General features: G+C 37.5%; 6 protein-coding genes across 10 annotated transcripts; 5 read left to right on the top strand and 1 right to left on the bottom strand.

Moving 5' to 3' along the window:
• Positions 1-44,900: 44,900 nt before the first annotated feature.
• Positions 44,901-45,656, top strand: LOC137242325 (general odorant-binding protein 99a-like). Of its 2 annotated transcripts, XR_010950194.1 has the most exons (3): positions 45,017-45,055; positions 45,115-45,588; positions 45,641-45,656. XR_010950194.1 is itself a non-coding variant. In XM_067769651.1 (2 exons), exons 1-2 carry the CDS (start codon positions 45,017-45,019, stop codon positions 45,517-45,519), a joined length of 444 nt encoding a protein of 147 aa, XP_067625752.1. In that variant the 5' UTR covers positions 44,901-45,016; the 3' UTR covers positions 45,520-45,588. The 2 variants fall into 2 exon arrangements, 1 of the variants encoding a protein (XP_067625752.1); XM_067769651.1 differs by lacking the exon at positions 45,641-45,656 and having other exon boundaries at positions 44,901-45,055.
• An 11,195-nt stretch (positions 45,657-56,851) lies between these two features.
• On the top strand, positions 56,852-57,546 carry LOC137242340 (general odorant-binding protein 99a-like). Its single transcript, XM_067769655.1, has 2 exons — positions 56,852-57,006; positions 57,066-57,546. The coding sequence occupies exons 1-2, from the start codon at positions 56,968-56,970 to the stop codon at positions 57,468-57,470; spliced, it is 444 nt and encodes a 147-aa protein (XP_067625756.1). The 5' UTR covers positions 56,852-56,967; the 3' UTR covers positions 57,471-57,546.
• Positions 57,547-62,624: 5,078 nt separating this feature from the next.
• Positions 62,625-63,331, top strand: LOC137237178 (general odorant-binding protein 99a-like). Its single transcript, XM_067760508.1, has 2 exons — positions 62,625-62,769; positions 62,860-63,331. Exons 1-2 carry the CDS (start codon positions 62,731-62,733, stop codon positions 63,268-63,270), a joined length of 450 nt encoding a protein of 149 aa, XP_067616609.1. The 5' UTR covers positions 62,625-62,730; the 3' UTR covers positions 63,271-63,331.
• Positions 63,332-69,100: 5,769 nt separating this feature from the next.
• Positions 69,101-69,826, top strand: LOC137237177 (general odorant-binding protein 99a-like). Its single transcript, XM_067760507.1, has 2 exons — positions 69,101-69,251; positions 69,319-69,826. The coding sequence occupies exons 1-2, from the start codon at positions 69,213-69,215 to the stop codon at positions 69,727-69,729; spliced, it is 450 nt and encodes a 149-aa protein (XP_067616608.1). The 5' UTR covers positions 69,101-69,212; the 3' UTR covers positions 69,730-69,826.
• An 8,487-nt stretch (positions 69,827-78,313) lies between these two features.
• Gycalpha99B (guanylate cyclase 1 soluble subunit alpha 2) lies at positions 78,314-118,360 on the bottom strand. 4 transcript variants are annotated; one of them, XM_067760512.1, is made up of 10 exons: positions 89,602-89,648; positions 86,517-86,851; positions 83,280-83,353; positions 82,976-83,216; positions 82,518-82,902; positions 82,268-82,452; positions 78,967-79,582; positions 78,693-78,861; positions 78,414-78,628; positions 78,314-78,345 (listed from the first exon to the last, which is right to left on the bottom strand). In XM_067760512.1, the coding sequence occupies exons 2-9, from the start codon at positions 86,679-86,681 to the stop codon at positions 78,433-78,435; spliced, it is 2,031 nt and encodes a 676-aa protein (XP_067616613.1). In that variant the 5' UTR covers positions 86,682-86,851; positions 89,602-89,648; the 3' UTR covers positions 78,314-78,345; positions 78,414-78,432. The 4 variants fall into 4 exon arrangements, with proteins under 4 accessions (XP_067616613.1, XP_067616615.1, XP_067616614.1 ...); XM_067760514.1 differs by having other exon boundaries at positions 78,314-78,628; positions 86,517-86,715; positions 86,791-86,851; positions 89,602-89,643; XM_067760513.1 differs by lacking the exon at positions 89,602-89,648 and adding an exon at positions 118,182-118,360 and having other exon boundaries at positions 78,314-78,628.
• LOC137237188 (lysoplasmalogenase TMEM86A) lies at positions 95,325-116,431 on the top strand. Its single transcript, XM_067760523.1, has 5 exons — positions 95,325-95,764; positions 112,180-112,346; positions 112,419-112,609; positions 112,679-112,896; positions 115,763-116,431. Exons 1-5 carry the CDS (start codon positions 95,744-95,746, stop codon positions 115,898-115,900), a joined length of 735 nt encoding a protein of 244 aa, XP_067616624.1. The 5' UTR covers positions 95,325-95,743; the 3' UTR covers positions 115,901-116,431.
• Positions 118,361-121,896: the final 3,536 nt, after the last annotated feature.

The raw sequence follows: 121,896 nt of genomic DNA on the forward strand, positions 1-121,896 counted from the left end.
GTGTTTTAATTACAAATTCAGAATATTCCAATTCAAGTTCAGAATTTCCATTTCAAATCCAAAAAGTTACAATTCTAATTCAGAACATTACAACTCAAGTTAAAAGTTTAGATTTCAAATTAATTAATTTAAGCGGCCGAATTGGCAGGAATAAACTCTAGTCAAGTTAAACTGGAGTTAAAATTCGCACTGAAAAACCGGAACTAAGTTTTTTTATTCAGGACATGGCAATGAGGATATTCTTACAAAGTTGCCATCTATTTCAACTTGTAAAAATAATATTTGATGTGCGCCAATATGGCTATCAGCAACCCTAAAGGTGTTTAGCTGAGAATTCTAACAAAATATATTTTTAAACTTGCTTGCTTCTCTTGATTTAATTAATACAGGGTTGTACTCCAATGATGATAGAGCTTTGGCACTCCCAAAATAAAAAAATCTGGACGGGTTGCTTTTACGAAGTAAGGAAAACGGAGAATATTTCAATTCCCTTCAGACAAAATTGTAGCAAAAAAGTACCTTTAGTACTATATTAGCATTGATATCAAATTTTTAAATGCGCACAAGTTTTGGGGGAAATTATTAATTTTCTACTAAATATTTCGTGAATTGATAAAATGTTATGTTGGTTTGGTCATTCTTTGACAATTTGTTTGCAGAAACCGTACGGCAGAATTTTATTGAAAAAAACGCTATCTCAAAATTTGTTTCAAAAGTCCCTATCTGAGCATAAGTTCAATGTATTTTGACATAATGAAAATCATTCTGAGATAAGGCGTTCTTCAACCTAATTCTGATATAGGGCGTTTTTGTGACAAATCCTGAAATGGGAAATTTTTAAAAAATATTTTGAGATAGGACGATTTCAAACTGGCAGCCGACATGGGGTGCTAATCTACTCAGTAGCCGCAATGAACTGACACAAAAAACAATACAAGAAAATGGCTTATTGTCCTAGAACTTTATATTCCGGCCTTGGCTGTGACAGAAGAGTTAAGCTTTGTGCGGTCCTGTTACACACGGAGTATTTACCTTTTTATTCTAAAATGTCGGAAAACTCTTTTCCGTTAAAGTATTTATGGATTTGTGTTCCGAAAAACTGTTAATTTAGAATATTCGGAATACATTCGTTTGATACTACCTCACGAGGTTCGAATATTCCTAGTAAGTATATACACAATATTCCAAATATAAACACGAATTCTTGAATGGAAATGAATGTTCCGAACATACGGAATGAATAAGTTAACTTACTCGATGATGGCATCTCCATTATTTACTAATGATATTTTTACGTGAATCAGTTTACTAGTCGAGTTTTTGACGTTGAATGATGAATTTTAAATTGGTTAGGGTTTCGTATGGTCGTAGGTGTCCATACTTTTCATAAACCTACCTATGTTCAGCCATGCCAGATCATGGCATAGTTAATAAATTTATCATAAAATCAAAAAAAATTGTTCAAAGGAATTGTGCAGTTCAGTACTTGTTGAGTATTTGTAAACTGATTACTTCCTATTTCTACTAATAATTTTGGAAAAATGGGTAAGAAACAACACATTTAACAGATGTCGTTCGATTTGGGAGCAAAATGGCTGCAATTGTCAAAAAATTTGTCAGCCGAGCATATGTCTTCTGACTGAATCATGGTTGCTTCCTAGGGTTGTCACTAAACGTTTTTAATTTATTACTATATCCGCTGGCCGTGGTGTGATGGCAGCGTGCTCCGCCTACCAAATCAAAGATCCTGAGTTCACGCTTCGGGCAAAGGAACATCAAAATTATAAAGCAGTGCTTGGCAAGCACTCCGTGTGTATTTCTGCCATGAGAAGCTCTCAGTGAAAACTCATCTGCCTTGCAGATGCCGTTCGGAGTCGGCATAAAACAAGTAAGTCCCGTCCAGCCAATTAAAAATGAGCACGACGCAACTTGGAAGAAAAGCTCGGCCTAAAATCTCTTCGGAGGTTATCGCGCCTTACATTTATATATTTTTATATCCACTACTTTTTGGAATCACGTGGATATTGCTACTTGCCATAATTTATACAAGGTTACCACCTGTCTGAAGTTAAAAAAAATTAACAATATGCCTAATACAAAGGTATTAAATAAAACATTTTTCACATACCTTGCGTTCCAATGAACCGTGAACCAGATAGCGATAAAAATTTAACATACAAATGCAACAACAAATTGATCCATATGGTTCACATTGTTGTTGTATTTGCATGTTAAATTTCTATCCGTATCTGGATCACGCTTCATTGGAACGTCACAATAGTTTTAAACAGTATAAATTTTTGAGCAGAGTTGCCACCTAACCTTAATTATATATTTATATACAGTGATGCTGCAGAATTTCTTAGACAAACTTAGATCATACCGAGCTAAGCAATAATATTATCAGTGAGGGGTAAAACTTCCGATGTTAAAATCAAATTAAAATCACAGCTGGAATATATTTGTGGAATTATAAAAACAAAAATAAAAACTCTTTTGTCGCATAACTTCTATCTTAGCCTAAAGGTATATCAAATTGGGCATATGGATATCTCAACGTGACATTACAACAAACAGACATTCACTTTCATGAAAATAATAAGAGGAATTGTATAGGTTTCCACCCTTTGTCAGGAACGTTATATTGCCGCACTTTCGGTTGTTTTCTACTCACATCAACATTTCAATTCCATATACGGCAGAGGCCAAATTTCAGTTTAACAGATACTTTGCATTTCATATAACATTTGAGTTGGCAACAATCAAGTAAATAAATAAAAACAAGTAAGGAAGGTTAAGTTCGGGTGTAACCGAACATTACATACTCAGTTGAGAGCTATGGTGACAACATAAGGGAAAATAACCATGTAGGAAAATGAACCGAGGGAAACCCTGGAATATGTTTGTATGACATGTGTATAAAATGAAAGGCATTAAAGAGTATTTTATGAGGGAGTGGGCCATAGTTCTATAGGTGGACGCCATTTAGGGATATAGCCATAAAGGTGGGCCAGGGGTGACTCTAGAATTCGTTTGTGCAATATGGGTATCAATCGAAAGGAGTTAATGAGTATTTTAAGAGGGAGTGGGCCTTAGTTCTATAGGTGGACGCATTTTCGAGGTATCGCAATAAAGGTGGACCAGGGGTGACTCTAGACTTTGTTTGTACGATATGGGTATCAAATGAAAGGTGTTAATGAGTATTTTTAAAAGGGAGTGGGCCTTCGTTTTATAGGTGTTCGCCTTTTCGAGATATCGCCATAAAGGTGGACCATAGGTGACTTTAGAATTTGTTTGTATGATATGGGTATCAAATGAAAGGTGTTAATGATTATTTTAAAAGGGTGTGGGGCTTAGTTCTATAGGTGGACCCCTTTTCGAGATATCGCCATAAAGGTGGACCAATGGTGACTCTAGAATTCGTTTGTGCAATATGGGTATCAAACGAAAGGAGTTAATGAGTATTTTAAGAAGGGGGGCCTTAGTTCTATAGGTGGACGCCTTTTCGAGATATCGCCATAAAGATGGACCAGGTGTGACTCTAGAATGAGTTTGTACGATATGGGTATCAAATTTAAGGTATTAATGAGAGTTTAAAAGGGAGTGGTGGTATTTGTATATGTGAAGGCGTTTTCCAGATATCGACCAAAATGTGGACCAGGGTGACCCAGAACATCATCTGTTGGATACCGCTAATTTATTTATATATATAATACCTGCCAAGATTTTAAGGGTTTTTTATTTCGCCCTGCAGAACCTTTTCATTTTCTTCTACTTAATATGGTAGGTGTCACAACCATTTTATAAAGTTTTTTCTAAAGTTATATTTCGCGTCAATAAAACAATCCAATTACCTTAACATGTTTCATCCCTTTTTTCGTATTTGGTATAGAATTATGGCATTTTTTCATTTTTCGTAATTTTCGATATCGAAAAAGTGGGCGTGGTCATAGTCGCATTTCGTTAATTTTTCATACCAAGATAAAGTGAGTTCAGATAAGTACGTGAACTGAGTTTAGTAAAGATATATCGATTTTTGCTCAAGTTATCGTGTTAACGGCCATGCGGAAGGACAGACGGACGACTGTGTATAAAAACTGGGCGTGAAATCAACCGATTTCGCCCATTTTCACAGAAAACAGTTAACGCCATAAAATCTATGCCCCAACCAAATTTCAAAAGGATTGGTTAATTTTTGTTCGACTTATGGCGTTAAAAGTATCCTAGACAAATTAAATGAAAAAGGGCGGAGCCACGCCCATTTTTAAATTTTCTTAAATTTTTGTATTTTGTTGCACCATATCATTACTGGGGTTGAATCTTGACATAATTTACTTATATACTGTAAAGATATTAAATTTTTTGTTAAAATTTTACTTTAAAAAAAATTTTTTTTTAAAAGTGGGCGTGGTCCTTCTCTGATTTTGCTAATTTTTATTAAGCGTACATATAGTAATAAGAGTAACGTTCCTGCCAAATTGCATCATGATATCTTCAGCGACTGCCAAATTACAGCTGCAAAATTTTAAATTATCTTCTTTTAAAAGTGGGCGGTGCCACGCCCATTGTCCAAAATTTTACTAATTTTCTATTTTGCGTCATAAGTTCAACTCATCTACCAAGTTTTGTCGCTTTATCGGTCTTTTGTAATGAGTTATCGCACTTTTTCGGTTTTTCGAAATTTTCGATATCGAAAAAGTGGGCGTGGTTATAGTCCGATATCGTTCATTTTAAATAGCGATCTGAGATGAGTGCTCAGGAACCTACATACCAAATTTCATTAAGATACCTCAAAATTTACTCAAGTTATCGTGTTAACGGACGGACGGACGGACGGACATGGCTCAATCAAATTTTTTTTCGATCCTGATTATTTTGATATATGGAAGTCTATATCTATCTCGATTCCTTTATATATGTACAACCAACCGTTATCCAATCAAACTTAATATACTCTGTGAGCTCTGCTCAACTGAGTATAAAAATTATGTCCTTTACAAAAACTAAATCGGTAGCATATTACACTTTTAATGAAATCAGGGATGACGTACACATGCTTAATTGATAGATACATGTACATATGTATATGTGTATGTGTGTTCATAAATCATGTTACAATGCCATAAAGCAACTCTGAAGTACCTACTCATATATCGGAAACAGTATTTACCCCATAAATGTGCAAACAAAGTATTGATTAGCATCTCAAAAAACAAAAAACAAAAAAAAACTTAAAAAGGTCAAAAATATCAAGCAGTTGAGCTATATGAAACACTAACAACAAAAACAATTTTTTTCAACAACTTTTGAAATACTTATTAAATTAACACCCTTATTAGTCGTATGAATGTTATTGTTATAACTCAATAACATGGTATATGGCACAATATGGTATATCAATATGTACGAGTATTCCAGTTTCTCGTATATTTAGCACAGCAAATCTGTGAAATCGCAACAAAAATGGTGTCAAATTCATTTCCTTTTAATTTTTAGCAAAAGATACTTTGGCAAATATATATCTACGTACGTATATGTAGACATAATTTTTCACTTCTTCAGAGTTGGCTACAAAATGTTTTTCCAATTTTCTTCAGTAATTTGTTCCACTCAAGTAAAAAACGCTCGTAGGCTGCTTTGAAATCGAACACTTCACCATTGAACCCAAATATATTGGCATTTACTCATCATCAATCACATAAGGCAATGCGATATTGATTTTTGTAAAACGTACTGCAACTGATACCTTAATACAAATCTTACATTACTAATACATATGTATATATGTATATATGTGTGTACATTATGATGGGCTTAAAACAATTGAAGTGTGTTTTTATTGAACGAACCAAAGAAAACTTTGTTGCCCTGAATAAAAATAGAAAGGATATGCTCAACACAGTTTTGGACTTTGCCTGGAGACTTGCATGCAAATAATTGTATCTTAGCAATAGGTTAGGTTCAACAGGCCTAAGTTAGGTTGTTTGACGACCAAACGTGAAAACCCCATTTAGGTAGCAGGACCAAGCTTAATTGATATCTCGAGATATGGCAACTCTGACCCTCCTAGTTAGTAGCTGAATCCTTGACCTCGCGGGCGTAGAGCACGAACACAGAACGTGCCGTTTCTTCCTGCAGTCCTCATTTCCTACATCTGCCGTTACTTACGAGGCCTAATTTATAACCGTATGATGTTATAAAGTAGTGTCCAGTTAGTATGCCCATCATAGGTCTTAAGTCATCTCTCTTTAAATATATTGGCCATTTCTGAAAGATCCGGGGTTTTTGCCTCAAGATCATGCAGACCGTTCAAAAATGTTCACGAGTAGCTCCTTGCGGAGGGATTGTCCCTCGTTCACTTACTCCAGAGAGGCTTCGAACCTAACCCCGGTTTTTGGAATTGGTACTGCTGCGTCTGCTGAAAAGAAATGGAGATACAAAACATAGTCACACTTTTGTCTGTATATCTCGTGCAAAGCGTAGTTTCACCTAGGATTAACTCCTAATAATCTTCGCGAACATAATTTATTTAAATCATTTGTGGCTCCTTGGCGGTAACGTACAAAGGCGACTTACGGTTGCTATTAATGGTCTATTAATACCCATGACTCTCGTGGCACAGGGCGTCTTCAGTTTTTTCGACTGTTTTTAAAAGATACAGTTCCCGATGTGCGAACAGTAGCAATCCCGACCACCAGTCGCTACCACGCCTCCTGAACCTCACACCATATGCCAGCACAGAAGCTATAGGACTGCGACTTCGAACTCATATGTACCTTCGTCGACGGCACCTTCGTCGACGGCACCTTCCTAGAAGTTCTAGGTGTAGTTCCGAAGACTTTCTAACTGATGTTTTTGTCGCGCTATACTGCAGAGCTACACCAGAGAAACACCTTGAAACGTTAGGGAGTGACTATTCGGCCAAGGATGCCGCCCTTGAAATCAAAAGCAGTCTAAGTGGATGTCATTGCGGAATGGTTGAAAATCGTATAATCCTCGGTGCATTTACATAACTAAATATTTTCAAGGACCCTGGATAAAATTTTTAAAATGTAGACCAAAGTTTGAAGACGTTTGTGTTCACAACATTGATTTCAATAGTCTTCGTTAAATCAAAATGATATTTTAGAATGAAAGTCGACCGATTTTAAGTTGAAAGATGTTAACTGTTGTTTCCGGCCTTATGATATAAGAGCTCATTATGGATGACCGCGTAGCTTCAGTTTTCAAACTAGTTCGACTGTCCACTACGTTAGGGTAGTAGCACACACGGTCATTAGTTCGACTGTCTTGGGAAAGCTTTTACTTCACCACTTTGAGTGTTCTTGCGAAGAACAAAGCCTCACCTGGTAAATATATGTGCCTTCGTATTCAAATTTGTAAAAGGACCCGTAGCATGTAAGTGATATTTAAACTTGGTTGATAGGCTATACCCAATCAATGTGATTCACTCCAAGGGACTAGTTTTGGATAGGGCCGCCAACTTTAGGAAATGTCAAACCGGGAGACTTGGGTGTTGAAAGATGAAGTGTGAAAATCAAAATTAACATTTCAGACGCTATTGTGTAGTTTCGCAAATAAACAACAGATGTTTGATTATAATCCCAAGTGATTTTTCAAACCCTTATCATACGTACATATGTATATCCTCAACTTAAGTATGAGGTAAGAATCATTTCAAAGGGGTGTTTATGCCCCCAGAACCTACTAAAGGATTTTGCATCACTGATTTCGCTTATTCTTTCAGCCAATCGCAATATAATTTTTTTTTAATCTGCACCTTTTTGGGTATTTTGCTTTTTTAACAACTTGAGAACAATTTGAAAACATGTTCGCCGTGGGTCATTTTATTTGAATTCATTGTTCATTATTAATTTTTTGAAAAACAAAAATATGCAAAGTGAGCATAAAAATTTATTATATAACTTTCCTTTTAGTGTTTTGTTTTAATAACTTGGTAAATTGGGTGATGCAAAGCCCGTGTTAAGCTGACCTCGAAAGCGCCTGTTTTTATACTCAGTTGAGCAGAGCTCACAGAGTATATTAAGTTTGATTGGATAACGGTTGGTTGTACATATATAAAGGAATCGAGATAGATATAGACTTCCATATATCAAAATAATCAGGATCGAAAAAAAATTTGATTGAGCCATGTCCGTCCGTCCGTCCGTTAACACGATAACTTGAGTAAATTTTGAGGTATCTCGATGAAATTTGGTATGTAGGTTCCTGAGAACTCATCTCAGATCGCTATTTAAAATGAACGATATCGGAATATAACCACGCCCACTTTTTCGATATCGAAAATTTAGAAAAACGGAAAAATTGCGATAATTCATTACAAAAGACAGATAAAGCGACGAAACTTGGTAGATGAGTTGAACTTATGACGTAGAATAGAAAATTAGTAAAATTTTGGACAATGGGCGTGGCACCGCCCACTTTTAAAAGAAGGTATTTTAGAAGTTTTGCAGGCAGTCGTTGAAGATATCATGATGAAATTTGGCAGGAACGTTACCTCTATTACTATATGTATGCTTAATAAAAATTAGCAAAATCGGAGAAGGAACACGCCCACTTTAAAAAAAATTTTTTTTTTTAAGTAAAATTTTAACAAAAAATTTTATATCTTTACAGTATATAAGTAAATTATGTCAACATTCAATCCCAGTAATGATATAGTGCAACAAAATACAAAAATAAAAGAAATTTTCAAAATGGGCGTGGCTCCGCCGTTTTTCATTTAATTTGTCTAGGATACTTTTAATGCCATAAGTCTAACAAAAATTTACCAATCATTGTGAAATTTGGTAGGGGCTTAGATTCTAGGATGATAACTTATTTCTATGAAAAGGGCGAAATCGGTTGAAGCAACGCCCAGTTTTTATACACAGTCGACCGCGTGTCCTTCCGCTCGGCCGTTAACACGATAACTTGAGCAAAAATCGACATATCTTTAATGAACTTAGTTCACGTGCTTACTTGAACTCACTTTATCTTGGTATGAAAAATGAACGAAATCCGACTATGACCACGCCCACTTTTTCGATATCGAAAATTATGAAAAATGAAAAAAATGCCATAATTATATACCAAATACGAAAAAAGGGATGAAACATGGTAAGGTAATTGGATTGTTTTTCTGAAGCGAAATATAACTTTAGAAAAAACTTTATAAAATGGTTGTGGCATCTACCATATTAAGTAGAAGAAAATGAAAAGGTTCTGCAGGGCGAAATAAAAAACCCTTAAAATCTTGGCAGGTATTATATATATAAATAAATTAGCGGTATTCAACAGTTGATGTTCTGGGTCACCCTGGTCCACATTTTGGTCGATATCTGGAAAACGCCTTCACATATACAACTACCACCACTCCCTTTTAAACTCTCATTAATACCTTAAATTTGATACCCATATCGTACAAACTCATTCTAGAGTCACCCCTGGTCCACCTTTATGTCGATATCTCGAAAAGGCGTCCACCTGTAGAACTGAGGCCCACTCCCTTTTAAAATACTCATTAACTCCTTTCGTTTGATACCCATATTGCAAAAACGAATTCTAGAGTCACCCCTGGCCCACCTTTATGGCGATATCTCGAAACGGCGTCCACCTATGGAACTAAGAATTACTCCCTTTTAAAATACTCATTAACACCTTTCTTTTGATACCCATATTGTACAAACAAATTCTAGAGTCACCCCTGGTCCACCTTTATGGCGATATTTCGAAAATGCGACCACCTATACAACAACCACCGCTCCCTTTTAAAACCCTCATTAATACCTTTAATTTGATACCCATATCGTACAAACACATTCTAGAGTCACCCCTGGCCCACCTTTATGGCGATATCTCGAAACGGCGTCCACATATGGAACTAAGGATTACTCCCTTTTAAAATACTCATTAACACCTTTCTTTTGATACCCATATTGTACAAACAAATTCTAGAGTCACCCCTGGTCCACCTTTATGGCGATATCTCGAAAATCCGAACACCTATAGAACGAAGGCCCACTCCCTTTTAAAAATACTCATTAACACCTTTCATCCACCTATAGAACTAAGGCCCACTCCCTTTATAAATACTCATTAACACCTTTCATTTGATGCCCATATCGTACAAACACATTCTAGAGTCACCCCTGGTCCACCTTTATGGCGATATTTCGAAAATGCGACCACCTATACAACAACCACCGCTCCCTTTTAAAACCCTCATTAATACCTTTAATTTGATACCCATATCGTACAAACACATTCTAGAGTCACCCCTGGTCCACCTTTATGGCGATATTTCGAAAATGCGACCACCTATACAACAACCACCGCTCCCTTTTAAAACCCTCATTAATACCTTTAATTTGATACCCATATCGTACAAACACATTCTAGAGTCACCCCTGGTCAACCTTTATGGCGATATTTCGAAACGGCGTACACCTATAGGACTAAGGCCCACTCCCTTTTTAAATACTCATTAACACCTTTCATTTGATACCCATATCGTACAAACATATTCTAAAGTCACCCCTGGTCCACCTTTACTCATTAACTCCTTTCGTTTAATACCCATATTGCACAAACGCATTCTAGAGTCACCCCTGGCCCACCTTTATGGCGATATCTCGAAACGGCGTCCACATATGGAACTAAGGATTACTCCCTTTTAAAATACTCATTAACACCTTTCTTTTGATACCCATATTGTACAAACAAATTCTAGAGTCACCCCTGGTCCACCTTTATGGCGATATCTCGAAAATCCGAACACCTATAGAACGAAGGCCCACTCCCTTTTAAAAATACTCATTAATACCTTTCATCCACCTATAGAACTAAGGCCAACTCCCTTTATAAATACTCATTAACACCTTTCGTTTGATGCCCATATCGTACAAACACATTCTAGAGTCACCCCTGGTCTACCTTTATGGCGATATTTCGAAACGGCGTCCACCTATAGAACTAAGGCCCACTCCCCCTTAAAATACTCATTAATACCTTTAATTTGATACCCATATCGTACAAACAAATTCTAGGGTCACCCCTGGTCCACCTTTATGGCGATTTCTTTAAACGGCGTCCACTTATGGAACTAAGGATAAATCCCTTTTAAAATACTCATTAACACCTTTAATTTGATACCCATATCGTACAAACGCATTCTAGAGTCACCCCTGGTCCACCTTTATGGCGATATCTCGAAAAGGCGACCACCTATACAACAACCACCACTCCCTTTTAAAACCCTCATTAATACCTTTAATTTGATACCCATATCGTACAAACACATTCTAGAGTCACCCCTGGTCCACCTTTATGGCGATATCTCGAAACGGCGTCCACCTATGGAACTAAGGATTACTCCCTTTTAAAATACTCATTAACACCTTTCTTTTGATACCCATATTGTACAAACAAATTCTAGAGTCACCCCTGGTCCACCTTTATGGCGGTATCTCGAAACGGCGTCCACCTATGGAACTAAGGATTACTCCCTTTTAAAATACTCATTAACACCTTTCTTTTGATACCCATATTGTACAAACAAATTCTAGAGTCACCCCTGATCCACCTTTATGGCGATATTTCGAAAATTCGACCACCTATACAACAACCACCACTCCCTTTTAAAACCCTCATTAATACCTTTAATTTGATACCCATATCGTACAAACACATTCTAGAGTCACCCCTGGTCCACCTTTATGGCGATATTTCGAAACGGCGTCCACCTATGGAACTAAGGATTACTCCCTTTTAAAATACTCATTAACACCTTTAATTTGATACCCATATCGTACAAACGCATTCTAGAGTCAACCCTGATCCACCTTTATGGCTATATCCCTAAATTGCGTCCACCTATAAAACTATGGCCCACTCCCTCATAAAATACTCTTTAATGCCTTTCATTTGATACACATGTCATACAAACACATTCCAGGGTTTCCCTCGGTTCATTTTCCTACATGGTTATTTTCCCTTATGTTGTCACCATAGCTCTCAACTGAGTATGTAATGTTCGGTTACACCCGAACTTAACCTTCCTTACTTGTTTTACATAACTTTTGAACAGTTAGAAAGAGTAAAATTTCGCAATTAGTTTCTTATAACTGGCAGTGATGCGCATCCGTTGATACCACTTTCGACCATATCCGACCAATTTTCGACATGAATAATAAATAGTCTAAGCAGTCTTAAACGAGAAAATATACAGACCAATTCTAAATTTTCTCGCGGAGAAGAATAATTGGGGAATAGGAATTTCGAATTTTCGAAGTCAGCTGTTTTGTCAATTGAAATTTCGTTGTGCATTTCTTATTTTGTTTAAAAAATTGAAAAGTTTAATTATTGCTGCCAATTTGTTTGAAATTAAGAAATAAGGTATAAACAATGCACATTATTGCATTTCATGTGGTATTCACTGAAATGAGTAATGAATTGGTGCCACAGCAACATCAACAGCGGAACATAAGAAGAAGACCGGCGGGATAACACAAATCCGCCGGAGTTGCCTGCATTCATTCTGCAAAACAATTTTCTGGCGGCCAAGTCGAGTTCAGTTCGGCTTTCGCCATATGCCAAATTGTGATTGTTGTTGTTGTTGTTGTATTAACAGTGAGAATATTGTGGTAGAACGTAAATACATATGTATTTTAGCACAAATTTGTACAAATAAGTGTTCTTTCTTAAAATAACCAATTTCCTTTAACTATTTTGATGCATTCCCTTTAATTTAACTAGTGAAAAAACTCCTATGAAATGGCAAAGAATTCTCCCTCTCCCTCACATTCATAATACCTACTTTACTCCCATAACCGGTTTCCGCTTTTTCGAACATTTTTCAGAATAGGAGGAAAGGGAGAAGTGAAAAAATTCACAAGGAATTTTTATTTAGAATACGAGGAATGAGAGAAGAAAAAAAACTCGCACGGAATTTTCGTTTAGAATTGGGCTGATAGTAACGTGCCGGACGCCGCCGCCGCCGCGCCGATATTTTTGACATTCGGCGGCGGGGTATGAAAAACGACCAAAATCGGCGGCGGTGGCGGCGTATATCTCTACTACCCAGTCGCTGCACCCTCTTTTGCCAACTCTTCGGTATTTTGTGAAATTGTCCTTGAATAGGAAGAGAATACAAAATATCTTCATTTTTACCTTGCTCCTGATTACACAGGATGCCCTACAAAAAATAAAGCTCTGCATTCCACAGATGAATAAATGCTCTTTAAAACTTACAAAAAACGTTGATCATAAAAGTATTGTCCTGTCGTCAGTAAACGTTTTGTCCCAAGTCCTTCCGGAAATTACAAAAACAACAAACATTCAAATAAGTGTCCCAAGCGTCTTTGGTGTCCTCATTGGGTTGTAGTTGTTGTATTAACGACAAAGACACTCCCCGAAGGTTTTGGGGAGTGTTATCGATGGTGATGGTCCTTTACCGAATATAGATCCGGTACGTTCCGGTAACAAAGAATCATTAAGGTACTAGCCCACCCATCTCGGGAACGATTTATAAGAACACATTAAACCTATAACTTCTCGAGTATGGTGCGAACTTCACTGCCTGCGCCCTACATCCTAATATACAGTCAGCGTGGACAGGCTACACAATTCCTGGTGAATGCGTTATAATCACTATCCAAAAAAAAAGGCATTACATTGCTTAACACAATCCATAAGGTTCTAGTATTCATCATACTTGCAAGCATATCGCCCACCCTCAACGCACAATTACGTAAATAACAGAACGGCTTTAGACCAAATCGATCTTGCGTGGACCTCATCAATACCTTACGAATAATCATAGAACAGTCTAATGAATGGAGATCGCCATTTTCTTTTCTCTTCGTTGACACAATCTTCAGTAACGCGATATGGAGTGCGCTGCAAAACTGCGGCGGCCCAGAGAAAGTCATCGACATGGTTAAGGCCCTTTTCAAAGATGCAATGATCAGTATACGCTTCAAAGGAAAAAACAGCAACCAATTTAGCATAAACAAAGGCGTACGACAAGGGTGCATCTTATCACCGCTGCTTTTCATAGTAGTGCTGGATGATGTCTTGAAGCGCACAAACGCAGAAGCTCCAGATGGGTTACAATGGAGGCGGAATCAGAAACTAAGCGATTTAGACTACGCTGATGATATCGTCTTCACTACACACACACTAGCTGCTGTTGCCGCAAAACTCCAGCGACTCGAAACTAAGCTAATGAGACTGCAAACAACGAATACATCTCCTCTCCAACTTGTATCAAATGGCAGCACTACCGTCATTGAGGATGTAGAAGAATTCTGCTACATTGGTAGCCAAATTACTAAAGATGGCAGCGCAGAATCGGATGTATCTGCAAGGATCTGTAAAGCACGAACTGCATTCCACAAGTTAAGCCGAGTATAGCTCTGAGTATAGAACTGAGGATTTTTAACACCAGCGTGAAATCAGTTCTGTTATACGGATCCGAAACCTAGCTTGCCTCTGACCGCATTAAGCGACGACTGCAAACGTTTATAAGCAAGTGTTTGATAATAGTCTGCCGTATCTTTTGGCCAAGAACAATCAGTAACGCCGATCTACTGTCACTCACAAACAACCCCCCAATCAACACTGAAATTAAAAAACGTAAGTGGGGTTGGATCGGTTACACTCTCCGCAGAGAAGATGACAACGTTGCCAAAATGGCCTTCCAATGGAACCCACAAGGAAGAGCTCTTCCACCGCCACCTGGAATGAAATAAGACGTTTAGCGACTGATAGAAATCGTTGGAGAGCGCTCTATGCACCGACTAGAAGCGATAAGTTGTGCCACTGGATGGCCATGGTATTAGTTTTAACTTTTGCGATTGTCAACTAGATGTTCAATTTTATCAAGGAATATAGTAATAATAATAAACCTAGGACATCCCGCCCACCTCCCTGCCTTAGAAACTTGGGGTCGCCAGAGCCTCCCCTGCTAAATATGCGTATGATACATTCATATTTGTAACAGGATTCCCCTCACGTAGGTGAGGTTGACAATTGGGTTGCGGAAGCTTTGAAGATATAAAGTTTTGTATTGCGATTACCAATCCCTTGCATCCCTCATCTTTGGGTCGTTAGTTTCTTCACCCATTCACAAAACATGACCTACCCAGCAATTCCTTTCTGCTTTAATTCGCTGAAATATGAGCAGAAATGTATGTATCAATACAGAGTGAAATATACAAAAGAAAACACATTGCATTGTTAAATTGGCTGCCGTGTCACCCTATTATCGACAGCGCCATCTCTTGTTTAATAGCAGATGTGGTTTGTATCCGCATTAATCACAATTGGTTCAATATTCAAAGATGTACACTGCGAAAAATATGTCAACATAAAATTTTATAATGAGAAAATAACAACATCCAGCGAGTTATCCAGCTCCGTATCACGCTCGATTCTCACGGTAATGCCCTGGATCATTGGGATACTTAAGAAACAGAGGTAGTGATATTTATGTGCACATGAATTGTGATAGGCAGATCGACGTCTGTTATGTTTCCTTTAACATATTGTAACGAATTTGCTGCAAATTTCTCTTATTTGCCCTTTTGCTAGGTTCGTATCGCTAAACTGTTGAATAAATAACTCCAATATTGAATAATGGAAAAATGGCCTTTATTAAAATACTTCACAATAACACTCAAACTGTGTAACGAATAGCTTAATAACCAAACTGATAGCTCAAATGAAACTCCACTATTCAAAATAATACTGCTATTGCTCGCTAGATATCGTCTTAGTCGTAACTGCTTGACAACTCAAATCAAACTCAAACTATTGGCCGCCAGATCGCGTGCTTAATCAAACTGATTGATAGCTCAACTCAAACTGAATTACTTTTTACTCGCTTGTGCCGCTTTTATAGTTTACGCTGCATACATCTAGGCTCTTCTATTTCCAGAACTTACCAACTATTTCGAGTGTTTATAGTTCTCCTATAGTTTCTATTTCAGCGTCTCTCAGATGTATGTGAGTTTGTATTTTACAGTCTCTCGCACACACATAGGCGTAAAAGTAAATGCATCTGTGTGTGACATCTCTCTGGGCTGCCTTATATATGTGTATACTTGATTTGATTAATGACGTAAATACTGCTTAGCATGGCCTTAGTGATGGTATAGCTTAGTGATGCTAATATCCGTGACAATACGATAAGAGCAGTGCGGCCAAACAAAAGACAGGAAATTAACAAGTTATCTGGATCACAAATTGCACCAGACTTCTATCTGGATTCATGTGGCTCAAATCGTTGTTGCATTTACATGCTGAATGGTTTTACTGGCTCCGGATCATTACGACGGGGTGATGGCTAGAGATAAGTTGTATTTAGTAGTGGATGGTGGAATTATAAAACCCGTAATCGATTATCTCAGGCATAAGTATTTTTTTTTTTTTATTAAAACTATAAGGCCCGGGTTTTCAGTACAAATTCAATTCAGTTTTTCAGTATACTTTAACTGAAATTTAAGCTGAACTTAAGCGGTCGATCTGGCAGGGTTAAACTCTAGTTAACCTATAAACTATTTGCGTTCGGTCGCAATGGCGTCGAATATATCCAACAAGCATTTGAGCTTGAGTACTATTAGAACTCATGCTGATTATGCAGAAAATAGAAAAAACTTCACAATTCAGTTAAATTTGACTAGAGTTTAAAATTTTGCTGCTCATTTAGTTTAAGCGGCCGAAGTGGCAGGGTTAAACCCTAGTCAACTTTAACTGGAGTTTTAACTCATAAACCGGACCTAAGCTGGAGAGAAGCCCAACATCATATACCCAACTGTAGATTTTCAATAAAATGGCAACAGTTTAGTGAAGTTAGTTGTTTAGTGAAGTTTGTTGTGCGACATAAAATTATACTTCTGTGGAATAACAAATAAAATATACCAAATTTCAAAAAACAGAAATTTATCTGAATGTGGTGCAAAGACATTAAATTAACAGACTTTCTTGTGATATCAGTCATTTACCAAATTTTTAGCAAGAAGTAGAATTCTGAGCCCAGTACATGGTGAAAATGTTGTCATTGTAGGGGGCATTTACCTGCGCAAAAGGAATAACCAAAATATACAGGGTATCGAAAATTGGCTTTTTTCTTGCGTTGTTTTTTTTTTTTTCAATGAATATTTAGACCATCAGAATTTCAATGTACAAATAAGTTAAAATGATTCTGGTAGCATTTTTTCCAAATTTAAAAAAAAATAAGATCACGGGTTCGAATCGAGCTCAAGGCCTATTAATAATTTTTTTTGTTTTGTTTTTGTTTTGCCCTGAAGAATTCACAGATACAAATTCACACTTTGAATATAAAAAAAATTTCATAGCACTTCCGTATGCCCTCACATACATAAGTATATATTCGATTCATACGAAAGTGCCTTAATTTCATATAAAATGTGCAAAGCAAAAGCACTTCCATATGCAGGCAAGGCATTTGAATATCATATCAAATTTACACTAACTAATTGACCACAAAAATTTTTTCAAAAATATTTTAGCACTGACAAAAATTTTAATTCATAATTTATTAATTAGGGGACCATTAAAATTCTTTGAGTAATTTAAATATAAACAAGTAAGGAAGGCTAAGTTCGGGTGTAACCGAACATTACATACTCAGTTGAGAGCTCTGGAGACAAAGTAAGGGAAAATCACCATGTTGTAAAAAGAACCTAGGGTAACCCTGGAATGTGTTTGTATGACATGTGTATCAAATGGAAGGTATTAAAGAGTATTTTAAGAGGAAGTGGGCCATAGTTCTATAGATGGACGCCATTTAGGGATATCGGAATAAAGGTGGACCAGGCCTGACTCTAGAATTTGTTTGTACGATATGGGTACCAAATGAAATGTGTTAATGAAAATTTTAAAAGGGAGTGGGCCTAAGTTCTATAGGTGGACGCCTTTTCGAGATATCGCCATAAAGGTGGAGTAGGGGTGACTCTAGAATTTATTTTGTACGATATGGGTATCAAATGAAAGGTTTTAATGAGTATTTTAAAAGGGCGTGGGCCTAAGTTCTATAGATGGACGCCTTTTCGAGATATCGCCATAAAGATGGACCAGGGGTGACTCTAGAATTTGTCTGTACGATATGAGTATCAAATGAAAGGTTTAATGAGTATTTTAGACAGCGTGGGCCTTAGTTCTATATGTGGACGCCTTTTCGAGATATCGGCATAAAGGTGGACCAGGGGTGACTCTAGAATTTGTTTGTAGTATATGGGTACCAAATGAAAGGTGTTAATGAATATTTTAAAAGGGAGGGGGCCTTAGTTCTATCGGTGGATGGACGCCTTTTCGGAATATCGTTATAAAACTGGACCAGGGTTGACTCTAGAATGCGTTTGTACAATATGGGTATCAAACGAAAGGTGTTAATAAGTGTTTTAAAAGGGAGTGGGTCTTAGTTCTATGGGTGCACACCTTTTCGGGATATCGCCATAAACGTGGACCAGGGGCGACTCTAGAATGCGTTTGTACAATATGGGTATCAAATGAAAGGTGTTAATGAGTATTTTAAAAGGGCGTGGTCCTTAGTTCTATAGGTGGACGCCTTTTCGAGATATCGCCATAAAGGTGGACCAGGGGTGACTCTAGAATTTGTTGGTACGATATGGGTATCAAATGAAAGGTGTTAATGAGTATTTTAAAAGGGCGTGGGCCTTAGTTCTATAGGTGGACGCCTTTTCGAGATATCGCCATAAAGGTGGACCAGGGGTGACTCTAGAATTTGTTTGTACGATATGGGTATCAAATGAAAGGTGTTAATGAGTGTTTTAAAGGGGAGTGGGCCTTAGTTCTATAGGTGGACGCCTTTTCGGGATATCGCCATAAACGTGGACCAGAGGTGACTCTAGAATGCGTTTGTACAATATGGGTATCAAATCAAAGGTGTTAATGAGTATTTTAAAAGGGCGTGGTCCTTAGTTCTATAGGTGGACGCCTTTTCGAGATATCGCCATAAAGGTGGACCAGGGGTGACTCTAGAATTTGTTGGTACGATATGGGTATCAAAGGAAAGGTGTTAATGAGTATTTTAAAAGGGCGTGAGCCTTAGTTCTATAGGTGGACTCCTTTTCGAGATATCGCCATAAAGGTGGGCCAGGGGTGACTCTAGAATTTTTTTGTACGATATGGGTATCAAATGAAAGGTGTTAATGAGTATTTTAAAAAGGAGTGGGCCTTAGTTCTATGTGTGGATGCCTTTTCGAGATATCGCCATAAAAGTGGACCAGGGGTGACTCTAGAATGTGTTTGTACGATATGGGTATCAAATTAAAGGTATTAATGAGGGTTTTAAAAGGGAGTGGCCCTTAGTTGTATCTGTGAAGGCGTTTTCGAGATATCGACCAAAGTGTGTACCAGGGTGATCCAGAACATCATCTGTCAGGTACCGCTAATTTATTTATATATATATACCACCAACAGTATTTCTTCCAAAATTCCAAGGGCTTTTGATTTCGCCTGCAAAACTTTTTCATTTTCTTCTACTTAATATGGTAGGTGTCACACTCATTTTACCAAGTTTTTTTCTAAAGTTATATTTTGCGTCAATAGACCAATACAATTACCATGTTTCATCCCTTTTTTCGTATTTGGTATATAATTATGGCATTTTTTTCATTTTTGGTATTTTTCGATATCGAAAAAGTGGGCGTGGTCATAGTCGGATTTCGGATATTTTTTACACCAATACAAAGTGAGTTCAGATAAGTACGTGAACTGAGTTTAGTAAAGATATATCGATTTTTGCTCAAGTTATCGTGTTAAAGGCCGAGCGGAAGGACAGACGGCCGACTGTGTACAAAAAGTGGGCGTGGCTTCAAACGATTTCGCCCTTTTTCATAGAAAACAGTTATCGTCCTAGAATCTAAGCCTCTACCAAATTTCACAAGGATTGGTAAATTTTTGTTCGACTTATGGCATTAAAAGTATCCTAGACAAATTAAATGAAAAAGGGCGGAGCCACGCCCATTTTGAAATTGTCTTTTATTTTTGCATTTTGTTGCACCATATCATTACTGGAGTTGAATGTTGACATAATTTACTTATATACTGTAAAGATATTAACTTTTCTTTTAAAATTGGAATTTAAAAAAAAATTTTTTTAAAAAGTGGGCGTGGTCGTTCTCCGATTTTGCAAATTTTTATTAAGCGGACATGCAGTAATAATAGTAACGTTGCTGCCAAATTTCATTATGATATCTTCAACGACTGCCAAATTACAGCTTGCAAAACTTCTAAATTACCTTCTTTTAAAAGTGGGCGGTGCCACGCCCATTGTCCAAAATTTTACTAGTTTTCTATTCTGCGTCATAAGTTCAACTCACCTACCAAGTGTCGTCGCTTAATCCGTAGTTGGTAATGAATTAACGCACTTTTTCGATTTTTCGAAATTTTCGATATCGAAAAAGTGGGCGTGGTTATTGTCCGATATCGTTCATTTTAAATAGCGATCTGAGATGAGTGCCCAGGAACCTACTTACCAAATTTCATCAAGATACCTCAAAATTTACTCAAGTTATCGTGTTAACGGACAGACGGACGGACGGACGGACATGGCTCAATCGAATTTTTTTTCGATCCTGATGATTTTGATATATGGAAGTCTATATCTATCTCGATTCCTTTATACCTGTACAACCACCCGTTATACAATCAAACTTAATATACTCTGTGAGCTCTGCTCAACTGAGTATAAAAAATACGATCAATTCTTACATTGTTTTTTTTTTTGCAACATTTTCATTATAAAAATTTACAGACCGCTTTGTGGGACAACGTAAATTTTAATGGTTTTTTAGAGCTTCAAACTGTAGCACGATGGAACCCGAAAGCTTCAAAACCCGGAGCTTGACCTTTTAGGGCTTTAGCGCTATTGACTGGATGATATTTCTGCTATCCACTATTCTGGTGGTATTTTAAAAAATCAGCACATACAATTTCGAGTTTTTGTAACTGCAAAAACATGCGTGACAGACTAAGTGGCGTAAATGCAATGTATCTTTGTTAATAAATCTGGTGCGCTCCGCTACATGTAGCCTGACTGCTGCGGGAACAATTTTTTTCGATACCTGAAACTTGGGGCCAAGGATTTCAGTCGCCTTTTACGATCAGCCTTCTGGGAATTATCGAGCCGACTATCTTATCCGGTAACCCTCGAACACAAACTTTAATCAGTTTACTTTCGAATCGAATTGTGCTATAAAAATCTAAAAACTCTCGAATATTCCCAAACGCGTGTCTCTATTTTCTTCACCAAATAACTATTTAACTCCATTTATTGTCAGTTCAAAGTTTTAGTAGTTGGCAAGAGTGGTTCTAAGTTAAACTATTTCAACCATAAGACGTCCAAAGAATATAGATTAATACTTTTCACGACTTTAACCAATGGTTATCCTACGACCCATATTATATAATAATATATAAGTATTAATCAACTTGTTTACAATATTTTGAAATAAGAACTCCTACAAAAACATAATCAGCCCAATTCTAAACGAAAATTCCGTGCAAGTTTTTCCCTTCTCCCATTCCTCATATTCTAAGTAAAAATTCCTTGTGAGTTTTTTCACTTCTCTCTTTCCTCCTATTCTGAACAATGTTCGAAAAAGCGGAAACCGGTTATGGGAGTAAAGTAGGTATTATGAATGTGAGGGAGAGGGAGAATTCTTTGCCATTTCATAGGAGTTTTTTCACTAGTTAAATTAAAGGGAATGCATCAAAATAGTTAAAGGAAATAGGTTATTTTAAGAAAGAACACTCATTTGTACAAATTTGTGCTAAAATATGTATTTACATTCTACCACAATATTCTCACTGTTAATACAACAACAACTACAACCACAATATTCTTTATTTTAAGTCGAAAAGTATATCATAAGCAACGGTAGAACTCTTGGTATACATATTTGATGCAGCCATCCAGAAATTGCGCAAGGATTTTTTAATAAGGCTTAAATAGATTTTGGCATATGACGAAGGACGAATTCAACTCAACTTGGCCGCCAGAAAATTGCTTTGCTGAATGAAAGCAGGCAACTCCGGCAGATTTGTGTTATGCGGCCGTCTTCTTCTTATGTTCCGCTGTTGATGTTGCTGTGGCACCAATTCATTACTCATTTCAGTGAATACCACATGAAATGCTATAAATACTGTGCATTGTTTATATTTTATTTCTTAATTTCCAACAAATTTGCAACAATAATTAAACTTTTCAATTTTTTAAACAAAAGAAGAAATGTGCAACAAAATTTCAATTGACAAAACAGCTGACTTCGAAAATTCGAAATTCCTATTCCCCAATTATTGTTCTCCCTAGGAAAACAGAATTGGAGGAATTTTTCCGCGGGAATAAAAAAATCCGCGAGAATATTTAGAATTGGTCTGACTATTTCAGTTGTCAATTCTACCTTGTTTGATTTGCCTTGACTTGTTGCATATATTTTTTACTTACTGTACTCTATATTATCCATAATAAGGTTTATTAATTAAATAAATACTTTTGATTAACATAACCTAAAAATTATGCAGAAACAAGTAAGGAAGGCTAAGTTCGGGTGTAACCGAACATTACATACTCAGCTGAGAGCTTTGGAGACAAAATAAAGGAAAATCACCATTTTGCAAAATTAACCTAGGGTAACCCTGGAATGTGTTTGTATGACATGGGTTTCAAATGGAAGGTATTAAAGAGTATTTTAAAAGAGAGTGGGCCATAGTTCTACAGGTGGACGCCATTTCATGATCCAGAACTTCATCTGTCGGGTACCGCGAATTTATTTATATATGTAATACCACGAACAGTGTTCCTTCCAAGATTTCAAGAGCTTTTGATTTCGCCCTGCAAAACTTTTTCATTTTCTTCTACTTAATATGGTAGGTGTCACACCAATTTTACAAAGTTTTTTCTAAAGTTATATTTTGCGTCAATAAACCAATCCAATTACCATTTTTCATCTCTTTTTTCATATTTGGTATAGAATTATGGCATTTTTTTCATTTTTCGTAATTTTCGATATCGAAAAAGTGGGCGTGGTCATAGTCGGATTTCAGTCATTTTTTATACCAAGATAAAGTGAGTTCAGATAAGTACGTGAACTAAGTTTAGTAAAGATATGTCGATTTTTGCTCAAGTTATCGTGTTAACGGCCGAGCGGAAGGACAGACGGTCGACTGTGTATAAAAGCTTGGCATGGCTTCATCCGATTTCGCCCATTTTCACAGAAAACAGTTCCCGTCATAGAGTCTATGCCTGTACCAAATTTCAAAAGGATTGGTAAATTTTTGTTCGATTTATGGCATTAAAAGTATTCTAGACGAATTAAATGAAAAAGGGCGGAGCCACGCCCATTTTGAAATTTTCTTTTAGTTTTGTGTTTTGTTGCACCATATCATTACTAGAGTTGAATGTTGACATAATTTACTTATATGATGTAAAGATATTAAACTTTTTGTTAAAATTTGACTTTTAAAAAAAATTTTTTTTTAAGTGGGCGTGTTCGTAATTCAAATTTGCCAATTTTTTCTTAGCACACATATAGTAATAGGAGTAAATTTCCTGCCAAATTTCATCATGATATCTTCAACGACTGCCAAAGTACAGATTGCAAAACTTTGAAATTACCTTCTTTTAAAAGTGGGCGGTGCCACGCCTATTGTCCAAAATTTTACTAATTTTCTATTCTGTGTCATAAGGTCAACCCACGTACTAAGTTTCATCGCTTTATCCGTCTTTGGTAATGAATTATCGCAATTTTTCGGTTTTTCGAAATTTTCGATATCGAAAAAGTGGGCGTGTTTATGGTCCGATTTCATTCATTTTAAATAGCGATCTGAGATGGGTGCCCAGGAACCTACATACCAAATTTTATCAAGATACCACAAAATTTACTCAAGTTATCGTGTTTACGGACGGACGGGCGAATGGACGGACATGGCTAAATGAATTCCTTTTTTCGCCCAGATCATCTATATCTATCCCGATTAGTTTATGCCGTTACGGATTACCGTTATGCGAAAAAAGTTAATATACTCTGTGATCTCTGCTCAGCTGAATATAAAAACAGCTGACTTTGATAGCTTCGCAAAAACCAACGGTGCCATAATTATTGAATGGGTATTGCGTTCACGTACTGTTGTTAATGCGCTATTAAGATCCTCTTTTAAAAATTTGTGAAACGACATGCCGAAGTTCACAAATACAACTGTATCTATTGTTTTCTTGTAAAAAAATCTACCAACTGCTACTACTATTTTCATTTTTGTGCGATAGTTCTGGATTTATTTCGTGTTAACATCGAAAACAATATAACCCAGAAATTCAACTTCGCAGCAAGTTCTACTTTTTAAGCTGAATAGGTAATAGGAAGTAAGTAAGTCTCTTATCTCTTATCTGACGAAATTAGGTTGGCCTTTGGAATGTTCGAGGGAAAAATTCTTCATAAGACGAACGATCATATTCGTGTATCCAAAAAAAAAACTATATTGTAACGAATTTGCTGCAAATCCTTTTATTTGCAACCCTCTGCTAAGTTCGTATCGCTAAACTGTTGAATAAATAACTCCAATATTGAATAATGGAAAAATGGCCTTTATTAAAGTACTTCACAATAACACTTATACTTTGCTACTCGCTGGCTTAATAACCAAACTGATTGATAACTCAAATGAAACTCTACTATTGGCCGCCAGATCGCGTGCTTAATCAAACTGATTGATAGCTCAACTCAAACTGAATTACTTCTTACTCGCCTGCCCCGCTTTTATAGTTTACGCTGCATACTTCTAGGCTCTTCGATTTCCAGAATTTACTAGTTAGTTTCGGCTACAAAATCGCCAGCCACAACTACGTGCACAAATTATTGCTCTCTCTTGTGACAACTCAGATAAGATATATGCATGAATTTGTGCATTGCCGCTCCGCTGCTCGTATACGTACATATGTGTAGACGCAATTATTTATTCGTTTATGTAGATACATAATGCTTGAATTATTGATGTGAATGTTTGTAGTTTACAGTCTCTCGCGCATACATAGGCGTATAAGTAAATGCATCTGTGTGTGACATCTTTCGGCTGCCTTATATATGTGTATACATGATTTGATTATTGACGTAAATACTGCTTATCGTGGCCGTAGCATCGCCTTAGTGATGGTATAACTTAGCGATGCTAATATCCGTGACACTGCCCTCCACCTAAGTCTGATCGTCCCGGTCAGACAAATCTCTCGATCTAAACGTTGCCAGCCTTTCCAAATGAACCACTTTCATTTTGGTTCGTGGTTTACCGATGGTTTGTATGCGGTACACTACATCGTTGATCCGTTTTACAACTTTGTATGGGCCTTCCCAATTACACTGCAATTTCGGGGGCAAACCTTTTTTTCGTTGCGGGTTGTATAACAGCACCAAATCTCCTTCCTGAAAACCTTCTGAATTAATTGCTTTATCATATCTGGCTTTCATCTTGTCACTCATAATCTTTGTTCGTTGCCTTATCAGATCATGTATTTCTCTTAGCTCTTCTTCCAAATCACTAGTGGATTTCCTGACATTTCTCTCCGCATTGGGATCTATCCCAAACTTCAAATCAGCTGGCAGTCTAAGGTCATTGCCAAAAATTACTTTTGCAGGAGTTTGGCCCGTTGTCTCATGCACTGCTGATCGGTAAGCCATCAAGAATAATGGTATGCGGGTATAGAAAACAATAATTTTCTATTTAATTTTGATTAATATATTTAAAACTTTATTTTTTTAAAAGATATTTTTGATGACTTAAAATATTTTCATTTTTTGATAATAAAAAATAAATAATCTAATAATAAGAAATTTAAAATATAACAAGTATATTTGTTACAAGTAGATAACTCTACATATACTCCCCCTCCAGTGAAACGAAAAATTTATTAAACGGTTTTATTTTTTTAATGTTAATTTACAGTGTATATTGATTACTGTAAGAATTTTTTGTTGTAGTTTGAATGTTTGAATTTTGTGTTGTAAATATATTGTGTTTATGTAATTGTGTTAAGTTTACGTTGGTATTGATGTAAGTACTCAATCTTTTGATGATTCGATGTACTTAATAGTTTATTTTAATTTTTTAATTTTTGGTAGGTGTTGTTATTATTTATATATTTATGTATATTAATATTTTGTTGTGTTATTGTTATGTTGTTGAGGCTTAAAATATCTTAATAGTTGTTTGTGAAATATTGTCAATTATAATGATGCGTTTGAAGAACGTAGAATGAGGTTGAATGATAGTAGATGGCAACTTTGTGTGCACAATCACTCAAAACTTAAGAACTTGTATTATGCAGAATATATGTTCAATTTATAATTGTACACTGCATAATGTATGTCCAAGTTGTTGATAAGGAATGAAAAGTTGGATATTTTATTCGTTCATGGGTGATATGAATTTATCATTAATTGACTCATGTTAATAGGTAGATTGTTGCGTTTTTAACATGATTTACATTTCAATGTGAAATATTGGTATTTAGGAAAATATTTCGTTAAAATCTATTTTAAAAAATCTTTATAGATTTCTTAAAATTGTAGAAATTTGCTTGATTTTTAAAAATCATAGTTTCTTCTTTTTTTGTAGAGTATTGTGTTACTTTCGAATTGAAAATGAACTTATTTGTATTGCGGAGTATGTATGTCTGTTGTTGTAAAATATCTTATATGTGTAGATGATAAATATTCTTGAATATAAACTGGAGAGGAAGTGTACATAATTCAAATGTAATTAATTAAACTATAATTTAGAAAAATTAATTACATTTTTGTATATATTTAATAATTTTATCATTCATTTGTATTAAAATATAAATTTAGTATTTTGTTTGTAAATTGGTTCAACGAAAGATTTAGACAACGAACTTTTATTGAAAAAATACGTACTATTTAAAAAAAAAAGGAAATTTTGAACAAAATAGCTTACCAAAAGTTGAGGGTAGGTAGATGCTGGCGTTAAAACATAAATTGAAATTGGGTTTGAATGCTTCTATTTTGAATAGAAGAAAATGTTGTTCCAAAATAATCCTCAAGTATATTTTGACGGTCTTTGATTACATATAGTAATTTTCTCCATGCTGTTTCAAGATCAGAAGTTGGATACGTTGTAGTTGTAATATGTTCGGCTGATATTTCGACTCGCATAAGAATAACAATGGGACTCAAAATGGTAGGCATTAGTATTGCAAATAGAAATTGTCTACGTTTATTCCAATGTTTTCAATAATCCACCCATACCCATCCATTTGAATCGCACCCAATGATAATTCGTTGGAACTATGTCTTCATCACTGCTATTGGATGTCATTTCCATATTGAAAAATTTATTTTATTTTAATTATGATTAAAATTATGGCACAAACACAATGTTCTTAGTAGTATTTTATCTTGTTAATTTGGATTTTTGTTTGTAATAGATTGATTGTACAAATCAAATAATTGTAAATTTCACAAAATTTAATTTAGTTTTTAGTATTAGCACTTTTTTATTTAAATTTTATTGGTTCTTCTAGTTGTATGAAAACGCATTGAATAAAATTTTAAAATTTCTATGAAAGTAATATTAAAAAGTCTTCAATGATGTGATGATTCGAGGCAAGATCGTGTGCACATTTGCTGAAACCAGAGATAGTCTGCAATTTGTTCAGGCAGCTAACACAAATTTTCGTTGGTAGCACGTCACTTAGCTACACTTCTATTTGCGGTATTGCATTGGTCAGTAGCTTTACGATACGTAAAGCACCACATTCAGCAATTGTATAAAATATAGACTTAGATAAATTTAGGTCCGTTGGTAGGATCGCCATTATAGAAAACAATAATTTTCTATTTAATTTTGATTAATATATTTTAAACTTTATTTTTTTAAAAGATATTTTTGATGACTTAAAATATTTTCATTTTTTGATAATAAAAAATAAATAATCTAATAATAAGAAATTTAAAATATAACAAGTATATTTGTTACAAGTAAATAACTCTACAGCGGGTATCCCATTCTTTATGGTACTTGTCTACTACTTTCCTTAAGTGCTCCTCCAATGTTATATGGAATCGTTCTACCATACCATCGGATTGAGGATGCAGTGCAGTTGTCCGTGTTTTTCGAATGCCCAATGACTTACACATTTCCTGGAACACAGCTGATTCGAAATTCCTGCCTTGGTCAGAATGTAACTCCATTGGTACACCATACCTTGCAACCCAATTGTTTATAAACACTTCTGCTATCGTTTCCGCTTCTTGATTTGGGATTGGGTATGCCTCTGGCCATTTGCTGAAATAATCCATAACTACCAGTACATATTTGTTTCCGCCGTTGCTAGTAGGAAATGGACCGGCGACATCCATAGCGATCCTTTCAAATGGCGTACCTGAGTTATATTGTTTCATCTGGCCATGACTTCGTGTTCTGGGCCCTTTCGCTCTGCTGCAAACCTCGCAGTTCGCAATCCACTCAGTGACCGACTGACGGCAACCAACCCAATAGAATCTCTGTTTAATCTTCTCGAGCGTCTTCGTGATTCCAAGATGACCTCCGCTTGGACCATTATGCAGCTCGCTGAGCACATCAGGAATCCTCTTTCTGGGAACAACTATCAGTTTATTCTTGTATTTACCATCCTCACTCTCCCATACTCGATGAAGGCAACCGGATATCAATTCTAAACTGTTCCACTGTGCCCAATATGACTTCGCAATGGGACTCTCTGCTGACATCTCTTCTCTGTTTGGTCTTTCATTTCGTTCGAGCCCTTGCATAACACGTGACAGATCTGCATCTTCTAGCTGGCACTTTCTTAGCTCTTCCTTGTCCCATTCATCTGTACATGTTATAGTCATTAGCCGGACATCTATAATGTCTTCTTTAGCCTCGGCTTTTGAACAGTGCTTGCATTCCAAACTACATGGCCTTCGTGACATTGCATCGGCATTTCCATGGGTACTACCTTTTCGATGCTCAATGGAAAAGTCATAGCTTTGTAGTCGCTCGATCCACCGTGCCAATTGTCCTTCCGGATTACGGAACTGCAGTAGCCATTTTAAAGCTGCGTGATCTGTCCTGACACGGAATCGCTGACCGTAGAGGTATTTGTGAAAATGTTTAATGCACTCTACCAATGCCAACAGCTCTCTCCGCGTAACGCAGTAGTTCCTCTCTGGTTTTCCAATCGAACGGCTGTAATATGCAACTACCTTCTCCTCTCCATCGACCAGTTGTGATAAAACGCCTCCTATAGCATATCCACTCGCATCTGTATCTATAATAAATGTTGCTCCTGGAATCGGATATGCTAACATTGGGGTAGTGCCCAAACGCTCCTTCAATGTTTGGAAAGCCACTTATTGCTCCTTCTTCCATTCAAAAGCTTTATTTTTTCTTGTAAGCTCATGGAGGCTATGGGCTACGCTGGAAAAATTTTGTACAAATCGGCGGTAATATGTGCACAGCCCAAGGAAACTTCTTAATTCATGTAGGTTCTGTGGTCTTGGCCAATCCTTTACAACCTCTATATTTTCGTTCGCAGTGCAGATGCCCTCTGTCGTTATCGTGTGACCCAAATAATTTACTTCCTTTTTAAACAGCCCACACTTTTTGGGACTTAACTTCAGACCAGCGCCAGCTATTCTTTGGAAAACTTCCTCCAAGTTCTTAAGATGTTCATCGAAATTCTTGTCCAATACGATGATGTCGTCCAGGTACACCAAGCATGTTTTCCAATGTAGTACTTTCAATACCTGATCCATGAGTCTCTCGAAAGTAGTTGGTGCATTACATAGTCCAAAGGGCATTACTGTAAATTGCCAAAGACCATCTCCGACGCTGAAGGCTGTTTTCTCTTTGTCTTCCTCCTTCACCTCCACTTGCCAGTAGCCGCTTTTCAAGTCCAGTGTGGAAAACCATTTCGTACCAGAGAGCGAGTCCAGAGTGTCGTCAATTCTTGGCAATGGGTAGCTATCCTTTTTCGTAACGTCTTTCAACTTCCGGTAGTCCACGCAAAACCTCATTTTTCCATTCTTCTTCTTTACAAGTACTACCGGTGAGCTCCAGGGACTAGCCGATGGTTCGATGACGCCGCTGTCGCTCATTTCTTGTATAATTTGACTCACAACTTCCCGCTTCGCCAGTGGAGCACTACGTGGAGCTTGACGGATCGGCCTCGCATCTCCAGTGTCAATTTGATGTTTCACAACGTTGGTGCGGCCTGGTTTAGAACCATCCTGGTCAAATATGTTCGCGTACTTTAGGAGCAGTTGTTTTGCCTTACTCTGATATGCTTCCTCTAGCCCCTGCGTCCATGCCGTGATGTCATTTGAAAGATTAGTATTACTAGCTGAAACGTGTTCCTGGAGCTGTTCACAGTTAATAACTACTTCAGCCTCTTGGCATCTTCCCAAAATAGCTCTTCTGGTCAGTTTGAGTGGTGACTTGAACTCATTGAATACTCTTACCGGAATACGTCCATCTTGTTTTGTCATAGCCAGAGTTTTTCCTACAAGTATGTTCAGTGCTGATTTGTTTGCTGCTTCGACAACCCACAATTTGTTTGTCCCACAATCTCCATCAACCTTTGCCCAGATGACTGCTTCGGATTTTGGTGGTATTCGCTGACTCTCTTCCACCAGCACTCGTTTACTGCTGTAGCCTCTCTCGTAGCCGAAATTAAGTGGTACATCCATGTTCTTATATCGCATCGTCTTGCTTTGCATGTCAATCTTGATGCCCTGGTCGATTAAGAAGTCCACTCCAATCATGATTTCATCAACAATCTCTGCCACTATAAAATTGTGTACTACCGTGACGTTCCCAATTGCGACTTCACATGATACTTCTGCTAGAATCGTGCTGTCTTCCCCAGTGGCTGTACGCAATCTTGCTCCATGCAATGGTCTTATCTTCTTGTTGACTAAATCCGCTCGAATGATGGAATGAGATGCACCCGTATCTACAGTCCGTAAACGTTCCTTTCCATCCACATGTCCTCCGACAGTAAGATTGTTTGACCTTCTTCCAATTTGTGAGATAGAGATTATGGGGCATTCAATTGAGGGAGCCAGCTGTCGCCCTTTGCGGCTGACTCGCTTTAGTTTAACGATTGAGTGGACTTGGAGATTTGCTCATCTCCTTCAGCTCTGCGTTTACGGCCACCCACATTGTTGGAGCTATTGGAACCGGTGCTGCAATGTCGTGCAATATGACCTGGGTTGCCGCACTTGAAACATTTAATCACTCCGGCATTTTTCTGTTGTGATCCCTTCAGTGCTTCCAAAATTGTGTCAACCCAATCTGGTCTTTCCACTTCCACACGATGAGCTTTGTATGCTGGTTTACTCAATAGTGAGGCCGTTTCCTGAGTCAATGCATGTGATACCGTTTCAGCAAATGTCAGTTTTGGTTTTGCGTATGTAGCTCGCTTCGTTTCCACGTCTCGTATGCCATTCATAAAACTCTGGATTTTTACCCTCTCGGTGTATTCCACGGGTGCGTCCGCATTTGCGAGATGAGCCAACCTTTCAACATCTGAAGCAAACTCCTGCAATGTCTCATTTGCTTTTTGGTAGCGGTTTTGCAACTCAATTTGGAATATCTGTTTTCTATGCTCGCTTCCATAACGTCGTTCTACAGCAGCCATCAATGCTTCATAATTGTTCCGCTCTCCTTCGGGAATCGTCTGTAGGATTTCCGCTGCTGGCCCCTTCAATGCCACGAACAGTGCAGCAACTTTATCTTCCGCATTCCAGTTGTTCACTGCTGCGGTCTTCTCAAACTGTAGCTTGAAGACCTGGAAAGGAACAGAGCCGTCAAAAGATGGAGTTTTTACCTTCGTATTACTCGCTGAAACAGCCGGCCGATTAAGTTGCAATTCCTGTATACGACCTCTCAAAGCATCCACCTCGGCTTCGATTTTTTCCTCAAACTGCGTTATTTTCTCGTCCATACGCGCTTCGAGTTTTAATGATATACGCGCCTCCTGCGCTTCGAGTTGTACTGTTATGCGTGGCTCTTGTTCTTTCAGTTGTGTTTCCATCTTTGATGTAATCTGTGTCGACATTTCTGAAATACGCGTTTCTTGTGCTTCGATCTTTGATGTTATTCGTGTCTCTTAGGATTCTATCTTGGATTTTATACGGTTCTCCTGGGATTCTAGTTGAGATGCCATACTTATCTTTTGTTCTTCCAGTTGAGATGTTATATCTGTCTTTTGCGATTCCAGTTGAGAAGCCACTGTCGATGTTTGAGCAGATATTGCAGCCAAAATCATGTTCAAGTCTGTGCTCCTAACTGTCTGCGTAACTGTCTCTTCCATTTTTGTTGTTTCCTCGCCATCAAGATGAAAGTCATACTCTTCCACGTCAATTCCTTCTAATTCCATTGCCTCTCGTAGTCGTGCCTGAAGTTCGACTTTAATGCCGGTTGTATTCAATCCACGGCTCTCCAGCTCCTTCTTTAGTTGCTGGATCTTCAATTCACTGAACTTTGCCATGTCCTTGTTGTCCTCTGGAATTTATTCAACAATTCCTCTTCTGACACCAATTGTAACGAATTTGCTGCAAATCCTTTTATTTGCAACCCTCTGCTAAGTTCGTATCGCTAAACTGTTGAATAAATAACTCCAATATTGAATAATGGAAAATGGCCTTTATTAAAGTACTTCAAAATAACACTTATACTTTGCTACTCGCTGGCTTAATAACCAAACTGATTGATAACTCAAATGAAACTCTACTATTGGCCGCCAGATCGCGTGCTTAATCAAACTGATTGATAGCTCAACTCAAACTGAATTACTTCTTACTCGCCTGCCCGCTTTTATAGTTTATGCTGCATACTTCTAGGCTCTTCGATTTCCAGAATTTACTAGTTAGTTTCGGATACAAAATCGCCAGCCACAACTACGTGCACAAATTATTGCTCTCTCTTGTGACAACTCAGATAAGATATATGCATGTATTTGTGCATTGCCGCTCCGCTGCTCGTATACGTACATATGTGTAGACGCAATTATTTATTCGTTTATGTAGATACATAATGCTTGAATTATTGATGTGAATGTTTGTAGTTTACAGTCTCTCGCGCATACATAGGCGTATAAGTAAATGCATATGTGTGTGACATCTTTCGGCTGCCTTATATATGTGTATACATGATTTGATTATTAACGTAAATACTGCTTATCGTGGCCGTAGCATCGCCTTAGTGATGGTATAACTTAGCGATGCTAATATCCGTGACAATATGATAAGATGTACGAGCTGATGTTGGACAGCGTTACAATTACGCCCCATTAAAAACGCAAACAAAAAATTCTTGAAGTTTCAAAGCCAATCCTGATGAAACATACAGACCCTAGAATGTCGGAGGTCAACGGCGTGCTGGTAAATTTCAGAATACATTTCGACGCATTTATTCGATCTAAATTGCAAAACCAAATTCTTCGATAATTCGCATGAAAATAAAAAAATAGGCTAGGTTGAACGCGCCGGTCAATAAAGCATTAACATAGACTGAATGCATCCATACTGTACTAGAATTTCTTTGACAACCAAACGGAAAACCCCCAATTAGGTATCAGCACTTCCTACACCTGCTGTTACAGATGAGGTCTAACTGATAAGCATGTCCCGCTAGAAAGCAGGGAAGGCACTGCTCAGTTACTTTGCCCATCGTGAGCCTTAAGTCTTCTCTCTTCAAAGATATGAAGTAGTGTGTGAGAAAACAAGAACTTATGTAGTTGGCTAAATTTGATAAAAATTGCTACCGCTTTTTGACTATTCGTTGCTGAATGGTCAAAAAATAACCCCCCAGAAGCGATCCTGGAACCAGGCCTTTTTAATCCACCAAGAATCGACAACTTAACCCATTTGCATAATTATGCTTTAACTTTAGTATTCTTATAATAGTAATGGTACTCCAAAGCCATACAAATCTTCGGAGGAAGCTCGAAATATCCAAAGATGCTATTCTCAAAAACAAAGCCCCAAAATGTATAACGCTTTCTTACTGAGAGAAACTTTTATTTAAATAAATAAAATTTTCTCACAGTGATTTATGGAGGAGACTCTTTCATTCCTCTCACTATATAACTGTTATTAAGAAAGAGAAAAAAATGTTTCGTTAGCTTAATGTGAAAATGTGCTAAGGCAACTTTTACGAATTTTACAGGAGACGAAAAAAATGAATAATTTTTGAAATACCCTTTTTTTCAAAACTGTGAATGAGGATACCTTAGTTGCAATACTTTTGAGTGTAGAAACTTTGAAAAGGATAAATAAAAATCAAGTATGCTAACCCAGCAGCTATTTTATGACCTAGGACAATTTCCGCACTCAAAACAAATTTTTACTCCTGACTTAGCACTTTTTACTCAATATGTTTCCCCATCACTCCTCCCCTTTAATGATTGAAATATAACACTAAAACTATATATTTCACAAAAAATACTATTTATTTGTCAAACTATTTCTAACTATTGGCGGCCACCGTGGTGTGATGGTAGCGTGCTCCGCCTACCACACCGAATGCCCTGGGTTCACACCCCGGGCAAAGCAACATCAAAATTTTAGAAATAAGATTTTTCAATTAGAAGAAAGTTTTTCTAAGCGGGATCGCCCCTCGACAGTGTTTGGCGATCACTCCGAGTGTATTTCTGCCATGTAAAGCTGTAGACGGGACCTCGCCAATTTGTAGGAAAAATTAAAAAAAAAGAGCACAACGTTGGAAGAGAAGCTCGGTTAAAAATCTCTTCGGAGGTTATCGCGCCTTATATTTATTTATTTATTTATTTTATTTCTAACGGTTCTGATCTGGACTCTTTTGCCGGATGGTGCACAGAAAATAATTTATTTTTAAATTCAAACAAATGCTGTGTGGTGTCTTATTCCAAAAAGACAACTGCACCAGACTTTATCTACAAACTAAATGCTAAATCTCTTAACCGTTGTAAAGAGAGTAAAGACTTGGGTGTAATTTTTGACTCCAAACTCTCTTTTTCTAGTCACATTGACTTCGTTGTTCCAAAATTTGTTGCAATTGTTGGGTTCAGTAGACGTAACACCAGTGACTTTAAGAACCCTATGACGTTGTAGGTACTTTATATATCCCTGGTCAGAAGTGGTCTTGAATATTGCTCTAAAATATGGAATCCTTTCATATTTATCGAAATAACTTATAAAACAAATTATGCTATGAAATAACCTATGACTAGGACTATACTATATTAATCTTAATAACAGCTTATATAAGTTTAAGTTTGTTTTGTTTTCTATTTTTAACTAGTTTGTAAGAAAGCACGTAGTTATCGGCATGTAAGAATTGAAGTAGATTATGGTAAACGCAAACATTTATCAAACACCAAAGGAATATCTCAATGAAATAAAAAATAAATGTAAGGCGCTATAACCTCCGAAGAGATCTAAGGCCGAGCTTCTCTTCTAATTTGGGTCGTGCTCCTCTTGATTTTCCCTACAAATTGGCCGGACGGGACCTACATGATTTTATGCCGACTCCGAACGGCATCTGCAAGGCAGATGAGTTTTCACTGAGAGCTTTTCATGGCAGAAATACACCCGGAGCGCTTGCCAAACACTGCCGAGGGGCGACCCCGCTTAGAAAAATTTTCTTCTAATTGAAAAACCTTATTTCTAAAATTTTTGATGTTGCTTTGCCCGGGGTTTGAACCCAGGGCATCCGGTGTGGTAGGCGGAGCACGCTACCATCACACCACGGTGGCCGCCACGGCATATCTCAATGGGGTGAATCCAATTTCAAGGGGTTGTGTTGCGCAACCCTCTCAAGGGGTTGCCAGCGCAATACATAGCTTCTCCAACCCAATTGTCAATCTCACCTACCCGTGGCGACTCCGGTTTCATTAATAGCCAGGCTCTGGCGACCCCAAGTTTCTCATGAAACTAGGGGGTGCGGTGGGCGGGATGGCCTAGAAGGTTTTATTGTGGTCATTTAATCGCTCCCGAGATGGTCGGGCTAGTACCTTAATAGTACTTTGTTACCGGAACGTACCGAATCTGTATCCGGCAAAGGACCATCAACATCGTTAACACTCCCCAACGCCTACAGGTAGTGTCTTTATCATTACAACAACAACAACAACAACAAAGCATGTACTCTTAGACTGAATGAATCAAATAAATAAATTAAATGCGCGCACAAAGAAATGATCAGATAGAAGATATTGACTGGTTGACTTAGCACATTCTTTTTAACAACTGACGACTTAGCACCGTTACACATCATTGCCCACGGCACGTAAAATTGAAAAATAAACATATTGTTTTCTTGTAATTGATGTATTTTGAATTCAGTTTTAAAACTGCATTAAAATACAATTTTTCAAAAAAGTGACTTAGCACATTTTCACATTAAGCTAACGGTTTGCAGCTTTATGATAAGATATATCGCTCACTTCACCGTAGATTTAGATCAGAAAAATGGCAAGTCATTAATTAAAAATAAAAATTAAAACATAAAACAAAGTTGCTTACCGTAAGTTGAAATGTCAAAAGCTTTACTGCTGGTGAAAAGAACCTATTTTCTTATAAATTTTAATCACTACACCGCGTTACACACTTTCTGTCCTATGAACCAAATATACTTTTTCGGAAAGGGGAGAAAAAATAAAAATACACGTGTATCGGCGATTTTCATGATTTTTTTTTTTTTATGTATAAAGTATAAAGCTCATGGTGTCCGTCTGTCCGCCTGTGTGGAAGACTTTGGATCGATTTTTAACCCTTTTTCCGTGATCCAATAATTTTTGCAGGCAGACTCGTGGAAATGTCTGTATCACGTCAAATTAAAAAAAAAATAGATTTTTATTGATTCTCAGATTTTCCTGAATTTTTTTTTTATTATTTTTATTTTTATTTATTTTTGTCACTTTTCTCGGCATAACTTGAAGGTACTCCAAATTTTTAAACTACTAAAGCGATCCGATAAAAAAAAATTGTTTTTCAAACCATCCTGCTCCATATATTTGAAGTTTATCAATAGTAACTTTCTAACACTAAATTGTTTATGGCGGACAGATGGACACCACGAGCTTTATACCGTCGCCCGCTTGCCAGAAGCATGAATATGCCAAAATGAAAATGTTGGGAAATCGAGTTTCAAAGTTTATGGCTCTCTCAAAACACTATGCTCTTTTAACTGAGATAACTGTTTTGCTCGGATCAAGTTAATCTGCTCATGCTTTCTATGCATGTGGATGCGCTGAATCCGAATAAGCTGTAATAATTGGTCCAACTGGTAATGGTATGGCCTTAGCCTCAAAATACGTTAAAAAAAATTACTGCATATTGATTTTTAAACAACGTTAGGGCCAAGCCAAGACTTGCTAGGCCAGTTCTGTTGGCAGATGGGATTCGGAGCATCACAGTACTTGGGAAAACATCTGCGGCTTTGACTTATCGAAAGTATGTATGAAAATGGAAAAAATTACACATTAAATTCAATTTCATATACACTAATGTGTTTTTATTTAAGATATTATTGCAAACATAGAACTAGTTCTTATTCTCATCAGAATCAGAATCGTCTGAAATGTTGGGTTCGGGAAAATCGTTGCCCTCAAGTTTTTTATAAAAAGAATGATATTGTAACGAATTTACTGCAAATCCTCTTATTTGCCTTTTGCTAAGTTCGTATCAATAAACTGTTGAATAAATACCTCCAATATTGAATAATGGAAAAATGGCCTTTATTAAAGTACTTCACAATAACACTTATACTTTGCAACTAGCTGGCTTAATAACCAAACTGACTGATAGCTTAAATGAAACTGATCTAATGCGCGACAGACAGCGTGCTTAACTGAAACTGTTTGTAGCCCCTCTAGCGCTGCTGCTTTTATACTCTGTGATTTCCTCGTGGCAACTTCTAGGTGCTTCCAGAATTTACTTAGTCACCGCCATATAATTATAACTACAGATGCACGTATATAGCTTCTCATATCCTTGTATTTGTGAGCGACACTTCCACAATTACAATTGCATAATTTTGGGAGCATCTCAGATATCTGCATGTATTTGTGCATCTCTTCTCTGCTGCGTGTACGTACATATGTGTAGACATAATGATTTATTCGATTATGTAGAAACAAGTGACTGTCTGCTTTAGTGTTGTTGTGACTTCATTTACTTAGCATCAGACTAGGGATGTGAGTATCACTTAGTGTTGCTAACATTCGTACCACTGCCCTCCACCTAAGTCTGATCGCCCCGATCAGACAAATCTCTCGATCTAAACGCTGCCAGCATCTCCAAATGTACCACTCTTCTACTTCGTGGTTTCCAAATGGTTTGTATGTGGTAGATGGTGTCACTGATCTTCTTCACAACTTTGTACGGGCCTTCCCAACTGCACCGAAATTTGGATGGAACACCTTTCCGCCGGTGAGGGTTGTATAACAGTACCAAATCTCCCGCCAAGAAACCTTTCGAATTATTGTTCTCATTGTTCCTGTGTTTCATCGTACTACTCAATACCCTGGTTCGTTCCTTCACACTCTGTTGTTTGGCCAATGAACTACTTCGTAGAGCTTGGACGGATTTGCTTTGCATAATCAGTATCGTTCCGACGCTTTACAACAGTAGTGTGCTCTGGCTTGAGACCACCCTTGCATTCTTTCTGCGAAATTCTTTCCTTCGTTTTAGTACGTCCGTTAGGGCTTTTCAATGCCAGTGTTTCTCTCACAGGTACCTTCGGTTTTGATTTGTTGGGCCCATTCGTTCCATCAACCCTTGCCCGATCTGCTGCCTTTGACTTTTGCGGTTTTTGTCGAATCTCTTTCACCAGCACTCGATTACTGCTGAACCCTTCTTCCAAACTGAAGTTAAGTGGCACATCCTGGTTCTCATAGCGCATAATCCTTCTTGGCATATCGATCCTGATGTCATGGTCAACTAAGAAGTCCACTCCCAATATGACTTCATCAATGATCTCCGCCACAACGAATTTGTGTAGAACCATGACCTTCCCAATTAGGACTTCACATATCACTTCTCCCTGGACTTGGTTATACTCGCCTGTGACCGTACGCAACCTTGCTCCAGGTAACGGTTTTACGCTCCTTACCATCCAGCTTTCCTTCGACGGCAAGACTGCTCGATTTTCTTCCAATTTGCGACACAGATATCACAGGGCATTTAATAGCTGGGGCAGGTTTTCGTTCTTTACATCTGACACGCTCTTGCTCATCTCCTCCAACAATGTGGGTTTACGGCCACCCACATTGTTGGAACTATTAGGATCAAGATCGCAATGACGTGCAATGTGACCGGGCTTCCCGCATTTGATAACTCTTTCACTCCGCTTTTGCGATCCTTTCAGCGCCTCCAATATTGCGTCTACCCACTCTGGCCTTTCTACTTCCACACGGCGTGCTTTGAAAACTGGCTTACACAGAAGCGACGCTGTTTCCTGAATCAGAGCTTATGACACCGTTTCTGCGAATGTTGGCTTTGGGTTTGCGTATGTAGCTCGCTTTGTTTCGACGTCCCGTATGCCATTTATAAAGCTCTGAATCTTTACCCTTTCAGTCTTTCAACATCCGACGCAAACTCTTGCAATGTCTCACCAGGCTTCTGGAAGCGGTTCAGTAACTCCATTTGGTATATCTGTTTTCTATGCTCGCTTCCATAACGTCTCTCGATAGCGGCCATCAATGCTCCATAGCTGTTCCGTTCGTACTCTGGATTAGTCTGTAATATTTCGGCAGCTGGTCCTTTCAATGCTACGAAGAGTGTAGCAACTTTATCTTCAGCACTCCAGTTGTTCACTGCTGCGGTCTCCTCAAGCTGAATCTTAAATACCTGGAAAGGAACAGAGCTGTCAAAAGATGGTGTTTTTACCTTTGGATTACTCGTTGAAACTGCTGGGCGATTTAGTTGCAACTGCTCGATACGTCCTCTCAAAGCATCCACCTCTGTCTCGATTTTTTTTTCAAACTGTCAAATTTTTGTATCGTGGGCCTCCAGCTTCGATGTTACCCTTATCTCCTGTGCCTCCAGCTGCGAGGATATGCGGGCCTCCTGTGCTTTCAATTGCTCAGCCAACTGAGATGTCATATATGTCTTTTGCTCTTCCAGTTGGGATGCCATATATGTTTTCTGTTCTTCCAGTTGAGTTTCCATCTTGGATGTTATTTGTGTCGACATTTCTGAAATACGTGTTTCTTGTGCTTCAATTTTCGATGTTACTGTCGACGTTTGTGCAGATATTGCAGCCAATATCACGTTCAAGTCTGTGCTGGTAACTGTCTGCGATGTTTCGTTTTTCTCTTCAATTTTTATTGTTGTCTCGTCGACATCAAGATGAAAGGCATACTCTTCCACGTTAATTCTTTCTGCTTCCATTGCCTCTCGTAGTCGTGCCTGAAGTTCAAGTTTAATGCCGGTTGTATTCAATCCACGGCTCTCCAACTCCTTCTTCAGTTGCTGGATCTTCAATTCACTGAACTTTGCCATGTCCTTGTTGTCCTCTGGAATTTATTCAAAAATTCCTCTTCTGACACCAATTGTAACGAAGTTACTGCAAATCATCTTATTTGCCCTTTTGCTAAGTTCGTATCACTAAACTGTTGAATAAATAACTCCAATATTGAATAATGGAAAAATGGCCTTTATTAAAGTACTTCACAATAACACTTATACTTTGCAACTAGCTGGCTTAATAACCAAACTGACTGATAGCTTAAATGAAACTGGTCTATTGCCCGACAGATAGCGTGCTTAACTGAAACTGCTTGTAGCGCCTCTGCCGCTGGTGCTTTTATACTCTGTGATTTCCTCGTGGCATCTTCTAGGCGCTTCCAGAATTTACTTATAGCGTTTTATTTTCTGGCTAAAGTGTTACGCTTTTTGTACGCCGCGCAAGGGTTGTTGTTCTATTCTAAAAAACAGGCAACGCCTTTACGGGGTATTTCGTTCTTTTGTGAAAATTGTGGCCTGCTCGCAACGCAAAAGCGTTACACTTTTACCCTGTATAAAATGGAGGTGTGGCAATGCAACTCTGTGAAACTCTCAATTCGCTCTTAAGTTCCACATATATTCTGTTAATATGAGTGAATATGGTGAGTTGAAATATTCATTGTATGCACTATAAATGTTGAACATTTTCTGGGGTAGGAGTAACTCTATTAAGGCTTTACCATTTACTTAGGCTACAATTTATTTCAGAAAAGAAAACGCTATTAGTCACCGCTATATAATTATAACTACAGATGCACGTATATAGCTTCTCATACCCTTGTATTTGTGAGCGACACTTCCGCAATTACAATTGCATAATTTTGGGAGCATCTCAGATATCTGCATGCGTTTGTGCATCTCTTCTCTGCTGCGTGTACGTACATATGTGTAGACATAATGATTTATTCATTTATGTAGATACAAGTGACTGTCTGCTTTATTGTTGTTGTGACTTCATTTACTTAGCATCAGACTAGGGATGTGAGTATCACTTAGTGTTGCTAACATTCGTAACAATATTGTTTTGGTATAACACACACAATTTTTCCAAGTATTTTAGTTTTGATTCGGGAAGAGGCAATGGCTTCGAATAAACCGGTTTGCCTTCATTTAAACAACTATTATTTTTAGGATATTAAGCTATTAAAAATTTTTCATCGGTATAATTTTGTTTGAAGAATACCAGGCCCGTATATCCGAACAATGGAACATTCGAATATGTGCTGTTCTTATTTTTTTCAAAAATTTTAAAAATTGTTTAGCCATATCAACGAATGTGTCATACAATATGCCACATTCCTTTTTCTGGCTCAACTTTGTGTGATTGAATTGTACATTCGTGGAAATGGCATTGCAAATTATTGGGGTTTCCATGTACGTAGGAAGCTCTAGATTTAAGTAGAACCTAGAGAATCTAAAGGGTAATCCAAAGGGGTCTCTAACACAAAATCGGAAAAATTGCACATTCATGCTTCTGGCTAGCGGGCGACGATACTTTATACATAAAAAGAAATTCTGACGTGTACATGAAAATCGCCGATACACGTGTATTTTTTTTTCTCCCCTTTCCGAAAAAGTATATTTGGTTCATAGGACAGAACTAAAGCTCGTTTTTGGAACGCAGTGCTATTATTCAATTGATACCCTTTACCTCCTATGCACATTTCGCTCAAAATTTTTTTGTGTTTGTTCATTAAGACATTGAAATTTAAGGTTGATACTCTCAATAAATTCTATTAATTTTTTTTTAATTACCTAACCTAAAGTTCAATTACTGTTGAAGATGTTGAACAAAAACAAACAATGAAAAAAACAAATTGAAGGTGACGGAGACAGCAAAGTGTGCGTATGGTGCATGTGGAAATTTCCACACCGCCGTGACGGAAAATAGTTTCATTATCAATGTCTACAATGGCTCAGAATGGAAGTGTGGAAATTTCCATACGCACCCTCTCAATTCCACCTAATCTTGATATGTACATGCATACATACGCAGTAGAGATGAGGCATGGATTCTTCCGGACTCCGTAATTGCAAATACCAATTTTGATCTCTTCTTCCCTATCACCAAGCTATGATTAAGAAAAAATAAATCTTTCTATCTAAGCATTTTCCAAACTAACACGAATAATTCTTTCTTTATTTAAAGTAAACAACACACATAAATGGAATGCCATAGACGCCAATGAACTCAACGCCCGACCAACAAAATTATTACTGCCGGAATGCATACGATTCCGGCCGGCATCTTGTGAGACTGCACATTGTTAACGCTGTTGAAATGCACTAGATTCCAATCAACACATCACTGTCTTGTTTCTTTTGCAAAAAAAATTAAGGTTAAAAGTCGACGTATCAAATCCATTATTATACGAGAATGTGTATGAGTTACATCTTTGGGAGAAGTATTACCGGTATGACAAGCAACAACTGGAAGCTATGTCAGGCTAGATAGGCGAGTATTGCATTACGTTAATTCATCGCAATCCGAGCACCACATTAGCAGAGGGTTATTTTTGGCAAATTTTCGACGACAAAGGAATAAGTACAAAGGGACATAGTGGCGGGTCACCAAAATTCAGACGGCTATGAAGGTGAGAGAAGTAAATTCTTCCAATAATCAGTTTATGGACAAACAATACCCCTAGTAATATTCTTCGATTTTCCAGACAGCGTAAGTTGATAAGAAGAACACTACTTCTTTATGGTGGAATGTGAAGATTTGAATCCCAATTAAGACCGCGTAGAGCAAAGATTAAAATAAGCCTTTGTACTGACTCAATTCGCTTTATATGATCTTGAGATACAGTTCATCTAATACATGGACAATACTCAAGTATTGGAACCGTTTAACCAATTCAAGTACACCCAAAGCTCGTTTCAGATCAAAAAGAACAGCTACATAGATCATTCGCATTAGATATATGCTCCAAAGGATTACCATCAAGCAAAGAGGGCTCCAAAACGACTGGCTTCACTCGTTGTAATATCATATGCTAACATTTAGACCAATTCAAAACAAGTAAATTTATTGCGCAACAGCATTGGAACGAGTCCAAATCAGCTTGAAGAAGGTCTAAGGAAGTCGCATCGAAAGGATAAAAGATGGAACAAAGTTTAACACGATCCGCATACATTATAGTATCGGATTGCGCTATAATCGTGTGAGGTAACTCACCTGTGGACAGAGTTAAGAGCAAAGAGCCTACTTGAACACCCTGAGGAACATCGGATTATACCTCAAACAATTCCCAGAGATTACATTTGAATAGAACATTTTGGGTCCTATTAGAAAGGTAGCTTGTCAGCCGCATTAAGAGGTGAGACGGGCAGCAAAGTAGATCAAGCTTATGAATAAGGAGCTCATTGTTAACGGAATCGAAAGCTTCGCTGAAATCCATGTAGTTGACACCCGTCTGCTTCTTCATCAATAAACCGGTCATAACTACAGAGGTAGAGGTAGTAGCTGACCTTCGATATATGGAAATGTGTTGACATTTACCAAAAATTTCGGCGACGTATGGAAGCTTTTAGATTCGGCAAACTTCTGTAAGAACGAAAACGGCGAACTTGTAACCGATATCCAGAAAGCACGCCCAGCGATATTGAACCCGATCCCTCAATCAATGATGATGGAATTTATATCCCCCACCCGATTATGACGAAGTCAGGATAGCAATAACCGCGGTCGCAGATGAATTGCCTGCGGAGTTATTCAAATACGGCGGCGAGGTGTTGGTAATACGCATACATTACCTTCTTCGCACACTATGGATCGACGATGCCTGACGATTGGGATCTAAGTGTTCCTTGCCCAGTTCACAAGAAGAGTCTCCAAACTTCACGAACTATCGCGGAGTCAGCCTTCTTAATAAGCACATATGTCAAGCCAGACTTGGTAAATCTACCATCGACCACATTTTTATTATGCGACCAATCTTGGAAAAACTCCGCGAAAAAAAATTAATACACATCACCTCTTCCATAAAGCCAAGATTTAACATTATTTAGTCCCATAACTTGAGCAAAAATTGAGTTCCCGATAAAGATTTATTTAGTATCATTATCTTTTGGGACTAGTCGTAAAATTTGTAGCAGGGTTCTCGTGTGCGAAATAAACAAACTATCAGACACACTGCAACCCAATTGAACTAAGAAGACAAAAGATTTTAATAAATATTTCCACCGGCTAACTATTGCAAGTCACAGAGAGATAAGATTTATTTAAGTGTATAAACAAACAACTAAAAATTACCCCCCTCTTTATGAGGAGATTGTTGATGTGCGTAAACAAACAATTATCTGCAGCAGCCAAAAAGTCCAAATTTAATCGAACTACAAATATAGAAATACACATACATGGGCGCTTTCCATAGTCATAGAAAGTATATAAATACGTTGAAGCAGCTTCAACAAATCAGTTCTTTTTGACAATTCCAAAAATACACTAAACATACTTGAAAATGAAGTTTTTCATTGCGATCCTTGCCGTTGTTGCACTGGTAAGGATTTTTTTTATAAAAAAAAAGTGATAGTAATTTTAATTAATCCTATTATTTAGGCCCATGCCGAAGTTGAATGGAAAGTAAAGACTCCAGCCGAAATTAAAGCAATCCGCGAAGAATGTCTCAAGGAACTTCCACTTAGCGAAGAAACCATTCAACATTTGAAAAATTTTGTTTTTCCCGATGAGGAGCCTGTACGCAAATATTTACTCTGTTCCACTAAGAAATTGGGCATCTTTAGCGAACATGAAGGTTATAATGCCGAACGTGTTGCCCAACAATTTAAAGCCGATTTAGATGCAGCTGAAGTATTAGCTATTGCACAAGGATGCGCTGATAAGAACGAGCAAGGCAGCAGCGCTGAGATTTGGGCATATCGCGGTCACAAGTGTATGGTCTCAAGTAAGATTGGGGAGCAGATAAAGGCTCATCTCAGAAAGCAAGCAGAAGAACATGCTTAACCTGTTTTATATTTGTTTTTTGTAAAAAAGTATAAAATTTAATAAAAGGACTGGAAAATTCTTGAACAAGTAAAAATTTGTGTTTAGTTTATTTTATTGTTTTAACGTGGTTTTCTTTTAGTTTACAACTTTCTATTCGAAAAAACAAATGTACTCCTCTTTTGAAAATTGGTGTTGGTTTGAGAATATTCGTAGTAGATTGGTGATGGATTCAACAAATTATCCTATTTTTCAAAAAAAATTCTCACATGGAATGCTCATCTAGATGCTACCTTAAAATAAAGCAACAAAATCTTTTTTCGACACACTGACTCTATAGCAAAACAGGGGGTGGCGGCCACCTGTTGTAAAGCTAATAGTCAACTATGCTTCCTTACTTTGGTGACCAGCAAAGCACAGGAATAACAAAATTAAGCAAACTTCTTCGACTAGTTTGTATTGGCATAACGGGTGCGATGAGAACGTCCCCTGCTGATGCACTTTGTGCCTATTCTTATAAAGAATAAGTAAAGGTGTATAAGTTCGGGTGTAACCGAACATTATATACTCAGCGTGAGCTTCAATTGCACATTTCATTTCATATAAATTACTTCTCTATATAACACGTGGCACCGCCCATTTAAAAAGAATGTCTTCCCATTTCCTCTTACAATAAAACTTGATAAGTGAAATGTCATTGACTCAAAACTATTTTTTGCTAAGTTATAGCTTATTATTCTAGCCTTCGACCCTTTTAAAAATCTTTTATATAAAAGTTGCTGGCTCGACACAATAAACAGCAGGCCCGTCCCCTTTCGTCAATTTAGAACCATCAGTATATACTACGTGCCATTTCTGCACCCTGACAACAACCCCAAATGCCTCCTAACTATGGAAACCGTGGAAATGAAACGATTTTTCATATTAAGTTGCGAATGCGCATCACAATGCGTGTTTTCGGCGACCTTTAAATTGATCTTTGCTAGGCTAAAATTGATTGGGCTACAACATGATAAAAATTTTTTAGAAAAGTCCAAATAGAACGTTCGAAATTATCGTAAAATTTCTGAGACTGATTTGCAAAGTTTCGGTAAAAAATTCATGGCAGTTTTATTTTACAAATTTCGTAAATGAAAAAAGAACTTAGTTGACTAAATTTGATAAAAATTGCCACCGCTATTTAACTATTCATTGCTGAAACGTCAAAAAATAACCCCCCAGAAGTGATCCTGGAACCAGGCCCTTCTAATCCACCCAAGAATCAACAGCTTAACCCATTTGCATAATTGTGCTTTAATTTGAGTATTCTTATAATAGTAATGTTACTCCAAAGCCATACAAATCTTCGGAGGAAGCTTGAATTATCCAAAAATGCTATTCTCAAAAACAAAGCCCCGAAATGTATAACGCTTTCTTACTGAGAGAAATGTTTACTTAAATAAATAAAACTTTCTCACAGTGATTTATGGAGGTGACTCTTTTATTTCTCTCACTCAATAACTGTTATTAAGAAAGAGAAAAAAATGTTTGCATCCTTACGATAAGATATATCGCTGCGCTTCTTTCTAGGCTCACTTCCCCGTAGATTCAGATCAGAAAAATGGCAAGTCATTATTAATTAAAAATAAAAAGTAAAACATAAAACAAAGTTGATTACCGTAAGTTCAAATGTCAAAAGCTTTACTGTTGGTGAAAAGAACAGTTAGGTTAGGTTGAACTGGCCGGTCCATGAGAACCTCACATAGACTGAATAAGTCCGTAGTGTTACCAGAAGTTTGTTTTAACGACCAAACTGAAAAACCCTATCAAAAACCAGGACCTATGTTATAAAATAACTCCGTTCTCATGGCAAATACTAGAAGCTTCCTAGGACTTAAGCCACTTGCTGCTGTTAGATCTGACAGCTGTATCACTCCTAATAGCTGGAGTCTTAGCCTGGTAAGCGCAGGGCAAGAGCACAGAAAGTTCTCAACCGTTTCCTCCTCCAGCCCGCACTTCCTACATCCGCTATCACTCACCAAGCCTAATTTAAAGGCATGTGACGCCAGAAGGCAGTGTCCAGTCAGAATACCCGTCATGAGTCTACAGTCCTCTCTTTTTAATGATAGAAGCAACTTTGTTAGTCTAAGGTTGTAAGACCTGCACATAATCTTCGACACTTTACAGCCCCGCGCTTAACCCACACCTTTCCTGCTTGGTCGATCATGTGCACCTCTCGCCTTCGCTTAATTTCGCCCAGTCTAATTGATACGTCTATGGAGCAAGCTTCAAGGGATGCGCCCTTTTTAGCTAATTCATCCGCTTTTTCATTCCCATCTATTCCCATATGCCCTTGGACCCAATATAGATGTATGCTTCTCCCTGTCCCGATTCTCTCCAGAACCTGCTTACACTCTAACACGCATTTAGATGCTGTGGTATGCGAGATTATTGCCTTAATTGTTGCTTGACTGTCAATATAAAAGTAAACACGGTTGCAGCTTGGGCTATTTTCTTCCAGGGTTTCTACTGCTTTGGTTACGGCTACCATTTCCGCTTGGAAAACGCTACTGTAATTCGGCAGCCTGTAGGATCTATTTATTTCCGGATCAGCACAGTATACCGCAGACCCTACTCCTGCCACGACTTTGGAACCATCTGTGTACACATGTATCGCCTCGTCCGCCATTTGAGCACCCTTGTGCCAACCGTCCACCTCTATTGTGGCCTTAAGATCGCCCTCGAAGCGCAGATAGGGAATCATGTAGTCTGTTCGTCTTGTGATTGATGACGCTATACTACTATGGCCATATGTTCGGCGCTCAAGCTGCCCCGAAGCACCGAGCCTGGTTGCGGTCGTTAACGCTTTGTTCTTTGCTACCATGTCTACAGGTGGGATGTGCAGAATGGCATACATTGCAGCCGTCGGGGTTGTTTTCAGGGCTCCCGTAATGCTAAGCATTGATAGTCTGCATACCCCCTCTAATTTTTTGAGGTATGTTGATTTTTGTGTGGCTTTCCACCAAACAAGAACTCCATAGTATAGGATAGGGCTTACAATTGCTGTAAAGACCCAATGAGAAAGAGAGGCCGATAAGCCCCACGTACACCCCAGCATTCTTTTACATGCATAGAGTGCCGTTGAGGCCTTCTTGACCCTCTCCTTTGAGCTGCCATGACAACTTACTGTCTAGGATGATTCCAAGATATTTTGTGCAAGGTTTCTCCTGTAAGGTCACCCCTCCTAACTTAGGCCTGGTCCAATTTGGGACCTTGTACCTCTTTGTAAACAAGACCATATCCGTCTTCTCCGCATTGACTTTCAAACCGACATTAGATGCCCAGGTATAAATATCCCGAAGCGCCCGATCCATCAAAGAACTAATCGTTGGAAGGCACTTTCCACTTATGACAATTGCAACGTCATCTGCGTAAGCCGTAAGTTTTACGAGTCCCTTATCGAATCGCCCGAGCAGTTGGTTGATGACCAGCATCCACAGCAGAGGTGATAGCACCCCTCCCTGCGACGTGCCCCTGTCCACTGATTTCGTTGCCTCGTACAATCCCCATTGTGATGTAATCTTCCTGCAGTTTAACATGCAGCCGATCCATCTGGTTAGCTGGATGTACTTTAATGTAATTAAGACCATGCATAAGCGCTCATTTAGAGACATTATTGAAAGCCCCGGCAATGTTTAAGAAGACTCCTAGAGCATATTCATTATATTCCAAGGCTTTCTCTAAGCTTATTACCACCCTATGCAATGCGGTGTCTACCGACTTGCATTTGATGTACGCATGTTGTGTTGTGGAGAGCAGCTTTTTATCCACGTTGGACTTTATGTACACATCTATCAGCCTCTCAAAGGTTTTGAGCAGAAATGATGTTAAGCTAATGGGTCAATAATCTTTGGCATACATGTGGCCGATCTTTCTCGCCTTTGGTAGGAAAGCTACACGAGCAGTTCTCCAAGAGTGCGGTACATGATTCAGTTTTATGCACCCACCGAATATTATTTTAAGCCATTCCACGACCGCCCTACTTGAGACTTGTAGCATGGCCGGGAATATACCATCTGGACCCGGCGGTTTAAACTTAGAAAACGTCTTCACTGCCCACTCGATATTGGTATCGGTCACCAAGCCCGGCACTACCCGCTCCGTGATCGAAGTGTGAGTGCTGTCTGCTTGCTCTTCTAAACCATCTCCTGATGGGAAATGTGTATCGAGAAGCACCTCAAGGGATTCCTTACTATTACGTGACCATTCCCCGTTCTCTTTCTTTATTAGTCCCTGGACTATATTTCCCTTGGCTAGGACTTTTCTCAATCGTGGTGTTTCGCTGGAGCACTCTATGTCCGTACAGAAACTTTTCCATGAGATTCTCTTCGCACTGGAAATTTTACGCTTGTAGATCCTCAGTAGATCCCTGTACTCGTCCCGACACGCTTCGCTTTCCGCGGTCTTTGCTAGGTTAAACAATTCTTTTACCTGTCTTCTTAGAATACTCAGCTCATTGCTCTACCATGGCGGCTTTGCTTTTCCTCTGAATCTTCTTAGAGGGCAAGCTTTGTTATACGCAGTCATAAGCGTCCTAGTTAGGAATTCATTAGACTCCTCCAGTTCTTCCACATTGGCAACCTCTTTGGGTTGTCCCAGTTTCGTTTCTACCTGTTTCTGGAATTTAGTCCAGTTTGTTGACCTAGGGTTTCTAAAGGTTCCTCCCTTCTCTACCCTCCTTAGGGGGATGCTGAAGCTGATATACGCATGATCGGTGAAGGATGGTCTGTCACGAACCATCCAATCATACCTTGATATATCACGTTCGGAGGTCAGTGTAATATCCAAAACATTGCTGGATGTTGGACCAATGTATGTAGGGACATTTCCCCTGTTGGCTATCTGCAAATTGGTTTGCAGGATGTAACAAAATAGAGATTCGCCTCTCTCGTTCGTATCTGATCCTCCCCACGCATTGTGGTGCGCATTTGCATCCGCGCCTATGACCAACCGCGCCTTGCGCCCTTCGTCCTGTACTAGCCTCTTGCACTCCATCGGTGGAACCTCCGCAGCATGGGCCATGTAGCAGGATGCCAGAATATGTGCCTGCTTATTCCTTTGCTCAACGGCCACCACTACGAGGTCCTCAGTAGTGTAGTTAGGCAGCATATATGAATGCAGCTGTTTCCTTACCATTACTACAGCTCGCACCCGTCCTTCGGTTTGCACATAGTAAACGCCAAATTCGCGCGCGCTAAGTCCAGAAACCTTTCCTCCCGATGAGAGCCACGGCTCCTGGATCAGCGCCACGTCAAACGAACCCTCCTCAAGGGTTAGGGGGAGTTCGCTCGACGCAACTTTACTCTGTTGGAGGTATATCTGTAGGACTCGCAGCACCATTGGGCTGTTTGTCCCTCTCCAGCACCTTCGTCGTGGCGTCGTCGTCCTCCCCTTGCCCTTTTGGTTTAGGGTGTTCGAAGCCCCCTTCATCCTCTTGTAACTTTGTGCCGGATTATCCTCTGTGCGACTCACAGCACCATCTGGCTGTTGGTCCTCTTCTAACACCTTCGCGGTGACGTCGGCTGCCTCCACCTGTCTTTTTTCCCTTAGGATTTTGAGGTCCTTTTCGACTTCGCTCACTTCCAGCGTGTTAGGATTTTTATCCTCGGGACTTCTTTTCCTGAGTCGCATATAAATTTTGCCTGCACCAAAGGACATTTTTCCAAGCTGCGTATACAATATATCCTCCGCCTGCTTGTTTATTTGGAATATGTAGAACTGACCTTCCTCCGTAGGGCGAGATACAGTAAGTACCTTCCAATCCTGTGTCGATATGTTCGGATTTTGATTCTTCAGAAGTCGCAGTGTATCCTCCGACTTCATCACGCATGGTATCCATACCTTAAATTTTGGTACCGTGGGGATTTGAGCTTTATCCACCACTTCAAAAACCATTTCCTCCAGCCACCGCAAGCTCGCGAACAGTAAAACATATTTTCTTATAAATTTTAATCACTATTATTCAATTGATACCCTTTACCTACCTTTGCACATACGCTCAAAATATATTTGTGTTTGTTTATTATGACATTGGAATTTAAGGTTGATACTCTCAATAAATTGTAGGTATTAATTTTTTTTTAATTGCCTAACCCATAGTTAAATTACTGTTGAAGAAGTAGAACAAAAGTAAACAAGGAAAAACAAGTAATGAAGGCTAAGTTCGGGTGTAACCGAACATTACATACTCAGCTGAGAGCTTAGCTGCGTTGGTTTTGTAGGGTTTCGTAGATGGTTTATAAGTGACATTTAATTCCATATCAAATACGTTTGGGAAATATCGACCAAATTGTAGACCAAGGGTGACGTTTTTTGGGACGATTTTCTTCATCTTTTGTCAAATAAGGGAAAATCACCATGTAGGAAAATGAACCTAGGGTAACCCTGGAATGTGTTCGTATGATATGGGTATCAAATTAAAGGTATTAATGATGGTTTTAAAAGGGAGTGGACCTTAGTTGTATATGTGAAGGCGTTTTCGAGATATCGGTAAAAATGTGGACCAGGGTGACCCAGAACATCATCTGTCAGGTATCGCTAATTTATTTATATATGTGATACCACGAATAGTATTCCTGCCATGATTCCTAGGGCTTTTAATTTCGCCCTGCAGAACGTGGGCGTGGTCATAGTCGGATTTCGGCCATTTGTAGTACGAAGATGAAGTGAGTGCAGATAAATACGTGAACTAAGTTTAGTAAGGATATATCAATTTTTGTTCAAGTTATCGTGTTAACGGCCGAGCGGAAGGACAGACGGTCGACTGTGTATAAAAGCTGAGCATGGCTTCAACCGATGTCGCCCATTTTCACAGAAAACAGTTACCGTCATAGAAGGGATACCTTTGCCAACTTTCACAAGGATTGGTAAATTTTTATTCGACTTATGGCATTAAAAGTATTCTAGACAAATTAAATGAAAAAGGGCGGAACCATGCCGATTTTGAAATTTTCTTTTATTTTTGTATTTTGTTGCACCATATCATTACTGGAGTTGAATGTTGGCATAATTTACTTTTATACTGTAAAGATATAAAATTTTTGGTAAAAATTTGACTTAAAAATTTTTTTTTAAAAAGTGGGCGTGTTCGTTATCCGATTTTGCTTATTTTTATTTAGAATACATATAGTAATAGGCGTAACGTTCCTGGGAAATTTCATTATGATATCTTCAACGACTGCCAAATTACAGCTTGCAAAACTTTTAAATTACCTTCTTTTAAAAGAGGGCGGTGCCACGCCCATTTGTACAAAATATTACCAATTTTCTGCGTCATAAGGTCAATCCACCTAGCAAGTTTCATCGCTTTATCCGTCTCTGGTAATGAATTATCGCACTTTTTCGGTTTTTCAAAATATTCGATATCGAAAAAGTGGGCGTGGTTATAGCCCGATTTCGTTCATTTTAAATAGTGATCTGAGATGAGTGCCGAGGAACTTACGTACCAAATTGCATTAAGATACTTCAAAAGTTGCTCAAGTTATCGTGTTTACGGACGGACGGACGGACATGGCTAAATGAATTTCTTTTTTTGCCCAGATCATTTTGATATATAGAAGTCGATATCTATCTCGATTAGTTTATGCCGTTACGGGGTACCGTTATGCGAAAAAAATTAATATACTCTGTGAGCTCTGCTCAGCTGAGTATAAAAAACAAATAGAAGGTGACGGACACGGCAAAGTGTGCGTATGGTTCATGTGGAAATTTCCACACCGCCGTTACAAGGAAAATAGTTTTATTGTCAATGCCCACAGTGAATCAGAATGGAGGTGTGGAAATTTCCATACGCATCCTCTCAATGCCACCTAATCTTGATATGTACATGCATATATACCCAGTAGATATTGAGATGAGGCCTGGATGCTTCCGGAATTCATAATTGCAAATACCAATTTTGATCTCTTCTTGCCTATCACCAAGCTATGATTAAGAAGAAATAAATCTTTCTAACTCAGCATTTTCTAACGTAACTCGAATCATTTTTTATTTATTTAAGTCGACAACAAACATAAATGGAATGTCATAGACTCCAATGAACTCAACACTTGACCAAAAAATTATTGCTGCCGGAATGCATACGATTCCCGTCGGCTTCCTGTGAGACTGCACATTGTTAACGCTGTTGGAATGCACTAGATTCCAATCAACACATCACTGTCTTGTTTCTTTTGCAAAAAAAATTAAGGTTAAAAGTCGACGTATCAAATCCATTATTATACGAGAATGTGTATGAGTTACATCTTTGGGAGAAGTATTACCGGTATGACAAGCAACAACTGGCAGCTATGTCAGGCTAGATAGGCGAGTATTGCATTACGTAAAGTCATCGCAGTCCGAACACCACATAAGCAGAGGGTTATTTTTTGCAAATTTTCGACGACAAAGGAATAAGTACAAAGGCACATAGTGGCGTGTCACCAAAATTCAGACGGCTATGAAGGTCAGAGAAGTAAATTTTTCAAATAATCATTTTATGGACAAACAATTCCCCTAGCAATATTCTTTGATTTTCCAGACTGTGTAAGCTGATAAGAAGAAGAATACTTCTTTATGGTGGAATGTGAAGATTTGAGTCCCCATTAAGGCCGCGTAGAGCAGAGGTTAAAAATACCCTTTGTGCTGACTCAATCCGCTTTATATGATCTACAAGGAGATGCAGGGCATCAAATACATGGACAATACTCAAGTATTAGACGGACCAGCGATGTGTAAAGGTTCGAACTCGAACTCTTAAGCCAACCGTTTAATCAATTCAAGTACACCCAACATCTTTTTGGGTGGGCAATATGCAAGTTAAAGCTCAGTTTTAGATCAAAAAGTACAGCTACATAGATGATTTGCAATAGATATATGCTCCAAAGGAGTACCATCAACCATAGAGGGTTCCAAAACGACTGGCTTCACTCGTTGTAAAGTCATATGCTTACATTTACAGCGATTCAAAACAAGTAAATTTATTGCGCATCAGCATTGGAACGATTCCAAATCAGCTTGAAGAAGATCTAAGGAAGCCGCAACGAAAGGATAAAAAATGGAACAAAGTTTTACACGATCCGCATACATTATAATATCGGATTGCGCGATAATCGTGTGAGCTAACTCACCTGTGGACAGAGTTAAGAGCAAAGAGCCTATATGAACACCCTGAAGAACACCGGATTATACCTCAAACGACTCCGAGAGATTACATTTGAATAGAACATTTTGGGTCCTATTAGAAAGGTAGCTTGTCAGCCGCATTAAGAGGTGAGAAGGGCAGCAAAGTAGATCAAGCTTATGAATAAGGAGCTCATTGTTAACGGAATCGAAAGCTTTGCTTAAATCCGTGTAGTTGACACCCGTTTGCTTCTTCGTCAAAAAACCTTCGATATATGGAAACGTGTTGACATGGTGATAAAAGAAAAGAGCACTGAATAGGAATAACGCCCGCAAATTTTACCAAAACTTTCGGTGACATATGGAAGCTTTTAAGTTCGGGGCAAACTTCTGTAAGAACGAAAACGGCGAACTTGTAACCGATGTCCAGAAAGTACGCCTAGCGAGATTGAACCCGATCCCGCAATCAATGATGATGGAATTAATATCCCCCCACCCGATTATGATGAAGTCAGGATAGCAATAACCAGATTAAAAAAAACAGCATGGCTGCGGTCGCAGATGGATTGCCTGTGGAGTTATTCAAATACGGCGGCGAGGAGTTGGTAAGACGCAGGCATCAGCCTCTTTTCACACTATGGATGGACGATGCCTGACGATTGGGATCTAAGTGTTCTTTGCCCAGTTCACAAGAAGAGTCTCCAAACTTCACGAACTATCGCGGAGTCAGCCTTCTTAATAAGCACATATGTCAAGCCAGACTTGGTAAATCTACCATCGACCACATTTTTATTATGCGACCAATCTTGGAAAAACTCCGCGAAAAAAAATTAATACACATCACCTCTTCGTCGATTTTAAAGCCACCTTCAACAGCACGAAAAGGAGCTGCCTAGATGCCGGTGCGTCTTAATTTTGTTTCCCTCGAAATGTATACGGCTGTGGAAAATGTCGTTGAGCAATACCATCAGCTTAGCCTTGGGAAGGAGCTTTCCGAGCCGTTCGAAACTAAACGAGGTTTCAGACAGAATGACTCCTAACGTGCTATTTCCTTAGTTTGATGCTGGAGAAAATTATACTAGCTGCATAACTTAACCGCTATGGAATAGCATTCTATAAGAGCGTTCAATTGCTGGCTGGCGTATGCTGATGACATAACCGTAAGTTCAGCTTCTTCAAACTGGAGAAAGAAGCGGAAAAGATGGGTTTGATGGTGAATGAGGATAAAACGAAGTACCTGCTGTCATCGAGCAAAGAGTTAGCACATTTGCGCCTTGGCAACCACGCAACTATTGGCAGCCATAATTTCGAAATAGTAAAAGCCTTCGTTTATTTGGAAACCAATATTAACACAAACAACAACTTCAATCTATGTAGAAATCCAGCTAAGAATCACGCTTGCAAAAAAATGCTACTTTGGAGTAAGAAGGCAATTGAAAAGTAAAGTAAAGTAAATAAGTAAAGTCCAGAGGCATGAACCATGACTACATCAGATGTGGCGGTTCTGGGAAAAGTTCTGCAAAAGATTAATGGTCCTCTACGCTTCAGCGCCGTCGAGTACAGAATTAGATTTAATGATGAGCTGTACTAGCTTTACACAGGACATCACCATAGTCCAGCGAATTAAAACGCAACGGCTGCGCTGGCTAGGCCATGTTATGCGAATGAAAGATGATGCTTCTGCTAAGAAAGCATTTTTATCGGAACCCACCTATAGAAGCACTCCGATGAAAGGACCAGGTGGGAAATAATTTAAATCCCCTAGTTAACCCCCCGCGACTGGCGCGCCTTATTGAACGGCCATAACCGTTTGCTAAGCGCCAATAAAGCAAGCTCCAGACTTTAGGGATCTCTCATAAAGCCAAGATTTAACATTATTTAGTCCCATAACTTGAGCAAAAATTGAGTTCCCGATAAAGATTTATTTAGTATCATTATCTTTTGGGACTAGTCGTAAAATTTGTAGCAGGGTTCTCGTGTGCGAAATAAACAAACTATCAGACACACTGCAACCCAATTGAACTAAGAAGACAAAAGATTTTAATAAATATTTCCACCGGCTAACTATTGCAAGTCACAGAGAGATTAGATTTATTTAAATTAAAATTACCCCCCCCCCCCCCCCCCCTTTTTTTGGGGAGATTGTTGATGTGCGTAAACAAACAATTATCTGCAGCAGCCAAAAAGTCCAAATTTAATCGAACTACAAATATAGAAATACACATACATGGGCGCTTTCCATAGTCATAGAAAGTATATAAATACGTTGAAGCAGCTTCAACAAATCAGTTCTTTTTGACAATTCCAAAAATACACTAAACATACTTGAAAATGAAGTTTTTCATTGCGATCCTTGCCGTTGTTGCACTGGTAAGGATTTTTTTTATAAAAAAAAAGTGATAGTAATTTTAATTAATCCTATTATTTAGGCCCATGCCGAAGTTGAATGGAAAGTAAAGACTCCAGCCGAAATTAAAGCAATCCGCGAAGAATGTCTCAAGGAACTTCCACTTAGCGAAGAAACCATTCAACATTTGAAAAATTTTGATTTTCCCGATGAGGAGCCTGTACGCAAACATTTACTCTGTTCCACTAAGAAATTGGGCATCTTTAGCGAACATGAAGGTTATAATGCCGAACGTGTTGCCCAACAATTTAAAACCGATTTAGATGCAGCTGAAGTATTAGCTATTGCACAAGGATGCGCTGATATGAACGAGCAAGGCAGCAGCGCTGAGGTTTGGGCATATCGCGGTCACAAGTGTTTGGTCTCAAGTAAGATTGGTGAGCAGATAAAGGCTCATCTCAGAAAGCAAGCAGAAGAACATGCTTAACCTGTTTTATATTTTTTTTTTGGAAAAAAGTACAAAATTTAATAAAAGGACTGGAAAATTCTTGAACAAGTAAAAATTTATGTTTAGTTTATTTTATTGTTTTAACGTGGTTTTCTTTTAGTTTACTACTTTCTATTCGAAAAAACAAATGTACTCCTCTTTTGAAAATTGGTGTTGGTATGAGAATGTTCGTAGTAGATTAGTGATGGATTCAACAAATTATCCTATTTTTCAAAAAATATTCTCACGTGGAATGCTCATCTAGATGCTACCTTAAAAAAAGCAACAAGAGCTTTTTCGACACACTCGACTCTATAGCAAAACAGGGGGTGGGGGCCATCTGTTGTAAAGCTAATAGTCAACTATGCTTCCTTACTTTGGTGACCCGCAAAGCACAGAAATAACAAAATTAAGCAAACTTCTTCGACTAGTTTTTATTGGCATAACGGGTGCGATGAGAACGTCCCCTGCTGATGCACTTAGTGAGAATACTTCCCTTCCCTATTCTTATAATGAAAAGAGTCGCACGTAATTTCGACGTGTGTATTGTGGGTAGAGCTCTTTGGGAAACTGACCTTGAGCCGACATCTATGGGCCAAACGACAAGAAATCGATACCAATGGGTTGCTACCCTGGTATTTTTTATGCAGAAATCGCTACAATAGAAGTTTACGGTAGGGAATATATTCGAAGAGGCTAATCCTTGAGTAGTATCCTGATTATGTCAGATAGCCAGACAGCCTTGTGTACCTTCCAGTCCTACACAATTACTTCTAGGCTAGTGGATGAATTCATTAGAGTCCTAAATGATCCGGGAGCCAAAAACATGGTTTTGTTAGAATGAGTGCCCGGGCAACAGGGACAAGAAGATAATGAACAGGCAGATTACCTAGCAAAGCAGAGTGCCATAGCATTATTCTATGGTCCAGAGTCCTTCTAACTGGTAAACAAAATAGTGAAGACAACACTGGATTGGATGCCCAGAGTAAAGACGGGCTAAATTGTTTATATCCCAGCAAAGATAGTGTCAGTCAAACTAATTTTCTAAGCAGAGAGGATCTTCGACCTCTAACTTGGTACTATCACCTAAGTAAGTCAACTCTATCCGAAACATAAGTATGTCGCTTTTGTGAGCTGGCGTATGGAACGGCGGTTTACATTCTCTTCCAATGCATCGCTCTGACAAGGCAGAGATTCTTCCTTCTAGGTGACGGGACTCTTAATCCAATTTTGATATGGAGTAAAAAATCTGAGGAGATACTTAAAAATATATTAAAAGCCTACACATACAGTAATTGGTTAAAAGGTCAACCACAATAGATCTAAATAAAGGACGCTGTGCTTCGGAGCCTAATAATAATAATAATTATCAAAATAGGGCATGACTGATATTTTTCCACATTTATTAGAAATACATATTTCTGTGGGTGTTGTCCTTAACCGATTTCGTACAAATAACATTTAATAACAGCAATATTCACCTTTATACGGAAAGTTTGTGACCGAATTTGTTGCTATAGATGAACTAGTCTTGGAGTTATGGGTCCGGAAACGAAAAAGAATGCTTTGTCGAAAAAAGAGCAAAGTCAAAAAATCTTTTATATAAAAGTGGGCGTGGTCGTAAAGCGAGTAAAAATCAGTTTTTTGCCTTCCCTGAACATTTTTTGAGTTTATCGCTGTTTTAATCATATGTGAATATATAAGTATGTCTCGAGCCTTTCAGCTCTTCCAAACATAGTGATACAATTAATGTTCGAAATGTTGTTACTATGCACTAAGTAATTGCTATTAAGAGATAAGCATTAGTGTTTTTATTAGGCCGCACATATGTATGTATTTGCTTTTACCCTGCAAAAACCGATGGGTAAAATTAGAGACCTTGTATGGTGCTCCTTATAAAGTAATTATCCATGAACAAATGAGCCAAGATCCCGCATTCCGGAGTTGTTGTATTTGTAATCGAATTTGAAAAAAAAGTTTGATGACGTAGCGCTTTTGAAATTTTTCGATTTATTACAGTTCTCTCATATTTCGCTACCAGTGTTCGGAGTATTTAAAACTGTTACCTGAGTAAACGATTACGCCGGAGTAAAAATTAAATTTTCGGAGTATATTTTTTCTTCCTTTTTGTAAGCGGGCTAACAACTAACATCAAATTGATGTGGTGGCTTGGCAAATCCTTCGGCTGTGTTTTTGCCATGAAATGTCTCTTGGCAAAAAAGTTATCTGCCTTATCAGATGCACATGGAGTCGGCTTAAAACGTGCAGGATGACCAATTAATGCTCCCATTAGCACACCACTACCTGGAAGAAAGGTGGGCTCTATCTCCCCGGATATTTATCGCGAAAAAAATATTATTATTATTATTTTCGGTTTACTTTAATGCTCTTTTAATGACAGAAGGTTTCAAGACCGGGAGCAGATTCCTGTAGGAACGCTAATGGTGGCCTGGTAACTGACGTAAAGAGATACTTCGATCGCCGATGATGAAAAACACTCTATGGCACCCAACTATGGCGAAGTGAGAATGGCAATATCAATGCTAAAAAATCACAAGGTGCCAAGTAATGACGGGATACCCGCCGGGCTGTTCAAACATGGAGCCGAAGAGTTGGTATAACATAAAAGAGCAAAAAAAGTGGGTCTTGCATTAAATGTGGATAAGACGAAGTATAATGAAGGAGGTATAATGATGAGCTGTATGTGATTTTTGCAGATATGACAATAGTGCAGCGAATAAAAACAAAAAGCTTCGCTAGCTAGTTCATGTTATGCGGATGAACGAATACGCTTCGGCAGTTTGTAAGCAGAGGAAAGAGAATACCTTCACTGAGTTGGGAGAGACAGTTGAAGGAAGCTTTGACCTCCCTTTGTGCTCGCAATTGGCGAATGTTATCGTAAAACAGGGTTAGCTGACTCTTGCTGACTCAACGAATTTCATTTTTATATAAAACTTCAAGAAGTACTGTATGTATAATTTTGCAGGATTTACAGATCGCGCTCGGCCCCAACTTTAATTACATTTTATTCCTTCTATTCTAATTCCGTACGAAAAAAGTACAAAACAGTGAGTAAAATGTGAACAAACATGTCTTAAGATACGAACAATGAAGCAAACAATCAGCTTTTCATACGTATACAATGAAAACTTCAGCCAAAATATATTAAGAAGTAATACTATTTAGATTTCAACTCGACCCAAATAAACCTTTGAGATAAAAAATGTAGTAGGAGGTAAGAGCGGAGCAAAATACTCCGATTGGAATAAAGTCTGAACACTGCGTTAGCAATGAAACAAGTTGTCAAAAGCGTGACGTCACGCCGAGAAAATTTATTTCACAGCTAACTATGATTTTTTGCTCTCTCATTTTTTAATGCGGGATCTGTTTATTGGTTCATGGTAATTATCCATCATGGTTAAGCGGACCAATGGCCTAAACATATACAATACATCATATACGTCGATGACAAAGAAGATGCTGGCAGGTGAGTTGGATGTGCTTATTGTGAAAAGTCAAATAGGCAATGTATTTGTTATCGCATTTCAACTTTTTGGCGTTGAAATTTTTGGAGCAGTACGTTTTTGACATCAAATCAGAAAATTAAAAAAAAATATACATGGAATATGTTATTTTTGTACGTGCGCCACCTTGACTGGCCAGACCCAGGACCTAGAGTAGATTGGATTGGTCTTGAAAATGTGCCAAATCGAATGATAACCACGCCCGCTTTTTCGATGTCGAAAAGATTCGAAAAATAGAAAAACTGATAAAGTGGCGAAACTTGGTGACTGGATTAATTTTATGACGCAAAATGGAGATTTAGTCAGATTTTGGAAAATGAACGAGGCACCGTCTTCCGTAAAAAACATGCATCGTTCGGAATGAAGTCAAACGAGGAAAAACAAAAAAAAAACAAAAAAGGAATGTTTCGAAAATGTTTGCTTTTGTTGGTTGTTTTTACATGGAAGAAAATCTATTCTAAATCTATACCTATAACTTGTACTTTGTTAAACTCAAATTGTTTGGGCTAAAAATTCAGAAAATTGCATTCGAAAAGACTGGTTTGGTAAATTTCAATTAAAAAATTCACAGAGGTTTTGTTGTTAAAATTTCGAAAGTAAAAAAGAAGGATTTAATTGGCCACCAATGCGCTCAGTGACACCCACAAAAAGTCGTGAAATTACTGTGCCAATCATGTGCAAAGCCAACGATATTATACTCACAAAGTGGCTCATATCTCTGAAGAGAGAAGATGGTGGGCATACTAACTGAACACTGCCTTCTGGTGTCACATGCTTATAAGTTAGGTCTCGTCAGTAACAGCAAGTGCAGGAAGTGCGAGCTGCAGGAACGGTTGAGCAAGTTCTGTATTCTTCTGCGCGCGCCAGGTCAAAGTTCCAGTTATAAGGGGCGGCAGAGTTGCCAGATCTCGAGCCAGCAATTCAGCTAGGTCCTAGAAAACTTCTAGTATTTACCAAGAGGACGGCGTTGTTCTATAGTATTAGTCCTAACACCTGATTGGGGTTCTTTCGTTTGGTCGTCAAACAAATTCTGGTAAAATTATGATCACATTTAGTCTATGGGAGGTCTTTATTGACCGGCCAATTCAACCTTTCACTATGCAATTAAAATCGCGGTGAACGTGGTTCTTAAAGACAAATACCCTAACCTCGCAGTTGAGGAAAGTAACCACCTCATGCAGATGTGCGTCACTCTAGCTCAACTTCGATCTGGAAACTGTAATAGGCTAAACTCTTACTTATCCAGAATCAACGCCGACATACCCGAGATACATTCTCCTACTTGTAACATGTCCCCACATAACCCAAGCCATCTTTTCAATTGCAATGTCGAACCAACGCCTGTAAAACCCATATCTCCTTGATCCAGAAGCTTGCAGAGTTTGGGACTCCCATTACAAGTATAAGATTTGAAAAAAAGTTCCCACTGCTATATTTATGTTCGTTGCTGTATACACTATCTCCTTCGTGGCAATATTTCATAAACGCTCCCTCTACTTACCGAGAAGTGATTTTTTAAAAGCAAAAAAAATATTTAAAGCATTTCTCTACGCTAATCAGTTTGTAGGTGTTTTGTTGGATTAGTTGATCACTGCTTACATCTAGGTATAGGTACATTTAGAATTACGATTTGAAAAAAAAACCCCGTATAAAAGCAAGACAGTCGGCTTCAGAAATTTAGTTGTTCCTCGTACTTAAGCTATATAAAACACTTAACGCACTTTGAAAACTATAAAATGAAGTTCCTTATTGTAATCCTTGCTTTTATTGCACTGGTATGTTTATTTTTTTTTTTTTTTTTAATTTTTAAATTGGCAATGACTTGTGGAATCTATTTTGTGTATTATTTATCACAATTATTTTAGACCCGTGCTGAAGGTGAATATAAAGTGAAAAGTGTAGCTGAAATTTTTGCATTCCAAGATGAATGTCTCAAGGAAGTAACACTTAGTGAAGAACAAGTGAAACAAGTTAAAGATTTCGTATTCGAAGATGAAGAGCCAGTCCGCAAATATTTACTTTGTGCGGTTAAGAAAATGGGCGTCTTCAGTGAAGAAAGTGGCTACATTCCACAAAATACTGCTAAACAATTCAAATTGGATTTGGATGAAGCTGAAGTATTAGCGGTTGCGCATAGTTGTGCTGATAAGAACGAACAAGGCAGTAGCGTTGATGTTTGGGCATATCGCGGCAATCAATGCTTAACTGCCAGCAAAGTTGGTGAAAAGATCACAGCCTACCTCAAACAGGTGCAAGAAGCAGTGAAAAAACAATAGATTATTATATGAGGAAACACGTGATATTGATAAATGTGATAAAACTTTGTTTTTGAAGTAATTATTTTGTTTTTAATTTTGGTACTCGACTTTTTCTTTTCTTTTACACTCTTTAGGCGGTGCTTCTGTAAATATTCCATATTGACCAAGTGTGTTCATAGTTCTAACAGAATTCGTTTGACGACTAAACGGAGAAAGCACTTAAATCCGCTTCCTTGTGTTTGCAAATAACTCTGACCTCTTGGCAAATAATAGAAAGTTATTGGTCCCAACTTAAACCCAACTTAGTCGTAACTTAATTGCTGTCTCGGGATCTTATAACTCTGGTAGCTCTAGTAGCCAGAGAACTGACCTCGCCAGGGCAAAACACGTACACATCTGCTGGCACCGACAAAGTACACGCTCATGACGCTAATAAGTAGTGTGCTATTAGTACGCCTTAAATCTTCTATCTTTAGTGAGAGGATGAACTTTGTTAGTCTAATATCGCGCATGAGCTTCCACGACTCTCCGGCTTGGTTGATTATGTGCAACTCCTTCCAAGATGTTAGGACCTCTATTTAACTGCTTTCATCTCAGCCACAATTTCCGCCTAAGAGCCACAGTGGTCTGGCAACTTGTATGAACTGGTTATTTTTGGTTCGGCTCACATACATCTCAGAAATTGCTTACATTTCTCGGAAGCTGGTGAGATGACTGATAAGTCTGAACTTGGTCATATAAATTCGTTCCCAAACTGGCCACACTTGTATCTTAAACGTATAAGTTTTCGGAACGTGCCGGGTCTATGTGCTGGAAGAGACCACCAACATCGATAACACTCCCGAAAACCTACTGGTAGTGGCCTTACCATTACAACAACAAAAAAGAAAGGAAATAGAATTGAAAGTAAGAGGGAGAATAATCGGAAACAGTGAAAGTAAGAGCAAGAGTAAAGTTACAAGGAAGAGGCTCGTAGAGAGAAATCGGCAGAGGAAAATTAAAGCAATTGCTTTTTAAAATTAGTTTTATATTAGACTAAGCTCATCATTCCTTATTGCGAACGTTAACTCAGGCGAACGAATCGTCTTGTAGCGATTTCGGCTAGATATGGTAGTCTCTATTAATTTCGTTTGGCCTTGACGTTTCTTCCTTCATGTCAATTATGAAAGTAAAAGCCATAGTGTACCTATACAAGTATGTCAACTAAGTGATAAACGTCAAAGCTAAAAACAGCCTCGCTCACCTGATGCAAATCTCAGGTCTAGAGTTGCATTTTTGGTACGTAAGAGTACTTCAAGCTGAGTTGCATTTGATAGTTTAATAAATCTTTGTAGTATTTACAGATTGAATAGTTGCATATATTTCCGCGAAAATAAGAATACTAAAAGATTTGTAGCCTGCAAAAATGCAGAAACATACGGAAAGCAAAATTTATTTAAATTAGAGTCAAAATATAAAGCACCACACGTGTAACATGGAAAAATTTCACTTCTAAGTCTGTTTACACAAATGCATAAGGGAAAAATTATATAAACGCTTTGGTCGCTTCAAAGCAAAGATAACTTACGGCGTTTCATTGTTATGCTCAGTTGAGCAGAGCTCACAGAGTATATTAACTTTGATTGGATAACGGTTGGTTGTACAGGTATAAAGGAATCGAGATAGATATCAGGATCATCAGGATCGAAAAAAAAATGTGATTGAGCCATGTCCGTCCGTCCGTCCGTCCGTTAACACGATAACTTGAGTAAATTTTGAGGTATCTTGATGAAATTTGGTACGTAGGTTCCTGAGCACTCATCTCAGATCGCTATATAAAATGAACGATATCGGACTATAACCACGCCCACTTTTTCGATATCGAAAATTTCGAAAAACCGAAAAGGTGCGATAATTCATTACCAAAGACGGATAAAGCGATGAAACTTGGTAGGTGAGTTGAACTTATGACGCAGAATAGAAAATTAGTAAAATTTTGTACAATGGGCGTGGCACCGCTCACTTTTAAAAGAAGGTAATTTAAAGGTTTTGCAAGCTGTAATTTGACAGTCGTTGAAGATATCATGATGAAATTTGGCAAGAGCGTTACTCCTATTACTATATGTATGCTTAATAAAAATTAGCAAATTCGGAGAACGACCACGCCCACTTAAAAAAAATGTTTTTAAAGTCAAATTTTAACAAAAAGCTAATATCTTTACAGTATATAAGTAAATTATGTCAACGTTCAACTCCAGTAATGATATGGTGCAACAAAATACAAAAATAAAAGAAAATTTCAAAATGGGCGTGGCTCCGCCCTTTTTCATTTAATTTGTCTAGGATACTTTTAATGCCATAAGTCTAACAAAAATTTACCAATCCTTGTGAAATTTGGTAGGGGCTTAGATTCTAGGATGATAACTTATTTCTATGAAAAGGGCGAAATCGGTTGAAGCAACGCCCAGTTTTTATACACAGTCGACCGCGTGTCCTTCCGCTCGGCCGTTAACACGATAACTTGAGCAAAAATCGATATATCTTTACTAAACTCAGTTCACGTACTTATCTGAACTCAATTTGAATTGGTACAAAAAATGGCCTAAATCCGACCATGACCACGCATACTTTTTCGATATCGAGGATTACGAAAAATTAAAAAAATGCCATAATTCTATACCAAATACGAAAAAAGGGATGAAACATGGTAATTGGATTGTTTATTGACGCAAAATATAACTTTAGAAAAAAACTTTGTAAAATGGGTGTGACACCTACAATATTAAGTAGAAGAAAATGAAAAAGTTATGCAGGGCGAAATAAAAAACCCTTGAAATCATGGCAGGAATACTTTTCGTGGTATTACATATATAAATAAATTAGTGGTATCCAACAGATGATGTTCTGGGTCACCCTGGTCCACATTTTGGTCGATATCTGGAAAACGCCTTCACATATACAACTACACCCCACGCCCTTTTAAAATACTCATAAAACCTTTCATTTGATACCCATATGGTACAAACATATTCTAGAGTCACCCCTGGTCCACCTTTATGGCGATATCTTGAAACCACCTATAGAACGAAGGCCCACTCCTTTCAAAAAGACTCATAAAATACTCTTCAATGCCTTTCATTTATTACACATGTAATACGAACACATTCCAGGGTTACTCTCGGTTCATTTTCCTACATGGTTATTTCCCCTTATGATGTCACCATAGCTCTCAACTGAGTATGTAATGTTCGGTTGCACCCGAACTTTACCTTCCTTACTTGTTTTTGGTATGGCGTTGTCAAAGCGTAGGCACGCGACCAAAGCATTTCTGAAAATTTTTCGATACTTCGCCCGACAAATGAATTAATGGATGCAACACAACCAATTCGTCTGTGTAAATCCGAGTTAATTTTTGTAACTGTGAAAGTATCCTGCAAATAAAATGGTGCTGTAAGTGCAAACAAATAAAACTCCTATATGGCACTACTTTATTTTCTATGTTTTTTACTTGTTTTTTCTCTTATATTTTTTGTCGAGGGAGCCAATAAGGTTTCAGTACTGATGTAAGTGTGTTAACTATATTTAAAAAAAAAACTAACGAAATACACGAAAAATACAACGTAGTTCATTAAAAACAAACAAGCCAGTTTGTATTTCGCTTGGTTCAACTATATGGTTGGCTCATCTGTGCAATAACAAAATATGTCTGTTCAAATTTTCAAAATCTGTGTATTGGTGTTAGTGCGAATGGTATGGAATGGAAACATAAAACTTAGCAGATTTTGTATGTGTAAGAAAATGTTGCCAATGTGTTAGTTTCATTTTGAGTTTGCCATCTCCTTTTGACAATCCCATCGGCCATGCAATGAAATAAATAAAATCAGCTGATGAGATGAGCCAACCATATAATTGAACCATGGTATTTCGATAGGGTTTTTTGACATTAAGCCGTTTTTTCTTTATTTTTTCGGACAAATGAAAATTTAATTTTAGTTTCAAAATTTTGTGCATAAAAACACAACTAAATTCAAGTGTAAATTGTGTGTGCAAATGAGTTAATAAGTATACGTTTTTCAGTTTTTCGTAGTTAAGGAATTGACCTCCAGATTCTTGTGTTACACAAATATAGTGAACTTGGGTACAGAAATTCAAATTAAAAAGTTTTTCACAATAAATTGAAAAACTACGTTTTCTCTGCTTTTTACACTTAAAGGAATAACACTCCGTAATAAATTAAACTTTTAATGAAAATCAATAACTCTGAACTGAACACTTTTCGCCATGACATAAAATTAAAATGCTGTGGAACAGGAGCAACACTTTTGTGACTACATAAACCCTGTTTCAATCTTTTACGTCTCTGCACAGAACCCTAATTGACCGTCTTTAACCGAAACAATGGCAACCCAGATTTTCCCGTTATGCTCACTTAAGCGAGTACCTGTCAGAAAGAAGTCAACACACTTGTACTTGTACACTATGGTAAAAGCAATTATCCAAATGAACTTTCATTTCGTAAAAGACAATATAGGCCTAAGCCGGAGCGACGTCAAAGAAAGTTTGCTGGGTTAACATATTTATATGTATATAACTATGTGCATCCGTTAGGCTAGGTTTTTTTTTGGCTGCCACATTACAAAGCGGAGGGGCACCTTTCAGTATGATACCAAAGAGGATAAATATAATAAGAGCCGTCACTAGTTATTTTTTAGGCATTTACTCGATGTAAACTGTGAGGTAGTCGCTACTTTTGTTTTATGAGGGACATTTTGGAATTGCCTTCCATTTATCCATGCGGTGTTGTCACTTTATGCAAACGTGTTTTTTGGAAAGAGAATTAAATAATTAAATAAATACAGTCGGAAAAATAAACACAAATACCCTATGAAAATGTATAGAAGACATTTATAAACATCTCGCCCAAAAAAAAGTAGCGACTACCTCATAGTTTACATCGAGTAAATGCCTAAAAAATAACGAGTGACGGCTCTTATTATATTTATCCTCTTTGATGATACCACTTATGCCCGGTTTTTCAGTTCGAGTTTAAACTCAAGTTAAAGTTGATAAGTTTAATCTTACTACTTTGTTCGATATCTTACAATTTTGCTCCTCATCTCAGTTTAAGCGGCCAAAGTGGCAGGGTTAAACTCTAGTTAACTTTAACTGAAAAATCGAACCTTAGCGAGCCAATTTGATCCTCTAAAATAGAGCCGAATGTCTTCGATTTCAGAAGATCCAAGCTCCGATAAACAGCCAATGAAGATTCAGACATTCCCTACGCGTCCTGCCCAAAACAGGAGTTTTGTAAAGAAAGTATTCAGCAGAAATTGTTAGCTGAGATTCCCAAGGATTTCTCGATCTGCTCTCAATAAACCGTGAATCGTTAATAGTGCAATCATTAGACCTAAGGAGAGACTATCACGATTACTTGGGAACTTAGTCTAAGTCTCAACTCTGTGGAACCAAGTTTGCTTGAACATTTCACATGTCGGTGCCAGTGCCCATCTGGCATTTTAACTTTCGCAGTGAAAACAGGCGAGACAATATGTGTAAAGCAATCCCTTGTCAGTTCATACTTGCTCAATAAAGAGAATACGTTTTTATTTCATTATCGATATACGAAAGTAAGCTATCAGGTAAACTTTTGACCTCGTTCAACGAAGAAAGGCAAACAAGTATTAATAAGTTATAAAATTGCTAGGCCAGATGAATCTCAAGACGATAAGACTTGTGACAAGCAACATTCACATACTTTGTACAAACCATACTAATCTGTTAAAAAAATATATGTACAATAAAATATCTATTAATCACCCAATGGAAGCTCAATTGAGTTGCTGTTTCTGAATTTATTTATTGCATTTTTGGTCTCAAAAGAATGTATAAATATGAGACACAAAATCATCAACAACTCAGTTGTTCTTTGTCTTTAAGCGGCAAGTAATCAAATAAGAACTCAAGAAACATACAAAAATAAAATGAAGTTCTATATTGTGATCCTAGCAATTATAGCATTGGTATGTATAAGTTTTTTTTTTTAAATAAATCCGTTATATACCATTTCCTATTCACATATACTTTTAGGCGCATGCCAAAGATGACTGGAAAGCAAAAACTTCTGCCGATATTAAACTTATACGTCAAGAATGTATCAAAGATTTTCCACTAACCGAGCAGGACATACAAAATATGCGAAATTTCATATATCCCAATGAAGAGCCAGTACGAAAATATTTACTTTGCACTGCTAAAAAATTGGGCATCTTCTGCGAACATGAGGGATATCATGCCGATCGTGTTGCTAAACAATTTAAAATGGATATGGATGAAGATGAAGTGCTAGATATTGCACAGAGTTGCGCTGATAAAAATGAGCAAGGTAGCAGTGTTGATGTTTGGGCGTATCGTGGTCACAAGTGTTTGATGGCCAGCAAGGTGGGTGATAATGTAAAAGCATACATCAAGAAGAGGACTGAGGAAGCAAAGAAACAATAAATTTTGTGACAGGGGTAAAGACTTTGTTATAGAAAGATAAGAAAATTGTATAAATATGAAGATTTTTTTAATATGACATTTTTTTCTTTTGCTTGGAGCAATTTTTTTCCTTGAATGCTTAATGCTGGGCCGGCAGTTTAAGCTTCCAGTCAGCGCTATTTAGGCAAGGGGAAAACGTCTATTAGAAGTGTGAAGTATCTGAGAAGTAACTGTAGTAACTGTATACCTTCAAAAACGTATGTAATTTTATGAATATTTAGTAGTTGGCTTGCTCATGAACTATGTAGTTCATAGAAGTAATCCCGGGGAATACCGGTAAAGTGCAGCTCATCTGAACAGATACAAATATGTTAATATTTTAAAAAATAATTACTAATAATAAAAAATTGTTTTTTTTAAGCTTTTAGTAACTTCAAGTTTTATTCAAAATAGCGGTCGCATTCCACAGCGCAACTGCGCTTTCGTTGCGCCAGCAAGCGTTCACTTTTTTGGCGACCTATACCTTTATATTTATACTCAGCTGTGCAGAGCTCACAGAGTATATTAGTTTTATTCGCTAAACGGTACCCCATAACGACATAAACTAATCGAGATGGATATAGACTTCTATATTTCAAAATGATCTGGGTGAAAAAAGATATTCATTTAGTCATGTCCGTCCGTCCGTATGTCCGATCGCTATTTAAAATGAACGGAATCGGACGATATCGAAAATTTCGAAAAACCGAAAAAGTGCGATAATTCATTACCAAAGGCGGATAAAGCGATGAAACTTGGTAGGTGGGTTGACCTGATGACGCAGAATAGAAAATTAGTAAAATTTTGGACAATGGCCGTGGCACCGCCCACTTTTAAAAGAAGGTAATTTAAAAGTTTTGCAAGCTCTAATTTGGTGGCTGAGTATCTAATGTTCGGTTACACCCGAACTTAGCCTTCATTGCTTGTTATTTTTGCATAGTAAGTAGAGAATCAAATGCATACAAATAAAAAATACGGGAATTGGGATGATTAAAAGATCTGTTGAGGATCTATAAGTGCGAAATACACAGGGCCAAGAGAACATTATAGAAAAATGAATGTTCGATCATCGACTGCTCCAGCGAAACGGCGCGGTTAAGAAAAGTTTCATCTAGGAAAACATAGTCCAGGGACTAATAAAGAAGGAGTACGAGGAATAGTCACGTAGTAGTGAAGAGTCTCTTTAAGCGCTTCCCGACGCAAATTTCCCGTTGCGAAACGAGACAGAAGAGCTAACAGACAAGATTTACACTTCGATCACGGAGCGGGCTTAGTGACTGATATGAACATCGAAGATCCAAGTTTAAATCGCCAGGCCCAAATGGTATATTCTCTGCCATGCCATAAATCTCACTAGATCGATCGTGGAAGTAAAATAGTATTTGACGGGTGTATAAGACGGCATGGCGGCCACCGTGGTGTGATGGTAGCGCGCTCCGCCTACCACACTGTATGCCCTAGGTTCGCACCCCGGGCAAAGCAACATCAAAATTTTGGAAATAAAGTATTTCAATTAGAAGAAAATTTGTCTAAGCGGATTCGCCCCTCGGCAGTGTTTGGCAAGCGCCCCGAGTGTATTTCTGCCATGAAAAGCTCTCAGTGAAAACTCACCTGCCTTGCAGATGCCGTTCGGAGTCGGCATAAAACATGTAGGTCCCGTCCGGCCAATTTGCAGGGAAAATCAAGAGGAGCACGACGCAAATTGGAAGAGAAGCTCGGCCTTAGAACTTTTCGGAGGTTATCGCGCCTTACATTTTTTTATAAGACTGAATCATGTACCTAACTCTTTAAGTACGGCTAGTGGCATTATGGCCTAGAGGGTTGAATGTGGTCATATTAAATGTTTCCCCAGATGGTCGGGCTAGTACCTTAATTGTGTTTGTTACCGGATCTAAATCCGGCAAAGGACCATTAGCAACGATAAGACTTCCCAAAACCTTCGGAAAGTGTCTTTATCAATACAACAACAACATGGTCTTGTTTACTAGGAGGTATAAGGTCCCGAAAAGGAAGACGCCTAATCTAGGAGAGGTGCGCCTGCAGGCGAATAATATCTAGGAATCATTCTAGACAGTAAGTTGTCGTGGAAGCTTAACGTCGAGAAAGAGTTGAGAAGGCCTCGAGGGCACTTTATGCAGTGCATCTCTAAACCAAAAACTGGTTTAATTTTTGACGTACAAGCGCCATTGGTCTCGGAACGCACATGTGATGTCAGATATTGAGTTGATATGAACGAACTCAGACACAAAATAAGTTTAACAAAAGCAGAAATCATCACAACAAAAGCAGAAATCAAACAAATCATTTCCATATCACTTTCCGGTTGTATTCGCGAAAATTCCAGGTATTGTCATTGGAATCTTCTATGAACTATTTCGGGATTGCTTCCGCGGGCGTTTTGGTATTAATTCAAGAATCTTTTTTAATTCGGGACTAATTTTGAATAGTTTCCGGGGACAGTTTCGACATTATTTCAAAACTCTTTTCAGGATCACTTCAGAATCATTTTGTGACCAATCAGGAACACTGCTTTCGAATTCTGATTTTGTTATTTTAGGGCTAAGTAGTTTGGAAATTTTCATTATGACGCTGCCGCCGTGGTGGTGTGCTAACTCGCCATACAGTAAGTCTCAAGTACAAGATACGGTACACAAAAAATTTTTGGTAATTTTTATAGCCTTATGCGTTTACGTTATGTTAATAATAATGAGCTTAAAGGCCGTGGTTAAATAAAACACAATGTTTAAAATTTCATTGGTTTTTTTAATTTGTCAATATTTCGGCTTCAGTCTGAAGCCATCTTCAGGACTGTAAGTAAACACAAATGTATAAAAAGGGGACATTCATTTCAGATACATGGTCATTAAAATTTACGTTATGCAACTAGGTATACATATAAACGAGACACAACTTACACTTGTGGTTATTCTTTATCGACTGATCATATGTTCGGAAAACAAAAGTAAAATAAACATCAAAAATGTATACAATTTTAAAGTACAGTAAGTGTAAACTAAAATATGCACAAACAAATATATAGGGATACAAACAATAGAACAACGAATATGTCGTCATCCAACATTATGATTTGTTGATCCCAAGTGTGCTGCTTGCGGAATAATTTCTGTACGCTGCTTTCTTTCATGAGCGCCGTGAGACTTGCATTTTGTATTGTTGCTTAAGCAATAAATTGCGATATGCATATGCGCATTGGTCTGTGTCACTTTTAAAATTAATTCTCTTATCATTAGGCGTGTTCATAATGTGGAGCATTTCCATGGTGAAGCGCTTATTATATTGTTTCTCTATGTCCAATATAGTAACATTCTGGAAATCGGGATAGTGGCCCGTATCCTTACAGTGGGCCGTTAAGGCCGTTTTATTTTCCGAAGCGTTGTTCCTAAGTTTAATAATGGACTTATGGCCGGAAATCCTTGTCTTTAATTTTAGTTTTGTTGTCCCCACATATACCTTCTCGCATAAGTGAGACCCGTCACCGTTGCATGGGATTCTGTATATTAGGTTGGATTTCTCATCCTTTGGAATTCTGTCCTTTGTATTACTGTAAATTTGTTTCAATGTATTGTTGTATGTGAACGCTATTTTGACCTTTTCTGAAACAAATTTACAGTAATACAAAGGACAGAATTCCAAAGGATGAGAAATCCAACCTAATATACAGAATCCCATGCAACGGTGACGGGTCTCACTTATGCGAGAAGGTATATGTGGGGACAACAAAACTAAAATTAAAGACAAGGATTTCCGGCCATAAGTCCAATATTAAACTTAGGAATAACGCTTCGGAAAATAAAACGGCCTTAACGGCCCACTGTAAGAATACGGGCCACTATCCCGATTTCCAGAATGTTACTATATTGGACATAGAGAAACAATATAATAAGCGCTTCATCATGGAAATGCTCCACATTATGAACACGCCTAATGATAAGAGAATTAATTTTAAAAGTGACACAGACCAATGCGCATATGCATATCGCAATTTATTGCTTAAGCAACAACACAAAATGCAAGTCTCACGGCGCACATGAAAGAAAGCAGCGTACAGAAATTATTCCGCTAGCAGCACACTTGGGATCAACAAATCATAATGTTGGATGACGACATATTCGTTGTTCTATTGTTTGTATCCCTATATATTTGTTTGTGCATATTTTAGTTTACACTTACTGTACTTTAAAATTGTATACATTTTTGATGTTTATTTTACTTTTGTTTTCCGAACATATGATCAGTCGATAAAGAATAACCACAAGTGTAAGTTGTGTCTCGTTTATATGTATACCTAGTTGCATAACGTAAATTTTTATGACCATGTATCTGAAATGAATGTCCCCTTTTTAAACATTTGTGTTTACTTACAGTCCTGAAGATGGCTTCAGACTGAAGCCGAAATATTGACAAATTAAAAAAACCAATGAAATTTTAAACATTGTGTTTTATTTAACCACGGCCTTTAAGCTCATTATTATTAACATAACGTACACAAAAAATATTAAAATACTTTAAGTGTTTTTCCCATGGCATCAGTTTGGTAGACCTCCAAGTGTACTGAAAATTTTCCCAACAAATATTATGAATTTGATGGTGTTTCAATTCACTGTTCAAATTATGTAACCAAATAAAACAGCTTCACTTAGCTGACATTGTCGAAGTGATGTCTGTTATGGATGATAAATACTATTTAAAATAACCGACCCAACAGCTGTTTTTTATAAGAATTGCAAAACAGGTGTACAAAAAAATTTAATAGCAATAAGTAAACATAATGATAAGTAAAGCATTTTGTAGACTAATTCAGCCAAAATTACAACACAATTGATGGTTAAGCGACAAAAAATTTACCAGCAAATCGACTCGCGGAAAAGATGCCTTAATGCGGTTTCAAAAAACACAACTGTTGATTAACCGCGGTGATCATTTCTGTACGCACCGTTGAACATTTTTGATACACTCAAAGGTTTGAATTTTACGTTGTTGTTGTTGTGGCGGTAAACATACTCCCCGAAGGTTTTTGGGAGTGTTACTAAGTTACTAGCCCGAACATCTCGGAAACGAATTAATACGATCACATTGTACCTTCGAGACCATAGAGCCTCGCCTGCTAAATACGTGAGTGATACATTTATACTTGTAACAGTATTTCCCAAGCATTGGTGAGGTTGAAAATTGGGTTGTAAAAGCTGTGAAGCTATAGAAATTTGAATAAGGCTTTATCAACCCTTTGAATTGTTCGACAAATTAATGAGCACACAATTTTTGCTGAAAATTCAAGATAATTTGGCAGTTTACACAAATCACAGTTAAAAAAAAATTATATCACTCAACAGACGGAACCATGTTTGTAACATATCAATAAAAGTTGTGCTCGCTGAAAATTCCCAATGATAGCTGTAAAAACAAGTAAGGACGGGACTGTCTTTGGCTATCCCGAAGACTTCATACCTTTCATAAATGGAGCTGAGCAATATTCTTAGAAAAAAAATAAATAAATGTAAGGCGCGATAACCTCCGAAGAGATCTAAGGCCGAGCTTATCTTCCAATTTGCGTCGTGCTCCTCTTGATTTTCCCTACAAATTGGCCGGACGGGACCTACATGTTTTATGCCGACTCCGAACGGCATCTGCAAGGCAGATGAGTTTTCACTGAGAGATTTTCATGGCAGAAATACACTCGGAGCGCTTGCCAGACACTGCCGAGGGGCGACCCCGCTTAGAAAAATTTTCTTCTAATTGAAAACCCCTATTTCTAAAATCTTGATGTTGCTTTTCGCGGGGTTTGAACCCAGGACATACGGTGTGGTAGGCGGAGCACGCTACCATCACACCACGGTGGCAATATTCTTATGCCACGCGTTATATCCGAATAATCGGCTGGATAGGATATATATATTCAACTAGCTTTACCAGGCGCACGTTGTAACGCCCGAGATCGAATGGATGTTGCGTTATTTTTTCTGTTTTGTTTGTCGATAATTTAATTTATTGCTCTGTAAATTGAATTGAATTTTGTACGCATATTTGGTGAAATTTTCTGTTAAAACATTTTATTCTTGTATCTTATTGTATCTTATTTTATATTATTGTATTGCTTTTACCGCTGATGATTGTTGCTTTGATTACATTCCGAAGAAGCATGACTGGTGAGCCAATTTTCAAAGTTGATATATGCGCAGGCATTCCTTTTGGTTCTAAGGAGTATAGAAATTCATTTGGATAATTCACAATTTCATCTTCATCTGTAACTGTGTCGATCGATTTATATTTCGTCACTTCACCAAGAAATTGGTTTTGAATGCGATCATTGATTTTGTTAAAATGATCATTTTTGGGAGCTAACTATCTTAGCATAGCCAAAAAACAAAAACATTTAAATTCTTAATTCTGAAATATGAAAAACTTTCGTCTTGATCGAAGGAGCCTCGAGCCATAATTTGGTGATGATCGAAGTATAGCAAACACGTTTTCATAGGGAACACGCACACAGAATTTAATTTTTATAGAAGATGTAGATAGACTGAAGCTAAACAATTGTTTTAACAGCGGCAGATTACTAAACGTCCAAAAGGCATAACAGCTAAACTCAACAATGCAGTCAAACTTTAGGTGTTAATATAACTTAAGTTTGTATGGCAGCCATAGTTTTTCCCCATTCCACATTTTACTGGAGGTTTTAGGACTTAACGTCACATATGTAGCACCTTACCAATTTTAATTATACTACCATTACGACATCCAGATATATGCAGTATAATATATTCCATTTGTATGGGAGGTGTCACGCCCCCTTTTTCCCAAGTCCATATTTTCTTGGTGGTGTTAAGGATTGACCTCAAATAACTCCTTACTGAATTTCAATGTTCTGGCATGTATACCTTCAAAGTTATGCAGTACCAAAGATACCATTTGAATGGGAGGTTCCACGCCCCCTTTTTCCCAATTCCGCATTTTCTTGATGGTGTTAGGGATTGACCTCATATAACTCCTTACTTAATTTCAATGTTCTGGCATGTATACCTTCAAAGTTATGCAGTACCAAAGATTCCATTTTAATGGGAGGTTCCACGCCCCCTTTTTCACAATTCCGCCTTTTCTTGGTGGTGTTAGGGATTGACCTCATATAACTCCTTACTGAATTTCAATGTTCTGGCATGTATACCTTCAAAGGTATGCAGTACCAAAGATTCCATTTGTATGGGAAGTGCCACGCCCCTTTTATATATCGAAATTATTTTTAGCCTAAAACCTTCCCGTTGATCGAAGGAACCCATAACCAAAATTTGGTGATGATTGATGTGTGGTAAAAACGTTTCCATAGCGAACACTAAACCGATTTGGGATTTCAAAATCAACTAACCATCATCTCTCCTTCCAGTATCTTTCCTAAAAATTTCATGACTATCTGTCGAGCCGTTCTCGAGTTATGGAGTGACAATCAAAATGTGCACTTCTTTTTATATATATACATAGATGTACATAAGCGACATTTTCAATAAATAAAAAATAGATCGGTAATCCTCACACAAAGTTTCAAGTTTCTTGTTGTCTGCATGAGATGAGTCACTTATCTAAACAATATACATATGACGTATACGTACGTATTTGATGAAATTTGAAGCTTCCAGCTGCTAAAATGATGTAGAAATTTCGAAAGGCCTGAACAATCGGTTGTATGGGATATATGCTGTATATGCGACCGATCACAATTTTTTCTTCCAAGAATATATACTATATAAGTAACAATTTGGTGATATTTGAAGCTTATAGCTAATGCAATGGTGTTAAAATTAAGTTTCTTATATGAACAATCGGTTATATGGAATATATACTGTACATGCGACCGAACTCTACGATTTTCTCAGGCAGAAATAGGGCATGCATTTGGTGAAATTTGAAGATTCTAGCTTTAAAATGGAGCAGACACTACGAAACGCTTCTCATCTCAACAATCGGTTGTATGAGATACGTGCCATATAAACGACCTACCTCAGCGATTTTTTCAGACAGCAATATGTCCCATATACTAAAGCATTTAGTGAAATTTTAGGCTTTTAACTGATAAATTGAAGATATGACAAAACATCTTCCTTTCTGAAAAATCGGTTGAAGGGAGGATATTTGCTATAGTGGTCCAATCCAATCGGTTCCGACAAATGTCTGATCGGATACCAAATTATACCCGTTGACCAAATTTCATCAAGATATCTCGAAAATTGAGGGACTAGTTTGAGTTCAAACAGACAGACTGCTAAATGCCTTCAGATTGTCATTCTTATCATTTCGGTATACTTATTGGTGGGTCTATCCATAGCCCTTTAAGGACCCACAATTTGAGATATGTGACAAATTTAATTTACCAATTCATTTCCATGAAAGGTACAATAATAAATAAAAGAGAAAAAGCAGCTTACCTTTCAAATGTAAAAGTTGTATCAATTGCGTTTAAACATCACTCGATAGGAAAGCGGATTTTAGGGTAGAATTCATAATGTGCTTCCTTAGTTTATCCAGATGTAACATTTTCAAAATTAGGTACAATGGATAATTTAAATAATCATGGGTTAAAATATATTTATACTGAGTAAAAGCGAAAGGTTTGATTTTTCTTTAAACTGAATAACACTGAAATACTGATTTGCATTTACTTTAAGGTTTGTCTTTCATTTATTGTTCTGAAATGGACTTCAAAGCTTCGCTTATGTGCTGCACCAATGGTAAATCATCACTTAAAGTCGGATGACGATAACCTTCAAGAAAATAACAGGTCTTATCGCCGCTTGTGACTGGAAATTCTTTAGGTAAACAAGAAGGATCACGTGGTTTGAGATCGAATCCAAAGCCGGGATATTTCACTAGCCAACTGTAAGAAAATAGCAAGTGCTAAGTAATTTTTATTTATTTTTTTTATTTTAATGGTCACTTACTCTTTTGTTGTTGGGCTCACGTTTATTTTGCATGCTTCGCTGCTCGATTCAAACTTATTAGCTATGGTGACATTATGCCCAAAAAGACAATAACGTGGCATTTTACGACCAACTACTCCGGCCAATACGGTGCCTGTGTGCAAGCCAATGCGCATTTGGATTTCTTGATCTAGAGAAGTAGAAAAAATATGGTTGTTTATAATTGTAGAAATATGAAATTTTTCTGGCACGGTAACAAAATGTATGTAAGGGAGCTCAACAATATGGAACTTACCATCATGTGTAATATGTTTTGCACACGCCTCAATCATCTTCAATGCCATCCATGCAACTTTATGCGCATCATAAATTGAAGCACGATGTAAACCGCTCGCCACACAATAAGCATCACCAATTGTCTCAACTTTATAAACATCAAAGAGATCACAAAATTCATCGAAATCTTTATATAAACTTTCCAACATACTAATAACCATGAACGGAGTAGCACGCGAACAAATGCTCGTAAAACCAACAATGTCACTAAAAAGTATGGTAACATCTGGATAGGTTTTAGCATCGATATTTGCACCCAACCATAGGCGTTCAGCAATTTCAGCTGGGAATATTAGATGCAATAAACTGACATTCCTTTTACGTTCTTTAGCCACAGCAGCATTAGCCTCTTCAATGGAGCTTTTCAATTTGTCCATGCGACGTCGTAGGCCATCTTGAGCACGTGCTTGCTCGCCAACCAAAATAACTTCGCGTGTAGCATCATGCAGTGGTATGTCCGATATGAAGAGTCCATTACATGTGAGTCCATCCAAACCATCTAGAAATGGTGAGCCCATGAAAAGTAGTGAATTTGATTCGGGGCAATGTACCATTTGCCCTTTGATTTCCAGGCCCTAAAAAGAGAATTTTTTTTTTAATCTGTTGTTTTTGTTTTGTTTGCGCAAACATAATAGGCAGTGATGTCCTGCTCGAGCACATTGGGCATTGTATGATCATGTTACTATGTAAGTAGCACTTACCACGATAACCACGAGAGCGAGTTGCCTTTTCAAGTGGGAGTTATTAAATTTTGCAAGCAACTGCTTACGATTCTCTGTGTGGTGAGATCATCCTCCAGAGAGTCTCCAAAAAGCCCTCAACGGAGAGAATGTGAGGGAGAAAATTTTTTTTGAAATGCATGGAAAAAGTATTCCTTCAGAACTTTCGTAAATGAGCGTTTTCGGAAACCCAAAACGGTCACTTTGATACTCCCCACATACTCCGCACGGTCTACGGGTTTTTACTTAAATATTAAAAACATGGACTTCTAGAATCATCTAAAGATGATCAAAAAAAAGAATGATGACTTGGCAGCCAGGCCCATCTAGTTTCATTAGTAAGGTGTCACTGTAGGTTCTAGAGTAGAGAGGATTACACACCTACTTCCGGGGTACGTGTTAAAGGAGGCTCTTCCAATGGATTGAATGGCTCTCTTTCCACAAGTGGTCGATCTAGCCCTGAATTTGAGTAGATTACGTCTGGTGGGTAAGTGAAGCCAATTCTCTCTTTTTCAAGTAATAGCATGGAGAAATGTATCCACGGACGTTCCCTTAAAGAGTGCAAACTGAGAAACGGAGAGGTACCAAATATATTTCTGATGCGCATATTCAGGAGTTTCTCTGAATTTTTGAGGAGAAATGATGTAGGGCCCATAGAAGTTTTTGTTATTATTGTTATAGCAGTGCTGCACCCCATCAATAGTGCGGACACTCAAAAATTTTCATGAATATCCTCTAAGGGGAGCTCGAAGAAGTTTGCTGTTTTAACAGGTGTGGACCAAATAAATAAGAGTGTTAGAGTCGTTCGTTCCACATTACAATTTAAAAGATGGCTGGCGTTATGTGGAGCCACTTTACAAGCGAGACTTACATTGGGTATGCCTGGGTTCATTTTGGATAAGTAAGAGTTTAACCTATTACAGTATGCAGTTCGACGTTCTACCAGAGGCCTGAAGCTTTGTATGTGACCCCCTTTTTCCTATGCGTATATTGCCGTTTGTTCGTTTTGTGGGATATAGCTAAGTCGGAGGGATGCCTTTAAGAATTAGACAAAGAATGTTACTTTTCATTCGGTCGCTTGGTCGAAATATAATTCCCCCCCTGCGAGTAGGTTTTAAGAATACACCTGCGGCAGGCATGCCGGGTCCAAAAGGCAGCCTTAAGTACACGGGTACCCAATCCAGAGTAAGATACGATTACTCAAAGGCAGCAAGCTATGACGAAGCCAATATGTGATCTGTAACAATTGTCATAGACTGGGTGATGGAACTTGCTGTTCTGTTGCCGAGCAACCGGATGCCATTATCTATCAAATGACAAAGGTTTAAGGTATGCCATGTACTTCACCAAAGTAGATTGTATTCGCGTATTCCTTCGCAATATATTGGTACCAAAGGAGTGTGAACTATTTCACGTGAATTACATTAAATTAAATTCGTAGTATTTTTGAGATTAGGCCATCAATGGCAGGTAATCACATAAATGTTGTGGCCCATTCGACCTTTTGAGGAAGTATTGGACGCGCCATGGAGCGATAAATAACCGGGGGTTGCTAGCTCTTAGTGAGCCCCTGATATCATCTAACTTATCGATGTAGCTAGGTGTATTTGGAATTTAAAAAAAAAACGATCCATACGTAGCCTGTTGCCCTCCGAGTTTCCCTCTATATTATGACAAACATTTTCCCGGAAATCCATTTGTCTGTCTTCTTAAATAACACAACGAAGTGTTAGTAATCAATCTCAGAACCGCCACGGGCTGTCTTCTTATGTCCCCAGAACACCATCTACATAATGAGGCGAGAAGACTCCCCATCAGGAAGAGAAATTAAATGCTAACCAAAGAGTTCCTGTTGAATACCCAGAAACCTCGGCATGCCAACAGACATCTGATTGATGAGCCAACTCCGCCCAGGGGCTTAAGGAGTCTCCTCCGTAAGCGTTATGAGGAAATACGGCACCTGAGATCTCAGCCCTATGAAGCCAAAAAACACAAGTAGGTCCTCAGTGAACTCCACAAACAGGCGTCGGACCTTTATGCCAGAAACTGCCCGGTGAATTCAGTATTCAAAGAACAATACCCAAAACTTGCGGAAGAGCAACGCACACTCCCCAGGGAAACGCGAATCACTCTAGCTCAACTTCGATCTAGATACTGTAACAGGTTAAACTCTTACCTATCCAGAATCAAAATGTATGCCCTCCTTGCAATGTGTCCCCACATGACACCAACCATCTCTTTAATTGTAATGTGGAACCAACGCCTCTAACACCCCTCTCATTATGGTCTACCCCTGTTGAAACAGCAAGTTTCCTGGACTCCCGTTAGAGGATATTGATGACAATTTGCGATCGGTCGCACCTATTGGATGGGGCGAAGCACTGCTACAACAACAACAGCAACAGTAATCAAAAGATGCTGCGACGAATTGATGCTCGCCTCATCGGCATCGTTGTAAGTTGTTGTAGTTGTTGTTGTTATAAGTAACATACCAATGTTAAAAACAGTTAAGTTTGAGCTGATGGTACGTCCTTCACTCACCTTAGCCGGAAAATCAATAGCATTTGGTGGATTCTTCAGTGCAATCAGAAATGGTGTGTATGTACGACGGGCAATGTCACGAAATTTTAGTGTCAAACCCTTGGGCCGCTTGAAATCAAAATAGGTAGCAGCACGGCAACCATTTTCAGCCATATATGGTTTATACAATTTACTAAAACCGCGACCTAGGAGCAAAGACAGGTTAATAAGAAAACAAATTTTGAAAATGTTACTTTATTCAAAAACTCACCCATTTGCATCAATTCCAGTTTTTCATTCATAATAAAATGCCATGGGAATGCCTTGCAAAATGTATTCGAATTCATAGTCAAATCGGCTGTCTTACTCGAGTTAGTACGCTGTGCCGGCATAGGCGGTGATTTAACAATCTCAACGCTGCTGCGCTGCAAAGACGTTGTAGAACCACTATATTCCTTGACCAATGAGAACAAATAACGATAACGACGTGAGTCATTTTCGACTGGCTCTATTTTAATATTGACTTGAACATTGTATAGCATACGCATTAGAGCTTTTAACGAGCCAAGTAGTAGCCAAGCGATTACGGGACGTTCCGAAGTGAATATGAGTTCACCATCGCCAGCGCAAACAAATCCGGTATCAGTGACATCTTCCTAAATTAATCAGAGCTATTTTACTACGCACCTCTGGGATCCATTACACATAAATATATAAAATTCTGCTTACCTCCTGCAGCTTTAGCACATCATAAACACCATCCAATGAACCAAGAAACTCTTGCAACTCGGTACCAAGGCACCGAAAAGCGCGCTCTATAATTCCAGTACAACATGAAGTGATCAGCTCTTCGCCAAGTAATACCAAAATTTCACTAGCGCTAGACTCGTCCATCTCAAGTAATATATCTTGTATGTCGGCTAAGTAATCATAGTTGGGTATACTTTTCAAGGTGCCCAGATCGATGCGTCTAAGGAAGGAAATTTTAATTAAATAAATGTAGCCGAGTGTTTAGTGACAAAACGGTACTCACAGCTTTGAAATCTTTGGCCAACTTTGGCTATATTTAGCGATGAGTGCTGTAACAGCGGTATTCAAATCAGCATTCTGAAATTAAAAATATTTTTACGAGTCAGATATGTAAATGTCGATTTAATGTAATAATGTAAGAAAACGGATTTTTGCATTTAAAATCTTAGCTACGAGAAATGGTCAATAAATATAGTGAGAAAGAGCTTAAAAAGGTCAAAGATAGAGGGATAGTGGTAAAGAGAGCGGAAGAGGGAGAGGGAGTTGAAAAGAGTTGGAGACAGAAACGGAAAGAAGGAAACGGAAGGAGAGGTTAAAAGTGACGGAGAGAGAGAGGAGCGAATAAAAAGGAGCGGTAGACAGAATGAGTGATTAAGAGATAGAAACTTCTTAAACCCCATGCGGATAGAACACGGCCTGCTAGTCCATGAATCTATTTTCGAAAAATTTGCGATTGTCTGCTCTACCAAACGACAGATGCATATAACAAATGTGATCATATATGTAGGTGTAGATCCATGGGATCGCTCTGGGACGGACCACAGGTTCCTTTGTTGAAAACTTTCCAGGTCACATAAACGCAGATAACACCTTTGGAAGTTTTCAGGTCAACATGAGACATCCACAGTAGTTAAGCTAGTAAAAGATGCGACGCTGCTTATTTTGAAGGGTAACCAGAAGTGCGTCAAACAACAAGAACCAGTGGAAAGGTGAAAAAACGCCACGCTGAGAGTATTTTTTACTGACTGCACATGTTTTACATTGAGCCTTCTCTGTTCAAGACCAATGAATCTCTTAAATGTTCCACTATTAAGAGCGGAACTGCACATGCCATTGAAATAAACTACTTCAATCCTCCCTATAGACAACAAGTTCTTCACCAAAAAATCGAATAAACTGGAATGGGATCATATCTCTACTCTAAACGTTGAGTCCACGCCCGTCTTCATGGCTGGTCCCAAACTTTGGTGATGTGGGCAGTGATATTTACAACAGCCAAGTTCCGATCAAAACTTTAGGGAAGGAACACTTCACCATAGGTAGACAAAAGCTACAGACAGTATACCTGGAAACTGATTTCCTGATGAAGTATCGAGGAAGACATTTCCATGGTGAGACCTGCTTCTCTATCCGACGAAGCTCTGGCGACCCAAATTTCTTAATGGAACTAGTGGGTGGAGGTGGGATGGCCTTAATGGTGATTGCTGCCGTAACGCATTAGATTTATATCCGGTAAAGAACCGTCAACGTCGATAACACTCCCCAAAAACTTCGGGGCGCGTCTTTAACTATACAACAACCACTAAGCTGACATATTTTGACCATTTCAGTAGTTGGGTGCAAAAATTTGGCTTCTCGTGCCTCTACCCACCAAGAAAGAAAAGTAAAGAAAAGTAACCGGTAACCGGTTCCAAAAAAATAACATGGACCAAGAAAGGAATCGGTTACAAAAAATAAACCTGTGCCAATGAAGTAACCAGTTTCAAACAAGCATATAATTCAAAATAAAACCGGTTGGAAGAAAGTTATTGCTTTCCAAAAGTAACCTCTTCTAAAAATGTAATCAACAAAATAAATGTAAGGCGCGATAACCTCCGAAGAGATTTTAGGCGAAGCTTCTCTTCCAATTTGCAGCGTGCTTCTTTTAATTTTTCATACAAGTTGGTGTGACAGGACCTACTTGTTTTTTGCCGACTCCGAACGGCATCTGCGAGGCAGATGAGGTTTCACTGAGAGCTTTTCATGGCAGAGATACACTCGGAGTGCTTTCCAAACACTGCAGAGGGGCGACCCCGCTTAGACAAATTTTCTTCTAATTAAAAAACCTTGTTTCTAAAATTATGATGTTGCTTTGCCAGGAGCGTGATCCCAGGATCTTCGGTGTGGAAGGCGGAGCACGCTACCATCACACTACGAGGGCCGCTGAATGTAATCGGTACCAAAAATAAACCGTTTGGGGAAAAGTAACCGGTTCGAAAAAAGTAAGCTTGTTGGAAAAAGTTACCAGTTTCAGGGAATACATTGGTTTAATAAAAGTATTTAGATTGCTTTATAGGAGGAAATGCCTTCAGTCTGCTAGAAACTCAGCAGCAGGAACTCTGGAGGAAGCGTACTTGAGAGACAGTATATATATTGATAGTCAGTCGGCGATTAAGTCGGTAACCTCACACAGTACTTCATCAAGGGAGCATCGGAGAGACTTCGCTCAGGTCGGACAACACATCTATACTGGGTTTCCGGCCATAAAGGGATAAAAGGAAACGAAAAAGTCGATGATTTGGCAAAGGAAGGTGAAGCACTCGACGACCACACCGCTTGAGAGAAATGAAAGGGAAACAGGAGAACCATATGATCCATACAGAAGGAAAAGCGAGGCTGCGAAATTTCTAAGATCATGTGCAAATCCTACGGTAGTAGCCTTACAATGTTGCTTAAAGAGAGAAAACTCGCATTTTGTATGAAATTTTTATTCCGCTATTTATATAAAAAATAAATGCAAGGCACGCTAACTTCCGAGGAGATTTTAGCAGAGCTTTTCCAATTTACGTCGTGCTCCTTCTAAGTTTTCCCACAAATTGGCGGGACTGGACCTGCATGTATTACGCCGAATCCGAACGGCATAAGCGAGGCAGATGAGCTTTTACTAAGAAGCTTTTCATGGTAGAAATACACTCGGAGCGTTTGCCAAATAACTGCAATTGTAATTTAAAAACTTGTTTCTAAATTTCTGATGTTGCTTTGCCCGTACGTGAACACAGGATCTTCGGAGTGGTAGGCGGAACACTCTACCACCACACCAGGGCGGCCGTCATTTGCTATTTATTCCATTCTAAAACATAGCTCATAGCAGAGCCTAAGAAATGCTATCCGTTTTTTTGCTACGGCTCTGCTCTATGCTCTGTTCATGTTCAGCGCCGGAGCAATAGCAAAAACAAAACAGCAGCATAGAATTTTTAATCACTGGTCATGAAACTATTTATCTAACTTCGTCTCGTTTGTTCTAAAGTCCTTATCGAACTTCATCTCGTTTGTTCTAAAGTCCGTTATTTGATTATTTTAATCAAATCGAATTTTATTAATTTATTTTATAAAATACATTTGGTCTAAGTCCCATCACTTTTAAGTGTTGCACTATGTTATTTCGAGATACAAATTAATTTTCCTTGCATAAAACTTAATTAATGTTGTTGTGCTTCCTATTTTATACACATATGTATATCCTATTTTCTATTTCACTTACCGAAGGTGCTGTGAGCAATTGTATGGCCATTTGTAAATGTGTCAATGTCAATGCATCATCTGGCTGCTCCTCATCCTCCAATAGCCAAGTATTGTTGGTCGTCTCTGCAGTAACCGACGGCTGACGCGTCAGTGTGTCGCTGCGTCGGAAAAACGGACAGGCCATTTTAAATGTCGTATACACTTTTAATTAAGGCGTTCTATTGTTGTATATAAAGTTTATTAATGTAATTGTATGGGTACGCGCTAATTTATTTAAGTTGCGTATACGCCACCTCTCTTCAGCTCCGATTAACCACACTTACGAGGTGATGATGATCGTATGATGTGTTGACACTGAAATGCAAGCAAGGATAATGAAAAAGGGGAAACAAATATGCATACACACGTATACACTTATTCGTAATTTAGAAAAAGCAAAAGTAAAGTAAAAAACCAAACCTAAGAAAAGAAAGTAAAAGTGCAAAACAATAAAGAACAAGACAAAGGTAGTAAAGATGGACGGAAAAAAATTGGCACTCAAGGCATATCATATCGTTGTCACTTATTTATCATCACGGAACGGTTGAACAAAGGTCGACAAAGTGTTACCTCGACGGCCGTTGTGGCTTTGTATCAAGTTCAATGTGCATTTTTTTAATTTTTTTTCAGCTGAGTATGTTCGTATGTATTTGTGTGAAAATGTATTTTAATGGTGATGCAATTTTTCTTTTCTGTTTGTCTAAACTGCTGTGCCATTGTCACTTTTGTGTTTTGCATTGGGCAATGCAATCTTTGTTCGGCCTGCAAGCAACTCAAGTGTTTAGACATTTTCTTATTTTCATTGGCAATGGGCAAGGATAAATAAGAAAAGGGTCTGATTTCGAATTAAAACGAACTAATAGCCGCCTCCATGTTGTGGTGGTAGCGTTCTCCGCCTACCACACCGAAGATCGTGGGTCCAAGTCCCGGGCGAAGCAACGTCAAAAGTTTAGAAACGAATTGTTTCAATTAGAAAAAAAAAATCTCCAAACGGAGCAAATTGGAAAAAAAGCTCGATCAGAATCTCTTCAGAAGTTATCGCGCTTGTATTTATTTATTTATTCTAATAGTAATTATTAGATTAGGTTAAGTTTAACTGTCCGGTCAGTAAAGACCTCACATGGACTGAATGTGTCCATGGTGTTTGAAAATTTGCACAAGATCTTGCAATTTTGCAGCCCCGCTCTACTATACACGACTTTGCTGCAACCTGTCTCCTTTTGATTACTCCCAAGCGGATTGGGACCTTTTAGTACCTTGCCGTTGAGAGGCTTTAAGCAATCTGAAGTTTGATGTTCTGCGTTCAAATCTAAAAGTCAAAACAGTCTCGTGTCCCGAAAGTAATCCATGTTGTTGTTGTTGTAGCGATTAGGACACTCCCCGAAGGCCTTAGGGAGTGTTATGGATGTTGATGGTCCTTTGCCGGATGCAGATCCGGTACATTTCGGTACCAAGCCCGACCATCTCGGGAACGATTTATGACCACACGCCACCTTCTTGGCCATACCGCCCTCCCACCCCCGAGATCCATCAGGAGTTCGGGGTCACCAGAGCCTCGGCTCTTAATGAGGAGGATTCCTCACGGATAGGTGAGGTTGACAATTGGGTTTAGAGAAGCTATATATTGCGCTGGTAACCTGAAAGGGTTGCGCTACACAACCCCTTGAAACTTGCAGTTTAGTCGCCTCGTACGACAGGCATACCTACCGCGGGTATATTCTGCCCCTAAAACGCTGAGGGGTAAAGTAAAGATAAAAGTATCCCATACCAATTATTAGTTTATATATGTACTAATATTACAGAGATAAGCCTGAAAGTAATGCCCAACCGATCATGAAAAAATACATGAATCTCGAAATAATAATAATCCTCCGGAATGACCCACGGAGTCCCGAAATGATCCCAAAACAAAAATGATACGGAGATAGTCCGGAAGCGCGAAACTATCCGGCGATCATTCTTAAATTCATTCATTCACTCATTCCTTCAAACAATCGCGGAATAAGTCGAAATTATTCCGAAACTGCTCTGAAATAGTCCAAAAGCAGTCGCGAAACATTCCGAAAAACATCCCAAAATTATCTCGAACATCGGGCGCCTGGACAACCAATATTAGTTCCTGCAAAAATTCTAAAATTATTCAGGAATGCTCTTCAAATGATCTAAAGGTGATCCCGAATAGTATCGAAATAGTCCGGAAGTCATCCCGAAACTATGCCGTAATGAATCGGAAATAGTCCCGAATTTTTTCCGAAACGTTGCCGACATAATCCCGAAATGAAACAAAAATCGATTCATTTCGAGATTGGGGTCGGGTTTGATTTCCTGACTATTTTGTGATTTTTTGTTGTAATTTTAGCTCTGTGTTTTCGGCATTCGCTCAGCACCAGTTCGAAGGTAGTCATTGAAACTGTAATGCGAAACTGGTGCTTTGAGTGACAGTCTCCCGCTCTCGCTCCAGTGATTTAACAGTTTTTTTAGGCAGCAGAGTGTTTTAATAAAGTTTAGTGTTTTTTATTTTTCAAGACCATCCACATTTTTTTATAACTTTTTTTTCATATTTCTGAATTCATTGGTAGCCTGAAGTTATTTATCCGTATTAACCAAAGTTGTATGTATAACCACTTTCATATAAATACATATATACACTTGAATAGCTGCTATATTTAGACGAGGGGTAAGCAATTGTTCGTAACAAAGTTAAAACAATGCAGCAAAGTTAAATTCAAACGATTGGCGCTTTATGAAATTCCAATTTTTTCCTCGCTCTTTCATGTAAACCTTCACACAAATAACTAAATCACTCTCGTTGACCTCGGGCCATAATCCAAGTCGGTCACTTGGCCGTATTAATTTCAGTATCCCGAAAGCGAAAATTTTCAATGAATACACATTTTTCATACATTTTTTTCTGCAAACTTCTAGTTCTAAAGTTTAACATATGTATTTAAAACAATTCTTTTTATTTTGACCATATATTTATAGATTTGTTGTTGTGTATAAGATTTTTTAAGTTATTAGGCGTGGTTTTATCACAGCCACAATTGAATAGAAATACAACGTACCGTTTTATTTGAACACTGCGATTTTGTTGCGTATTTAATGAGAGACTTACTGCAACTGAATTATTACAAATTCCTTTGTGTCCTTTCCAAATACAAAGCTTTAAAGCTTTGTGTGTGCTTGAAAGCTTTTGTTGCTTCGGCGCAAAGTGTCAGATTAGTGTTAGAGCTTTTGATGTTTCTTAGACTGGGTTGGTTCCCATATGAAATAAAAAAGTTCCAAAAGACCGCTGCTAAATTTGAAGTTAATGTTGAGAGGGCCTTGTAAATTTTTTTATACTTGCATATACAGCCGAAATTTTAATTTTTATTGTAACTTGGTTACCTAGCATACATACATATGTATGTACATACGATTTTAAAAATTGATATTTCATTGTTTTAGACTTGAGCCGCTTAATAATTCGTTCCATCTGCAGTCGTTTTCACATAGCCGTTTTTCCAGTTTGATGAAACGAGCAGCAAATTTTAAGGCGCTACAGCTCACTAAGCAGACAAAACTGTAGAGAAGCGATTTCCGAGCTTAAACAAACTTTCTAGTTTCTCAAGACCAAAGCTTAAAAATGTGGGGCTTTCTTTTGCAACTTTGCTTTCCTACCCAGTCTAATATTTATTCGCTGTGAATGTTTATTCGCTGTAATAGTCGCGAAATGAAAGCAATTCCCAAATCTTTCGCATATAGTCCCAACCCAAGGATAGTCTCGAAAAGTTCTTGAGGAATACCTTCTGTGACAATGCATCTTCATCGTACATCGTCAAACCAAGGTAACCTCTGGATTTCAATTCGTTGAACTACGCCAATGGCTGCCTAAATCTCATCGTAAAATCTTCTGCGTTATCACTGCCGCCAACTCGTAGACAATAAATTCTCTCTCAAACACGGCCAAAGCCGACTCAAGCTTAACTAGCATAACCGGCCAACGTAGTGGCTCGCTTTGAAAAAGGATCTTGGCTCCCCTACTCAGTACTATCTTCCTCTCCATCCTTGATTTCTCCCTCCTAATCCTGTCTTTCTCATACTTACTATATTTTCTTCCCCATCATAGCTACAACAACAAAAACATATGTGAACGGCTAATAGCTGAGAGAGTAACAGGTATAGAAGCAACCGTCGGATCAGTGAATGCTGTGTGGTGACTTGATGTCAATCTAACAGGGGGATCTACTCGGTTTTCTGGCCTCAAATGTATGACCATACCAGTTGTGGGGACACAAAGTAGTTGGGGACGGTAACGTTGCAACCGCTCCAAGCCCTTTGACATACCAAAGGAATGAAATGAATGAATGGTCACCGAAGGAATGAAAAGAAATAAATATCAATGATGGCGGTTTGTGTGGGATAAGGGGGAAAGCAGTCTGTGTGCACCAGATTTAAGGTATACTTAAACGAAACTAAATCATAACTAAAACTTTTGATTGAGCTCAAGGCCGGATTTTCTTAAATTAAACACTTGGATACACATCCCTCAATCTTAAGTCATCCTGAGGATGACTTCGGACTGAAGTCGAAATATTGAAAAATGAAAAATAAAAACCAAAATAAAATACACACCAAGCGTTCTATTTAAGAAAACGCGGCCTTGAGCTTAATCAAAAGTTTTAGTTATTCTAGATACTAACGGCCAAAAACGAGACAAATGGTTACCCCTGATTGACATGACAACCAAAGAGTAGTTTGTGGTGATTGATTTAATGGAAACGCTGCATGCATTGACACCTAGTTTCATAACTGACTTTTTTGGAGTTATGCCATTGAAAGCAGTGTTCCAATGTTTCTAGCAAAGCAAGTTTTTTACCCAAAAAATTTCCACAGAAGCGAAGACATGGATCTGAAAGCAGAACCAAAGTGCACCCAGATGCGAGCTGACTCAAACATTTCTTTTAAAAAATCTTGAGCGTCCTCAGGATATGTCTTCCATAAAACTTTGTGGACATTCAATGATATTTTCAAACATTTTTACTAAAGCAGCGACAAAAAATCCGAAATGTCCAACAACGGGAGCTTAAAATGATTGCAACTGAAATTACTCACAATTAATTTAATCACAGGGAATGAATAAAGATTAATTGAAAATTTTATTAAAATAAATATATATGTACATACATATATATGTTTGGAAATTGCAATGAAATAGTTTAATTGTTTTGAATTCACATATGTACGTACTCACACACATACATAACCGCATACGCATTGTATCAGTATTGAGCTTATCCATATATGCAATACTCCTATATTGCTTTTTATAGGCTGTCTTGTTTTGATTTCGAATTCAAAACACATTGCGAGCATTTTCTATTAGCAATATAGGAGTATTACATATACATATGAGCTTATCAATACCTATTAGTATTCCCAATACATATGCACTCGTAAGTAAATAGCAGTTGTTTGTTAAGCTCATTGCTCCCTCACAATATTGAGACAACGGGAGCATGCTAAATCAACCTGTTGCACGCAACTAAATAAAAGCATGGAAATTTTTTGTTAAAAATAAACAAAGAAAGCTTCCTGTTTCAATTGATTGTACCTTGCAACCCATCCAACGACCCACCCACTTAGCAATTATATGTAAACAAAACAAAATAGCGTAACGCAGCAACAGCTGATAAAGAGAGTATAAAGCTTTCTCTCAGATATAAAGTGCATGTTCGTAGACTGGAAATACAAAGAAAAATGTGTCATATGCATGTATGGACGAGTGTACAGGGTGATTGCAGATATTGTTAAGGGATATACTTTACTTAAATAAGGGGCATCATTAAGTTAACTTAATAAGAAAAAATATTTTTTCAAATATTTATTTAAAAAAATTTGGTACAGGGATTTCTTTCTCAGGTTGAGTCCTACAATAGATGGCATCAATTTGTAAGAAAAAAATTAAATAAAAAGTAAGGTAGTCCTAGTTCGGGCGAGACCGAGCATTATATACCAAAGGTGTGCTCTCATATATCTATATTTTAAGAATAAATTTAAAGAGAATTGTCACCAACATCAAATGATATGAAAGCTGTCGTAAGCAGTTATAAAACAGCTACTGTTATAGAAACAATGTTGTTACCATATTTCTTGAAAAATCTTTTAAATTTTCTTCACCTAAATACGGGCGGTGCCACACTCATTTTCCAAAATTTCACCAAATTTCTATTTTGCCTTATAAAGTTAATCCTCTCACCAAGTTTCATCCCTTTACCAGTATTTGTTAATGCATTGTACAGTTTTTTCGAAACTTTTGATATCGAAAAATTGGGCGTGGTTGTTTTCTGATTTCGACCATTCTCAATACAAATATCTCAAGTTTTGCTCTTCGTGCTAATGGACGGATAGAAGAAAGCCCGTACGGCTGTGTATATAAAACGGCCGTGCCTTTCAATCGATTTTGCCCTCCGAAACAATTTTTATGCCAAATTTCATTTGAATTGGTCGATTTTTGTGCGATTTATGGCATTTATAATATTTTACATTTTTAAATTGTCATTCTTTGCTACACAACACAATTACTGAGGTGCAATATTAACACAATTTAATTATAAACCGCAAAGATATTAAATTTTTTGTTACCATTACACTTTAAAAAAAATTTCTTTTGAAGTGAGCAAGTCGAGTTTACTTATTTTTAGGAAGTGGATATATGTATAAGGGCAAAACTAAACCTCCATGTTAAATTTCAACATATCTCTATTGGCTTTTGTTTTATGGCTTGCCAAAGTTTTAAGTTTTCTTTTTTCAAATGTGGGTGGCGCCATGCCGATTTTCCAAATTTTACCAAATTTCTATTTTTCGTCCAAAGTCAAAGCACTTATAAACTTTATTTATATAATCGGTCTTTCGTAATGAATTGTCACCTTTCTTCCAATTTTGGAAATTTCGATATCGGTTTTTTGTTTAAGTGGATCGCCAAACGATTCTCTTAATTCTCACAAAGTGTATATTAAAGAGAAAAGAAAGCACCCATGCCAGATTTCAACATGATATCTTCAACAGAATTTTATTTACGGCTCAAAAACTTTTTTTTTTTTCTTCTAAATGCGGGCGAAGCCACGCTCCAAATTTTTTTAAAATTTTTATTTTGCGTCATAAGGTCAACCCACAAGTTTCATCACTTTATCGATTTTTGGTAATGGATTATTGCATTTTTTTCTTGTTTCGAAATTTTTGATATCAAAGAAGGGGCCCAATCCTTTTCACATATTTTCAATACCAATCTCTTCTGGGTCAAGATATCAAATTTCGTTGATATATCAATGTTTGTTCAAATTATCGTGTTTACGGACGGACTTGTCTCAATCAAACATTTTTTGATCCTGAACGTTTTGATATAAGGACACCTATATCTATCTCAAGTCTTGTTAGCAATTACGTAGTACCGTTCTCCAATTAAAGTTATAATACCCTTGTGTACAAGTTCACGCTGAGTAAAAAAATGCGTTATAAATACTTACTTAAGTTTTTTTCGGTACAAGGATTCCTCTTATTTTACTATGTAAGCAAAAATAAGAATCAGCACACTAAAAATTGGAAACAAAATATTTTTATTATATTTAGATCGAGCTGTAAGCTAGAGCTGTGTCGTTCGTTAACTATTTCTTTCTTTCAAATAGTTCATCATGTTAGTGAAGCAACTAGTTTATAGTTAGAAAGGCAATAACTTAAAAGTTTTGTTAAAGAGGATTTATCTTAGACATTCTGTTAATGAGGCCGTATCACAGCGAAGTGATTAATAAACTCAGGAGGCCGGCTAAAAATGGTGTAACTAAAGAAATTATTATTTTTTTGACAATAAATCTATGAATTTTATGAAGTTTAAGATTTGTGAAAAAAATCAAACTTCATTTAATTCACATTTCCTCTATCAAAAATTTATTCTTTCAGTTACAACTTATTTAACCGGTTTCCTCAGATACGACAGAATGTATGCGATACTTTCGTACGATTCGTAGGGCAGTATGAAATTTGACCCCTATACGACACGCCTCAATCGTCTTTTATTAAAATCCGAAAATGTATGTATATACCATTAACTAACTCATATGCATTTTCCACTTTTTTTTACTCCATGCATAGTGATACGCTTTAATGGCCACTCTGTTTCGAAATTGCTGTTGTACAGTGTTATTAAAACTTTTAGCTTTTTTTATGTAAGTGCATATCGTTAGCTTAATTCACAAAGGTCCTAACGAACAAGTTTAAAATGTTACAAGAGAATCAAAAAACATTTTATTTTTACATTCAGTACATGCAGATATGGCTTTTTAAAAGTGGCATAACTCTGTTGTTATTGGTTCTAGCACTTCAAAATTTTCACGGGAGGTGTATTTTGATATATCAAAATGCGTGAAAACGCATTTTTGTTAACTCTGTGAATTAAACTAACGACACGTAAATAGCAATTGACCTATCAACTCAACAAAAAACTACATTTTCATTTACAAGTCACCCTGTATAAGTCCATTTTCTACACATGTGTACATACATATATGCGTTCAGGTAAGCTTCAAATCCCAGTTGTTTATCACGATATATGCAATTTAAGCTAATTTTGGTTTTGCTTTCTCGATACTTATCATGGTTGACTGGCGCTCTGATTCCATGTTGGACGACATCGGTATAGTTGAGCGCTATTGACATTGATGGCGTTGTTGAGTAGGTAATTATTAGTTACACTCTTCCAGTATGCGATACACATTTGTTTTGGCGAGCTTAAAGATACTCAGACACTTTTCGCACATATCAGTTTGAATTGGACCCCGCAATAGGGTGCACATTGGCGGGCGGCTCAGCGTTTTGTGAATAAAAAATATGTTACTTTTTTGTTTGTGCAATTTGCTTGCTTTCTTTGTTAACATGCACGCAACGCGTTGGCTTTGGGAAAGTCAAATAATAAAGAATTAATTATGTATGTTGCAAAAGAAATCTACAATGGAATGATAAAATAAAATTGCGGCTCGCAAATTAAAAAAAAAAATAATAATAAACCCACCTTAATTATTGTGCCAACATTTGTATAGCAAAGTGATAAGTTGGGTAATGAAAAAGCGAAAATGTAAAATCGTTAAAATTAAAACTAGTTGTAGAAAAATAATCAAAACTTGCGCAACTTCAGGAAGGGAAGTGAAAAACTAAAAAGCGGCTTACCCAAGCGCCATGGCTGATATAATGTATCTTGTAAGTTTTCATTCCGCAATATGGACAGAAATGCATTACCATATATTTGTACGTACATATTCATATGCGCCTGTGTATGTATGTATGTAAGCACTTATTGTGCAAGGACGAAATCTCCCCCAAACTAAAGCGTTTTTCTATAAATATTTAAATGTATAATTACAAACGTCTTCGACAAGACTTGTACTGCCTATCATTATTTGGCACATTTGATTAGCGCCTAGGAGGAAAATTAAGTGCTGAAAATAATATAAGGACGGAGATATGGGAAAAATACTAGGGATGGGGATAGGGATAGGGATTGGGACAGCGAAAGGAATATACATAGGAACGTGTACAGGGATAAGGATAATGGAAAGGGATATGAATAGGCATAGCGATAGAGATAGGGATATGTGTAGTAATAATGATGGAGAAAATGGTAAGGCTAGGGGAAGGGATAAGGTAAAGGCAGTCCTTCTCTTCCAATTAATAACGTACCGCCTATAAAATTTTCGTAAAATTTGCCAACACCGAACGGCATATGTAAGGCAGATGCATTTTCGCTAATTAAGTTAACATGGCACACAAATAGCTTCGGTTTGGTAGGCTAGTTGTACCACGGCGGCCGCTAGCAATGGAACCCGTAATGTAAGATCAAAACTAAAGTAAAATTAATATGATTAGTATTAGGCATCGGTGCATTGCGCCCTTAACTGAAATCTATTGGGCTTGAGTTTTCAGCCTATTACTCTATGTGTTCATGCTTTTAATGTATTCAAGTACCTCTTCAGGCTTTTTACTTCATATTACAAAGTAGGTAGGGTCCCTGCCTTGCAATAGCGACGCATTCGCAGATTTTGTCAACCGTCTTTTCATCCTCCAGCTCACAAAAGCGACTCATTTGTATATCGGATAGATTCAACTTACTTAGGTGATATCTTAGACTACAAAGTTCCGTTGAACTTTGGCACATAGATGCCAGCTCCCATTTTTCCGTCATAAAATTTTATTCCATCCTTGGACCAGACTTCCAAGTCAGGTACAGTATATGGTTTGCCTTTGTGCTTTGAAATAATTAACACGCTGATATTAGCTTCACTTGTATGTTTGTAACTCTCTAGGCTAGGCGCGCAAAGAGACCCTTCTAGCGGAAATTATTGAAGACTCGCAAAGGAGAGTTAGACCCAGGTTTATTAAAGGCAGCGTTTCCAAACTAAACAGAAGTAATTAACAAATTATCTGGCTCACAAATTGAACCAGACTTCTATCTGGATTTATCTGGCTGAAATCGTTGTTGTTGCATTTACATACAAAATTATTTATCTGGCTCAGGATTTTGCCACCGGATGATGGCATATATTGAAACGGGTACCACTGCGTATACGCAATAAGCTTTTATGATACTTGCTAGGGATAGTGGTGATATATTTACACATACGCAAATACGCAACTTCCGTGTTAATAAATAGTACAAATTTGGTGCGATTTACCTCAAAGGGGTGGTAGGCTGGTCCTTTCTTCTAAAATGTAATGTGCCACTTTATATTTTTGCCTACCAATTGGCGGGACTCTTAGCTGAGAAGCTTTACGAAAAGAGTTTTCCGTTAAAGAAAGATTTTCTAAAGCATTTCGATGTTAATCTTCCCCTAACTTGAGTCAAGCTCCTGCTGTTGGTGAGGCGAGCACATCATCTCTAAACCACGAAGAGAATTTTGGACGAGCTTCTCTTCCAATGTACTCATTTAAGTTTTCCTACAAATTGGCGGACGGGACCTACTTGTTTTACGCCGACTCAAAAGGACATCTACAAGGCAGATGAGTTTTCACTGAAAAGCTTTTCATGGCAGGAATACACTCGGAGTGTTTGCCAAATCTCTGCCGAGAGGCGACCCCGCTTAACATAACTTCTTTTTTTCTAAATGTAAAAACTTGTTTCTAAATTTTTGATATTTCTTTGCCTGGGACTTGAACCCAGAATCTTCGGTGTGATGCGCGGAGCACGTTACCACCACACCACTGCGGCCGCTAAGATGTTAAGTAAGTTAAAATCGAAGTGTTTAATCTGCCCTACTTGGAAATACAGCATATATAGCAGTTATGGCTGTTCGGTTCCACCCAAACTAAGATTTTGTTACATATTTGACTTTGCTTTATTCTTTTTTATTTGCAAAATTTTTATTTTATGTAAAATCAATTTTATCACTTTATCTTTTTCATATCCCCTTAAACGACGTTCAGTTTGGCATATGCCGTTACGTTTATTATGTCCTTGACCTTGCTGTTGCATAGGCTACATACGTATATTTTTATGTCCGAAATATCATAGACTATGGTTTTTTATGTCGCTCTATGCTTGGATATGTATGTATGTATATTTATTAGGGCGGGTTGATTTAAAAATCGCTCATTGCTCTGTGAAAATCGTATTCTAGGGATCAAAATAAGAAACTTTGCCGAAGGAACCATACCTCTAAAACGAATTCTGATGTCCCCCCCTTTGGGTCGAACTTTTGGGTAAGGTTAATTTCAATTCTACCTGCTGTGTCTTGTGGTGGCTTAAAAACAACAACACAAGCAATTTTACGATCTGCAATTGTGTCACAGTGATACCTTCATTTTTTAAAACGGTTGAATAAAAAACCCACACAACTATGTTTAAAAACGCTAATTTCTAATAATTTTTTTTAATTTCTTTTCTATTACTAAGTTAAATTCATTTTTTATTTACATATGTTCTGACTAAATAAATTTCTAAAGAGAAAAATAAACTCCAAAAAGAAAAAACATAGGCATTTCAAAGTGGAATTTTTCAAAATTTGCCCCTACGACCCAAAGGGGGGGACATCAGAATTCGTTTTAGAGGTATGGTTCCAAAAAAAAAAAAAAGTTTCTTATTTTGATCCCTAAAATATTATTTTCACAGAGCAATGGGCGATTTTTTTGCCTCCCCATAAATCGACCCGGCCTAATATTTATATATGGATATCTACTGCGTAAGAGTGGACTTTTTGTCTGTGTCTGAGATAAAAGCTTATGCACATCTTGCTCTGCCCTATGAGAGCAAATAAAAGTGAAAGTATGTGTTGCACTTTCTACCAAATAAATAATGGATATGGCTATCGTTTGGAAATTACCTTCCGACAAAGATTGGCAAAACAGCGAACCTAATAGAATTCAATAATTAGAGCAGACAATGTAGGCGCCAAAGGGAGTTGGGCATTAAGAGTATGGGGACGCATTCTGTTTAGTGTTGTGAACTCAAAAAACCCTGAAGATTATAATTCGGACTGTTGCCGTTACAACTACTGTCATTTTCTACATTCGCGATTTTCTAGATTTCTGAGAAGTAATTTGTTTGCATCAAGAATGATATACTACATGTCTAATAAACTGGGTCCAACAATTTTTTAAATTTTATCGCTAAATTTGAAACTTATGTTGAGAATGTTGAGGTACAATGAGGTATTGATGTGTAAACATTGCTCACGATAAGGGGAATGTAAACGTATGTTAAGTGTAAGCGTAGTCTTTGGAAGTGGTATGCTATACGGGGAACATAAAATGTAAGTACAGGCGTAATTTGTGGGATTGGTATGCTGTATAGGAGAATGCAGAATGTAAGCGTAAGTGTAGTCATTGCACCGTAGCTTAATTTGGGAAGAATGCACGTGGTACAGTTGATAGAAGCAAAATCATACAGCTAATTAGGACAATGCAAAGTGTATTACAAATTTGTTATCGAAACAGTTGATTTCGTTTGTTATCGCTAAGTTATCGGGTTGCTATCGCCGAGGTATAGAGGAGATATCGATTTGTTATCGAAGTGCTATGAATTTGGTATCCATAGCGATGGTTATCAATAACCTTTTTAGCGACGACTTATCCGTTTGTTATTGAAAAGTAAGGGAATTATTATCTAAACGTTTTCGCTTTGTTAAAGAAACGTTATCGGTTTGTTATAAATAAAATATCGATTTATCAAAAATTAATCGATATTTTATTGAAAATTTATAGATTTTTTATCGAAAATTTATCAACTAGTTATCGAAATATTTTTTTATTATTACAAAATTACCGATTTTCTATCGAAAAGTTGTAGACAATGATTATTTTGGTCTTAAGAAACTTTATATATCCTTCTAACCAGGTTGTCCCCCATAAAGTATCCTTTTCAATTCACCAAACAATGAAAACCCGACTACGGAAAAAGACATCAGAGCCCAAACGAGAGTTAGAAAGCAATATGAACTGCTCTTCAAACTAATGGCAATCGTTCCAGTTGCTAGTTGGGCTAGTGCCTTAAAGCCCCGACACTAAGCACTTTTTCATATAGATGAGTTTAACACATGCTTATGCATTAAGAGTAGATTGCACGTATTTTTATGGAGAACGGTAGAATTAGCGACACTGGCGCCATCTGATATTGAAAAGTAGCCATCTCCCAAATTTTGTTCCAAGCAAATCATAATAAGAAGAATTTGACATTTGCTTTGGCTAAGGGTGTTGGCACACTTTGCAAGTGAAATTATTTCTCCCACTGGTTGGTAAATTTTCTAACATTTTTCACAATTAAAAACTGCAATATAACAATCGAATACGACACAAAATATGTAAGCGATTATTTTTGTTGTATAGGGAGAATGTTTACAACAGTGCGTTCGCGAAATTTTACATGTGAATGGGCAAGGCGTAATAAACTACAATTGCCAAGTCTGAAGTTCCTTCATATTTACAAACGCAACATCTTGGTTGATTGTGGCGATGTTATTGGAATGCATAAGCTTGTGTTAAACGCATCTATATGAAAAATGTCATTGTGTCACCGCCTTTAATGGTACTTGTTAAAAAGGGGCGTACCGAAACTACATGTATGTATCTAGCAAAGAACCCTCAACACCGATAACACTCTTTGAGACCTTCGCGGAGTGTATTTATCGTTAAAACAAAAACAACAGCAATGACGTATCAATTTTAAAATGTTATTATACCAACACGCTATCAACATAAATTTTGTATTAGGCACGAAATTTTGCAACTTTTTTCGACCCAGCCCAATGTACACATTTTATTATCCGAACGAGTGACAGGTAAATGCGCGCATTGTCACATTACCAAGGGGGTAATTTATACGACTGTCATATTTGTCTTAATATAGGCATTGAATCGTTCGTTAGATATGCAATAATTGGTTATAGTTAACTCTGATAGCGGTACTAACACATCAATACAGGTGCCTGAGCGCCATTTTATATTTATGAAAGTTTGTACAAGTGTTGCCTTAATCTAGACACAAATAGGTCGCAGGGATACAAGCCCCTAGAGACGTCTAAAATGTTGAAAAAGTTGAGCTTTGCAAAATCAGACGCTTAGGGCCCATTACTGATACTTAGCGTAGACTTGACTTGGCTTGAGAACTGTCACTTACAGTTCTGTTAAATGAACATTGCATGTTACTGATTACTCAAAACTTAAGCTGGAGTCATTGGTGCCGTATGTCGTATCGCTGTATCCGTATCCCTAACGTAATCAGCTGTTTATCGTTACGACGGTAAACCAAAACCCAATTGGTTGGCTACGATACGGTTACGACCTTAGCGGCACCAATAATCGATTGCATTGATTCTCATAAGGTTGGTCGAATCAGCTGTTAAAAGGTTACCGATACGGTTACCGATAAAGCACCAATGTCTCCAGCTTTAGCAACACTTACCTTCACTTAGAAGTCTGTTGAATTTTGATTTTCTAAGTGACGTTTACATTTTGAGATGCCATTTGTTTGTTTCCATTTCATTTTGACATTTTGTCATACAAATTGACATTTATTTAAAAATAAATTTCAACGCTGATTATGATGCCAGATTGTATGCGCAAAGTGGAGTATAATCGTGGCTAAGTTGCCAAGTTTACGCCAAGTCAAGTCAAGTCTATGCTAAGTATCAGTAATGGGGGCTTTAATTACTTCTGCAGTTCGTGATAAAATGACTGACCGTTAAAAGGAAGATAGTGAAGATGAGGTGGGTAAAAAGAAAGGAAAAGCGAAAGGAAGAGTGAAAGGAAAAGGCAGAAAAAAGCGAGAGGAGAGAAAAACAAATAAGGAAGAGAACGGTTAAGGAATGGGTCGGAATGAGATAAAAACACCGAACAAAGAAAGGGTGAAAGATTTGACAACCTTGAAAGTGCAAAGCCGCATGTCTTAAACAGATTTTTAACAAAATTATTTAATATTGAATTGCGAGTGTTTAATAAAATTTAAACAATAAAAACACTAATTCGACTTAAATAAACGTTACTCTTATTCGTTAAGAAGAAATTAAAGCAAAAAAACAACACTCTAACTGCTTAGCAAACCTAACCTCAAAGTGGATGTGGACCCCGAGGAGCCTGGGGGCTGCTGGGTACACCAATATAGAGAAAGGAATAAAAACCCGAAAATCGATATGGACATAACACCGGATTTGACAAATAATGAAAACAATACATTGTACACTCGACAAACAACTAATCACAAACAAGCAAGACAAATTAAATCAGAAAATATCGTGGGAAATATGAACATGCACGCAACAACTACTCATCAAACTACACCAAAAATTAATGAAAACGGGGGTATAACTACGCTCACTAAACCTGCATCAAATATGGCAGAAAATTCATATTTGTACTACGACAAAGACCACAAAGAACCATTTTTGGTATACATCGACAAAAAACAAAATGAACTAGAAAGAAACTCAATTAACGCAGTAGCCGTAGCCAACCTTCTTAAAATTCTTAATTACGAAGAAGTGGAGGAGATAAGCAAAGTTGGTTTTGGTAGAGTAAAAACTATTTGAAAAAATGCAGAAATAACAAATAAAATTTGCTATGATAACACGATTAGAAACAAAGGTTACGAACCGAAAATACTACAACACTGCCTTTTAAAAACGGGTATCATTTTTGATATCCCCACGGAAATGTCAGTGGATGAACTACACAAAAATATTAGTTAAACAGTACCTATAATGAAACTTGTAAGAGTCGAAAGAATAGATAAGGACGTAAAGAAAAACGAATTCCAACAAGACGTGTAAAAATATTTTTTTAAGGGACGGAATTATTTATGCACACACAAAAATAATGGTAAAACCATTCATCACCATAACACAATTCTTTGCTCAAAATTGCATAGAAAAGGTAGAACGATACAAAAAATGTTACCAGGTACATCCTACAGAAGAACAATGCAAAACAACAATGTGTGTTAACTGCAATTTTCAACATCCCCCAACAGCAAAAGACTGTCCAGCACGGGTGAAAGCAAATGTATATAATCAAAAGAACAATGACATTAGAAAACAGTTCATACGAAGATGCACATAAAAAAGTAACCAACATTTTGGGTAACAAATTTGAACTACTAGACAACTTTGAACAAAATTTCCCGCAACTACAGACAACTGACGCGAACAAACAAAATGTTGAGAACGATACCACATCGTACATACACAAAATGGTGCCATATGCGAAAGTTGTTAAAAGCATCAACAAAAACAGACAGCGAGAAGAACAAAACGCAATCAACACAGAAAATGAATGGCGGGCAGCCATAAAACCAGTAACGGCTGAAATTACTATAGGCACAAATAAAATTAAAGACACACAAGAAGTCTTTAATAAACTAAGTTTAGAAATAAAACATTTAGCATCGAATGCAAATGAGAGACTAAACCACAATGCGATGGATTTACTAAGCAATATTCGTATTGCAATCAATAAAATTAACAATGGGGCATATTCATAGTCAAGTTAAAGTATGCGCTAAAAAAGTTAGAGCATGTTTCAATAAAAAGTACACTTTATCTTTATCATAGTCGCAAAAAAACCGAATTCATCGGTTAGAGCCATCGCTAAAGTTAGAGAGGCGAAAAGCTGTCACTAAAGATATTACTAAAATTTGTCAAATGAAATGAAATTTCAACTTACGTGTGTATTCGGTAATTTAAGCTGGATTTTTGATTCAAGAAGAAGAAAATGTCTTACTTTAAGGAAATCGAAAGAGATTTTGAAATTATTGACGATTCGCGATTAATGAGGAAGCCAAAAATATATAAAGAACGATTTGATCCATTTAAAACAAATGGATACAAGGTTTCTTTAAATACTAAAAAACATAATTCGTTTTGCGAGCACAGCTAATTATTTAATACAATTTGTATTCTTTTTGGTATTAGACAAAAAGTGCACACGGCGATGGTTACCAGGGCATGTTTCTGAATTTCTCTTCTTCATCGGATGGCGATCTTCGAACTCAAGTACCTGCATTTGAAAAACAAGCTAATGGTGAAGTGAAATTCAAAATCAAGTCCTTGTAACCATCTCTATAATATGAATAACAAACGTAATTCAATCTAAATATTTCAAATATACAACATGTTAACACCGTTCTATCATTTGGTGCTAACCACTTCTTATTGTATTTGTATCTGGATTTGTGTATAAAATGAATAATAAAACTAATTACTACAAAATACTTAAATGGAATCATTCTTCCAAGCAGATATGAGTATATATACATATAAAGCAGCGAACAGAAAAATAGCAGTGCAATTTTTATTAAATTTCGTCAATTTTCTATAACATCTATGTGGCAGTTTATTAGTTCCCACAAGCAGTCCTTCTCGCGGTAACTCAGTTTTGTTCTCTTTTATTATTCTATAGTAATAAATACAAATTTTAATTAAATAACGAAGTTAAAATACATTTTTTATTAACAAATTGCTTACTTTTTGCATTTTTAGCAATCAGGCGCAAGAAATGAATAACAACAAGCAAACGTCCAGACGAGTGATTTGACAACATTGCGTAATAGATTTTTTTATGTAATAGAATTTTGCCTAAAGTAGGCTCTCGTTACAGCATGCCACTAAACTGACTATGATATACTTAGAAATGAAAGGTACTCTATCTTTTTAGTGCCGCACCAAGTGAAGCATACTCTAACTCAGGACTATGAATATGCCCCATTATTTTTGACACAACACTAATTTCCCATGACCCCAATGTCTGATCAGATTTAGGTCTTACAATTAAGCATCCAAAGCTTGAAAAAGCAAGGTAACAAAAAAATACTTGAAATTTATCTTTTAAACAATAAAACGGACATACTTAGCCATATTAGCCGAAACATGGCTAAAAAACATCAAATATTTAGGAAGATATATTAGTACCAATAACGCTTGTGCGCAACACATTAACCAGATAGTTAAGAAAACTAATAGAACATGCCAATTTTTAAATATTTTGAGCGGCTATAAATTCGGTATAGCACCTCTGAAGGCTTTACACCTGTATAAAGCTTTCGATGAGAGCTAAAATGGATTACGCAGCTTCCACTTTTGCTAATATGCCAAAATCGGTTTTACGGAAACTATCAACATGTAGTAATACCAATTGAAGACGTTGTATTGGTCTAATAAGATCTACTCCAACACATGTTATATACATGCCATATGGCGGCTAAGATGGCAACGATTTACAGGCTAGAGGTGGCAACAGCTAAAGAAATTATAAAATATAAAGCATACAAACTACCAACAAGTCAGGAAGGCTAAGTTCGGGTGTAACCGAACATTACATACTCAGTTGAGAGCTTTAGAGACAAAATAAGAGAAAATCACCATGTAGGAAAATTAACCTAGGGTATCTGTTTGTATGGCATTGGTATCAAATGGAAGGTAATAAAGAGTATTTTAAAATGGAGTGGATCATAGTTCTACAGGTGGACGCCTTTTCGAGAAATCACCATAAAGGTGGACCAGGGGTGACTCTAGAATGTGTTTGTACGATATGAGTATCAAATGAAAGGTGCTAATGAGTATTTTAAAAGGGAGTGGACCTTAGTTCTATAGGTGAACGCATTTTCGAGATATCGCCATAAAGGTGGACCAGGGGTGACTCTATAATATGTTTCTACGATAATTAAAGGTATTAATGAGGGTTTTAAAAGGGATGAACCTTAGTTGTATATGTGAAGGCGTTTTCGAGATATCGGACCAGGGTGACCCAGAACATCATCTGTCGGGTACCGCTAATTTATTTATATATGTAATACCACGAAGAGTATTCCTGTCATGATTCCAAGGGCTTTGGATTTCGCCCTGCAGAACTTTTTCATTTTCTTCTACTTAATGTGGTAGCTGTCACACCCATTTTACAAAGTTTTCCAATCCAATCACCGTGTTTCATCCCTTTTTCGTGTTTGTAATTATGGCATTTTTCTAATTTTTCGATATCGAAGAAGTGGGCGTGGTCATAGTCGTATTTCGCCCATTTTTTATACCAAGATAAAGTGAGTTCAGATAGGTACGTGAACTAAGTTTAGTAAAGATATATCGATTTTTGGTCAAGTTATCGTGTTAACGGCCGAGCGGAAGAACAGACGGTCGACTGTGTATAAAAACTGGGCGTGGCTAAAACCGATTTCGCCCATTTTCACAGAAAACAGCTATCGTCATAGAAGCTGTGCCCTTACCAAATTTCACAAGGATTGGTAAATTTTTGTTCGATTTATGGCATTAAAAGTATTCTAGACAAATTGAATGAAAAAGGGCGGAGCCACGCCCATTTAGACATTTTCTTTTATTTTTGTATTTTGTTGCATATTTTAACCAATTTAGTGCAATTCCTCTTATTTGCAACCTTCTGCTAACGTTCGAATCACTAAACTGTTGTATAAATAATTCAACTATTCAATAATGCAAAAAGGCCTTTATTAGACTACTTTCAAAATAACATATCTAATGCTCGCCAGATAGCATCTTAAATCACTCTGATTGTCGTGCCTCTACTGTTGCTGCCTTTGATACTGTCTGGTTTCCTCGTTGCATATTTCTAGGCTTTTCTATTCTAGAATTTACTAGTTAGTTATCAGATATAAAATTACTAGCTATAACTACGTTTATAGCTTCTGATATGCGCGTGTATATGTGAGTAATACTTGCACAAATGATTGCCTTATTTTGTTAACATCTCAGATAAGATATATGCATGTGTTTTTACGTCTCTTCTCCGCTGCTCGTATGGACATATGGGTAGACATAATTATTGATTTAATCATGTGCATACAAGTCACTGTTTAGCATCGGCTTAGAGATGATAGTATCCCTTAGTGTTGCTAATATTCGTCACACTGCCCTCCACCTAAGTCCTGATCTAAATGCCGCTGGCATCTCCAAATGTACCACTCTTCTTCTGCGTGGTTACCCAATGGTTTGTATGCGGTAGATGGTATCACAGATCTTCTTCTCAACTTTGTATGGGCCTTCCCAAGTGCACCGAAATTTGGATGGAACACCTTTCTGCCGGTGAGGTTTATATAACAGTACTAAATCTCCCTCCAAGAAACCTTCCGAATTATTGTTCTCATCGTACCTGCATTTCATCTTATTACTCATTATCCTGGATCGTTCCCTCGCACTCTGTTGTTTGGCCAATGAAGAACTACTTCGCAGAGCTTGATCTTGACGGATTGACTTTGCATAATCAGTATCGTCTTGACGTTTCACAACAGTAGTGCGCGCTGGCTTGAAACCGCCCTTGCATTCTTTTTGGAAAATTCTTTCAGTCGTTTTAGTGCGTCCCTTAGGGTTTGTCAATGCCAGTGTTTTTCTCGCAGGTACGATTAGTTTTGATTTGTTTGGCCCTTTCGTTCCGTCAACCCTTGCCCGATCTGCTGCCTTTGACTTTTGTGGTTTTTGTCGAATCTCTTTCACCAGCACTCGATTAGTGCTGAACCCTTTTTCCAAACTGAAATTAAGTGGCACATCTTGGTTCTAATAGCACATAATCCTTCTCCGCATACCGATCCTGATGCTATGGTCAACTAAGAAGTCCACTCCCAATATGACTTCATCAACAATCTCCGCCACAATGAATTTGTGTAGAAGCATGACCTTCCCAATTAAGACTTCACATATCACTCCTCCATGGACGTGGTTATACTCGCCCGTGACCGTACGCAACCTTGCTCGAGGTAACGGTTTTACTCTCCTGTTAACCAAATCAGATCGAATTAAGGAATGAGTCAGTACACTTTCTTTGCCATCCATATTCCCTCTGAGAGTAAGACTGCTCGATTTTCTTCATATTTGCGACACAGATATCACAGGACATTCAATAGCTGGAGCTAGCTCTCGATCTCTACATCTTACTCGCTCTTGCTCACCCCCTCCAGCTTTGTTATTAAGACCACCCATGCTGTTGAAACCACTGGGATCAAGATCGCAATAACGTGCAATGTGACCGGGCTTCCCGCATTTGAAGCATTTGGTAACTCTTTCACTCCGCTTTTGCGATCCTTTCAGCGCCTCCAATATTGTGTTCACCCAGTCTGGCCTTTCCACCTCCACACGTCGTGCTTTGAACGCTGGCTTACAGAGAAGCGATGCTGTTTCCTGAATCAGAGCATGTTATACCGTTTCTGTGAATGTAGGTTTTGGATTTCAGTATGTTGCTCGCTTCGTTTCGATATCCCGTATTCCATTCATAAAGCTCTGGATTTTTACCCTTTCGGTATATTCCAAGGGTGCGTCCACATTCGCTAAATGTGCCAGCCTTTCAACATCCGCCGCAAACTCTTGCAATGTTTCACTAGGCCTCTGAAAGCGGTTCAGTAACTCCATTTGGTATATCTGTCTCCTATGCTCGGTTCCGTATCGTCTCTCTAGAGCGCCGATCAATGCTTCATAACTGTTCCTTTCGTACTCTGGAATAGTCTGTAAGATTTCAGCTGCAGGCCCTTTCTTTCAATGCCACAAACAGTGCAGCAACTTTATCTTCAGCATTCCAGTTGTTCACTGCTGATGTCTTCTCAAATTGAAGCTTAAACACCTGGAAAGGAACAGATCCGTCAAAAGATGGAGTTTTTACCTTCGTAGTGCTCGCTGAAACAGCGGGCGATTGCATTATTCTTCGTCCATGCGCGCTTCGAGTTTTGATGATATCCGCGCCTCTTGTGCTTCTAGTTGTAATTTTATGCGTGTCTCTTGTTCTTTCAGTTGAGTTGCCATATATGTCTTTTGTTCTTCCAGCTGTGATGAAATTTGTGTTTGCTTTGCTTCAATCTTTGATGTTATGCGTGATTCTAGTTGATATGTTATATCTGTCTTTTGCGATTCCAGTTGGGATGACATTTGTGAAGACATTTGGTTCAACACTGCTAGTATCGCGCTAGTGTCAACACTTGCCAATGGATTCGGAGTCTCTATCTTCTCCTCCATTTTAGTCGCTGGCTCTTCCACATCAGGATAAAAGACATAATCGTCTACATTAATTCCTTCCAACTCCAATACTTCTCGTAGCCGTGCTTGAAGTTCGATCTTATTGCCGGTTGTATTCAATCCGCGGCTCTCCAACTCCTTCTTTAGTTGCTGGATCCTCAATTCACTCAACTTTGCAATGTCCAAGTTGTATTCGCAATCTTCGGAATTTATTCAACAATTCCTCTTCTGATGCCAATTGTAACGAATTTAGTGCAATTCCTCTTATTTGACACCTTCTGCTAACGTTCGAACCACTAAGCTGTTGAATAAATAATTCCACTATTCAATAATGTAAAATGGCCTTTATTTGACTACTTTCAAAATAACACTTCTATTGCTCGCCAGATAGCGTCTTAAATCAAACTGATTGTCGTGCCTCTACTGTTGCTGCCTTTTATACTGTCTGGTTTCCTCGTTGCATATTTCTAGGCTTTTCTACTCTAGAATTTACTAGTTAGTTATCTGCTATAAAATTACTAGCTATAACTACGTTTTTAGTTCTCATATACGCCTGTATATGTGAGTAATACTTGCACAAATAATTGCCTTCTTTTGTGAGCATCTCAGATAAGATATATGTTTGTGCGTCTCTTCTCCGCTGCTCGTATGGACATGGGGTAGACATAATGATTGATTTAATGATGTGCATACAAGTCACTGCTTAGCATCGGCTTAGAGATGATAGTATGCCCTAGTGTTGCTAGTATTCGTCACAATATTATCATCACGGGAGTTGAATGTTAACATTATTTACTTATATACTGTAAAGATATTCAATTTTTTGTTAAGATTTGACTTTAAATTTTTTTTTTTTAAAGTGGGCGTGTTCGTCATCCGATTTTGCTATTTTTATTTGACACACATATAGTAATAGGGGTAACGTTCCTGCCAAATTTCATCATAATGTCTTCAACGACTGCCAAATTACAGCTTACAAAACTTTTAAATTACCTTCTTTTAAATGTAGGCGGTGCCACGCCCATTGTCCATAATTTTACTAATTTTCTATTCTGCGTCATAAGGTCAACCCACCTACCAAGTTTCATCGCTTTATCCGTCTTTGGTAATGAATTATCGCATTTTTTCCGTTTTTCGAAATTTTCGATATAAAAGTGGGCGTGGTTATAGTCCGATTTCGTTAATTTTAAATAGCGATCTGAGATTAGTGCCCAGAAACCTGCATATCAAATTTCATCAAGACACCTCAAAATTTACTCAAGTTATCGTGTTCACGGACAGACAGACGGACGGACGAACGGACATGGCTAAATGGATTTCTTTTTTCGCCCAGATCATTTTGATATATAGAAGTCTATATCTATCTCGATTAGTTTATGCCGTTTCGGGGTACCGTTATGCGAACAAAATATATGTGAGCTCTTCTCAGCTGAGTATAACAAAATAATGAAAGAATGGGAGAGAGAATGCAAAAGAAAAATAATAAATAAAGGTAAAGATTAAGGACAAATTTATCCGGAACTAATTAAAAAACCATGGTAAACTTGAACCAATTGAAATAAAAGAATTCGACAGAATTTTAACTAACCACACATTTTGCAAAGACACACTACACAAAATGAACATATATGATGACAATTATTGTGAATCTTGCAACACAACTGAAAATACTAATCACATTTTATTCCATTGCAACAAATACGCAAACATTAGAAGCAAATACCCATTATTACAAAATCATTCCACATTAATCGATATGTACAAGGAAAAGGGTAAATAAAAAGAACACAAAGAAGAAAGAAAATGAAAGTACGATGAAGAAAAGTAGAACCAGTCAGAATTAAAGCAAGAGATAAGCTACCAAGAAAAGGGGAAGGCAGATAGATAGACATCGACAGAGGGAAATATTATCTGTGTTTTTTACATCTATATATACGCTTAAACCTTATATGGATTACTAAGCGTTAAACTTTATGTACATTCCTTAAATTGCTGCGCAGAAAATTAGTACTCCTAAATTTCAATACGCATTATACTCAGATGCAACTCAAATATGTGTCTATGTTTCACCTCTATGTATTACCTTTACAAATGGTGTGTGTCCACTATTCACCCCAACGGATTCAGCTATAGGTTATACAGTATGGCCAACGGAGGTTTGTGTCTCCGCTTTTCGGTACAACATGTTCTGTAGCTAGCTGCCGCTAGATGGGTCTCCTAAACATTATCTAAGTGAGGATAACCCTTTTTTTACCCGCAAGCGTAGACGTATATGCGTGTAAAAAACACGGCTAAAGTTTAAGCGTATATGTATATATGTAGATGTAAAGAAAACACAGCTAATAACAGCTTTAATGAGAAAAGCTTCGTGGACTTATTATCGATAGCGAATTATTATCGTCAAGTAACTGGACATGGACTTTTTATGATTTCTTATCGGCTTTTAATCGACGGGTTATAGATGTGTTATCGAGTCTATATTGAAGTTTTAGCGCTTTCTGTTTGGTAACAAACCGATGAGTCATGGGTTACAAATCGATAACTTTTCAATAGCAAATTGACAACGGCCGATAATATATTGGTAATACTCCGATAACAAATCGATAACTTTTCGACATAAGAGATATATTTTTGATAACATATCGCTTACTTTTCGATAAATAAGCAATACTTTCGGTGCATAAATTTATAACTTTTCAATAGTAAATCGATAATTTTTCGATGCCTAATCGATACCTTTTCGGTAACAAACCAATAATTTTCGATAACCCCCAGATAACAAATCGATAACTTTCGATTGCAAATCAACAACAATTTTTTGATAGCATGTCGTCATGTTACTCGTCGATAAGAAATAAATAGCTCATCGATAACCTTTGTTATCGATAGCAAATTTATCACACTTCGATAAGAAATCAATAGCTTGTGAACACCTCGTCGATAACACACCTTTGACAAACCCTTTCTTTGCTTTCCTTTTCTTTGATTTAATTTTACTTTACTTTACCTTGCTCGCCTTGATTTGCTTTCTAATTTAGGTTATATATGTAAATTCAACCGCATACAAAAGTTTGAATTACAATTTTTGATTTCCACTTAATTTGCTATCACCAACACAGTTATATAAAATTCCTATTCTTAATTAACTATTTCTCGCATTGACTTTCTTTTCAGCTAAAATCGCAATTATTAAAGTTAATGCCTTTCCTTAATTCAGTTGTGGTTTACTTTGCTTTTGTACAAGATCCACATGGCGAAATATGGACGACCGTTTTGAAATGCACTCCCATTGTAATGTTGATGTTCTATGTTGTGGCAAAAGGATTTGCTTTAGCACCTGCGTAAGCCTCTTTTTAAATGCTTTTAGTCACTCACGATAAAATTTTTATTACCTAATCTTGTTTCTTATATAGATTTAAACGCTCCCAGCGCATATTGCTTGGCTTAATTTGTTCGTGCGTTGGTGATGCATTGCTCAATATCAATCTCTTCCCACATGGCATGGGTGCATTTGCTATAGCGCATATCTGGTACATATCAGCGTTTGGTTGGAAACCACTGAAACTCGAACTCGGTGTAATATTTTATATTGCCGGTGTAGTGAGTAAGTAAAAATCAATTTGACTGTGCCTATTCAAATTGTATTAATATTCAAAACTTTATTCTTTTACAGGCGTTTCGATTGTTTTCAATCGTCTCGACGTCATACTCGCGATTGGTCTTCCCACTTATACTGCCCTATTGTTGACCACTTGTTGGCGTGCACTTGCACTCGCTCTCCAATGCTCCAGCTTCATACATAACTTTTGTGCTATGGGGACTGTAGTATTTCTTATATCCGATTTGTTAATTGGTATTAATATGTTCCTGATTGCTGTGCCGTATTCAAGGGTATGTATAATAATAAAACATCAACCTGTCCTACAACTTCTGCATCTGCCTCTACATCTAGTCTTATCCCAGATTTCACCTTTCGTGAAGATGTGGTCGACAGTAGATTTACCAAGCCTGCATCCACATTATAATTTCCCATGAGTTCGTCGACTTGTAGACGGGATATTGCCATTTTCACCTTGTCATGTCGGGTGACGGAACGTTTATGACGTCGTCAGGCATTGGGCTAACGGGTGCGTCATCTGCAAAGCTATAGAGGAGAAATATTCGCTGCTTAACTTAAGCACCCTCTCTACCTCGGTTACCTGGTCACCATCATCATACCTGCAGGAATCCGCTCTATTTTGGTCCTATCTTTTTTCGCCGGTTATTTTTTGGCATTATACTTATCAACCTGAATCTGAAGCTCGTCGCACTCGCGGCTTATACGTTTTCGAGTATCTTCTTCTGGCGTAGCTTTTCCTTCTTTGCGTCACCATACGGTTCACATACAATGCCGTTGCTGCGTCCTTACGTTAAGTTGGCAATTCGATATCGCCTTTTTTTTCGAGGCAATCTTTTTTTCCGATTCGCTTGACCACTGTGATGTCCTCAACAGGGACGAGAAATGTGCTCCCACAGCGCGGTTACATCGATAGGTTGAAGGGTGTTCTCAGATAGCAGGTGTCAGAGCCGAGTGGAAAAATCTGTTCTATGTTCGGGATGTAGCTTTTGTCACTGAACACTTTCATTGCGATACAGAGTCCAGCTTTCCACAAGATCATATCCCGATATTTGGATCACGCACATCTAGAATACTGGTGCTATTATTGCTGTCGACCACGATGTGATCAATTTGGCTTCGTGTTCTTTGTTCTTCTTATGCTGAAACCTACCGGTAACCATATTTCGACAGAAACATCGTATTCTTTGATCCGGAGACAGCCAAGCAACTTCGTTAACCTCTTATTCTGAAACCCTCAGATGGTCATATTTAGAGAGGCATGGCCAGTGTATCAATATTAACCCGCTGGAAGATGTTACGTCCCTTCTTATGGCCACTATGGTAGATGTCGAAGGCCCTATTGATCTTCTCACTTACCACGTCAGACTTTGCCTTTGCGAAGACATCGGTACATGATTTCAAAACACACCTTTTAAAATGTTTACCTCGACGTCATCAGAAAATAGAGATCTCAATCAAGGCATGGTACCTACACTTTTTTAATTGGAAGGAATTTTTACTAGGTTGTTCCGAAGCCCAGCGCGCAACCCAGGTACGCGATTGGGAATTTTTTACTTAGGGCCGTTTTCACCATCTCTAGTTAAGTAAGAATTTAACTAAAAGGTAGCAATCTTTTAGGCTGGGTTTTTCAGTTCGAGTTTAATTTCCAGTTAAAGTTAACTAGAGTGTAACCTTGCCACTTTGTTTGATAACATCAAATTTTGCTACTCATCTCAGCTAAGCGGCCGAATTGGCAGGGTGAAACTCTAGACTCCAGTCAACTTTAACTGGAGTTTAAACTCCAATGTGTTCTTCGGCACCAAATCGGAATATCTTCTTAGTACAAATACCCTCTCGGACTCTGCGGACCCTTTTTCAACATATTTGATTGAGTTAGAATTTAACTCAGATTCATTTGGCAGTTTCGTTTGAACCAACACAGGGTGGCCAGCCCCCCATTTAATCGATAATTTTGAATATTTTGTAGATCGAATCGCAGCAAGTTATCGGGTGTACACGAAAAACCAGCACAACAGCTAATTTTTGTTTACACTTTTGCTTTGCTCTTAACGAGAATTTGTATGATTAACTGAAGTTTGTAGCATAGGGTCTAATTATATTTAGCAAAGATTATCTGTATGAAGTCCCCTTTCTGAAAAAGGTCATGGTTACTCCGTTCGAAAAATAATTAAAATGTGTTGTTTGCCTAATATGAAGTATTATAATAGGGGGACTCATGATAGCATATAAACTTATAAGGTGTAAAATTATATCCATTTACACACGCGGTTATATGAACGCACCTAGTAATACTCTTGATAAACTTGATTGTTTTTCAGCTGCATTATTTCCAAAAAAATTTTTTTGATTGTTATACAAATTAAAAAATACCAAGATTAAGTGAAAAATCAAAACTAAAACGTCTTTACTAAGATATTCTTGTAAATTACTTGCTGATGTTGGAGATTTCTGATGAAAATGCCTGCTGTAATGTCTGCAAGGTTGCATTCCTTTGAGTTTATCGCGTTTACACAATAGGGGGACTCATGATAGCATATAAACTTATAAGGTGTAAAATTATATCCATTTACACACGCGGTTATATGAACGCACCTAGTAATACTCTTGATAAACTTGATTGTTTTTCAGCTGTATTATTTCCAAAAAAAATTTTTTTGATTGTTATACAAATTAAAAAATACCAAGATTAAGTGAAAAATCAAAACTAAAACGTCTTTACTAAGATATTCTTGTAAATTACTTGCTGATGTTGGGATTTCTGATGAAAATGCCTGCTGTAATGTCTGCAAGGTTGCATTCCTTTGAGTTTATCGCGTTTACACAATGAAATGTGCGCGTAAATTTATACAAATTGTGTAAATGATTTTTCATACAAAATTTGACAGCTCGTGCGTAAACTAGATAAATTTATACGTTTACACACTTTATAAGGCATTTATACGGTTACATGAGTCCCCCTAATGAAATGTGCGCGTAAATTTATACAAATTGTGTAAATGATTTTTCATACAAAATTTGACAGCTCGTGCGTAAACTAGATAAATTTATACGTTTACACACTTTATAAGGCATTTATACGGTTACATGAGTCCCCCTAATAGTAATTTCTAACGTATCATGTATGTATTACCCTTTCAGCTTCTTATCATGTCAACATATTATCTTGCTCAATTTGCGATTGCATTCAGCACAGCCGATGAGTGCCCTGAACTTGGGAAACATTTAGAAAATGACAGACCGACGCACAAAGGTCGTAGCGTCAAAACGAAAGACTGACTAGTCACCGAGAAAATTGCGCTGCATTAAAGAAAAGTATAGCTCAATTTTGAAAAGCAATAATAACAAAAAACTTCATGTGCAATAAACTGTGTTGCCTAAGTCGAACAGTGACCACCAAATAATTAAAATCATTTTAAAGAATAGACCAAATATTGTCCCAATACTTCCATTGTACCTTCACTGTCTGGACATTTCCATGAACAAAGGTTACTTTAGCGTACATGTGTATGTATGTATGTACATCATATAGTTATACAAATTATTAAAAAGTATTTGTACATAGTAAAACAGAAAATATATATTACATATATTTAAGTATTTACTCTTGTTAGTTTAGGTATTATAAAGGTGTCAATTTATCTACATATAATACATAATATATATTATTATAACTAATATATGATCCGTGTGGTTGATTTAATAATCCGTAGTAGTTATTTAGATTTTGGTGTTCATTTTAATAATAATAATATAAACATTAATAATAAAGGCATATGTGATTGTAAACAAAAAAATCGTGCAACTTGAAAAATAATTCGGAATTCGGTGGCATCAGACAACATCGGAGAAACTTTGAACATATCTTAGGGCAGTTTTAATCTTCAGTTTCACTTATCTATCTTTTACATAGGCCAACAAAATTAAAAAAAAAAAACCAGAACCAGAAATGAGCTAATACGTTTCGAAAGCTCTTTGCTTCGCTTAATTTGATTACTTAATCAGAGTTTTCATTTTGGTTCTTATTTTCGAGATATTCTTACATAAAGGTACGAAGAAATACCGTGACGAATATTGACATCACTGGGATGTTAGTAAATAATCACGCAACAACAAAAACCACACTTGTGTACATGAACACTTCAATCATCATTTATACACATATGTACATATATGGAAGGCGACGCACACCCACACATCTAGTCACCAGCCGTAGTAGTTACTCACACATTCACCCGCATATGGCTATAAGAAAAACACAAAAGTTCTAGAGGGCGAAATTACTAGACCTTAGGAGAAATGGGTGAACGAGGAAACCGAGAGTATAAAAGCACCGCAAACTGAGTTATAACTAATTCAGTTTTGGTTTAAACACGCTGTTGTAAAGTACGTCATATTGAAGTATAATTGTTAAGTACTACACCCAAAGTAATGTAAATAAAGACCAGTTTGCAATACTGAATACTGGAGTAATTTTTTCAACAGTTTAGCGATTCGAACACTAGCAGAAGGTGCATAAATATCAGAAATCCGTTACAATTGGTGTTAGAAGAGGAATTGTTGAATAAATTCCGAAGATTTCGAACAGAACTTGTACATGGCGAAGATAAGTGAACTGAAGATCCAGCAACTGAAGAAGGATGTCAGGGGTGGGTGTTCCCCGCGTTGGGCTGACAAGCCTTTCATCGTCTAACTTTGCGTTATACTCTGGTTGTTGTTTTAATGAAGCTGTTGTATATTGCTAAGATATTTTTTGCAACGACGTAAATTTTGCTTAGTTACATGATGTTTTGCAGTGTATGTAGTAGGCATTAAAAATTTTGCATACATAATTTTATTGTTTGTTAAAAATCTATAGTACACCTAAATTCGCATAAAATTTGTGGCATAAGTTGCTGCCATAATAAATTTTTAATAGCCCAGGTTACGACGCATGAGATCGAAGACGTATTCATCACGGACATCATCTGACACTGGTATATAACCAAGTGCAGGATGTAAAGCAGGTGGGTTGAGGGTTCCCATTTTTGGCCCAGGAGAGTATCGAGTTTTTCAGTAAATGAATCCATGCTTGCCTCGGTAGGAGTGTTATCGATCATGGAAACTTTTGGCGATTTAAAAACATCTTCAATGACTCCACAAAACATTGGTCAATATCGATAAGATTCTCTTCGTGTTGATATAGTTGTTTTAGCTCCGGACGTTGAAAAATTCTTTATTTATGCAATCTAATTCGTTATTTCACTTGCTTAGTCTCCAAATAACGTTAGGCGCCGTATTTTCTATCAGAGTATATCTTCTATTCAAAACGTAGTAACTAAGTCAAATTTGGGTCTTGTTTTTCTTTCTTCAGGATGACATACGGTTTTTGCACCACGACCGAGGCGCTCACCTGCGAAAGGGATCAGTTCTGTATTAATACAATTGCTTTTGTTGGTTACTATTAATTGCTCTGAGCGGTTTTGCAAAATGATTTAATGTGTAGTTTAATCGGCAAAAGCAAATAATATAATCGACAAAAAACAAATAAAATAATCCGGCTATTTAATTGCAAGCTCACTTTTCTTTGCTCTCATCTGCGTCACTGGCACACTTTCAGAAGTAGTTTCCGCAATTAGTACAGCATATTGTTGTTCGTATTGCTCGAGCAATAACATTTTTTGTATTTTAATTGTTAATTTATATTTTGCAAAACATTGGCTAAATTATGGTATTATCTTTTTTTTTCACTTAGTTTGTTTTGATCATTGTAAATTTTACCAAGTAGCGCAACTAACAGCTGATCGGTGAAAATTCGCACATTCACACGCACAGTTCTCGACTCAGTTTCAAAAAAAAACTTTAGATTATTTAATTCAAATTTTAAAGTGAGATAATCCTTACAAATTTATGTATACAGAATATATATAGCGTTTTTGTTGTTATTAAAACAATAGTTTTATTTATATTAAAGCTTTTATCATTTTTTTTTTTAACTTTGAAAAATCTCCGAACACCATTCCTTCATTATATGACATTCGACTGCCTAGTCCACTGCCTTCCACTCTATTCGCAACATAACCTCTACTTAAGCTGCCAAACTATATAGTAAACAATGGTTTTGATTGTGTGCTCAAATGTCAAAATGATGGCGGACAACAAAACAAACAGAACTTAACGAAAGATAGAGCTTTTGATAGGGTTGCCGGACGTAGCATAAAGAATGGTGTAGAGACAGATTGCAGCAACAAAAAAAATTGCTACACTGGAACGGCAAACGATTAGCGGATAAGGAATAGAGTGATTAACGTTAGGCGAGTAGGGCGAAGAAAGAAGATATAAAAGGGGGTGACACAGGTTAAAACTAAGACAGTTTTGAAGTGTTAAAGTTCTGGCATACGACTGCCTACGCGCCACTGTGCTATAAAGTTTTTCTTTAATTGTGAAACCTGTGTTGTGCGTTGTTTTTAAATAACTAATTTAAAATATAAATTTTTTGTGGTTCCGGAAAACAAGGAGGTTCCGGCAAGGAGACGAGGATCGGAGTTCCAGGGCAGCGGATTAAAGGTGAGCCGAGTTAGGTAGCTTAGAGAAGTAGGAGTATGTGCGTATATATGTGGATACATATATGAGTACATATAGGTGAATATAGGGCTAATAGTAATTTTATAATAATTTCTTTTGCTTAAATGGGGGTAATTGGTAAATTTTTTTGTGCATAAATTTTGTTTATAGTTTTGTCGCGGTTTTAAGCGAAATTTTTGCGTAAAAAGTTAAAATAATTTTTAACCAAGAAAAGTTTTATGCCTGTAGCCTGTAGATTCAAATCGTCCTGCGTGTGATAGATTTTTTCTTATTTGAATCTTTAATCTCCTGAAAATTTATTGTAATTATTAGTAATTTATTTATTAGCTAAATTAAAAGCTCTGGTGGATTAGTTAAATTAAATAAACAGGGATACTGTAGATAGGACGTTGGGAATAATTGGATTAAAATTTTGATATGCGCACATATCGGTACGTACATATATACGCACGTAGGAAGTTAGTTACTGTAATTTACGAAATCCTGAAATTTTAACTAAATCCTGTGTGTCATAGGAAAGAGGATTAGTGGCGATTTAGGAAAAGTGACTGGAGTGAGAATTGTGGTGGCGTAAAACGAACAGTGCGGCGACGTGTAAGTCCCAAAATAAATATTTTTTTGAAGTAATCGGTTTTGTGATAAAATCTTATTGTGTTATAGTGTGCCCGGAAATTTTGGCGTGGAGGGATTAGGCACAACTCGCCGTAAGTCTTTAGTTCCAAATTATCTTTTTTTATATATATACGTATGTCCAGTTATCTAATTTTGATGCACCCGATGAGAACAACAACAAAATAGGGAAACTGGGGACGACCCGTTTATATACATATGCGTGGTTACATACACATTTTTGTTTAATGCGCTAAGGTAGGAGAATACCGTTAATGGTGTGCTTCGTGATTATGCCAGAAAACCAAAGCGATCTTTGGTTTTAACAATCTTTCGGAGCACCTATTTTGTTATGTGGTGTACACTCGACACAGAGATCAAAATTTGAATTTTTCTACATATACCATTTTGCTGTAGTAGCCAATCACCAAAATCGAAAACTAATAATTTCGTGCATATCCATTTTCCCGTAAGACTCCAATACAAGGCACAAAGGCCAGTAAGAAGCAGCACAAAATCACCCAAGAAGTGGTTTCGGATTTTACGTATATTTACTCCTTATATGCATATATAATTTTTGTAGTTTTAGTTTTTTTTTGTGTTTTTACGTTTTTTTTGTTGCGTACACGCATGCACACACGCATATATCAAAAAAAAAAATTATTAAATTTTTCGAAATTTTCGTGATATACATATTTTTGGTACAATCAAGATTTTTTATTGTACATTTTTATGCACACCCTATTGAGGGTATGGTAACGAACCAAAAGCTTTTTATATCTGTTTTATAGTGTGCAGGTTGTTGGACTTGCCAATTATAGTTTAGCTATCTGCGTGTCTGCAAGCGAGTAAAGCAGTCGCATTAGAGTGACCAAATTTCTTATTGTTTTTGCCAAGCTGAAATTAATTGTTAAGAAAATTATTGTGATTAGGTTAGGTGTATTGTTTCGTTGTCCTATATATGGTAAGCGATTCTGCCCATAAGTAACATTAATATCGAACACTTTTTTTTGAGAAATTCTTAAAATCTCGTACATATCTACATACATAGGTAGGGGTAAAACCAACTAAGAGAGCTCGATTAGGTAGGATCCATTACCCTTAACCGAGTAAAATTTTAAAATTAAATTTTTGTTGTTCTCGTTTTTTTTTATTGTATTGAATGATCGGCAGGACGTTTCATCATAGTGAAACATTTTTTGTTAGCCTAAATAATAAGATTAGTTTCTTATTATGATTCATTGTAATTCTTTTTATGATTTCAATATATTTTGAGTTTGTTGTTGAGAGTTAAAATGCGGAGTTAAGCACTTTTTGGGCGGGAGGTGAAGATGGCGTGATAGAGAGGTAAGTGGAGGGGACGGAGCATGGCTAGAGGGAGACCGCTAAAGTTAGGGTGCATGAAACGAGCGGTCCAAGGTAGGGCGGGCTTCCTGAGGTGAGATGTGTGTGAGGCTGATAGGATGGATGATGAAGGGAATAAATATGCGTCCGTACGACTCCTTGGTGTTAGGGTTGAGGACCACTGCCCCTCTTATACTGAGCTAGTCCGGGTACCCCAAGGAGCCAAACAATACGTGTACGTGACATATTTATATGGCGCCCAAACTAAAATACAAGAAATGTACATATATTCGCATAGTTATATGCAGGTATATTGTACATGAAATTATAAAGTAACATCAGCGCAACAAACAAAAACAAAAAAAATAAAAAGGTTTAAATTGGCGCCCATACAGCTTGTTTCAAAAAAAAAAAAAAACAATGAAACATTTTCATCTTTTTCGTTTTATTTTAAAAATTTATTTAAACCTTTTTGATTCATATCGTTCATCGAAAAAGGGTTTGATGACCGCTGTCAGCCGTGCGGCTTAGTTGGCTTACTTATAAAGTTTTTTTTGTAGTTTAATTGCACTAAGGCGTTAGGTGGTAGCACATCAATCCCCAAACAATAGCCAAACGGTGACATAGTTACCGAACATTAGGGTGATCTATCTGCACCGCCACAGTACAATGCAAAGATAATGTTCAAATTTCTTTTTTTTGGTATAACTTTTTTTTACAGTTTTCTTTTTTGGATTAACAATGTAAATCAGTTTAGT

This window comes from Eurosta solidaginis, chromosome 1, assembly GCF_040869045.1.
Source record: "Eurosta solidaginis isolate ZX-2024a chromosome 1, ASM4086904v1, whole genome shotgun sequence".
NCBI lineage: Eukaryota > Metazoa > Arthropoda > Insecta > Diptera > Tephritidae > Eurosta > Eurosta solidaginis.

Bases quoted from the DNA above. Each gene is read 5' to 3' on its own strand.
- LOC137237188 (XM_067760523.1), top strand. From the start codon at position 95,744: ATGGCTGATATAATGTATCTT. The intron at 112,347-112,418 runs GTAAGCCTCTTT...TTTCTTATATAG, and splicing joins GGATTTGCTTTAGCACCTGC to ATTTAAACGCTCCCAGCGCA. The intron at 112,897-115,762 runs GTATGTATAATA...TTACCCTTTCAG, and splicing joins TTGCTGTGCCGTATTCAAGG to CTTCTTATCATGTCAACATA.
- LOC137242340 (XM_067769655.1), top strand. From the start codon at position 56,968: ATGAAGTTTTTCATTGCGATCCTTGCCGTTGTTGCACTG. The intron at 57,007-57,065 runs GTAAGGATTTTT...CCTATTATTTAG, and splicing joins TCCTTGCCGTTGTTGCACTG to GCCCATGCCGAAGTTGAATG.
- LOC137237178 (XM_067760508.1), top strand. From the start codon at position 62,731: ATGAAGTTCCTTATTGTAATCCTTGCTTTTATTGCACTG. The intron at 62,770-62,859 runs GTATGTTTATTT...CAATTATTTTAG, and splicing joins TCCTTGCTTTTATTGCACTG to ACCCGTGCTGAAGGTGAATA.
- Gycalpha99B (XM_067760513.1), bottom strand. From the start codon at position 86,681: ATGGCCTGTCCGTTTTTCCGACGCAGCGACACACTGACGCGTCAGCCG. The intron at 78,862-78,966 runs GTAAGTTCCATA...CTACTTCTCTAG, and splicing joins AAAACATATTACACATGATG to ATCAAGAAATCCAAATGCGC. The intron at 78,629-78,692 runs GTAAGTGACCAT...ATTTTCTTACAG, and splicing joins GTGAGCCCAACAACAAAAGA to TTGGCTAGTGAAATATCCCG.
- LOC137242325 (XM_067769651.1), top strand. From the start codon at position 45,017: ATGAAGTTTTTCATTGCGATCCTTGCCGTTGTTGCACTG. The intron at 45,056-45,114 runs GTAAGGATTTTT...CCTATTATTTAG, and splicing joins TCCTTGCCGTTGTTGCACTG to GCCCATGCCGAAGTTGAATG.
- LOC137237177 (XM_067760507.1), top strand. From the start codon at position 69,213: ATGAAGTTCTATATTGTGATCCTAGCAATTATAGCATTG. The intron at 69,252-69,318 runs GTATGTATAAGT...ATATACTTTTAG, and splicing joins TCCTAGCAATTATAGCATTG to GCGCATGCCAAAGATGACTG.